This window comes from Mytilus californianus, unplaced genomic scaffold (genome assembly GCF_021869535.1).
Source record: "Mytilus californianus isolate M0D057914Y unplaced genomic scaffold, xbMytCali1.0.p SCAF_7, whole genome shotgun sequence".
NCBI classification, from domain to species: Eukaryota; Metazoa; Mollusca; class Bivalvia; order Mytilida; family Mytilidae; genus Mytilus; species Mytilus californianus.
In genome coordinates, this window is record NW_026262723.1 from 29,663,885 (window position 1) to 29,786,970 (window position 123,086).

The 123,086-nt window shown below is 32.7% G+C and overlaps 2 protein-coding genes across 4 annotated transcripts; both read left to right on the forward strand.

The window, feature by feature from the left end:
- The first annotated feature begins 7,324 nt into the window (after positions 1-7,324).
- On the forward strand, positions 7,325-35,735 carry LOC127708005 (ER lumen protein-retaining receptor 2). 2 transcript variants are annotated; one of them, XM_052212793.1, is made up of 5 exons: positions 7,325-7,501; positions 19,837-20,096; positions 21,960-22,212; positions 24,833-24,912; positions 32,879-35,735. In XM_052212793.1, the coding sequence occupies exons 1-4, from the start codon at positions 7,411-7,413 to the stop codon at positions 24,898-24,900; spliced, it is 672 nt and encodes a 223-aa protein (XP_052068753.1). In that variant the 5' UTR covers positions 7,325-7,410; the 3' UTR covers positions 24,901-24,912; positions 32,879-35,735. The 2 variants fall into 2 exon arrangements, with proteins under 2 accessions (XP_052068753.1, XP_052068754.1); XM_052212794.1 differs by lacking the exon at positions 24,833-24,912 and having other exon boundaries at positions 7,327-7,501.
- A 20,915-nt stretch (positions 35,736-56,650) lies between these two features.
- Positions 56,651-114,438, forward strand: LOC127708001 (phosphatidylinositol 3,4,5-trisphosphate 3-phosphatase and dual-specificity protein phosphatase PTEN-like). Of its 2 annotated transcripts, XM_052212787.1 has the most exons (10): positions 56,651-56,724; positions 56,817-56,980; positions 65,436-65,520; positions 67,176-67,220; positions 83,748-83,922; positions 86,282-86,389; positions 93,398-93,539; positions 99,619-99,785; positions 106,558-106,749; positions 107,747-114,438. In XM_052212787.1, exons 2-10 carry the CDS (start codon positions 56,905-56,907, stop codon positions 108,149-108,151), a joined length of 1,395 nt encoding a protein of 464 aa, XP_052068747.1. In that variant the 5' UTR covers positions 56,651-56,724; positions 56,817-56,904; the 3' UTR covers positions 108,152-114,438. The 2 variants fall into 2 exon arrangements, with proteins under 2 accessions (XP_052068747.1, XP_052068746.1); XM_052212786.1 differs by having other exon boundaries at positions 56,651-56,980.
- The last annotated feature ends 8,648 nt before the right edge of the window (positions 114,439-123,086 follow it).

The following is a 123,086-nucleotide window of genomic DNA, read 5'->3' on the forward strand; positions in this document are numbered from 1 at the left end:
TAGCAATACATTGTACATTGATTTACTTTTCTGTACACAAACAAACTATTGGTGGTCGGCGCAGTATTTTCAGCAAAGATACAAAATTCCAATCAGCGGAGCGGAACCAAACGTAAACCCGATCTGTAACTTATCATAGTAGACTCGCATACAAAATTCCTATCGTACAGTGATCTTGGTGAGGAAAGACATGGTGTACATAGGCAATTTGCCATCACATACCTACTCGATCGATTATCGGAAATAATCGGAGGTACATAATCGATTTGTACTCGATTATATTTCATCTTAATGCATTTGTCGTGTTGCACATGTTTTTAAATTGCAACTTAAAAATGAAAACTAAAGGTAGATATTTGTATTTTTCATAATTTATATTTGTTTATTTAATTGTTATTGTTCTTTTAAGATGGAAACAAAGTATAAGTTAAATCTACCAAACTTTTATCTCGATTACCTTCAACATGTTTAAACAGAATCGATTATTAGCATCGACTGTCTTTCAGAGATATTAACCATCGACCATCGTATATTATAGTTACAGTACTGCGGACATGTCAAAGTCGATTGAAAACATCCTATAAAGAAAAAGTAGAAAGTCTTTGCAACAGCTGAACATCAAAAACAATTAACAGTAACAAAAGGAAATCAATTCAATTACTACCAGTAAACATTTGATTTCAATTAAGCCCTGAATGGACATTATTTTGTATACCACCTTTATAAATTCTTATCTGAAAGGTGACATGCACACAATAATGAAACCCGATACATGCAATAATCTGAAGGAGTCATGATGGGTAATTTTACCGTATGTACACTAAAATGCAGAATGCATTAGATTCTGAAACGGCGTGGATTTGTCGTTTGTCGAAACCAACGACGGACCAATATGTGATTGCATGATATATATGAAACGAATAAAGAATAAGTATATTGTTATAACAAACGCTATAACTGATTGACAAGTGGTTCAGGAATCCTTTCACCCGGACTAAGATTAAGAAAAACATTTGGTCCGATTTGAAAACAGACGGTCATACATATGGATAGTTATATTGTCTTCGTCCAAAATTTGAATATGACAGTACAAAATTGTAAGAATTCGTAACATAAAAAGAGTACGCACATTAATTATGAAAAAAACATAATAAGACCGTCAATATGTTTACCAAAGGAAATACAAAAATGCACTTGAAGATTTTTTTATAATTTAAAAGATTTCCAACGTATTCTGGTAGGATGTCACAGTACAGGTAGTGTATAGGTTTGATAATTGTTGCTTGACCGTTCAGTTGCAAGTACCGGTATTTCATGCATATTCAGGATGAGAACGAAATAACTATCAATCTAACTAGTATAAGTTCTGCAACGTGGGTATAGTCCAGGATAAAGGGCGGGACATTGGGTCGTGACTGCCACTGAGAAAAGAGTATATGTTGGATAGAAGAAATTTTATCTTACAACATGCATTGTCGCCTACGGATCCCTCAAAGAGTTGTTTCAAGGGGTTCTCTGACATGAAAGGAGTATGGCAGGGAAGAATCCAGCCATTTTTAAAAGTGGGGGTTCCAACCCGGAATAAAAGGAGGGGGGTTCCAACCCAGGATAAAGGGGGAATTCCAACCCCGGACCCCTCCCCCCCCCCTCTGGATCCGCCACTATGGGGTTTTCTTGCTACGCGGCAGATGATTTAACGTTGCAATTTCGAACGGATGTAAGGTCGTCTACAGGCCGTGTTTTTTTTCTATGTTACTAAGAAAATTCTAAATCATTCCAGTTTAGTGCATGAATCAAAAAAGGTTTCAGGAATATTGCATGCAATTTTGAAAAGTGTTTATTAACATTTGGCACACTTGTAGCTCTTTTCATTCACGGTAAAAAAACATCTGTTAGATACAAAAAAAGATACGAGGAGATGCCAAAGAGGTAACAAAAATATCATATGTCAAATGAAGAGCAGGAAAGGGACACGTAACACATGACAAGGAAGGAAATATTTAAAAAAAAATGATTGTGTCTTCTTCCTTCGTGTGGAAAAGGAACGAAAAGGCAACTTTTGTGCGCCCACTTGTACTTTTTTCTTTTTGTCTTCGAACTGGCTACGGGGATTTAATGCTTTCCACAAAGAAAATGACAAATTAAATTATGCACCTCTGTGTTGACATGAATTGTCATTGATATGGTCATAATTATAAATTAACTGTTCAGGGGCGGATCCGCGGGAAGGTCTAAAAACAGGACAGAAAAACCAGGACAGTTATTTTCGACACGTTTTCATCTGTTACTTTTGTTTTACTCAACATATTGTTAAAATTAAAATTGCATAATAAAGAACAGGGTATTTACTTACATTATTTGTAAAAATAATTAAAATAAAAAATTAATAAGTTAAACAAAATCTGCCAGGACAGTTAAATTTTAAGAAAAAAATGGCTGAAATTGCCGAGAAAAATTTACTTATTATTGAAATAATTTCTCCAAAACAACTGTCTGGCGTAATATTTTTGTACAATTATAAAGTTTAGGGAATAATCATTCTAAAAATCTATAATTTAATATTTTTTTCGATTTTTAAAGGTAAAAAAATCTGCCAGGACAGTAGCCTATTACGTTAGAAATTTTGTTGAAATTAGCTCAAAATCAAAATATAAAGTTAAATATCTTCTTCAAAATGAATGTCTGGTAAGCAAATTTTGGTTCATTGGAAAGTTTAGAATATAAGCTTTATGAAAATATAACATTATATGAACTTTTATTTCATTAACACAAAAAAAATCTGCCAGGACAGTAGCCTACTCCGTTAAATTTCTGTATAAATGGCGGAAATTAACATCGCAATTTCTAACTATAAATGAAATAGTTTCTTTATTGCGATTGTCTGGCATAATATTTGGTTACTATTATAAAGTAACAGACCCAATTATAAAATAAAAATAAAGAAATCGAACAATTTTCATTTTTAAAGTAAAAAAAAATCTACCAGTACAGTAACTTATTATGTCTTAACTTGTGGAGGAATTTGTTTCAAATCGAAATAGAAAGTTGAATAGATTATTATCATTTTTGTTATTCGTTGTAAGGGGACGACCATTTGATATTCTGGGGGGGGCCAGGAGGATTTGTTTTGGATCGGTTATTTATTTTTGTAAACTAAGAGGACAGATTATCTATTTTCTGCACTATTGAAGCAAGATTTTTCATTTTCATTAAAGCAAGGGACTGATTATTTATTTTCACAACTATATTTATAATATTCGAAAACATAAAATTTTTAAATTATTTGTTTATTATAAATAATTCATGTATAGTCAAGTCATTATGTACCATTTAATCAGAATTAATTATTATCCTCTGCAGAAATGAATCTTCTATATTCCCCAATGCATATACATGTATTGCATACATACACATTATTAAAGTTTGGTTGTAACTAATGCTCTTTTAAAAGTATTGGCAAACATTTGTCGCCGAGCGGAGCGAGGCAAATTTTTTTTTGAAGGGTTTTTGAACCGCTGAAGGCCCAAGAAGCTATAGAACAAATGATGCAAAATCATGCCTTCTATGTGTTCCCCAGACCCTTTCTTAAACTGAAAATGCAAGTTCTGTTTTAATAATTTTATGACAATATTTTGGTCTCAAAGCAAAATCACGTTATAGATTCAGTGTAAGACTTAAGTTTCTAGGAACAACATCAAAAGACAAATATGCATGATAAAGCAAAAATGTAATTCACATAGTTAAGTCTGTGGCTGCTGTGTTTTTTTAAACTCATGATCAAGTTAATAATAAAATTACTAAATTACAAAATGAATGCAACACTAACAGAATACAGAAGGGCAATCAATGAACAAAAGACAAATTATAAATAAGAAACATTGATCCCGAAAAATCAGGGGCTACGTCTGAGGGAGAACAGAACTTGCTTCTTGCAAGGCACTCACGGTGAAAACAATTTGATATGGAGACAAGCGTTTGGTTTTGAAATTTCCTACATGAGGCATTTGTCTCAATGTAGTTACGGCCCTGATTTAATAAAAGTGAGGTAAGTGTTCCTGAGACAATTAACCTCAAGTTAAATGAAACCAATTTTCTGACATTTCAAGTATATTTAAATAATATTTATACTATTATTATTAAAAGATATGGGAAGTGTTTCCCGATTTTTTTTTTTTGGAAAAAAGATGAATTTATGAAGAATCTGGTGCCATCTCATACTTTCGATTAGACCTGCTGAGTTATTTATTTTCAAAACATTGCAAGTCAGGTAATTTATTTTCAAACTACCACAGAACAAACCATTTATTTTTGTGATTATCAAGGCTGAGTTATTTATTTTCAAAATCCTCCTGGCCCCCCCCAGAATATCAAATGGTCGTCCCCTAAAGTTTGAACAATAAATTTTAGGAAAAGATAAAAAATATTCATTTGATAATAGATTAATACCTCAAAAATCTGCCCAACAGTCGTCCTAAATATAGCTAAATATTTGGTTGTCACGTGCCAAACTTTACGACCAGTAATTGAATCTGTGTATTTGTGTATTCTGTTATGTCAACCGTAAACGAGCGTGTGATAATGAATACCTATGAGAAGATATCTATTGTTTTAAGTTCTAATTATTTATAAACATGATAAAGAATACAGTAGGTACACTTAAACAAATAAATAGGTAGACAAATAAATAAGTAGTAAACTTGCAAGGTTCACATAGTTAGATATTATTTATATATGTATACCCAATAAAATATTTCAAAAAGTGGTGGGATTGCATACCCTGACTCACTGCAACAAAGAATGATATATGCATTATTAGAAAATATTATATACTATCAGATTACTCAATCCATCTTGTATGTGAAAGGATTTGTAAAGGCTTTGCCTTTTGTTCAATCCCTTTGTTTAAATGTATGTTTGATATTTGAACAATAAAATATATTGAATTGAACAAAAAAATAATTTCAAATAGAAAGCTTCCGACATTGTTAATTATGCATAAAACATTCTTTTAAAACAGCTTCCATTAATCCAGGGTTTCCAGAACATATGTTATGCTCCAGTGTACTGTAATCAACAAAAAATGGCTTTCTGAGACAAGTTTTACACCTATACAGGGCCCAGTTGTACAAATTCATCATACAGGGCATTCACACGGGGTCACTTCTCTAACCAAACAATCAAATGAAGTTAATTTATTGGACAGCATGTACAGCACACTAACAACATCTTCAGAAATACCTTTCACAAATATATTCACACGATAAAAACGTCTGTTGGTCAAGATACCAGAAGTTCAAAAACAAACTAATTCCATAGATTGTGGGTTGTTCGCAATTGCAAATGCTGTAGAATTTTGTTTTGCAAGTTTTTCAGGTGGGATACATGTAGAATTTGACACTGAATTTTTAGAGAACATCTTGTGATTTGTTTGGAAAAAGTGAATTTATTCCATTTCCAAAGAAAAAAATAGCATGAAAGGTAAACCGAAATAAAAACTAGTGTGGTGGAATGTAATTGTAAGTGTGGCAAATGTGATTCAGTAGAATACATGTTAGGGTGTGAATGGCAGAAAGGAGTTAAGAAATGCAACATACATTTGAAAACACGTTTCGTGTACGGGGATGAAAGAAGGTGACACAATCCTGTGCTCTAAACACATGACTAATTAGTGAATTAAAACACCTTTTGAAGGATTTGACACCAATCAGTGACTTTGAAGATTTTATTACTGTCAAAACATAATTTACCGGACTTAATTTGTTAAGATTTTACTTCCGATATAAAAAAGAAGATTTTACAGTTTTTAACATTTGTGTTTTTTCTATTGTGTTGTATGATGATTTATATATATGTATGTGTATGAAATGTTTTTGATTAATAAAATATAAGCCTATGCCCTTTCAATGACCTGTCTGCTGCCTTTTATAAACTGAAAAGATATCAAATTAATCAACATAACAAAATAAGTAAATAATGTTTTAATGAACACAACAATAAATTATGTTTTTTAAATATATTTACTTTCCTGATTCTAACACTGATAAAGCTTAAACTGCGAAATTTGAATAAAATTTAAAAAATCATCCTTCTGAAATTATTTTAAATTTGAAACAAATTTCTTCACTAGTTCCAATGTAATAAGGTACTGTCCTGGCAGATTTGTTTTACTTAGAGAAATGATTAAAAAATAAATTTATAGATCTTTTGAATGATTTGGTCCTAATAATATCAAAAAGTATGCCAGACAATGGTAATAAAGATACTACTTTATTTATAATTAGAAAAAATACGTTGATTTCCGCCATTTATACAAACATTTAACATAGTTGGCTACTGTCCTGGCAGATTATTTTTATTTTTACAAATAAAAGTTCATAAAATTTTATATTTTCATAGAGCTGATATTTCAAACTTTCCAATGAACACAAATTTTCTTGCCAGACATGCATTTTGAAGAAAATATTCAAATTTATCCATTGATTTTGTGCGAATTTTAACAAAATTTCTGACGCAAAAGGCTACTGTCCTGGCAGATTTTTTTTGTGTTAATGAAATAAAAGTCCATAAATTTTTTACATTTTCTTAAAGCTTGTATTTTAAACTTTCCAATGAATCAAAATTTGCTTACCAGACATTCATTTTGAAGAAGATATTTAACTTTATATTTTGATTTTGAGCTAATTTCAACAAAATTTCTAACGTAATAGGCTACTGTCCTGGCAGATTTATTTACCTTTAAAAGACGAAATAAATATTGAATTATAGATTTTTGGAATGATTATTCCGTAAACTTTATAACCGCACAAAAATATTATGCCAGATAGTTGTTTTGGAGAAATTATTTCAATTATAAGTAAATTTTTCTCGGCAATTTCAGTCATTTTTTTCTTAAAATTTAACTGTCCTGGCAGATTTTGTTAAACTTATTAATTTTTTATTTTAACTATTTTTACAAATAATGTAAGTAAATACCCTGTTCTTTATTATACAATTTAAATTTTAACAATATGTTGAGTAAAACAAAAGTTACAGATGAAAACGTATCAAAAATAACTGTCCTGGTTTTATCTGTCCTGTTAATAGACCTTCCCCGGATCCGCAGCCATTTTTAAAAGGGGGTTCCTGAAACTGTTACATATGTCCCCATTCAAAAGCATTGGTAGTAAAAAAAGGGGGTTGCGCCTCGTCTGAATATAACTGTTTAGCGCTGACACGACGTCCTAAGCAATAATCAATCAATCAATCAATCAAAATGATGTCAGACGATGTCTTCCTGGTGCTAAGACTTATGATAGAATAATTGGAGTTGCTTCCCTTTTGTTGACAATTTCCCACAAGTCATTGCAGGCCACGTCCGCAGCCGCCATAGAATTTTGGTTTTGAACGTGGTACACGTACCTAGCAGTCAAAATGAATATTTTCAGACTATGTGGGGATATGTCCCATTTGGCTGCAATCATAATTTTGTTATTGAAGATGTGGAAGACTCGTTCTGTTGCTGGTAAGTTCGTGCTTTCTATGAAAAATCGTCTGAAGACCTTGTCAACCGTTACCGGCTTGTCGACTGTTCTGACACTGTTTTCAATGACGTGGTCTTTACCAAAACAAAGTAATAACTCATGGATCATCTACGATTGCAACAGCGAAACAATAAATGTATCTTCCCTGTTGTATCAGTGTGTGATTCAAATAAAAAAAGATTGCAAGGAATATTGTAAATGCATGTTAAAATACGTGGCCAGATGTTTATGATTGATATATTTTTATATCAAATGTACACATATGCATATTGACAGTTTGTACACATATAACCCTGCAGTATTTTGAAACATAAACAATTGTACTCTGACTACATTTTTTTATTTTCAAACAGGTTTGCATATATTCATTTTTTTTCATTCGAAAAACCATCAGCTGGGGGTTGGAACAACTGCCAACATCAGTATCATCAGCAGTGAGATTCTGAGCTGCATAAACTTTGAAGGCATGTTCTGAAATACACCTGGCAACACCAAGATGTACATAATTTTAATTGCAAAAAGCTCAAATCCATAATTTTTATGCCATTATGCCAATTTATGGCCAAATATGGTGGTCCTGTATTTGAAAGTTAATGGTCTCACTACATTTGTAATTAATTTAGCAACAAGAAATTCATATACATGTACTTTTAAAAACAATAATTAAAGCACTAATTTGACAATATGAGACTGCAATTTTATTAAAATATTATACTGGTCGACATGTTTTGCCTACCAGCATGACCAGGCAGGCGTCATATGGACAATTAAGTACATACAGAAATAAAGTACTGAAGAATAAATAAAGCTTAGGCCAGGGAAAAATGGTTGTTGGTTTCTCCTAACCTGACCGGGTCTACTTTAAACTGCCAGGTTGGATTTTTTTTTTGACAACGAAAAAGAAAAAAAACAATGGCCATGCCTTGTTCCGATCCAGCATTGTTAACAAATATTTTTTCGTATGTGTTTCAGCTTTGTTGTTTAAAGCATAACAATGTCAAGGTAATTTTGTTCCCGCCTTGGTTTCTAGATTGCAGAAACTTTTAACAGATCAGAAAGATAACACTGAATTAAATCGTTTCGCTCACCTGATGTTTAGATCCCCAAAATGGCCAACTCGGCACCAAATGCCAGTATTCTATCAAGATTGGATACCGGGTCTACTTTAAACTGCCAGGTTGGTTATTTTTTTTTTGACAACGAAAAAGAAAAAAAACAATGGCCGTGTCTTGTTCCGATCCAGCATTGTTAACAAATATTTTTTCGTATGTGTTTCAGCTTTGTTGTTTAAAGCATAACAATGTCAAGGTAATTCTGTTCCCGCCTTGGTTTCTAGATTGCAGAAACTTTTAACAGATCAGAAAGATAACACTGAATTAAATCGTTTCGCTCACCTGATGTTTAGATCCCCAAAATGGCCAACTCGGCACCAAATGTCAGTATTCTATCAAGATTGGATACATACGGACACCAGTTCTTAATTTTATTAAAGTCACCTAGGTTTATTAATACCAGTTATCAAGTAAATAAATATTTGTTCTACACGCAGTCTATACTATTTAATACACACAAAAAAAACCATAAAAAATCCTACCTGCCGCAGTGTTCTCCCCAGGATTTTTGGATAGTACCAGAGTAACGCGTGTGGACTGCTTGGTGAAATGATTCATACAATCAGTTGTGTCGCGTTGCATCGCTTAGCTATATTTCTAGTAACTGTAGTTTTTATGCCTCCTGTTTTGTTTTAATGCTGTTGTACTGTGTTATGTAGCCATTGAAATTTATTGGTAAAAAAGAAGTAAATCAATAAACAGTTTGACATGTAAACATTAATATTTTTTAAAAATAAATAAAACATGATACATTACAAAACATTCATCTAAATTTAAAGTTATTAAATCTTTTATAAAATCAATGATCAATTAGAATAAAATATCATTCAAAAGAGAAAAAAAATGTTCAATTTAAAAAACTTTCTTATTTCTAGAATGAAAGATGTTGTATTGTGAAAGGATTCCTGTCATAAGGAGATATAAAATTAACAAGAATAAATATTGTATTATTATTTGAACCAGTTTCTATCTTAAATTTTAATAAAAAGAAATTTTTCATAAATTTCAAAACATTTTGCCTTAGATTTCATGTAAATATTAACTTTTCTTGTCTTTAGTGATAATCAAACATAGATACAGACTTAATACTGCACTGAAATCTAAATATTTTTTTGTCATGATCCATTTAAAAAGAATTCCTAAATCTATAAATTTATCCTAGTTCTATAGATCTATAAGTAACCCTATTCAATGTCAACAACTAAGTCTCCCTATTTTCTCGCCTAAATGACAGGAAGTAGATATAAATAGATTTAACATGTGCTTATGGATAAAATTTGCAAATCACTTCTGTTATTCATTAATTATCATATGGATATAGATATCCAGTTTGAAGGTACAGTCATGCATTTTATTTATAAAATAGAATAGATTGCAGTTAATTATAAATAATCTTGGGTATTCTATGTGAACTAACTGGGTCATGTGATCCGTCCCCTTTGAATAACTTGTTGACAGATACTATGATAGTTTGAAACCGGAATATCATGCAATATAAACTATGTCAAAATTAAAGATAATTTGGCCATGGTTTAATCAGAGACATATAATACTATTATATAAGTATTGAGAAGTGTATAATGGTCAATTATACATAATGAGCCAACTTTATAATGTACAAAATGTGTACCGTCGTGTGTACAACTATCGGGTCAACACGGTTTGTGTATATAGTATTTGCCGACTTGTCAGGTGGTGAATGAAGCCATAAAATAGTTATCTACGATCATAAAGTTATGATCTAATTAAAACACAAAAGAATCATTTTACAAGTGTTAATTACATCGATTAAATCCAATCAACAAAGGTTAACCTCATAAAGGTAAATCGATCACGTGGTGTAAACAATCTGAACTGGTTTGAACTGGTCAAATTTCACCTGGAATTTTATACCGCACGGAAAAGATTTAACAAGTCGTTTAAAACTTTACCGATTTTTTGATTTTTTAACTAAAAATTTTAGCACCACAGAGAAATATAATACATTGCGGTAAGAACAATACCACCACGGTAAAAAATTATACATCGCGGGCCCACTGTCCTTTAAGGCCCTGGGGAGAACACTGCTGCCGGGCCTTGAAAATTTTCCAACAAGTTATGGGATTTTATTCATAAATAAGGTTTTTTTTTTCTAGTTGTAGGACAATAACTCAAAAATGCTCTCAGCAGTTTTCATGAAACTTTGGTGACTGTTTATCAGGGCCTAATCTAGGATTTTGAAGAGGGAGAAGTGACTTCTCCTTCCATGAGAGAGAAGGGAGAAGTGGTCAACTTCTTGGAGAAGTGAGATTCCATTACCGTTTTGGTTGCATCATGTTTTCAAGCTTATCACTAGGGAAATTGTTTTATATTCAATAAAAGATGTACTTGCAGTTTTTTCATATGTTATTGTACACAATGTATATATAGAAAGTTCTTAATAAAAAGGTTTAAACAATATATAGTTGTTATTTATTTATTGATACCATAATGTGTTCTAAATAAAATTTGTTGATTGGGACATGAGGGAGTAGCCTAGTAATATTATCAAGATTATGATGCATTAAATTCATGTGCATCTGCCTCAATTTATTTTTATAACTCAAGAAAAATATGATGAATTTCACGACTGGGAGTTTAATTTATATCACTACTTGTCATTGTTTTGTAAAACATTATTGAATGTCCAGGACATTTATGTTAGTTGTAGTAAATTGAGATTATCGTTAAAGATTGTAAGTCTATAAATGAAAATATCTTTCAATCTCAAGTTAATTATCCGATAAAGAGCTAATTTCTATCATTTTTAGCTCACCTGACCTGAAAGGTCAAGTGAGCTTTTCTCATCACTTTGCGTCCGTCGTCCTGCGTCCGTCGTCCGTCGTCCGTAAACTTTTACAAAAATCTTCTCCTCTGAAACTACTGGGCCAAATTTAACCAAACTTGGCCACAATCATCATTGGGGTATCTAGTTTTAAAAATGTGTGGCGTGACCTGGTCAACCAACCAAGATGGCCGCCACGGCTAAAAATAGAACATAGGGGTAAAATGCAGTTTTTAGCTTATAACTCAAAAACCAAAGCATTAAGAGCAAATCTGACATGGGGTAAAATTGTTCATCAGGTCAAGATCTATCTGCCCTGTAATTTTCAGATGAATCGGACAACCCGGTATTGGGTTGCTGCCCCTGAATTGGTAATTTTAAGGAAATTTTGCTGTTTTTGGTTATTATCTTGAATATTATTATAGATAGAGATAAACTGTAAACAGCAATAATGTTCAGCAAAGTAAGATTAACAAATGAGTCAACATGACTGAAATGGTCAGTTGACCCGTTTAGGAGTTATTGCCCTTTATAGTCAATTTTTAACCATTTTTCGTAAATCTTAGTTATCTTTTACAAAAATCTTCTCCTCTGAAACAACTGGGCAAAACTAAACCAAACTTGGCCACAATCATCATTGGGGTATCTAGTTTAAAAAATGTGTGGCGTGACCCGGCCAACCAACCAAGATGGCGGCCACAGCTAAAAATAAAACATAGGGGTAAAATGCAGTTTTTGGCTTATAACTCAAAAACCAAAGCATTTAGAGCAAATCTGACATGAAGTAAAATTGTTTATCAGGTCAAGATCTATCTGCCCTGAAATTTTCAGATGGATCGAACAACCTGTTGTTGGGTTGCTGCCCCTGAATTGGTAATTTTAAGGAAATTTTGCTGTTTTTGGTTATTATCTTGAATATTATTATAGATAGAGATAAACTGTAAACAGCAATAATGTTCAGCAAAGTAAGATTAACAAATAAGTCAACATGACTGAAATGGTCAGTTGACCCCTTTAGGAGTTATTGCCCTTTATAGTCAATTTTTAACAATTTTTCGTAAATCTTAGTAATCTTTTACAAAAATCTTCTCCTCTGAAACTACGTGGCCAAATTAAACCAAACTTGGCCACAATCATCATTTGGTTATCTAGTTTTAAAAATGTGTGGCGTGACCTGGTCAACCAACCAAGATGGCCGCCACGGCTAAAAATAGAACATAGGGGTAAAATTCAGTTTTTGGCTTTTAACTCAAAAACCAAAGCATTTAAAGCAAATCTGACATGAAGTAAAATTGTTTATCAGGTCAAGATCTATCTGCCCTGAAATTTTCAGATGAATAGGACAACCCGTTGTTGGGTTGCTGCCTTTGAATTGGTAATTTTAGGGTAATTTTGCTGTTTTTGGTTATTATCTTGAATATTATTATAGATAGAGATAAACTGTAAAAAACAATAAATGTTGGCAAAGTAAGATCTACAAATAAGTCAACATGACCGAAATTGTCAGTTGACCCCTTTAGGAGTTATTGCCCTTTATAGTCAATTTTTAACCATTTTTTCGTAAATCTTAGTAATCTTTTACAAAAATCTTCTCCTCTGAAACTACTGGGCCAAGTTAATTATAGATAGAGATAATTGTAAGCAGGAAAAATGTTCAGTAAATTAAGATGTACAAACACATCACCATCACCAAAACACAATTTTGTCATGAATCCATCTGCGTCCTTTATTTAATATTCACATAGACCAAGGTGAGCGACACAGGCTCTTTAGAGCCTCTAGTTTAAAAATGTCATCCATATCAATGAAGTGGTCATGAGAAAAAATCCACTGCTGATCACAATCTCGAGTGTCGTACGTTTGCAATCACATTATCCATCAGCTGTCTTTCTACCTTTTATATTTCAATTTTTATTCAATGAATATAATAAATCTACCGTTAATTCCCACCCTTTACCAACCGAATAGTAAAATTGATCGACTCGTGTAGGTAATACAAATAAAACAAATCAGCTGAGTGATTACGCAACATCCTCAGATGAAAATCATCGTAAAACGTTAACTTAAACAGACAGTCAGTTTTCCGTTTTCACAGTTTTGAAAGTTATATCCGAGGATGTTCAAAGTCGCCGTTGTATTTATTTAATTTGATCGTTTACAGTATTAGTCCTGGGTCGTTTCGAAAATCTCGATTTGCCTTATCAGCCGCCATTTTTTTTACCTGTGAGACTTGTCAATCACAAGTTGTCTCCCTTTTACCGATTTTGATAGCGATTTGACTTCGCTATGAAATCAGTCGGCCGGCGAGATTTAGCAATTTCCAAAATTCTTTGGCGACTTAAATCATCATTTCGCCGGCAAGATTATGGCCTGTGTTTATAAAGTAAGGTCCCTTTGATTTTTTATGAATTTCTGATATGACATTGAGGAGCTAGCCTATGGAACTTTATTCATTGAAAAAGCGACGGATGTAACATGTGCTCATGCAGTGTGTGAAACCTCCACTCGCCAACTCTTCAAAGGCGAGTAAGAAACAAATATGGGGAGCACTGATACTTGGTATCTCGCAAATGTGAGGAGTGATATAAAATACTTCAACTGGCCAGAAAAAAATTCTCTGGCCAGTTGAAGTATTTTGACAGTTGTCAGGTCTTATATTATCAAAGGTCCATGATTTTTAAGTCTATTGAACTAATTTCAATGTGCAGTGTTACTAATTACATGACTAAAAATGATATTCATAGCTCCTAAACAGTTTTTTATCGGGATTGGCAAACTAAAACATTATTATGACATTGTATGATGACCTTGACACTTCATTGAATCAGCATGCTAAAACCTAAATAAAATTTAGAATGGATACGGGGAATGTGTCAAAGAGACAACAGCCGAAGGTCATCAAAGGGTTTTCAACACAGCAAGAAAATCCTGCATCCTTAGACAGGCTTCAGCTGGCCCCTAAACAAAAATGTGTACTAGTTCAGTGAAAATGGAAGTCATACTAAACTCCAAAATATATAAATGAACTAAAATTAAAAATCATACAAGACTAACAAAGGCCAGAGGCTCCTGACTTGGAACAGGTGCAAAAATGCGGCGGGGTTAAACATGTTTTGTGAGATCTCAACCCTCCCCCTATACCTCGAGCCAATGTAGAAAAAAAATCGAACACACAGTAAAAATCAGTTTAAAAGAAGTCTGAGTCTGACATCAAAATAGGTAACAAAAGAAACTACTGGTAAGCAAAATGACAATGATACATAAATTGACAAAGGACTACTACATGTACTACATGTACTAGCAAAGAAAAAACATTGTTGCTTGCTCATTTGTCATCTTTTAGAAATAAAATAATTATAATTATTGAATATGGATCGTAAATCCATCCATCGAAAAATACATGTGACAATCAACAGGGAATCAGTGCAGCATCTGTATAATGTCACTAGTAAATAATTTCACTGGTCTTATCTTTGACGAATTTGGCAAGTTACATTTATATCTACCTGCCAAAGAAACGTTTTGACAATTATACACACAGAAGCGTAATGTTAAACTACGGACACTTGTCAGCTGTTCATTACAATCTTTTTGTTTTAAAAAGTTGTATACCAAATATCTTAAACATATTTAATTTTAATGCTGAATCAACATGTTCTCTGCAAATAAGATGATGGAATTAGAAGTTTTTGTGTTTGAAATGATTTTATTTCATATGTATAGATTCTTATTATTTTATTGATACTGTGCATTATTAAACACATGTCATAAAGCATAAAAAGTTGTTCAAAGCAGCTGTTTCCAAACCCACACAGTATAGTCAGTAAATTTATCATGCGTAAATAGTTTTATCTTAATAATAAAAAAAATAAACAAAAAAATGTGCACTATGTAATCAATTTTGTTAATAATTATAAAATTGTTAATTTTGACTATATATACGTCTCCTAAGCCATGCATAGTACAAGTGACATAAACTTCAATGTGTTGAAGGCGGAAGTACATGTAGAAGTAAAAATTCATATTGCATATCATAATTTATGACATATTGCTTCAGGTCACAATAGTTCACTCTAAAAAAGAGTTACACCCCCTTGAAATATTGCACCTTAAAAATTTCTGGGGAGAACACTGTTTGATGTACATGCACTTCCCTGCAAAATGGGATAGCTGTAGGTTAAACTTAATCCTATTGTCACCAAGGTCCCACAGAGCACTGTTAGATAAGGGGGAGCTAACTCGTATGTGCTGGAACCAAGGGACAGGGGGTCAGTCTATCGCTAGACTTAATGTTCTGATAGGCATAGCTAAAACGCAAGGAAGGTTTTCATAATTTAATCAACGATAACAATTTAGATGAATGATGATAACAATCAATTAGTAAATAATGCCAAATAATAATAATAATTAAAGTACAAAGTATCAAATCTAAATATCAAATCCGAAGTAAAACTATTTCTCCTTACAATGTAAAATAAATGCCAAAACTACTAAATCATAAAATGAACTTAATCTCAAAATCAAAATGTAAAAGTCTCAAAAATAAAAGATTCTCAAAAGTATTTTCCAAAGTTAAATTATGAGTCAGAGATAAATTTTGTCTCAACACTAAACCGTCAACTGGTAGACTGGTAGACAGTCTTGTAGGTCCAGTATCATGACGTGAGTAGTGAGAGGTTACGGTTCCGAAACACTGACTGTTTTCTAAAAAATTCTCAAAAATAAAAGGTGAGTCAAAAATACATTTTTGTCTAAACACTACAAAGTCAACTGGTAGACTGATCAACAGTCTTACAGATCCAGTATAGTAGACTTTAGCAGTGCAAGTTTAGGTTTCCGAAAGGTGACTGCTTTTCCAAAATTTTACAACGTTATTTATACTAAAACCAAAAACTAATGAATAAGACTCGACATGTCAATAGTACTCTCATTAGCGAAAATAGACTTTAATTAACAAAGCCTAATCCTATAATGTTTTGATAAAATCTTAAACTTTCCAAGTGACATATGCTAATTACAATTAATATTTCAAAACAAAGTGCTTAGAGCAAACTGTGACATTTCGAGTATTAATGCCACAGCATAGGTAAAAATCAATTAAACCAAAATTAATTAAAAATTTTACAAAATACAAATATAAAATTTTCTTTCTTAAAATAAAACATATTTTTTATCCAAAATAACACTAACACAAATATAAGCCAAATATCACACCATGACATATTCCCCCCTACTCTTATATGTTTGTCCCCAAACATGATATAAACATTCACATTAGTTACCCCTATAAAAATCTGAATACACTCTGTACAAACTATAACCTGGTGCCAAAAAATAAATATACCAACAATTTATTTCAATGTGCTAGCTTCCAGCAACCTGTTTTCCTTGTTAGGAAATTTAACAGATGAATTATAAAATAATATCCCTGTAATCCAAAATTCAAATTGATGTAGTAAAAAGAACCAACAGGCGTGCACTCCTACTAATTCCTAGAACTACAAAAAAAAAGATAGAAACTGATTGTTTTCTATGTACTACTGTCTTGGAAGGTTGCTATGGTAACATGACCAGCACTGTCATGATGTTCACTAATGTCTAAATGATCTGAGTTGGTAATGTCAAAGTTCTGTTCTTTTAGTCTGTTTTCGCTTTGTTATTTCACAAAAAGTTTAATCCTATAAATAAGCTCTAGCAAGTTATGTTAAAAAATTATGAATTTCTGCTAAGATGTCCAAAAGAAAGTTGAAGCACTATTTCTCCGATTATTTCATGCACTTCTCCACAGACACCTATTGCACTACTGATTGTTGATTTCTGTATCGCTGTAGTGGTGTTTAGACGATACAACTGATGTTGGCTGATACAGCTAAAAGATGCTCCGCTGTCAACTAAACATCTCACTTGAAGGTTCTCTAGTCCAATTTCGACAAAGTTCCTCTCCATGGTTGTTGTAAACTGGAAACTTGTGGTTCCTGGTATTACACTGGAAAGCTTGGCACATCTGTCTTTTTGGCAGCACCATCCTTTTGAAATTCTTTTTCTTCCCATGATATTTCTATTCCAATTACCAAACTGAAACTAAAAGGAATTTTTGTCAATATCTTGTTTCTGTCAATACTCTATCTTAATGTACTCTTAATATTTAATTAATTACGCTATTAAAATCTCTCCTGAACTGAACGTTTACTTCTGTAATGTTTTGCACAAACAAATTTTATAAAATTACAGATTCACACCAAGAATCAACATACATCTATACTTTTCACTAAAAAATATTAAAGTGTAATATAAAAAGCAAGATGTACTTATCTTTTAGTTGTGTGTTGTTGAATCTGCAACTTGTCTCTGCTGTTACTGGTTCTCTCTTCCTCTCATTGTCTCTCCTGCTGTTGTCTCAATTTTGAAAATTTAAGTTTTAGATAATTTTGAATGAATTTTGCCAACCTACATTCTAGCTATGCAGTTTCAGAATCTTATTTGTGTCGTGCTCGGGTCGAACTCCCCCATATCTGTCACCAAGGTCCCACAGAGCACTGTTAGATAAGGGGGAGCTAACTCGTATGTGCTGGAACCAAGGGACAGGGGGTCAGTCTATCACTAGACTTAATGTTCTGATAGGCATAGCTAAAACGCAAGGAAGGTTTTCATAATTTAATCAACGATAACAATTTAGATGAATGATGATAACAATCAATTAGTAAATAATGCCAAATAATAATAATAATTAAAGTACAAAGTATCAAATCTAAATATCAAATCCAAAGTAAAACTATTTCTCCTTACAATGTAAAATAAATGCCAAAACTACTAAATCATAAAATGAACTTAATCTCAAAATCAAAATGTAAAAGTCTCAAAAATAAAAGATTCTCAAAAGTATTTTCCAAAGTTAAATTATGAGTCAGAGATAAATTTTGTCTCAACACTAAACCGTCAACTGGTAGACTGGTAGACAGTCTTGTAGGTCCAGTATCATGACGTGAGTAGTGAGAGGTTACGGTTCCGAAACACTGACTGTTTTCTAAAAAATTCTCAAAAATAAAAGGTGAGTCAAAAATACATTTTTGTCTAAACACTACAAAGTCAACTGGTAGACTGATCAACAGTCTTACAGATCCAGTATAGTAGACTTTAGCAGTGCAAGTTTAGGTTTCCGAAAGGTGACTGCTTTTCCAAAATTTTACAACGTTATTTATACTAAAACCAAAAACTAATGAATAAGACTCGACATGTCAATAGTACTCTCATTAGCGAAAATAGACTTTAATTAACAAAGCCTAATCCTATAATGTTTTGATAAAATCTTAAACTTTCCAAGTGACATATGCTAATTACAATTAATATTTCAAAACAAAGTGCTTAGAGCAAACTGTGACATTTCGAGTATTAATGCCACAGCATAGGTAAAAATCAATTAAACCAAAATTAATTAAAAATTTTACAAAATACAAATATAAAATTTTCTTTCTTAAAATAAAACATATTTTTTATCCAAAATAACACTAACACAAATATAAGCCAAATATCACACCATGACACTATCATGAAAATAAGGAGATGTGGAATGATTGCCAATGAAACAACTATCCACAGTGTATCCCAAACTCTGTCTGACCAACAAAATGTCAGACAAAAATTCATTCGGTCAGATAGAAATTTGGAGTTTTTTTAGTTGAAAATAAAGTAGAAAAAGTCATTTTTCTTTTTTGGTCAGACAAACACTAAAACAGTTTGGCACAGGCTGTATCCACCAAAGTTTCAAATGAACTGGATGTAAGCAATTATTGGCAACTGAACATGTACAGCCTTCAACAATGAGAAAAATCCATACCATATAGTTGACTATAAAAGACCCCAATATGAAAAAATATGAAACATTCCAATTGAGAAAAACTTATGGCCGAATTTATAACAAAACAGTGTATGAAAAACAAATATGACAGACATGAACCACAGACAACCACAGCCACTGAACTAACAGGCTCTTGACTTGGGACAGGCAAATAAAGAATGTGACGGGGTTAAACATGCTTGTGAGCCCTCAACCCATCCCTGACCTGGAACAGTGGTGCTACAGCACAACATAAGAACAAACTATAAAGATTAAATCAATTGAAAACGGCTTAACTCATCCGATTGATACAAAGCAGAAAAACATATAACAAAATACAGGCCAGATGTAGTAAGTTATTTATGCATCCTTAACAACAAAAAAGACACAAAGTATAAAAATGTACAGATCGGAGAGTATTCGCAGTTTACTGACAGCTAGTTCAAAGCCAATAAATATTAAACAACTAATGAATAAGTCATGTATCTAAGACTAAAATGTACAATGTACATGTAGTCTCTACTCTATTTTACTTTGAAATAAGTTAAATATTTTTTCTCTTTTCAGGTATTTCTGGTAAAAGTCAGATTTTGTTTGCTACAGTCTTCACAGCAAGATACTTGGATCTCTTCACATCTTTTATTTCTATCTATAACACCTGTATGAAAGTGTTTTTCATCGGAACAGTATATTTCACCATTTATTTGATATACATGAAGTTCAAAGCTACGTATGACAGCAATCATGACTCCTTTCGTGTGGAGTTCCTTATAGTACCTGTTGGAGGTCTAGCCTTTCTTGTAAATCATGAGTTTGCCCCACTTGAGGTGAGTTTGAGTTTCCTCTGGGAGTATAACTTGCCTATTTTGTTCTACTTTGAACATGTTGAAAGGCTATGTTAAAAATAATTGGTGTGAAGCAAAATATTGTCCTATGAAATAATGTCCCCAGGACAAAATATCATGATAATTGGTAGGTTATATATATATATATATTTTGTCCAAGTCTATGAAAAACATGTAATGTCCAGAGAAGGACAATTTTTTGGGGTAGTATTCAGGGCTTCCAAAATTATTTTTAGCCAGCCGGACATTTTATATATTATCCCGATTTTAATCCCTTAAGACTAAATAAACAAAAGGCAATTATGGTATTCAGTTGCTGAGTTGGCCATCCCAATGATTGACATTAAAAAAAAACGATGTTAAACTTTCTTTGATTCAAATTTGAAGTTCTGACGTAAACTGTTAAATTGGCAGTGCATCATTCGAAGTGTGCAACATCAGCTTACTTATATCTGCCTTAGACTCTTTATTTGTGCAAAATAACGTTGTCAAAAACTTTACATTCGTTAAAATCTTATACCGGATGTTATCTTGACAATGGTAAAACATGGACCAGAGACGGATACGTAAATTCCGTGTACGTTTGCGAAGCATGAATGAGTGTACGTAGCTCTTTCTACGTTATTTCTTCAAGAAAATATTCGAAATAAACGTGAGATAAAGGTATCAATGACAATTTAAGCATTTTTTGAAGAAATTAGAATGCATAATTAAATTTCACACCTGGGCCCATGCTCACACGTGTACTAGTTCAAACAGAGACATGTCTCTGGTTCAAACAACGTGGTTATGACGATTTTTCATTTTCACCTTTTTAATTTTTTCATCAAATCATATTTGTAAAAGTATTTCTGATAATTTAAATCTTTTTGACTAAATTAATTAGATGCAAACCGCTGAAATGTAAGAAAATAACTTTGAATAGACCGATCAATGTCCGGTTCAAAATAGTTTACCTGAACAGGTAAATTTCAGCTGTTCGACAACTAATTAGCCTTGATTAAAATGAGAAGGTATTAAAGTAGGGGTTGTTTTGATAGTACTTAATGATCATGTCACTTTTATGACCAGAAATGTGTGGCTGTTAAAGGCAAAAGGTTGGGTCAAAAAGATCGCGAATTATGTTAAAATGACCGTCTCTTAAGAAATCCTTGAAAACTAAAAAGTAGATGACCGTTTCATGCTTTGCCCAGCCGGACTTTTACCGGACATTATACAAATGTCCGGAATATATGACCGTTTTGGAAGCCTTGGTAGTATTCCACAGTTAAGTATTGTCATGGACAGTATTCCACAGTAGAATATTGGCACAGGCAAATCATTAAAATAATTTAAAAAAAAAACATACCTACTGTGGTCTTCTAGGGTGTATGAATGATTATTGTTGCTTGCTTCATGTCCAGCAGCAAATATTTCATATTCAGGAGGAAACTAACTTTAGCTTGTAAACAGGATGAAAAGGGGAAAGTTGCTTTGTTTACCTCCAGTGTTTCTTACATGCAATGAAATGTTTAGTGAAATTTTCCCTTAGAACATGTACTTGACTAGACTAAACTTGATTCATGCCAAGTATTTCTTTGTTTGACAAAAAAGTAAATTCTTTCACAATCTTTTGAAAACGGTCAATTTAATAAAGAGTAATCATGGTAATAGGGGGGGAAAAGATGATAGAATTACCTTTATTGGGTCTTCAACAATTAAAAAATCCATACCTACGGCAAGGTCGAGAATGACTCGAGATAGATCCATTGGTCATATCATGCTGAACTAAGTGTAGTCCTTTACTACCCTTTTACAGAAATGAATACCAAATGTGTACAATTATTCATCTTTTTTTTCCCCCAGATTATATGGACATTTTCCATCTACTTGGAGTCTGTTGCCATCCTGCCCCAGTTATTTATGATCAGTAAGACTGGGGAGGCAGAAACAATTACCAGCCATTACCTGTTTGCCTTGGGATCATACCGTGCCCTGTATTTGTGTAACTGGATCTACAGATATTACGCTGAGGGATTCTTCGATCTTATCGCAGTGGTAGCTGGTGTAGTACAGACAATATTGTATTGTGACTTCTTTTATCTTTATATTACAAAGGGTTTGTATTTTTTGTTATTTATTGTAGACGCATTCAAACATATTAAATACGGATGTGACCATTTTTGTGGTTGTGACATAAAAATGTGGTTTAACATTGTGTGCATTTAGCAAATGATTAGTAAAAAAAAACAGATGTGGTAGACTAAATGTCAGACTACGGAATAAAACAAATTGAGACCAGTTGTACATTTGTATTTGAAAAATTCTTAGTTATCTTGATGTATGAATTTGGTAAGTCTGGTTTAATGCTCCATAATGTCACACTTGTACGTAAACCACAACATGATTTTAAGAGTTGAGGGAATTTAACTCATTTTGACTAATTTTCCTCTGGCAACCAAAACAAATACAGGAATGAATTTTTTTTTAATACTACATCTCACAGAATAGGTGTTTTACTGATATATAACTCTGCCAGTTCATCCGTTCATCTGCCCAAATCTTCTTATACAAATTACTCAGCGTCTGTATTATCATGATTATGAAATATTTTGATATTTAGTCTGAAACTTATAATGATGAGTTGTACAGTTGCTGCCATTTTCTAATCTGCAGTTCAGTCACTTCCTGTTTGACTGGGACGTTAAGCAACCAACAATCAATCAATCAATCCTGTTTGACTGAACAGTACTATGAATTATTAGTTTACCCACTAAGCATGGAATTTTTTTGTTGCAAATTATTCAGCTTCTGTATGAAGGAATGATATGATATCAGGCGTTTAACTAAGGGCTATTCCATTAAAATGAATGTGGGAGGGTAGGAAGGGACTTTCAAAATATCCCTACAACCAAGAACCATTTTTTAGATAATTTTGCATAATGGTAATAGACACATACTGAAAAAAGACTCATGACCCACATTCAATAATTAAACTTCCCTTCCTACCCTCCCACATACATTTTAATGGAATAGCCCTAATGATAGTTTTATTGTAAAAGCAATTTCAGACTTTTTTTCTCTATTTTAACTTAGAATTATCTTTCACCAGATTGATCATGTTGATATATTTTATGAAATATAAGGGAAAGATTTGTCATTTCATTTTCAAAAATGGATATTTTTATGACAATCAATTTAATGTTATGTCTTCATGAAAATTTCTTGAATATAATGTCTGATAGACTGTTTACCCCAAGAGAGCTCTTTTCTGTCACAAGGGTAATGTTTATCCCAGAAAGCTCTTTTCTCTCACAAGGGTAATGTTTATCCCATATGCTCTTTTCTCACACAAGGATAATGTTTATCCCAGAATGCTCTTTTCTCACACAACATGCACTAGTGTAATGTTTATCCCAGAAAGCTCTCTTCTCACACAAGGGTAATGTTTATCCCAGAAAACTCTCTTCTCACACAAGGGTAATGTTTATCCCAGAAAGCTCTTTTCTCACACAAGGGTAATGTTTATCCCAGAAAACTCTCTTCTCACACAAGGGTAATGTTTATCCCAGAAAGCTCTTTTCTCACACAAGGGTAATAAGTGTTAGGACCACCGCAGGGAGAATATGATGTTTCTTTCACACAGATCATTATCACTTTGAAGTTATAACTAACCAATGATAATATGTGTTGCTTTGCCATGTTCACAACTGGTGGTTTGTCAAATAACTTATTAATATTTCTGGAGTTGTTTGTGTGGGGGTTTTCCATATACTTTGATGAAAATATGACAAAATGTTAACTTATTAAAATCTGTTGTAATAAAATACGCTAATAAGACTCAATATTAAGTCCAGAATTTAAAAAAAAAAGTTAATTAACAAACCATTATATACTTCTTGAATACGAACTCATTGCTTTATTTTCAAACATACAAAAAAATGTAAGAGTTATCTCCCACGCTAAAGTAACTCTACAAGATTTGTTAAAGAGCCGAACATAATTGAATTTAATACAGCACCATATGCAGATGTTTACTACTAGTAGGAATATTTGCAGGGCAAAAAGCTCTCATATGCACCTTTTCATGCTTATATTCCCAAAATTCAATGATCAAAAAATGAAAATGGTTGTACACTAATAGATTACATTTGCTGTATTTGGCAAACCCTTTCGGAATAATTTTCATTCATGCATCACTGACGAGTCTTTTGTAGACGACTGGTGTACAAAATTATAAGGCTGGTATCTTTGATGAGGTTTTTTTTTTTTAATCTTCAATTTGCAGCTGGCATTTGTTCATATAATTTATACCAAAGATCCATCTGACAGTTGTGGAAGTCGGATTAGTCCAGTGAAAATTGGTTTGGTCCAATCTTAAATGACTGTGCTGGACCATCTTTTCAGGAAAAATTGGAAATATATGTGAAAGTTCAGTCAAAATAAATTTAGGTTGCAGTAAAGTTGAAAATCTAGAGAAACTTTGAAATAACAGCAGGTTCCAGACCACAAGATATAATTCATAGTATGGCAAATGTTTGGCACTGACAAAAGAACAAACAATAAGGCTTGCCTATTAAGAATTTCAATTACCGGTAGCCAAAAAAATTTTAAGATTAATGTAGACTGACTTTCCATGCAAAGGGGATTTAAACTTCTGGAACAAAATAAGTTTTTAAAAGTATTTGGATCTACACTTAAGCAACATAATTGACATCGCAAAATCTGCTTTTTTCCAGGAAAGGGCTCTCTGCTGTTTACAAATAATGAGATTGTTTTCAAGGAATCCCCTTTGCTGGAAGTTTAAACAGTCACACTTGTACGTAAACCACAACAAAATTTCTGTTTGTATTTTCATAGCATTTGGAACGCTTGTTTTTGTTCTGTCATTTAATTAGCATGGTGGTAGCTCACTAACCTCTCATGTCACCTTTGGTTTAGAGAGTAAGGAAGTCAATGCAGAAAAAAATTGTGTTTCCTGTTAACCGAATGACCATTTTATAGTTCACCCCTAGCACGATTTTTATACGACCGCAAAAAAATTTTGTGGTCGTATATTGGTATGACGTTGGCGTCGTCGTCGTCGTCGTCGTCGTCGTCCGTCGTCGTCGTCGTCCGGCGTCGTCGTCCGAATACATATTGGTTTTCGCACTCTAACTTTAGTTTAAGTGAATGGATCTTTTTGAAATTTGACCATAAGGTTAAATACCACAAAAGGAAGGTTGGGATTGATTTTGGGGGTTATGGTACCAACAGTTAAGGAATTAGGGGCCAAAAAGGGGCCAAAAATGAGCATTTTCTAGTTTCCAGACAATAACTGTGGAACGGTGTATGGATCTCTCTGAAATTATACTACAAGTTTCCATACCACAAAGGGATGGTTAGGATTTGCTTTGGGGGGTTATGGCTCAAACCGTTTAGGAATTAGGGGCAAAAAAGGGGGAAAAACAAGGTTGTCCTGGTTAATGGACAAATACTTTAGTACAAAACATAATTTAATGCAGTGTAAGGGAGATAAATCAAATACATCATTGAAATTATCTCCCTTACACTGCTTTTAAATTATGTATAAAGTAATGGTTATTGAACAATAAAGATAATCTAAAACAGTGTAAGGGAGGTAATCCAAATACAACGTTTTGGTTACTTCCCTTACACTGCTTTTAAATTATGTTTAAAGAAATGCATATTTATGAAGGAAGACCAGTAAAAATATCAGCAAATATTTTTATCTTTTTTTTTTACAAAAAAATCCATATGAAAGATTTGACACTATATTTTTATTAATTCTATTATAAAATAGATTAAGTTAGCACTATGGTAAATTTAAATGGGTAATTATGGTTGCCAACTCGATTGGAAATTTGAATTGAGATTATGACCATATCTTGAGGGAAAGAATTTTTTTGGGGGAAAAGGGGGGGGGGGATAAAAAGAAATTGTGGGGGGCCAATTTTTTCTCATTTCAGATTTCAGAAATTAAAAAGAATTATTCTTCAAATATTATTTTTTTTTCAAATTTCAAATATTGAAAAATTTCAAGAAGTAATCTTTAATTGCACAGTATGGCGCATTAGATTTGTAAAATCTTTGATCACATTTATTTATTTGTTATGCCGAATCTAACAGTGTATTTAGATTTTTAATTTTGGGTCCAGTTTTCAAATTGGTCTACATTAATGTCCAAAGGGTCCAAAATTAGACTTTGTTTGATTTTAGCAAAAATTGAATATATGAGGTTCTTTGATATGCTGAATCTAAATATGTATTTAGATTTTTGAATTTTGGCCCAGTTTTCAAGTTGGTCCAAATTGGGGTCCAAAATTAAACTTTGTTTGATTTCAACAAAAATTGAATATATGGGGTTCTTTGATATGCTGAATCTAACCATGTATTTAGATTTTTTATTTGTGGACCCCGTTATCTAATTGGTTCATATTGAGGTCAAAAGGGTCCAAAATTAAACTTTGTTTGATTTCATCTAAAATTGAATTATTGGGGTTCTTTGATATTCCAAATCTAACCGTGTATTTAGGTTTTTAATTTTGGGTCCTGTTTTTTAAATTGGTCTACATTGAGGTCCAAAGGGTCCAAAATTAAACTTAGTTTGATTTTAACAAAAATTGAATTCTTGGGGTTCTTTGATTTGCTGAATCTAAACATGTCTTTAGATTTTTGATTATGGGCCCAGTTTTCAAGTTGGTCCAAATTGGGGTCCAAAATTAAACTTTGTTTGATTTCAACAAAAATTGAATATATGGGGTTCATTGATATGCTGAATCTAAACATGTATTTAGATTTTTGATTATGGGCCCAGTTTTCAAGTTGGTCCAAATTGGGGTCCAAAATTAAACTTTGTTTGATTTCAACAAAAATTGAATATATGAGGTTCTTTGATATGCTGAATCTAACCATGTATTTAGATTTTTTATTTGTAGGCCCCCCTATCAAATTGGTTCATATTGAGGTCAAAAGGGTCCAAAATTAAACTTTGTTTGATTTCATCGAAAATTGAATTATTGGGGTTCTTTGATATTCCAAATCTAACCGTGTATTTAGATTTTTAATTTTAAGTCCCGTTTTTTAAATTGGTCTTCATTGAGGTCCAAAGGGTCCAAAATTAAACTTAGTTTGATTTTAACAAAAATTGAATTCTTGGGGTTCTTTGATATGCTGAATCTAAACATGTGTTTAGATTTTTGATTATGGGCCCAGTTTTCAAGTTTGTCCAAGTTGGGGTCCAAAATTAAACTTTGTTTGATTTTAACAAAAATTGAATATATGGGGTTCTTTGATATGCTGAATCTAACCATGTATTTTGATTTTGGACATTGGACCATAATAGGTAAATTAAAAAAATTCAAGTTCTTAGACCACATTCTTTCTGTGTCAGAAACCTATGCTGTGTCAAATATTTAATAACAATCCAAATTCAGAGCTGTATCAAGCTTGAATGTTGTGTCCATACTTGCCCCAACTGTTCAGGGTTCGACCTCTGCGAAGCATTTTATTATATTTCTGCATGTAAGATATTTAATGAGTGTTTCTTAAATGAACTCTTGTTATGAAAAAAAAACCCAACTGTCAATGATATAGGGTTTTAGTATTAACAGTTATGTATGAAATTCATGCTGAAACTTTACATAACAATCATCTTTGAAATTGACAAAATTAACACAGGGCATCAGGGAACATCAGTACACGTCAAATTTTAAGGATTATAGATAACAAATCTTACATATTATGTATAGGATAAAAATTCCATCAAATTAAATAATATTGTATTCTCCTTTCCATATCCTTCCTTTGTGAATTTTTATGCCCCCGCCGTAGCGGTGGGAGCATTAAGTTTTACCCTTGTCCGTCTGTACGTAGTACGTACATACATCCGTCCGTACGTCCCGAAATTGGTTTCATTCTCTAACTTAAGTTTGCCTCAACCAAATGTTATGAAACTTATACACAATGCTTATTACCACAAAACACAGATCAAGTTTGAATTTTGGTGGGGTCACTTTAACCGTTCTAGAGTTATGCCCCTTTATAAATGGAAAAATTGCAAAATGTTTAGTTTCCCTTCTCTAACTTAATTTTGCCTCAACCAAATGTTATGAAACTTATACACAATGCTTATTACCACAAAACACAGATCAAGTTTGAATTTTGGTGGTGTCACTTAAACTGTTTTAGAGTTAAGCCCCTTTATAAATGGAAAAATTGCAAAATTTTTAGTTTCCGTTCTCTAACTTAAGTTTGCCTCAACCAAATGTTATGAAACTTATACACAATGCTTATTACCACAAAACACAGATCAAGTTTGAATTTTGGTGGCGTCACTTTAACCGTTCTAGAGTTATGCTCCTTTATAAATGGAAAAATTGCAAAATTGTTATTTTCTTCTGAATATCAAGTTATTTTTAAAATTGGAGTTATCTTCCTTTGTCCATGATTATAGTTGAATCAGCTACAATCAATGCTTTATACAATGCAATGTTTGATTTTGACTACCACTGATAAAATACAGATCAAGTTGAATTTGGGTAGTGTCACTTTAACCATTATTGAGTTATGCCCCTTTATAAATCGAAAGATTGCAAAAATTTTAGTTTCCATTCTGTAACTTAAGTTTGCCCCTTCCAAACATTATGAAACCTATACACAATATTCATTACCACAAAACTAAGATCAAGTACAAATTTTTTGGGATCGTATAATGGTATGATGTCGTCGTCTGCGTCTGTGTCGTCGTCGTCCGAAGACACATTGGTTTCCGGACAATAACTTTAGTTTAAGTGAATGGATCTTTATGAAATTTTTGAAGAAGGTTCAATACCACAAAAGGAAGGTTGGGATTGATTTTGGGGATGATGGTCCCAACCATTTAGGAATTAGGGGCCAAAAAGGGTCCCAAAACAAGCATTTTTCTAGTTTCAGGATAATAACTTGTGTATAAGTATTTCAATTGCTCTGAAATTGTACCACAATGTTTAATACCACAAGTAGAAGGTTGGGATTCATTTTAGGGGTTATGGGGCCAACAGTTTAGGAATTAAGGGCCAAAAAGGGTCCAAAAACAAACATTTTTCTAGTTTCCAGACAATAACTTGTGTGTAAGTGTATGGATCTCTCTGACATTGTACCACAAGGTTCCATATAACAAAGGGAAGATGGGATTGAGTTTGGGGTTAATTACCCCAAACATGTAGGAATTAGGGGCCAAAAACAAGCATTTTTCTAGTTTCCAGACAATAACTTGTGTGTAAGTGTATGGATCTCTCTGAAATTGTACTACAAGGTTCCATACTACAAAGGAAAGGCTGGGATTGAGTTTTGGGGTTATTGCTCCAAGGGGGGTTTCAAAAAGTTGGGTGGGAGGGGGGGGATTTTTTTCCCAATTTTTTTTAAGGAATTCATATTTTTTTTTCAAAATTTTTAAAATTTCGAATTTTTGAAAAGTTTCAAGAAGAAATCTTCAATTGCACAGTATTGCGCAATGGATTTATAAGATCTTTGACCATATTTATTTTGTGTCAGAAACCTATATTATGTCAAAAATTTGATTACAATCCAAATTCAGACAGTATCAAGCCTGAATATTGTGTCCAAATTTGCCCCAACTGTTCAGGGTTCGACCTCTGCGGTCATATCAGGCTGCGCTCAGCGAAGCATTTTATTAGCCATGACTATGATGTCATTTTCTATTTTAATACCTTTATTATGTAATTTCCATTTTTATTAGATATTACTGTTAAATGATGCTGATTGAGGGTTTGAATGCTGGGATTGATTTTGGGGGTAATTGCCTCCAAATTTTAGTAATTAGGGGTCAAAAAACAAGCATTTTTCTAGTTTCATGACAATAACTTGTGTGTAAGTGTATGGATATTTATGAAATTGTACTACAAGGTTCCATATCACAAAGGGAAAGCTGGAATTGAGTTTGGGGGTACTTGCCCAAAACGTTTAGGAATAAGGGGCCAAAAATAAGCATTTTTCTAGTTTCCAGACAATAACTTGTGTTCAAGTGTATGGATCTCTCTGAAATTGTACTGCAAGGTACCATACCACAAAGGGAAGGCTGGGATTGTTTTTGGGGGTAATTGTCTCAAAATGTTAGGAATAAGGGTCCATAAAGGGGAAAAAAAACAAGCATTTTTCTAGTTTCATGACAATAACTTGTGTGTAAGTGTATGGATATTTATGAAATTGTACTACAAGGTTCCATATCACAAAGGGAAAGCTGGAATTGAGTTTGGGGGTACTTGCCCAAAACGTTTAGGAATAAGGGGCCAAAAATAAGCATTTTTCTAGTTTCCAGACAATAACTTGTGTTCAAGTGTATGGATCTCTCTGAAATTGTACTGCAAGGTACCATACCACAAAGGGAAGGCTGGGATTGTTTTTGGGGGTAATTGTCTCAAAATGTTAGGAATAAGGGTCCATAAAGGGGAAAAAAAACAAGCATTTTTCTAGTTTCATGACAATAACTTGTGTGTAAGTGTATGGATCTTTATGACATTGTACTGCAAGGTTCCATATCACAAAGGGAAAGCTTGGTTTGAGTTTGGGGGTAATTGCCCTAAACTTTTAGGAATTTGGGGCCAAAAAGGTGCAAAAAACCCAAGCATTTTTCTAGTTTCCAGACAATAATTTGTGTTCAAGTGTATGGATCTCTCTGAAATTGTACTGCAAGGTACCATACCACAAAGGGAAGTCTGGGATTGAGTTTGGGGGTGATGAATCATAAGGGGGTTTCAAAAAATTTGGGGGGGATTTTTTTTTCCTTTTTTTTCTTTAAAATTTTCCATTTTAAATTGGTTATTTCTGATTTATATATAAAAGCAAATAATAATGATATGGTTTGAATAGGTAAATTAAAAATTTTTAAGTTCTTAGACTACTTTCATTCTGTGTGAGAAACCTATGCTGTGTCAAATATTTAATTACAATCCAAATTCAGTGCTGTATCAAGCTTGAATGTTGTGTCCATACTTGCCCCAACTGTTCAGGGTTCGACCTCTGCGGTCGTATCAAGCTGCGCCCCAGCGGAGCATTTTATTTTTATTGCTGCAGGTAATCAACATTTTCTTTTAAATCCTGTTCATTTCAGACATTTATATAAGCATAAATACAATTTCTGTATCAGATACAACTGCTTTGAAAGAAAAATAATATATATATATAACAGATAAACCCTAACTTTTATTCAAAATTAAAAAAACTGGAAACACATGTTTTCTTTTTGGCTAGTCCTGAAATCTTTATTTTAGTTTACATATGTTTGTTTTATGTCTGTTTTTTTGTCCTTCATGTACCATTATCATCATTCCATAATTTGACATAATTTTGCAAAATGTTTATCAAGTTTTTGCTTTTAAATATGTAATATCTAGGGAAGGCACTTTTCCGAGTAAATAGCAGTACTGTACTGTAGGATTTAGGTTGGTAAAGGTTGGTATGTTATACACAGTATGATGTTTGATACAATTGTACATATCACATGTCTAAAAGTGCCTTCCCTCACTTACTTTCATGATTTTGTGAAACTGCTTTAACATTTATATTACATTATATTATAATAACACGTTTATTTTGTTAACTGAAGCTTCAATATATATATATGTATAATGAAAGAAATGTGAATAATTTAGTGTAGTCTATTTTACTCCAACAAAATCTGATTAACATACAGATCTTGTGTCAATCCTTTGCTAAGGGAGCAACCATGTAACTTCAAGGGAGGGTTATGGTTTTTTGTCCGGGTCAGAAATTTTATTAAGTTTTTCAACACTATCAATCAAATTATTTTTTTCATATTTAGCACTATAAGGTATGGAGAAAGTCTGGATTCAGGATTTTTTTTTGGTCATCTGCTTGACTAGAATAATTTTTTTCATCAAATTGGGGATCAGAATTGTTTTGTAGTAAAAAAAACATAACCCCCTGCCCCCCACTTGAAGTTAAATGGTCGTTCCCTAACAAGGATCTGACTATACCATGGAATTAAAAGTAACACTAACAGCACATTTGTAATACATATGTACACTGTAAATTCAAAATTTGTTGCAAGGTTTTTATCAACATGATTAATGTGAATAATGTGACTGGGTGAGTATCGATTTTATTAGAACTCGCATTCTGAATTCGATACATGTATCTGTATGTAGATTTGCCTGAAATGGCAACAATTAATCTTACAATTTTGTCCATTATTTGAAAATTGCAATAATAAATGCATGCAAAAATTTCTGAATTTACAGTAGTCTATTTGAAAGATATTCAAAAAGCAGCATGGTTAACACCATAGCTTGATACTGTGGTGCTATAAGTCCCTGGTCCCTGTGGAGAGCACTGTATGTAGTATTATGTCAGAAGTTTGACTTCAAAAGATTCAAAATGTTAAGAAATAAGTGCATGTTTGCCTCACCAATGAGGTGTCGGGAGACAAATTTCTCTATATTTTTCTAAAATTATTAACCAACTACTGGGTGAGGAAAGATAAAACATAATTTGAACCTATGTTTGATTGACTGAGAGTTACTTCCCCTTTTTTGTAGGTCTGTTTGCTTCATATACATGTAAATTGATATAACAACAACGATGGTTAATTATCTAACAGTAAGCAACACTTCACAACAACACATAATAAACATGTTTCAGGCACTTTTATAACCTTGGGCAGATCTGTTTCAGAAAGATGCTTTCATCTCATATTATATATGTAGTTGTTTGAAACTTTTGCTTACAATGCTACATGTATTAATGAACTTTTCTTTCTATTTCAGTAATGAAAGGCAAGAAGATATCTTTACCAGCCTAAACCTTAGATACTGACTAAAGTCATGGACCATTATGATAATTCTGACTTTTTTATTTTGGGAAGTTAGGAACCATTTCTAATATTTTGCATGCGTGAGAAAGTGAGCGATTACTGGTGCTTTTTTTTTTTTGGTTGTCAATGAAAAGTTGATCAACACCAGATGCATGGATACAGAAGATTGTGCCAATTGATTGTTGTACAGATTAAACCAGGGTTTAGAGATTTTCATGCTACTCATAGAGATCTAAAAATTTGACAATATGAATCGTGGGGTTATTCTAAAAATTTATAATTAATTTATTTTAATTATGAAGGCTTGGCTATTTCATTAAATTTTTTTTCACATGCCTTTAATAAGTTATCTGGAAAAAAAAACGGCTTCTCTCATCCTACTTCAATATTTGATAATAGAAAATAAAGGGAGGGTCTACTCTAGATAGAATATATTTAGCGTTTGCACAGGAACTAGCAATTGCATTGTGGTAATCCTCTATATAGATTTACATTTTACAATTTGGCCAAGTTCCATAAAGCCAGATGCTGTTTTACTGTTAAAGAAAGGTCATGTGACTTTAGAGATAGGTAGAGTTAGTCCATACATTTGCCATATTCATCAAATGAATTAAAATTGTAAACAAAATTTATTTATAATAATGAATATAAAATGTAGCAAATGGCATTGAGTACAAAGAGTTTAAATACATTGTTGAACTTTCGACATCTAGTTAAAAATTAGAGAGATTAACTTCATCTTTTAAAGGATGAAGAATAATGTATTCTCTAATAAATTAGTGTTATATCTATTATTGCTGCAAAACGGTGATACCTGTGGCTTTATAGGTCTTCCACCAGCCCAAAAATAGACAAAAAATGTGATTCCTGTGGCTTTATAGATCTTCCACCAGCCAAAAATAGCCCAAAAATGTTTCTGTCTAATTTTATACCCCACGACTTTTATTTTGAAAATCAGCAGGTTTAAGTTGTGTTCCTATTACACATGATACAAGGTGATCTTTAATTTGATGACAAACGTTCAAAGATGTATTTAGACTTCTTGACAAATTTGAAATGATGAGATATATTGTGCAACTTGTTTAGAAATATGGAATCAATTTATGATGGAAAAACAGTTATATATATTTTTTTATGTACATCTTTTACATATTCTTTGACTATTGCATGCATTAATAAGTGGAATTTTTTATGGAGTCAATGCTTTGATTATATTAAGTGTATAACTATAAAAACTTGGTAACACAATACATAAATATATGATAATACATTTTTGAATGGTAATTTGAAATATAATTCATAGAGTTATTCATTATGAAAGATTGTTTTAGATGTATGTTTGAATTTAGAATGTTAAAGAGTTTTATGTAAGTTTTGTTAAAGCTTTGTTGGTATAAAGTGTTGAAGCTATATTCTTTTATCTTTTCACCTTTTCTGATTTTGTACACAGTTTAAAAATACCATTGAAATGTTATTATTTGATTAATGAACTAAGTAGCTGTGTGACTTATGCACATAGTAAGATATAACAAGCATGTATTGCCAGAACAGAAATTAAGTGAAAAATATTTTACTGAGCAACTTGAGTTTTACTGTAAAACCCAGTTGCAAAAAGTGCATTAAAACAATAAGTTCAAATGAATATGTATATTCAAACATGGTGTAGCACAACTTTTATGAAATCCATTTTAATACACCTACATGTATGAACATTGAACATTTCCTTTCAAATATTAATTCAAGAGTGAACCATGCCAGTTACATTTGATAGCAAATCCAAGTTGTTTATCAATGTCAATTATCTGCTTGTAGCATTTGCAGTTTGTTTAAATGCTAAATTGACAACTTTTTAACTGCTGAAAGAATTTTTTAAATTGTTATTAAAGGAAGATTTTGTTTTAATGAATCGTCGGATCTCTATATTTTCTTTGTTTCTGAATTAACAAAATTGATGCCAGTGGGGTAATGCGATATTTTTAGGCGAATGGATCGGTAATGTAGATAGATGGATGTATCAAATGACGAAATAATGTCTGTTTGTATAGATCTTATCACTCCATTGATAAATATCAGTAATCAGTTCACATAGATCAAGACCTATTGATTTAGGTAATAACTGTATTGTATGCAAAGCCTTAAAGATTTATATCACAATTTTTACTGTTGCAAATTTGGTAACCTAGCTATGTGTGTTGGATTTCATGATTCATTATGTCAACTCTTCCCATGTAGGCCCTTAATTACAATTTATGGATGAACTTTTTCATAGAATGTTATTTAGTCACATCTAATGAAACAGATTAAGTTAGAATTTGATATGTATAGAGTCACAGTCTAATCTTGCAATTTTATTAGTTACTTTGACAGGGTATATGAGCCCATATTAAGGAATATGGTTGTCTTAGTTCTTAGATGTTATAATATTGTCTTGCCTAATTCAAATGTCTCTCCAAATGTGTTTTGTTTTTTTGTTGCAAGCAATTACCTGTGTACATAAATAAAAAACAGTCGTGGTACTTTTTTGTGAAAACAAAATAAGCTTTTCATTGGTAAAAACCAGTGTCCATTTTCATCATCAGGACTTGTTATTTCTTCTTTCCTTCTCAGAACAATCTTAAATAAAAAGTTCAAAATGTATATTGCATTGCCATGTGACTTTACAAAAAGTGCTAACTACATTTGGTAGGAGAGAATGACAACTTTTTATCGTGTTTCAAGTGCAATTGTATGAAAGAGAATGAAGTCATTATAAAGTTTGTGTAAATAGCATCGTAATGTATTAATATGTGAATAAAATATCACAAGTTTTATTTTTTTTCAAAGTTTATAATTTGTACTACCAGATACATCTAGTACAATGTTGGAATAGGGTATTTTTCGTGTGAATTGCAAAATGCATCATGTCCCTGCCTTTTATGGTTGAATGTTGTACAATGACATATATTTGCCTACATTTAGTTATTTGGTCTCTCATAGAAATTGTTTTATTGGCAATCATCTGTCCATCTGTATGTTTGTTCATGAAATTTGTACCTGAACTACCTATAAACTGTGGAATTGAATTGAAACTTTACACCAAGGTATTGCACTAAAGGAACACTGTGGAGCATCACCACCAGATATAGGTACACTCAAAGCAAAGAAACAATGATAGCAAAAGTACCTATTTAATCATTGTACAGTAAACAGCTATTCACCGTACAATTTATTCGCTTTATTACATGTACTTCTCTGTGTAAATAATAGTTTTATTTCGAAATACAGAGTTGTTCAAGCCTAAATATGATATACCTTTGTTCTACGAATACGTCAAATGACTAGTTGAAGGATAAATGTGTTTTTAACAAGTTTGAAGTCATCACATGCTTCGTTGAACAGGTACCCCCTATCCGATTCTGGCGCTTTGAAGAGAGGGAAAGCCAATTAAGGATCATAATCAGCCTTAATTTGTAGCTACATAATTAGGAATCAGTATCACAAAACTGTACTTGTCAGCAAAAAGTAGAATATAATTAAAATAAGAAGAATTGGACCTTACCTGACTTTACATTTGTTTTTCCTTCACTCCGGGGTACCTATATCCTGTGATGATGTTACACATTGAGGAAAAAGACAAATTTCATTTGATGTCTTAAAGGAAAGATAATTCAGCCGAATGGAGAGGAAGGATATGGCATATTGATGAGATAAAATCCTTACATGCTTTTCATGAAACTAAAGCAAAAGACTGCGAGACAAAGGGATGCTTATCTTGTGGCTACAACGTAAACTATTTGTATGAAGCTTTATATTTAAAAGATAGACGACCTATAAGTACATATCATGTATAAGATCTGGGACTGTTATATTAGTTAGTTTAATAGTCCCAGATAAAATGCCCTATGTTCTGAACTTTATGTCTGGAATCTGTCCGTTGTCCTTTTCCTCGTCTTCATGGTTCAGTGAATTCAGTTTTTTTCTCACATAATTTTCTCACTTAGGAGTATAAGAATAACGATATAATGTTTATAGAATCATTGCAAGGAATACTTGTATGTCAGGCAGGATAAACCTGATCTTGACGTCATATCATGGATCGGTGGTTAAAAGTTTTTGGTGGTAAGTCCATTTCTAAGCTTCTTTAACCAATAGGTCAACTTACTTGTATATGGAAAGATTGTAAGGTGTACATATCTGTCTGGCAGGGTTCATCTGAGATTTGACTCCATTTAATGCTCAATGCTAAGATTTTAGCTCACCTAGCCCTGAGCTATTGCCGTCACTTTGCATTTGTCATCCAAACGTTTTTCAAAAGATATTCTCAGAAACTTCACAAATCATTTCAGTGTTTTTACCCATTATCTCAAAAACTCTATTACATAGAAACTCTAGAATAATCAGCAATACAAGATCTATTAAGATGCAAATACTACTAAAACCATTGGGAGTTAGGTAGTAAATGACGATTTTGGACTAATTTTAGTGATTTTATAAAAAATAAGAAAATGTGATATGATTTTTAATGAGACAGCTCTCCACCAGAGACCAAATGACATAGAAGTTAACAACTGTAGGTGACGGTATGGCCTTCAACAATGATCAAAATCCATACCGCATAGTAAGCTATGTTTTTATATTTTGTTCTTTATCTCAAAAATTATAAAAGAAATTTAGAAACTGTAAACAGCACTTGTAATCAGAAATACAATATCTACCAAAATATCAATTCACTAGATGACCCCTTAAGGAGTTATAGCTTTAAATGACATTTTTTGACTTAATTAAATTTTTAAGTTTATGTCTAAGTAATATTGAAAACTATAATAGATAGGTAGAAAGAAACTGCAAATTGCAAAAAAGCCTGTATGTGTAAACCAATTAGATAGCTCCTTATATAAACTGTAAATAGCAAAACCATAACATGTCATTTTTCATATCAGATGTATTATCAGCCCTCGGTCAATATCAGCCCTCGAGCCGTATGAAAAATGCCATGTAATAATCTGATAGTATCAACTGAAATCAAAAGTCAACAATTGTTTTATTATATGACTTTTTTTTATCCTTCTCCAATTTTTGTCTCGCCTTGGCGGAGTCAAAAAGCGAGACATAGGTATGCTGTTTCCGGCGACGGCAGCGTCAACAATGTATTAGTTTGTGATTAGGTCTAGTTCATGGTGAACCACTAGTGGTAGGTCAATGATATTTGGTATGCAGTTGTTATAGCATTGGCACATTTCATTACCATGGAGATTATTTGGCCCCGCCCCCTCAGTCAAGGTCTATTGACTTTGAAACTTTTCATAGTTTACATGTATTAGTTTGTGATTAGGTCAATTACAGGGGAACCACTAGTGGTAAGTCAATGATATTTGGTATGCAGTTGTATAAGCATTGGCATATCTCATTTCCATGGAGATTATTTGGCTCTGCCCCCTTAGTCATGGTCTATAGACTTTGAAAAATTTGCTAAGTTAACATGTATTAGTTTGTGATTAGGTCAGTTCAAGGGGAACCATAAGTGTTAGGCCAATGTTAATTGGTGTTCAGTTGTATAAGCATTAGCACATCTCATTTCCATGGAGAATATTTGACCCCGCCCCTCAGTCATGGTCTATTTACTTTGAAACTTTTGCTTAGTTTACATTATTAGTTTATGATTAGATTAGTTTAAGATGATTTGCTAATGTTAAGTCAATAATATTTGGTATGCAAATTTATTGGCATTGCAAGTATCGTTTCCATGGAGATTATATAGCCCCACCCCTGATCATGGTTCGTTGACTTTGAAACTTTTACATAGTTTACAAGTTAATGTTTGTGTTTAGGTTTGTTTAAAGGGAACGACTTATAATAAATTAATGGTATTTGGTATGCAGTTGTATTAGCATTGGCACATCTCATTCCATGGAGATTGTTTAGCCATGTACCTTCAGTCATGGTTCATCGACTTTGAATATTTGCATAACTTACATGTTAAAGTATTGCTATTTTAATTTCAACATTTGCATTATCAAAATTACAAAAAAAGCGAGACATATCTCTGTGATAACAGTTTATCTAGTATTTGCTCAAGATAGTTTTAAAACTGCTCCCTGTTTTTAGGGATATAGTATATTTTTATATTGACGATAAAAAAATCAACAAAACATAGTCAACACTGTTTGGAAAAGTCAACATTTGTAAAGTAGCTTGCTAAATTATGCTGGAAACTTTGAAAAAATGCATTTATTGTATAATAATTTGCATTTTACATAATATATTTTCCTGTTTCCTAATATTTGTTTTGTACCCTACCTTGCTATGTTTTTCTCTGAAAACGTACCATTGAGGCGTCGGAATGCCGTGCGATAATAGCTGGAAGCAGTTGATAAATTTTTCATATCAGCCCGCTAAGCACCAATTCGGAAAATATGGAATTAACGTAAATTTAATGCTATTATCATACTGTAAAAATTATAAGTTATTTACTCTAAGTACATAATAAAATGTTTTATCAAAGAGGATTTCCTATGCTTTTAGCCAATGAGAAAACAGAAAATTTACTGATAGTCATATAATAATGATCAATAAAGCAGGCGAGACATCTCACCTTGTGCAATATTCTTGTTGTTCTTTGTCTCATTGTGTTAAAAGACGTTAACATGGTAAAACAAACAACAATCAATGAATTATAATGTTATAAAGTTATGCCATATCAGTGTAATCATAACTCATTCTTTGGATGTTTGGCACATGTTTCTTTTTTATAATGCCACCACATCACCTGTTAAGTGCTGTCAAGCTTAGAACTAACAAACAGGCGTATGGTAGTTTGATGTAAAGTTGTTGCATCAATGAATTCATCTACTTTTGCCATGAAATAACACGATTTCCCAGTCAAAGAAAACAGATAATTTCACATGTGAAAGAAAGAAATCCTGTGATTCTCTACACCGACGTCAAACAACTACAAATAGGTTTCCACATAAAGTAATTGAGTTTAAGTTTTTTTCTTGGCCGCCTGTTTTGGATGAGTAAATGGTTGATTTTCTTATTTGACTAACCAGAGGGACTAATCAAATTGAATCATGCGGTACCAACGCGTCTGATAAAAAATCCTTACTAGATGGTAGTGATGAATCAAGCAAGGCTAAGAAAAATTAAAATTGTTCTGAAAACAACTTTTTCTAACGTCTAGCGTTCAGTGTAACAAGTTGAATTTGTCTGATTTATGAAGGAATTTGTGCACGAAGACGTCCTGTTATTAATTATAATGATTTGTTATATATGTTTTAATGTAATAATTTGTAAGATAAAAAGATGGCCCAAGTACATTTTTAACTCACTCACTAAAACTCTATAGTGAGGCGATTGATAGTTTGAAAATATTTGATCAAAAACCCGGTGCCAATTTTATATGACGGCACAACTAGAGGCTCGCTCACCTAGGTCTATGTGCATCTTCAACAATGGAGACTCTCCACCATTGTAGACTAGAATGGAATTCATGACTGACAAAAATCTCTTTTTTGTTGATCTTTTATTGCTTATCATTTTTATACGACCGCAAAATTTTTTTTGCGGTCGTATATTGGTATCACGTTGCCGTCGTCGTCGTCCGCGTCGTCCGAAGCCATTTGGTTTCCGGACAATAACTTAAGTATATGTAAATAGAAATCTATGAAATTTAAACACAAGGTTTATAACCACAAAAGGAAGGTTAGGATAGATTTTGGGGGTTGTGGTCCTAATAGTTTAGGAATTAGGGGCCAAAAAGGGGCCAAAATAAGCATTTTTCTAGTTTCCAGACAATAACTTGTGGAACGGTGTATGGATCTCTCTGAAATTCGACCACAAGTTTCCATACCACGAAGGGATGGTTAGGATTGGCTTTGGGTGTTATGGCTCAAACCGTTTAGGAAAAAGGGACAAAAAAGGGGGAAAACAAGGGTTTCCTGGTTAATGGACAATTACTTAAAAGTACAATGTTATTTTAGGATTACCTCATTTACACTGCTTTTAAATTATGTATAAAGAAATGTTGTGTTGTCTTGAGGTGATTAGCTGTCAATTTATTTTAGATGTTACTATTAAAAATGCTGATTAAGGAATGTTAATTTTAGCCATGATTATGTAAGTCATTTTATATTTTAAGACTTGTATGATGTATATTTAAATGGGTAATTATGGTTGCAAACTCCATTGGAATTTTTGAATTGAGATTATGACCATATCTTGAGGGAAAGATTTTTTGTTTTAAAAAGGGGGGGGGAGGTGAAAAAGGAGACAATTATCAATTATTTCTCATTTCAGATTTCAGAAATTAAAAAGAAAATTTCTTCGAATATTTTTTTTTTTTGCAAAAAAAGGGGGGGGGGGGGGTAAAAAAAAAAATTTTTTTTTTTTTGGGGGGGGCGGGTCAATTGGCAACAGCATAGTGTATTGCACAAAAGCAAAAAAAAAGGGGGGTAATTTTTTTAAATTTTTTTTTAGGGGGGGTTCAATTTGCAACAGCATAGTGTATTGCACAAAAGCAAAAAATTGAATATAAAGTCAAATCATATAACCAATTCTAAGTTCTTTAGACTACAGTTATTCTGTGTCAGAAGCCTATTATGTGTCAAATATTGAATTACAATCCAAATTCAGACCTGTATCAAGCGCGAATATCATGCCATTTTTGCCCCAACTGTTCAGGGTTGGACTTCTGCGGTCGTATCCAGCTGCGCTCGGCGAAGCAATTCATTGCTAATTAAAAAGTGTATTTCTATCTATTATAGTTTCGAAATAATAGACAAAGTCGACTGACGATTTTGGCCATTAGACTTATTCGTAGATCTTGTCTTGCTGGTCAGTTTTGCTTAATTTAGTTTTTATCTGTCTATTATAGTTTTTCAGATATGAGGCAAAAATGCTAAAATTTGGTATATATCGTCATTTAAGTGCAAAAACTTCAATAGGGAGTCATCATATATAAATAAGAAGATGTGGTATGAGTGCCAATGAGCTAACTATCCATCCAAGTTTCAATGTGTAAAAAGTAAACAATTATAGGTCAAAGTACGGCCTCAACACGGAGCCTTGGCTCACACCGAACAGCAAGCTATAAAGGGCCCCAAAAAGACTAGTGTAAAACAATTCAAACAGGAAAACCAACGGTATAATCTATATAAAAAACGAGAAACACACCAACAAACGACAACCACTAAACAACAGGCCCCTGACTTAGGACAGGTGAATAAAAATGCAGCGGGTTTAAGGGCATACGATACAGTAGCAAGGGCAGATAATAACGTTTTCAAAACTTTTCGTGTTGTTTTCGCGATGTTGTTAATCAGAACGTTGTAATTTCGCGATGTTTCTTAAAAGAATGACTACATTTTGCGACGTCGCTTTAGATGTAGTCACATTTGCGGAAAAATCCACTGACGTCATAATCCGATTGCGCGAATTTGAAAAAGGCACCTGCTAAAAAAATTGACCATATCACGAAAATTGTAATATCTATTCATTAGTAATGAAACCAACAGTATTTACTTGAAATGTGAAAAAAAAATCAAATCCACAGTCATAGTTTTGTATGTGTTTTATTTCATATAGGAAATGAATAAAAGATATGTAAATAGAATGATACGTCGAGGAGACAGAAACCCAACTACACAAAAAGCCCAATAAATAATTCAACGTACTGTCTTGACCATAATATAGTATCTATATATACACCATTTGGCAAGCTCTAAATCGTATGACAATTGTACGGATAAATGAAACAGACTATCAACAAAATGTTAAAATAACATAAGAAATAAAGACAACGCCTCATACTGTTCCTGATTTTGAATAGGTACATTAAAAAGTTTAACGGCATTTTTAGAACTAACCCAGTGGAATATTTATATGTGTATGAAGAATAACTCTCAGTTAAGTAAACACAGTTATGAGCCCCGTATGTATTACAGACCAAAACAAAAACGCACCCGTTCATGCGCTAAACTTATTCCCTATGTACATATTGAGAGAAAACAATCGAAGTATCGGCACACCGGAATTAGGTATCTGACAGACAAGAAAAGTGTTTACAAGTTGCAACTCACTGTCGTTAAGCTACTGACCAAATACGAAGTCTTTCCGTAAGGTAGTTTATCAGATACGAAACAAAAATTTGTTGGACCACCGGATGGAAGGACAAACAATGGTGTTGCACCCAATGCTAGATTGGAGGTATAATACAGACAAATATGTACCGTAATAAAAAATACCCTGCCTGAATACAAGCTAAGGTAACCTATCTATTGATACAGAATCATGCAATGGTATACTCTAATATCGACTGCTGTACTTCCTATGAAATATTATACTACACCGCAATGGACTACATGTATATATATTGAGATGAGACAAATACGAAATAAATGTGGCTTTTTTGTGTGTCGAAGGCCGTACGGTGACCTTTAATTGTGTTTATCTTCGTCATTTGAACTATGATTGATAAAGTTGTCTCATACCAAATGTCCTTATTTTTATATTATCCCATTTACTTTTTTTTGTAATTTATAACTGTTTATCATGTCGGGGCCTTTTGAATAATTATATGTATGCTCAAGCTGTGTTGTCTACATGAAATGTAGGACTAATTTCGGACAGAGATGCAATTTTTTTTTTTTATTAGATTTTGGTTTTTTTTTTGCCGGTCATTTCTTTTCTAAAAGTATATACTAAAATACTTTTTCTATCCAAGTTTCGTAACAATTCATAAATGTTTGGCAAATAGTTTATGCTACTTTACGAGTAACTATCTTTATAAATATTGATGATAAATATCATTGATTTCGAAAAAAAACCTTGGCTATACCACTGAACTTGACAGCGTAGTCGTGAACGACGGGAAAGATTTCACGACGTTGTTGCGATTAAAACTTATTTCAACGTAATTTAGCGCCTTATTGGCAAACGTCCCGTTTGCCATTAAAAATCATGGTTTATTGCTTTTATTTAGAAAACAAGCACATGGACCCCCATTTTTTTCTTTTGCAATCAATCAAGGAATGTTTCAGGGACGCTCCGCCAAAATTTTAAGAAAAAATCAACGATCAAATTTTTTCTGCACTTCTGAATAGACGCAAAAATATTGTCAATTTCTTTATTTCACTAAAAGTAAAATAATTTAAAAAAACAAAAATTAAGTTAAACCTTAAACTTGTTACAGCATTTTGATGCCGTACGTGGTTCAAAGGAACATTTTACAAAAAACCCGGTTAAATTATGACTGTTCGTTCAAAAGTATTGTTACTTTCCTTAAAAGTCCTTATTTATGCAATTTCAGTGTTTTTCCTTCAAATATGCAAATTTCAAACCAAATTATCTCAAAAAGTAAGTCATGAAGGTATATTTTTCTTTGCACATTTCAAAAGTACACATTAAAATTGACCTTCTACCAAAATTTCAAGAAAAAATCAACGAGGGATCTCTACTGTATCGTATGCCCTTAAACGTTATAACAGGCGCCAACCTTCACTCTAACCCGATACAGTGGTATAACATTACAACATAAAAAGACACACAATAAAATATCAATTGAAATAGCTTAACTCGATCAAAAAGACACTACACAAAAACAAGTAAATATACACTGAACGAATAAGTTTGATCTATGACACAATATAAATAAAAAAGATGTTTCAATGTCAAAAAGACAACTTTAACCGAGGACAAAATGGCGTTAAATAAAGTAGCGTACACAGGTAAATTTAAATATAATAATTTTGTTGTTAGGAGTACAGAAACAATTTTTACAAAATAAATTTGTTATTCATAGTACGAGTACAGAAGAGAAAATTGTTTCGTCATACTAAATACTTATCAAAGGTGGTACATATTAAAAATAGTAAGACGAGATATAACACAAAATAAGTAAACAATGAATAACAGAAATGCATTACAAATTGTGTCAACAGGTCAAATTAACACGAAAGTACGATTTGAGAGTACTCGCAGTTACTGAAAGCTAGTTAAAAACCAAAAACAGTTTAAAAAATATGCATCAGAGACTAAAATCAATTAAAACACATCCCATGCAGGGATTTAGTGTTTTAATGCCATGCACAGTCAAAGAAGACATGACTTGTGCAATGCCAAAATAAATGTAACGACAGGCAGAAGGATAGTAAGGATTTAACCTTATAATAAATATGTATGATGTTATGTATAGATAAAACAATTTCTAAATAGAAAATAAACGTGGATATGTATATATGCATCCCAAAAAGACATTCGAAAAGAATACAAATTTAGTTACGTTTTAATTTGTTGATGACAAAATCGATGTTAGTGCCAATGAAAACAGTATTCAATGATCTTATTACAACATTAATAAGATAACCTTTACTAATAAGTTTGTTTAAAGGTTCGATAAGTTTACACTAATCACATAGTGTTTTCCGCGCTTTTAGTACAATATTGCCGTAAAATTTAGGATGTGAAATACTATTTTTAATAAGTTTTCTACAGGTACAGCCAAATTAACTAATCAAATCTTAGTATCTATGAAAGAATTTAGTAAATGTTTTACGTAATTTATGGTAACGAAATTCCTGACTTAATAATTTACCATTGATACATTGATTACGTTCTATAAAATATGTGACATTACTACACACGGGCATAACGAACGAGTTGGGATATATAAACGCCGTATGATGGAGCCAAAGGAACATCGCCGTCTAAAAAAGGAAAATTAAAAAAAGGGAATGAAAAATCGTTTCTTTTGTCGTAAATTTTTGTATTGAGTTTCCAATTGAAATGTTTAAATCTAGAAAAGGACAACTACTGCAGCTGTTTATGTTAGATTTATTTAAAGTTAGTTCCTTTGGGTAATTTCGGTAGTATATTTAGAGAATTCTGGATTATTTAATGAAAAAAATATCATCAAGATAACGGTAGGTATCGTTGAATGTGTCAACTAAATGTAACAATGACATGTCTTTACTGATTTTAGCCATAAACTGTGATTCATAGCAATGTAGGAATAAATCTGCTATAAAAGGGGCGCAATAGTGCCCATAGGAATACCTACTACCTATCGATACACTTTATCGCCGAAACGTACATATAAGTTGTCCAGGAGAACATTTTTAAAAGCTTCAATCATATCTTCACATTTCCAGTAAGTGTATCATCCGACGGTTTTGGCATGTTCACGTTTTTGTAGACTAAGATGTCTGCATACGATTCTCAATAACAGACGGTATTTGCAAAACATAGCAAACTGTCAACATACGATATCAATAACAGACGGGTATTTGTACAACATGGCAAGCTGCCAACATGCGACCCTCAATAACAAACGGGTATTTGTACAACATGGTAAGCTGCCAACATGCGACCCTCAATAACAAACGGGTATTTGTACAACATGGTAAGCTGTCAACATAAGATCATCAATAACAGACGGGTATTTGTACAACATGGCAAGTTGTCAACATACGTCCTCCAATAACAGACGGGTATTTGTACAACATGGCAGGCTGTCAACATACGTCCTCTAATAACAGACGGGTATTTGTACAACATGGCAAGCTGCCAACATACGTCCTCCAATAACAGACTGGTATTTGTACAACATGGCAAGCTGTCAACAAACGTCATCTAATAACAGACGGGTATTTGTACAACATGGAAGGCTGTCAACATTCGATCCTCAACAAAAGAAGGATATTTGTACAACATGGCAACCTGTCAACATAAGAACCTAAATAACAGAGGGGTATTTTTACAACATGGCAAGCTGTCAACGTACGATCCTCAATAACAGTTGAGTATTTGTATAACATGGAAAGCTGTCAACATGCGACCCTCAATAACAAACGGGTATTTGTACAACATGGTAAGCTGCCAACATGCGACCCTCAATAACAAACGGGTATTTGTACAACATGGAAAGCTGTCAACATAAGATCATCAATAACAGACGGGTATTTGTACAACATGGCAAGTTGTCAACATACGTCCTCCAATAACAGACGGGTATTTGTACAACATGGCAGGCTGTCAACATACGTCCTCTAATAACAGACGGGTATTTGTACAACATGGCAAGCTGCCAACATACGTCCTCCAATAACAGACTGGTATTTGTACAACATGGCAAGCTGTCAACAAACGTCATCTAATAACAGACGGGTATTTGTACAACATGGCAGGCTGTCAACATTCGATCCTCAACAAAAGAAGGATATTTGTAAAACATGGCAACCTGTCAACATAAGAATCTAAATAACAGAGGGGTATTTTTACAACATGGCAAGCTGTCAACGTACGATCCTCAATAACAGTTGAGTATTTGTATAACATGGAAAGCTGTCAACGTACGATCTTCAACAACAGACGGGATTTTTGTACAACATGGGAAGCTGTCTTCATACGAGCCTCAACAACAGACGGGTATTTGCATACGACCCTCAATGATAACAGACGGGTAAGTACAACATGGCAAGCTCTCAATTGCCTCAAATGATAGAACAGTTGTGAATGATTTAACGGGTTTTATCAAAAGTCAACCATCCACGCTAATGTTCCTAAAATATCGTTAAGATTTTTTTTCATTTTAATATTATTTATTTGCTTAAGCGTATAACAAAATTAAATATGATCACTATTCAGAGACGTTATTGCAACTTAAATAATAATCTCTTTATTATTATTAGTTATAATATATAAATATTGAAGCATGCAACAACAGCTGTGGTATAATTGACAATGCGACAACTATATATATATCCTGGTCCACCAGAGTTCAAATGAAGTGGATGTAAGCAATTATAGGGGACCGTGCGGCCTTCAAAAATATAAGTATTGTAGATTAAAATTGTGTACACTAGTCGCAGAAAACAGTAGTACAAACTATTCCACGAATATAATACCGAACAAAAAGCAATTTATGAAATTAAATATTTTCTGATGTATGCATTAAACAGTCAATAAAGAAAAAAATGAAAACTATATATATATATATCTTCAGCCAGGCTGCCGCGCCAACAGTTTTGATAAATTGTTAGTTGAATATAAAAAGTTCATAATTTTGGGCTCAATTATGATACCTTCTTAGGTCACAGGGTCACGCCAGTTTAAAAATTGCCTCTGGTCACCATGTTACTTTTAAGCAAAGTAGACAGTTCTAAACTGATCTGATTTTATTTTTTAAAAATGTCACATGCATGTTCTTTAAATGAGAATGCAGGTCTTCACTTGCAAGGTTCCGGTGCAAAATTATTTGGCATTCATTTTGTAGCCGGACACACGGACACAATAGTAAGTTTACAGCGTTTATTACTTGCACGGATACAGTCAATAAAATATTGTTAACAAAAATTCTATCAATGTAAAGAATGTACGTAAAATGCTGCAAAAATACATTTTTCTGTTTTTAATTGCACTTTCACGTATAATTTTGTTTAAATGTGATATTTCATTACTACGATTAGTTTGTATTAGTTTGTCGTACTGACCCTTTTTCACGTTACACATCAAAATTCAAGACTTCAACTGAAAAAACGGCGGGCGTACATTTCGCTGAACTTGTATACTATATAAAAATAAGGAGATGTGTTATGATTGCCAATGAAACAAATATCCACCAAAGTTCAAATGAAGTGGATGTAAGCAATTACAGGCAAGCGGACGTCCTTCAGCGATGAGAAAAACCCATACATGATACCGTATAGTCGACTATAAAAGACCCCGACATGAAAAATATGAAATAATTCAATTGAGAAAACTAACGGCCTAATTTATAACTAAACAATTTACGAGAAACAAATATGACAGACATGAACCAACGACAACCAATGAGCTACATGCTCCGGACTTGGAATAGGCACATATAAAATGTGGCGGGGTCAAGCATGCTTGAAGGCGCCAACCATCCCCTAACCTGGGGCAGTGGTGTAACATTACAACATAAGAACAAACTGTGAAAATCAGTTGAAAAAGGCTTAATATATATTTTATAGTGTGTTTTTCTATGTTGTGATGTTACACTATTGTTTCAGATAAGGGTGAAGATTTGGTACCATTAAAACGTTTAAACCCGCTGCAGTTGTTTGCACCTGTCCTAAGTCAGGAATCTGATGTTCAGTAGTTGTTGTTTGTTGATGTGGTTCATAAGTGTTTCTCGTTTCTCGTTTTTTATATAGATTAGACCGTTGGTTTTCCCATTTGAATGGTTTTACACTAGTAATTTTGGGGCCCTTTATAGCTTGCCGTTCGTTGTGAGCCAAGGCTCCGTGTTGAAGACCGTACTTTGACCTAAAATGGTTTACTTTTATAAATTTTTACTTGGATGGAGGGTTGTCTCATTGGCACATCTTCTTATATCTATTAACTCATCAGATCGAAACAAAGCGGAAAAAAACAGACCGGACGTGACATGGTATTTAATTATACACCCCTAAAACAAAAACAAAAAACACACAAAGACACAAATTACAGATCTGAGAGTACTCGTAGTTACTGACAGCTAGTTCAAAGCCATTAACAACGAATAAAAAAATCGTGTATCTTAAACTAAAATATCAATCAGTACACATCCAACATCCAATGGATTTAGTGAAAAGACGTAATTAACAGTCAGAGAAAAATATGACCTTGTGCAATGCCAAAATATAGGTATCGACAGATTGTAGTACCACGAAGGAGCATATGTGTATAACAATAATATTAAGTATGGATTTAATCTAATGATAACTAAATCAATATCTATACCAATAAAAACAATATTCAAAGATCTAAGTACAGGGCGCCGAACGGGACTCTTGTGGTTTTGTACTCGAAATTCAATTTTGTACGGACAAAAGTGAGTTTTGTTCAATAAAAATGAGTTCAGTTTAACAATTTTGTAGCATACTACAAATCTAAATTTTGTCATACAAAACTAGCTTTCAGTGGACAAAAGTTACTCTTGTCATGACAAAATTCATTTTTGTATCACAGACTTTACTTTTGTTACCTAATTTGAAAATTGGGCGACAAAAGTCAATTTTGTATGCAAATTAGTTTAGTTTGGATTCTGTGAACTAATTTGCATACAAAACTGAGATTTTGTCACAAAATTCAATTTTGTGTTTATTTTTGTGTAGACAAAATTGAATTTTGTTAAACAGGAGTGAAAATTTAACAAAAGTCAATTTTGTGTCACAAAATTCATTTTTGTCACAAAAGTCATTTTTGTCACAAAAGTCATTTTTGTCACAAAAGTCAATTTTGTGTTTATTTTTGTGTAGACAAAATTGAGTTTTGTTAAACAGAAGTGAAAATTTAACAAAAGTCAATTTGGTGTCACAAAAGTCATTTTTGTCGCTAAAGTCAATTTTGTGTCACAAAAGTCAATCTTGTGTTAAATTTTCACTTCTGTCTAACAAAAGTCAATTTGCTGTAACAAAAGTCATTTTTGTCGTGAAAGTCAATTTTGTGTCACAAAAGTCAATCTTGTGTTAAATTTTCACTTCTGTCTAACAAAACTCAATTTTGTCTACACAAAAAATAATTTTAATTACAAAATCACAGGATGCTAATTTAATCAACATGTTAATTGCGTACAAATTCAATTTTGTCTCACAAAATTGACTTTTGTGTTTTGATTTCCATATCAGGTAACAAAAGTCAATTTTGTATGCACATAAGTTTATATTTGCATAAGACAAAAATGATTTTGTTATGACAGAATTGAATTTTGTGTACACAAAATTGATTTTGATTACAAAAAGTTCAAGTCCCATTCGGCGCCCCGTACTAAGTACAGTGTTGAATTTATATATATATATATATATATATATATATATAATGCATGATTATTTAACGAAAAATATCATCAAGATAACAGTATGTGTTGTTGAATTTATCAATTAAATGGAATTAAGACGGGTCTTCACTGAGTTTGGCCGTAAAATGTGATTCACAACAGAACAAGAACAAGTCTGCTATTAAAGAGGCACAACTGTAACCCATAGGAATACCTATAACCTGTCGATAAACTGTACTGCCGAAACATACATAAATGTTGTCAAGGAGAAAATTCACAGCTTTGATCATCTCATCACACTTCCAGTAAGTATATCTAGCATATTTACCTTTCTCATTAAAGAAAAAGGCTTTATATGAGTTGCAGCAAATAAATTTGCAATCCGATTTGTCAAACGAACCTTTAATTAAATAGAAAGACTTTTGTTTGATAAGATTGTGTGGAAGTGTAGTATGAAGAGCGGAAAAGTCAAAACTGTCAAACGAATCAAAAGGACCATCGAAAGCACGTAATTTATCTAAAATATCCAGAGATTTTTTTACATTCCAAAAATAGTTAATTACACTATTATCATATGTTTTATTAGAAAAGTTATTGGTAAGTTCTTTGATAGAAGTTAAGGAACTAGTAAAAAGAACTGAAAGATTAGTAGTTGAACCCTTACTAGAGACCGAGATGAAAAGATGTTTTACTTTTTTTTTGGTGTAGTTCAGGTAACCATTAGTACATTATTGTTTAGGTGTCAGCTGAAGCCCACCTCCGAGTGCGGGATTTTCTCGCTGGGTTGAAGACCCATTGATGGTCTTGGGCTGTTTTCTGCTTTTTGGTCGTTTTTTTTTGTCTCTTTGACACATTCTCAGTTTCTATTTTACTATTCCATCCTATATAAAGAGAGATAACTCAAATAATGCTTATATATTTTTGTACCATGTATTCACATATAATTAAAATATACGTATGAAATAAAAATGACACATATAGAAATACACATATCTGTGTATACTAATAAAATATATTAGTTAAATTTCTTGTATAATTAGCAAGTTACTTAAGAGAATAAACTGTCTCCAAATTTTTACAAAACGTTAAAATAAATGAGACGCTTTCATTTGACAGTATCCATATGAACAAATTTTCTTGGACAACTGATCGTAAATTTGGCAGTTTGTTCAAGGAAATTTTCTCGTACATTATACGAGTATACTACGTTGCTCTGAACTGATAATGTTAAGATAATTTTCATATGCAAAACATGATTTTAAATTTAGAAAATAAATTAATTTTCCCGTGTTCTTCCTCTATATATTTATTAGCAAAACAAAGGATATGCGGTATCATCCCATGACACAAAATCAGTACATGCACAGCAAAAAACTGGCTTGAGCGGAATTCTTTGCAAAAATAATTTGGATAGATTTTGTTAGATGTAACACCACCTAACTTGATTAAATTGTACTACTTCCAATTTATTTAAATGTGTGTTTAAGTACATACTTTAAATTTAGTTTTGCTTTAATTATTCATATATTAATATAAGATCTTAATTCAATTTTTTTCTTGCTGAAGGAGACTACGTTTGAATTGTCCTCTACATCATCTTTATTTTTATATTCGCTGTTTGGATTATGTAAGCATGGTAAAAGATTGGATGGCGCGGCGTTTTCAAGTCGATGACAGTATGTAAACATGTGAGTAATAAAATCTATAAAAAGGAAATATACGAATACAATACAATAAAATAATTTTATTGTCAATCAAAGACGCCCTAGAAGGGCAGTATAACTACAAACAATATATTACAATGACTATTATTAATTCTTAATGATGTATATATAGTGACAAAATATAGAATAGAAAAAAAAAAATAAACACAAAAAAAAAACAAAAACAAAAACAAACAAACAAAACCCAGATATCTATATATAGATAAAGTGATGAATTGAAACCGTTATTACCTTTTATTAATTTTCTTATATGTTACCAGCATACGGATTCTACTTAACTTTTCTTTATATATATATATATATATATAACCAGAGACATATAAATACATGTCTCTGATATAACATACATAAATGTTGAGGCATATATTTAACTGTCTATGGATATAGTGCCATAAATTTGATGCCACAATATAAGAGCTGTTTCTTTTAAATTTGGCCTAAGAATGATTCACTGGGTCAGTAAACAGGCATCATTTTACATTTTTAACATAATATCCCTTTCAGTCCAGAGACTGATTATCAAATCACATAAGCGTTTTAGAATTTTAGATTCTCACAACCCATTAACCATATAAACATATTTTCGGTATTACATTTCTTTAAAATACCAAGATCAGGAAAATATCCTTCTGACGTATATAATAAAGAGTATATGATATGTCGTTTCAATATCACACACCGTATTAACCCTCAACCAATATAATCCCTTGAGTAGAGCTCTTGTGATTATACTGATGTCTAGGGTGCGATATTGAAAATAATATTATGATATTCTCTATATATAATTACGCACAGTAAAATTCGCGTTAAAATCAAAAATGTATCTGCTTTAATCATGTTAATGAAAAAGTAGAAATTCCTCTCGCTTTTAAGCACCAACTCTTGGTGTCGTCTGCCGCCGATTATTGTCACTACATTTCCCGGGTACACTTCAGCCAAAATCAATCTCAAACATCAATATTAGTTTTATTACAAATCAAATAAAAGAGGTAGTGTCAATTTCCCATGAATTTCACACCAATGTCATTTCAAAACGTCTTTCAATTTTATACTTAAATTCACAGTATCGCCCGGGTGTGTACTTTGAGTTTATAACAATATTTTGCTTAGGGAGCTACCATTTGATTTTTAGGGGGGGGGGCTAGGATGAAATTTGAAAAAAATTAGGCAGGACAGTTTTGAGTAAAAAAAAGGCAGGATGAGACACTTTGCAAAAAAAAGGCAGGATGACAATTTATGTAAAAAAAGGCAGGATAAACTAAAAAAAAAAAAGGCAGGACCGAATAGAGTGAAAAATAAAATGGCAGGACAGAGATTACAACTAAAAAAAATGCAGGACAAAATTTTCCATCCTAGACCCCCCCCCCATTTAGAACTTTATTTATCGCAATTAAATATTTTTTTAGTCTCATGTTTTTATGATAATTATCATTGTAATCACTTGACTTAGTTTTGGTGGGATTCGTGTTGCTTAGTCTTTATTTTTGTATGTCGTGTTATGTGCAGTGGCGGATCCAGAGGGGGGCGTAGAGGGCGTGCGCCCCCCCCCCCCTTTTGCTTGAACTTTTTTTTTTTGTAAAATGATGAATCAGACTAGACTTCGTGAACTTTGCCATTTCCCGGTCGTGTATTTAATTTTTATGCGACAGTTCTTTACTTATAAAGATATTTTTCGCTCGTATTTACTGTACTATATTTTTGATTTATATGTCAGTCATGTGTTTCGCTACGGTGGAGTTGATCAGTACGTTTGAAACGTCACTCAGTCATTTTGAAATTAAAATTACAGTAACACATTGCTTAGGCGGAGGATGACCAGCATGACACCTTCAAAGCGACAAAGGATTGAGCAAGAACGTATTGACTTCTATTTCATATTTCCACTCAACAGAAAGTAATTCTCTATTACACTCTCATGAAAAAAAAGTTCCACGACAATATTATTTACCTACGAAAATATATTTAACCCCACACGCCCCAGCCAATTAAAAACATTGCTGAATAATATTATGATCCCCAGTCAGTAAGCTCTAGATATATTTAAAGTCTAAGGTACGGACCATTTGATTTGAATGGGCAGTCTGAGATATTTTAGAGAAAAAATTCTGACCCTGATTTTTGCCTTAAAAAACAAAAATTCTGGCCGTATCTGTAATGAACACAATTATCGTGTCCCCTTTTTTGCTATAAGAAAAAAAAAACCAACAGAATTAATCAGCATTAAATGAACATGGTGAATAAAAAACGGGCGTAATTTTTTTTTTTGGGGGGGGGGGGGGGGAGTTGCATGTAAATCCCATATCTGACCGGAATGTCTGTTTCGCCGAACTGATATAGTGAATACTTTTTTTCAAGACCCAACTGCAACCTGCCTGCTGGGTGTGGCCTTTATGGCTCCATTTGTCGACCGTCATTCACAACTTCGTTGTCATTTGATTTTCAGACTCATTCGTAGCCTTTAGTTGATTTTGAACCCCTCACTTCCCTTGTTGAATGAAACATTTCAACCAAACATTTGGATAAAAATTGCTTGTTTGTCTATGTTCGTGTCGATCGTAATACCATTATAAACTTTATTGAATAGCCGTATATCATGTTTACAACAAGTAATCTGTGAGGTTATGCTAACTAACCATACAACAAACGAGAATTTTCCATGTCCATTTTTTACTGACAAATCCCACATCAAAAATATTAGTACATAGCTTTAGATCCATTCAATCATTTTATAATAGACAATTAATGGGGAGAATGCGGCATCAAAAATAAACAACCCAAGCTTACACTTCAACTATAAAATATACATACCCCGTGTGAGGAACCGTCACTAAAAATGTGCATTTTACACTTATTTTATGTTTTGTTAGCCCAAAAAAGGTCTAAAAAAAATTTCACCTCGCTCCGCTCGGCAAATTTAACATACTACGCCCCCCCTTTCCAAAATCCTGGATCCGCCCCTGATGTGTACTATTGTTTGTCTTTTTAAACGTCTTTTTTTTAGTGGCATGGTGTTGTCAGTTTATTTTCGACTTGTGAGTTTAAATGTCCCTTTGGTATCTGTTGCCTCTCTTTTGTACCATAGACGCCATAGATGTATAAACCATATTTCTGTGTTTGTACTAGGATGTAAATGTATCTTGCCTGACAAGGGCCCATGATTGTTTTATGAAAATGTCCATTATCTATCGGATAAAATTATTTCATCTTGGTTGGGGACTTCCTTCAATGCTAAAATTTTCTAAATCATATTAAATAGCGTCAAAATGCTTTCAACAACTACATGTAGCTCTGAATAGAAGAGTGAATTCATGAAAATGCTGCGGAAACAATTAGTGCGTATACTCTTTCTATCGCTAATGGCAGACGTCTACTCAAGTAATGGACTTCTTTCAATGGGTATTCACTGATTCTGAATTTACAAACTTACGATCAAAATCTGATATCTGCATATAGCCAAGGATTTTCCTAGTATAATTAAAGTTATCAAAATCCTTGGCCTTAATTATCAATCGTCTTAACTGACGTAATATCATTTTTTTGTTACAAGAATGCACAATGTTCACTTGAGAAAAATGGCTCAGTACAAATTAATGAACACAGAAATGAAAAAAAAATCCCCTTTCCATCCAGACTGAGACTACTATAAAACAGATACAGACCCTCAAACTAACAACCTACATAACTGATTTGTGACATAAAAAGACCAGTTAAATCGAATTTCAAATACTTATCAAACAAAAACAGCACCATAAAGAAAATATTAATAAATTCCAGTTATCAATTAGTTGTTTCTGCTAATCTTACATGCCGACGTTACAAGTTAATTGGTTTTGAGGGCACCTGCAGATAAATTATTTGTTGCATTTATCTCCCTTTTTCTAATGTAGATTTTTTTTTTTAAATATAGTTTTGAATGCATAAATGTATATATTTATATATTTTACAGTCGTAATCTATGAAACACTTCTTTGTTACACATTTGTCAATAAATGGTGCTTTGGATATTTAACTTAAGTCGATAGATCAAACAAAACATTGTGTATTGCAAACTATGTCAATGATTAGTGGGTCAGTAGGTTTTCTACACACAAGGTTGACCTTTGACATAGCTTTATCAGGTTAGAATATTTTCGTATCTTCATAAAAATGGAAACATTCGCACAGTTGGATATTGTTTAAATATCATGATTTAGCCAGAAGTGTCGAATAAATATATTTTAGTGTAAAGGGCAGAAGATTTTATAAATCTCCCCACAATGATTGGTCAGCGGAAGGATATCAAATCAGGAAGCCGCCATAGCGAATAGCGACATACAAAATGTAAACTGAAATTTGTGTCATTTATTGAATTTTGTCGTTTTGTTTACATGTAATAATGTATTGTTTCCATCAATGAATTTATTTTTGTTTAGAAAATGCAGTGACAAGGATATTACCATACGCTGAAAGTGTCGAAAGACCTGTTGACAATTTTTCTTGATTTCAACTGTTTTTGTGAAAATGGATTTTTTAAAAGGTCTTGTCAGTAAAAACAAGAGACGGCACAAAGTTGACGGATTTGATCTAGATCTCACATGTATCCTTTTTACAGCAAAGAGTTTGTAAAAGGTATGAAGTGTATCACACAAAGTTATGCAACTAAATACATGTATACTGCCCCCATTTTTTCCTACTGTGTGAAAAAATGAACAAACAAGGGCCAACAAACATATGCTTTATTGTCATTGATATCTAACGGGGTCCACCAGGAGTTATTTATACAGATTTCTATTAACAATCAACTGAACAATTAGTAGATCTTATCGTTATTTTAGATTCTGAAAAACCTGACGAATAGGTTGAGGATCCTCATATAATAGACCTCATCATGTTTCCTTTTGCCTATATTGCCCAGCACAGTCGCTCCATAATTTTTGGTATCACAGCTATGAGACCTGAGCTGAACTTATATTAGTGACATCACAATGTCAGAGGAGAATTTGTCCATAATGTAACATTGTGACGAGATGTTATCATGCTTACTTTTGTAATGGTAAAGGGGTGGTAAAAAGACATGTAATAGCATGATAAACAGATTAGCAGGTTTTCTGTGCATAGATGTGACCCAAAAAAATAGTTGTGCTTCAGGTAGCCCGACTGACATAAACTTTTTTTCTGAAAAAAAAATTGATAAATAAAAAATTGGTACATGTACATGTAATTTCGCTTTGTTTAAAATAAAAGCTGTTCTTCTTGCGTGTCTCAAAATTGTCGCGGTGTAATTAGCGTTATTTGTTAAAGCGTTTTTTTGTGACCATGATTGATAAAACAAAGCCTGGCTTATATAACTAGTTAAATGCAGAACCATAGTGTGCTCGCAGTTCGGTAGATGAAATGTAACAATAAACCTGATATACAAACGTCCAAGACAGTTTACACTCAAAAAAATTTGAAACAACTGTTTAAAGAATGATGAGATTGATGAAAAAAAGGAAAAAGAAAAAAAACCTGATCTACCGACCATATTTGTTTGGGGCATGCAACAGGAAAACCCCTATTTTTGTTTTGGCCTATCACAAAAAATCAACCCCTCGACACAATGTGAAGCTTTTTTGCTTGTTTGCTATGCTCACTCACCATAAAAGTTCACATTGTGGCTGATATTTTACGATATCAATGTGTAGAAATCCTGATAATCTATACTTATCACTATTTCTGAATCTGCCAAACTTGACCCCAGATTTCAGGACACTTGAACTATTAATGTCATACAGCAATCACTTTGGCATTGACTTTTTTCTTATAACATTAAAATTTTATGGGCATCATTGTGATGACTAGTAATGACGGAGAAATAGCGATAAAGTGTTTTGGGTAGTGTTAAAGGGACAGAAAACGTGACAGAAAGTTGCAAAATTGATAGGATAAAAAGTCACAATTAATTAACAATTATTAGGATATATATTAGAAAAAACTTGCAATACTATCTTTTTATAAGATAAACTAATTTTACAGGTTAGGAAATTGTTCATTAGTAATTTTATCAAATTTCAAAATTTTTTGTTGGCACCATGTAACTAGTACTGTCTGTGCAAGAGGTCATTGGTTCGACAGTCATGACAGATTATATTCATGGAGGACCGCCAAATCATTTGTTTTTATTTGTCCAATTGTCCATAGATGTATCATCCAGGTTCAGGGACAGTTTATAGGAAAACGTGTGATGCCACAGCCTACAGTTGTCTTAAATTAGTTTACAGGTGTCCTAAATTAGTTTAATTATATGCTTATCTGAATTCCCTCACGTTAATACCATGCTTAAATTCATTTTATATTCATTAAAAAGACTACAATTACAAATTACCTTTTCATTGACTAATTTCGATATCACCACATTTCACCGTTATAGCAGTGACTAAAACCACGAGTTTCAGAATAAGTTTATTCCATAGCTTGCATACATGTATGAGTCTTTCATGGCAATTGTATTTCATTCACTGTACAATCTGTTTTTGAAGTAATGATGGCGGTAGCAAGATATGGGTAATTAACAAAATTAATTCCAATTGTAAGGTTGTTTTAAGTAATTTTTTCAGAATTTTATTTATTTGATTTTTACAGAAAAAAAAATCAACAGATGTACAAAATGTACATGTAGCTGTCAAAGCATAAAAAGAAGTCCCTGCTAGGAAGTCATGAATTTGTAAAATTTTAGGAATCCATAGGTATCGTGTTCAGTATACATATCAGAAGTTTTAAAATTCAATGAATAACATAGAAAGTCAATGTAATATATCGTTGAAAAAGAAATTCAAGCCATTGATTTTCAGTCCTCAGAATCAACATTTTTCGACTTCGACTGCCATTGACAAATTTTCAGCTCCGTATGAATTTACGAAAGCCTAGTTTACCTGGCTATAGAAATAATCTTACCTGATCATAAGGCCCTGATAAAATACATTGAAATATAACAAAAACAAAGAAGTACAAAATAATCAAACTAACACACACATAAGAAAATAGTTATGAGAAATTTTAATGAAAATATACCATTTTAAATAGGGTATAAATATATTGACCGTGTTGACCATTACTATACTTGCATGTATTTTGTCAAATTGATTTTAATAAGGAATGAGCATTGTAGAGAAGGTTTTGAGTGACGTAATTTTCAAATTGAAAGAAAATTGTCTTCAATGTAATTTTCCCTGTTTAACATGTTTTCTGTTCATTTTCTGTTGAAATTTACACACCATAAGCAATTGTATGCCTTAAAAAAGTCATCAAATTTTCAAGGACGTGATGGTCATTCCTCAAATATAAGGATTTTTTTTGTGAATTTTATTCCTGTTGAACATGTTGAAATTTGCAACATTATTAGCATATGCTTTTGAATGGTCTTCTTCAGAAAAAATGAGCCGAAAAAACATAGTCAAATTTTATTCTAATAGTCAAGAGTTCTCGAAAAATGGTGGTCCGAAGGTTTTGACCACCAAAATTTTGTAAAGGACTGACACAATTTTGATATTTTGCATTAGAAATAATAGTGAGGACCAGTTAATTTTCTTCAAGGACAATCAGGGAAAAACATTTTTCAAAACTCTGAATTTAATGCTAAAATTTGTAAAACTTTTTAGTTTTAGTAAGCTTAACATACATACTTAAGACATTTGCATGATTAGGCAACTATTTGAAAAAAGTTAGACGAAAGTGAAATCACACTTGGCAGTACTTGCAATTGCAAGAAAAATATATTTCTGAAATTGTTTAGTCTAGAATTAAATTTTATACCAGTAATTTATGTATGTATGCCCAATACACTAAAGTAACCTCTCTATTGATCAGCATGATGTTCTATTGTTGTTGCTATAAATAGATTAATCAAAGGAGTATTTCATTGACCTATGAAGTTTATCTGATTGATTCAACATCTTATGATTAGCTATCAGAATTTCATGACCTGCCTCTGGCAAATGTCTGGTAGGAAGATGTGGAGGGGAGGTACAATGTACAACAATGTAGATTGTACATGTACAGTGTTTACACCTACAAAACAGGCTTCTCATTAGGCAAAACAAAAATATTTCTGTTTTAATACAGTTACCTGACAGACCCTACTTTTGAGCGCTGACCCTAAGTAATTTTATTTCCGTTGTAAAGTGAAAAACTGAACTTGTGTCAAAAGCGAAGTTAAGAGTTGCCAATAAAATAAATCAATTGCCTGATACATCTAAATGTTCACAATCGACTGAATCGTGAATATGACAGTTGTTTTAAGGAAACTCTTGACTTGTGTGATGGAAAAAACACTTTGCCCCCATTTTGATCCAACCAATAACCACGGAAAATAATCCAATCATAAAAAATACTGGTAAACTTGGCCCATGGACAACTCTGACCACAACAAGATGGGCCGCAAGACTAAAAATCATGTCGCAAAAAATAAACGAAAAAATAGAAGAAAACGGAAATACAGACTTGCTTACCCTACTTTTTATACGCCCGTTTACGGGACGTATTATGGTATACCATTGGCCGTCTGTCCGTCCGTCCGTCGTCAACATGTCGGACATTAACTCAAAAACGCTTTAACCAATATGCATAAAACTTTGGTGAATTGTTTATATCTATTGACCTGAGCTCCCTTTCGTATTTTATAAATTTCGGATTTACCGTTTTGTGAGTTTTTGGGTTTTATTCATTAAAAAAGGGGGGATTTTCAAGTTTGTGGACAATAACTCAAAAACAGTTTCACCAATTTGCAAGAAACTTTAGTGAATTGTTTATTTCTATTGACATGAGCTTCCTTTTGATTTTTATAAATTTTAGACTATATGTTTCCGATTTATGGGGTTTTATTCATTACAAAAAGGGGGATTTTCCAGTTTTCGGACAATAACTCAAAAATGCTTTCAGGACAATATCCTTAAAGTGCTTAGAGCAGTTTTCATTAAACTTTGATGACTGGTTTATATCTAATAAGATAACATCCCTTTAGTTTTTTATAAATTTCTGATATAACATTGAGAAGTTATTGTTTGTTTATAGTCTGACAACAGATTTACAAAGTATTGTGCAACAACACAGTGTATTGCACAACAGCAAGAAATCTTTGATTGAATATAAATTCAATTCATATAACCAATTTCAAGTTCTTTGACTACATTTATTCAGAAACCTATAATATGTCAAATATTTAATTACAATCCAAATTCAGACCTGTATCAAGCTTGGATATTGTGTCCATTTTTGCCCCAACTGTTCAGGGTTGGGCGTATCCAGCTGCGCTCAGCGAAGCAGTTTATTTTAATGATGTAACTTTACATAGACATATTTTTTTTTGGACTTGGAGACCTTTTCACATGAAGACCAGGGACCTCTGTGGTCGAGTTGAACTGCTGTATCACTAGCCTGTCAGCACTGAGGTTGTGAGTTCGATTCCTGCACGTTGCACGTGCGCTCGACTCTAATCTTAATTGACTAGGTTTTCAGTTTTACTGTTGAAGGTCTGACTGACTGCCACAAAATAGCACTATAGGGATGAAAATGGCGTTAAACACCAATCAATCAATCAATCACATGAAGTCATGAGCAACTCATGAGTTCTATAGAAACAATATTATTGTCTTAGCTCTAGAAAAACAAAATGAGCCAACACTTTTAAATTACACACCTTTTTTCAACTTTTCACCACAGAATACATCTAGATATGAAATATCCAAAACATTGCTCAAAAGAAGGTAATTAGCTAGATTTCAGGGTTTATTGAACATCATGCATGCAAGCCTTTGCCAAGACTCACAGTCTGTATTAATACAACTATTCTTGTATGCTCGTACATGTACATGTGTTATAGAGTTGTTCTACCAGTATCTGTCTACCCTTATCTTTATTATATATATTTCCCATGTTTACCGATAAAAGAAAAAAACAGCTTATAAATTTTGTGCGTCTCGAGTGCTTTTCTGGATTACCTTCATCAGCAGGATCAGGAATGCTCAAATCCAATCATTTGAAAGCCAAGCATGTATAAATACATGTACATATAAAAGTTAATGTTATATGACCAAAAGGTATCTATCTGTAGGATTAAAAGGAGATTTGGGGTAAGGGTCAATAAGACAGCAACCCAATGGCACAAATAACAAGAAAACATCTAGAGGGCTACTCTTATCACGATCAATTACCTTTTTTTGTTGAGGGGGGAGGGGGGGGGGGGGGTTGCTACAGTAAATGACAATTTGTATTATGGAAATGAGAAATGCCGATCGCGAGTACGTGTACCTCTACATGATTTACTCAGGCCAAGGATGTGAATTATGAGTAATACATTTGTAATATGGGCTGTACCTGATTTAAATTATCACTTTATGATAATACAGGAATATTCAATTATTCATAGATGTTAGTGAAGCGATTAAACAAATCAGAGTGCAATAATTTGTACATTAGTTGAAGGTAAATTGATTATGTCACAGAGCTAGTGTGCAATTGACATTAATGTTTTGGTTACATATATTTCATGTATTTGGAGAATGTGATGTTGATGGCATATATCTTTAAATTTCTCCATTTCTGTTAATATTTATTCACAATAATAAATCAACAACATTTTTAGACTTGTAACAATTTTGAGATTGACATATTGTGTAGATACCTGTCAATTGTTTGAAATTTTATATTGCTCTTCAGATGTTTTTGATTATTTGTATCTATGGGTTGCTGTCACATAGACTTTTATGCTTACCAGCGCTGCCGTCTCTAGGTAGCATGCTTGCCTTGAGTGTAGGAGGTTGTGGATTTGAATCTGGACTAGGTCAAATCAAAGACTTTGAATTTGTATTTGCTGCTTCTCCGCTAAGCAGGCGTCATTTAGGAGTAAGAGCAAAGACTATTTGACCTGGAGTTATTTCTGGTTAGGGGGACATGTATTCCTGTGGACTGTAATTACCTTCTGAACAAGCACTGTAAAAATCTGACTTAGTGTGTCTCATACACGTGCAGTGTTCATTATTCATATCAAATCAACACGTTCTCGTCCTGAATATTATTTAATTTGTCGCTAGATGTTTAACAACCATTCATTATCATCATCTGTGAATGAAATCCATTTTTCTGGTCTATTTCCAATTTTCTTTCAACAAAAAGTTTTGTAGATGTAGAGGAATGACTTTGAAAAAGTTTTTAAGTTTGTCGTGTAAAATGTACGAGAAACAAACATAGTTTTTATTTTGGCCTAAGCACTGATTCAGTGAATTTGAATTTCAATATAAAGGTGTAGTGTGTAGGTTCTCTTTAATGGTGATTACTTCTGAGAAATAAGTGCAAAACCAAAAATATTTATTAATGATGTCAAATAATAAAAAAAGATACATTAAAGCTATCGTTATTATATAAAGAGTTGAGGTCTTTGCCAAAAGCTTTATTTCTTGTTCATAGTGGTTTGGTTAATGATTATAGCCATGCTGCCTTTGGCATATCTTTGACCATTGTAGACTGTTGATGATTATACTTAGTAACAATCATTTTCTATGTAGAATTTTAAGAGATATAATTATTAATTTTCTGTAAAATTGCATCTTTGTTCTGAATGGCTTCTGCAGACACGTGCAATAAAGATTTCATTCATACTCAACTTCAAAGATGAGAAAATATGGTTAACGTAAAAATAATGAACATGATGAATGAAAAATAAAGGGTTTATGTAAACACAGCTTAATTAGATCTCTCAATGAGAAGACAGTACTCATATACATGTAAGCTAAGACATTTATTCAAAAAGGCAATTTATAAATGAACTTTTTAGGGTTAAAAATATATTACATTCAAGTTTCTATCCTATCAAGGTTACTTTAACCCATTTTTTGGGGTGATGTATTTAATACCAGTATTTGCAGTTCTTTTTAATTGTCATAATTATTAGAAAAAAACATTTTGAAATTGAAGAGGGGGATGACTCGCTTTTTGGGACCTGGAAGAAAGAAGGGGAAAAAATGAGAAGTGAAAAAAATTTACAAAAAAGCAGGGTTGGGAAATGATTATATACGTGCCATCCCCTCATTGAAGTCAATAATTTAAGAAAGCCATGGCCATTCATGGCCAATATTCTATTTAGTCTATGATATGTACAAGCTTAGATACCATTTTATCTCGTTAAGTACAGTTGAGCCAGCAAGAGCACTGTCCAATGCATTTAAAAAAAATAACAGATAATATTGTTGTGTTTTGTACAATTTTTTTGCATTTTAAAGCAAGAACACACTGAAAAGATCACTGTAAAATATTATGAGGAAAGACTTACACATGTACAAAATTTAAGATACACTTAAGAAATTGCATCTGTGAAGAGAATTTAATGGTGCGCATTTTTTTTTTGAATCTTGCTTTATATTCAAAATCAATAGAGATTCTTTCAGTAAGCTATGGCTTCCTCCTCCAGTAAATGCAGGTTAGGGGGAGGGTTTGGCGCCATCTAACTAGTTTAAACCGCCACATTCTGTATGTGCCTGTCCCAAGTCAGGAGCCTGTAATTCAGTGGTTGTCGTTTGTTGCTGTGTATCATATTTGTTTTTCGTTCATTATTTTGTACATAAATTAGGTCGTTTGGTTTTCTCGTTTGAATTGTTTTACATTTGTCATTTCGAGGCCTGTTATAGCTGACTATGCGGTATGGGTTTTGCTCATTGTTGAAGGCTGTACAGTGACCTATAGTTGTTAATTTCTGTTTGATTTGGTCTCTTGTGGAGAGTTGTCTCATTGGCAATCATACCACATCTTCTTATTTTTATATTTTATTTATATGCAGATTGGCTTTAGAATTTTGCATAAATACCCCCCCCCCCCCCCCCCCCCCCCCCCCCCCCCTTGCCCCCGCCCCCCAATATACAATATAACTGTTTTGAATATCTTAGCTTTTTTATTTGCATTTAATAGATGTATATCATGTTTACAATATGATTTTTGTTGATGTTTTTGTATCCAAGAGATAATAGATAATTATAAGAAGTAGGTAGATATATTGTAGAGATGTAATTCCTTAACTTGTGATTCAGACATCTATCCTAACATTATAGCCATGGGATTTCCTGCAGAGAAGCTGGAGGGAGTTTACAGAAACCATATTGACGATGTTATTGAGTAAGTAAATACAAAATTTTGACTTTTTATTTTAAGGATGGGGGTCTTTTTGTCTAGCCTGCAACATTCAGAAGTGAGACATAGGGATCCTACATTTTGTTGTCTGCTTCAAACATTAATAGTAGATTTCTGACAAAATTTTCAGCATTGTTCCAATTAAAATTGTTTTTTTTTGTGTGTTTGACAAAATAAAAACTGGAAAAGGACAATGTTTGAATTAAGGCCTTCTTAAATGTTTTCTATGAGCAGATTGTTACCCCGAGAAAACATTGTCAACTGAGGCGAAGCCAAGGTTGACAATGTTTTTTGGAGGGGTACCAATCTGCTCTATCACCTCAGCTATGTGTTATTTAATTTATTACTGTGGATTCATTATTATTCGTTGGATTCCAATTTTCGTGGCTTTCGTGGGTACAGGCGAGCCACGAAATTAAATGTTCAACGAATAACAAATTTGCTATAGGCTTGTATGCAGACTTTGGCGAAACCACGAAATTAAATATCCTCGAACATGCAAGTTTTCTGTAATCCACGAAAATTGGTACACACGAAAATAAATGAATCCACAGTAGTCCCCTAGGGACGAAGTCGAAGGGGACTTTAGGTTTGCACTCTGTCCGTCTGTCTGTCCATCCGTCAGTCTGGCAAATCAGTTTTCCACACTTTTTTCTTCGTGCTTGAAGATATTGATTTGTAATTTGGTATATATATGACAAGTTACAGATCAAGTTCGAATTATGTTCCGGTCTGAAGATTTTGTGCAGAGTTATGGTCCTTGGACTTAGAAAATTCACTCAAATAATCAGTTTTCCACACTAATTTTTGTCATGAATGAAGATATTGTTTTAATAATTAGTATATAGTTTACATCATGACAAGTTACAGATCAATTTCGAATTTTGTTCTGGTCTGATGATTTTGTGCAGAGTTATGGTCCTTGGACAGAAAATTCGCTCTAATAATCAGTTTTCCACACTTTTTTCATCATGCTTGAAGATATTGACTTGATATTTGTTATATAGTTTACATCATGACAAGTTATAGATCAAGTTAGCATTTTGTTCCAGTACAATGAATTCTTAACCGGTAGGGGACTTTGTATTGCCATGCAATACTCTCAGAATACTTGTTATACTGAAAATCCTATCATTATTGTCTTTTACTGTTGAATATTAAATTTAAAGTATTTTACTATGACGTCACGTACATAACAACGTTACAGGTATTAGAAAAATCAACAGAAGTGAAGCAAAATTTTTTCATTTTCTTATTTTGACTTATTTTGAAAAAGTTCTGAGCCAAAACGTAGTAATTGAGTATTGTCTTTAATTATTTGATGTAATTTCAATTCATTGTCCTTTAGATTATCGATTTTTGATTGGTCTTCACGAGAGGGTGACATTCAAAAAATTGTCTCCTGCTCAGCAATGGGATAGAGTAAATTATCTCCCTCGTATTAGCCAATCGAAATTTGTCATTTTAACGTGAAGTATAATAATAGCTATTGTATTTATTCAACAGGACAAAAGAACTGACAAAAGTTTAAAACACCAGGTAAATTGCAAATAATTCTGTGGAAAAGTTTCATTTCTTTCACAATAAACAGAAGTTACATTTTAATAAATATGTATACAGTGTTTTGATATTTTTTACAGGTTTCTAGACACAAAGCATAAAGACCACTACAAAGTATATAATCTGTAAGTATTTAACTTCTTTATTGTACAAAAGGCCAAAAAAATAATGTATGACTGTTTTCGCCTCCTCTGTGAAGAGTTTGCCTGCCCTATCATGTTATCCCTTTCCCTATCATGTTATCACCTCCCCCATGATGTTATGTATACTGTTAATTCTGTTTAGGGCTGCTTGTTCAGGTCAACTTTGTGATCATGAAAAATTGTCAAAATATTGATTGACATGGTATAGCATGTGCAGACTGACTTACATACTAGTATTTTTATTTTCGTCCTAAAGAACACTTGTCTTTTTAGGTCAAAATTGCATAATTTAAAAAAAATGTTTCAGAACTTCAGTGCATTAACTTTTAGATGATCTCAAACTACATTGCATCACTGTTACATGAACTTAAAAATGTACATGTGTTATTGACTATGAAGTATGTCTCCTAAATACCCATCGTTCTACTTCTCTCATAGGTACAAAGTTATGTAGGGGTCTTCAGGGGTCGAGTGGTCTAAGTAGATCAACTACAATGATCACTAGCATGTCAACATTGAGGTTGTGACTTTGAACCTGGCTTTTGGCAAAGTGTGTTTTGACTCCAATCTTGATTGACTGAGAGTGACAGTTTTTATGCCCCTGTCGTAGCGGAGGGGGCATTAAGTTTTACACTTTGTCCGTCTGTACGTACGTATGTACGTCCCAAAGTTTGTTTCCGTTCTCTAACTTTAGTTTGCCTCTACTAAATGATATGAAACTTATACACAATGCTTATTACCACAAAACACAGATCAAGTTTGAATTTTTGTGGTGTCACTTTAACCGTTCTAGAGTTATGCCCCTTTACAAATGGAAAAATTGCTGAATTTTTGTTTTCCATTCTCTAACTTTAGTTTGCCTCAACCAAATTTTATAAAACTTATTACCACAAAACTCAGATCAAGTTCAAATTTGGGTAGCGTCACTTTTACCGTTCTTCAGTTATGTCCCTTTATAACTTTATATGATATGCAAGTGGGGGCATCATCTGTGTCCCATGGACACATTCCTCATTTATCTTACCAAAGGTTGGCTCTGACTTTCCAAATCCATAAAAACTAGCCTCCATAATATAAGCAAGAGTGCTGAAAGTGGTGTTAAACACTTAACAATCAATCAATCAATCAAAGTAAGGTATTGCTCTAACATTTTATTATGTTTATGTACCCCTTTATTTTTATGTCCCTGACGTAGCAGAGGGGGCAATAAGTTTTACCCTTGTCTGTCCGTCTGTATGTCCCAAATTGGTTTCCGTTCTCTAACTTTAGTTTGCCTCAACCAAATGTTATGAAACTTACACAATGCTTATGACCACAAAATACAGATCAAGTTTGAATTTTGGTGGTGTCACTTTTACTGTTCTTCAGTTATGTCCCTTTATAACTTTATATAATATGCAAGCGGGGGTATCATCTGTGTCCCATGGACACATTCCCCATTTATTTATTCAAGTGTTCCTTTCAATTGATTATTTTTATTTTATTCTGGTACACTTTAATGTCATTTATATATATTTACCTCTCATACCGGTATGCCCATTTTAAGGAAATATATGAAAAAATAAATAAATATAACTTTCTTTCGGGTTCAGATAAAACTTGAAAGCTTCTTTTGATAGGTATAGGATTTCAAAGAAGTTGTCAAACAGATATTGAAACAGTAAATGTATAATTAAAGTGAACAAGGAAGAATCGTTTATATTTTGAAGTACTTTTGTAGGAAATAAAAAAGGAAGAATTACTTCCTAAGTAACCACATGTTACCATAACACACCTTTTCAATATATAAGTACATGTACATTTATAGGTCAAATTAGATTTGAAGATTTTATTTAATTAGAATATGAATAAATTTTTTTAGGGTTGTTTTTTACTTCCTGGTTGTCAGTGAAACATGTCTCACACTTTAAATCATCAAAATCCCGAAGCCAGAAAAAAAGTGCTTACTGAGCAAGCTACAGGTCCACATGTTCATGGTTAAGTGAGGACTGAAATCTGTCAAAACTTTTAAGATGGCCTAAATTCCCAAATGGTCATACATGTACTATGGACAAGTACTAATAGTTGGGACTGTTTTATAAACTCTGTTAAAGACTTATTTTGCAAAAAATAGTCAAAATCAGATTATTCATGCATACTCATTCAGGACATATTTTTAAAATTATCCAAAAGTTAGAAATTAATTACTTTCACTTTTGAATTGAAAAGAATTAAAAAAAATATAAAGAAAAAGACCTTAAAAGTTGGTTATTCTTTCCTCAACACAACAGAAATAATCCTATGTCCACAAAATTCATGATGACAACTTCAATTACAAATATATAGACCTCAGAACACCTTAATTGTATGTCATTACTACATGTACTATGATAAAGTATTGGCCCACCCACATGGCATACATTATAAATTGTAACCTTTGAGAAAGTCCCTTGTAAGAGAGCTAAAGGGAGAAACTTTTGATCTAGTCCCCAGCTGAAGATTTGTGGGTAAGATAAGTTTAGGGAAATTTTTTGAGTTGACCGAAATCGATTTGATTTTTCTTGTTAATTGAGAGGAAATAGACGAGTGATGTGCCGAAATCAACATGAAAATTAGCACAGGATATCCTTTGATTATGTAAACTAACCATCTGATTTAAGTTACGGATAATGACATATTTGTACATTTCTGTTAATGTAGATTTCGCCAATCAGTTTTCCTAGGATAAGTTTAAATAATTACCCAATTTAAGTCATGGATAATGATGACATATTTATACATTTCTGTTAAATGTAGATTTCACAATATTGTTTTCCTATGATTAGTTTAAATAACCACCTGATTTAAGACATGGATAATGACATATTTTTACATGTATGTAATTGTAGTTTTTGGGCCTCATTTTTATGTATATTGGTCAAGTTCCAGATATGTTAATGTTCTGACTGACCTCAGAAATAACTGGGTCATGAACTCATCAATAGAATTGTACATGTATATTGCCAAGCACATATTGTTTTAAAACTTCAAGATTTTAATGGAAGTTATTTCCCTGTTTTGTTAGTTTTATGTTTATATAAACAGTTGCATATCCACACCAATGTCATTCAAGGTTAAGTACTTTGTATGACCATTTTTTTTTAAAGGACATTTCTCTGTGAACTTTATATTATTTATCTGTTCAAATTAAAAGGGAAGTAACAGAGTAATAAAGTGACTAAACATACACTGACTATTACCTTGTCACATGTTCATATATATATGTTTCAAGTCAGGAATTTCGTCAATGGTTGCCTCTACATCTTATTGTTTATATCCTTTGGGGAGGGGGCTAGCTGGCACACATGTGGCATGTGTGTTTGCCTCCAATCTTAATTGACTAGGATTGTCAGTTTTCCTAGCCAAAGGTTGTGGTTCTCTCAGGGCAATCTTGCTTCCTCCACCAATAAAAACTGACAACCACGATATAGCCAACAGTGCTGAAAGTGGTGTTAAATACCAACAATCAAGCAATCATTCCTTTTGGGAATTGCAGATCTACATGTACACACGTATCATAGTCTCGGTTATATTTATTCAACTTTTTTTAGACCCGGGTCCATTTAAAGTATGACATACATATATGTCTTTGTCATTAGGTTACTGCATCATTCACATATATACCCAACATCTCCATGATTATTTCAAATGTAAAATATAATTCCAGAATCTTTCAAGTCCAAATTTTCGCTCATTTTACTGAAGGCATTTTTACTGCAAAATTTATCCTACACAGCATTTCACTATCCATTTAAATGCATTATACAAGGTGGTGTTAAAGGCTTCACTGACGTTAGGATGAAGAACAGCAATACTTTATAGTACTGTTCCATTGCTTGTGGTTTTGACAAAAGTGTATAGGGTTTGATACCCTCCTTTCCATCATACATGTACGTTCATGGTACAATTGTTCTGCGCTAGTACATGTAGTAAATAAAAAAAATTTGAAAAAAAAATTTAATGGTGTATGATGCTCTTTCAGTTGGATAGGTTTGGTGGGCTTCGTATTGCTCAATATTTAGTTTTCTGTGTAACATTTTATAATCTTTTTTTTTTTGTCTTTTTGTTCATTTACTTTTTTGATGTGGTGTCATCTGTTTTATTTTTGGACTTACTATTTTTGATTTCTTCTTAAGTATCTATTCTATTTTTCTTTTTTTATATACAAATTATATTTTTGATAGAAAAAATTTAAATCTTTTATAATGCACAGTTTTTATAAGGATTTTAATGGTAAGTTAAATCGATTATGAAATCATTCTAAAATCAGCCAGCTTCACAAGACTAAGGTGCCACTTTAAAATCAACGCTGCATTTCTATTAACAAAAAGAAATCAAAGTGTTGTGCTTAGGAGTCAAGGATGTACATCTAGAACTGCATTATTCATGAGTTATTATACAACTCTGTCTTTGATGTATGATAATATTACATTTGTTTTAAAGTTTTTTTTCCAGGAAAAAGGATGACATTTCCCTTTTATATTTCTCACTAAATTAGAAAGGCAATTCAAGGGTCACCCCACTTTATAATTTTGAGGAATAGTGACGTTTCCCTGACAGCTGAACAGGAAGAAGTGAAGACCCAACAAGGAGATTTTAGGAAAGAGTGAGGAATCTTAATGAAGTTTTTCACTTGATAAATTTGCCAACATTACAAATTTTTTTTATTATAAGGACACTTTTCCATGATAAATAATGAAATTTACCTAATTAAATTGCCCTTTGTCTTGTACAAAAAGTTGTAATTGCCCTATACCTCTCAATTTTTTTTATTTTTGATTGATGCAATCTGCCTTCAATGGACATAGTTGTTAGGAACTTATTCAAAAAAAGAAAAAGTTGAAGATGTTCTTTGAGGTTCTTTAACATGAGATTAAAAGTCTTGTTATATAAAGGCAAGGTATAAACAGCTGTTCTTTGACATGTGTGAACTATTTCTCAATAGATAACTAGAAATCCACATGGTCTTTTGAAAACTTGATGATTACAAAATACATTTCATAACTACTAAACATTATGTGAAATGGAAATTTTGTAAATTTCACCAATCGACACATAACTATTGATAAGATAAAGATTTTATTTTGTGAGGCTTTTTATTAAACATTCTTTTGACTGGGTATCAAATGTTTACGATGATGATGAAGGGAGTTGCTAGTCCTTTTAAGAAATTTTAAATTTAAATAAAAGGATTCTTAAAACTTTCACTAATGATTTCTGTGTGATTTTCAAGATGATATTGTATTGCTTGAGCAGTTTGCATTACTGGAAAAGATTTGAAATCTGTACAGCAAAAACAACCTGGAATTTATATAAGTGACTTGTCTCCTTGCATTGTATTTGCTGTAGGTGTTTATTTATATGTTTTTCTGAATAGAATATTGCTTATATACTATATATATTAACATCAGAGATCAGGTCACTGAAATCTCTGTAAATGTAGCAATATTTTCTTGTTGGTTTTGGATAAAAGAAAATATAGGTATACAGTTTCTTAAATATATTTGAATGTACAGAGCTATTTAAGCACACAAATTCAAACAGGGGGGAGGGGAGAATTTATCTGATAAAAGTACATATTAATTACGACCCATGCTTAGGGACTTCTTTTGGGGACTAACAGTGCAGCAGCAGAAGTAAGTAATGAACCAGACTTGCCAATGGTAACCATGGTAGTTTGTTATAATGTTAAAAAAATTATTTTTAGTTAAGTTACAGATAGAACAATATGCTTTTTGTAAATTTATACAAATTCAACGAAATTAACTCACTTAATGTAGGGAATTATATTAATTTAAAATTTAGAAAACACTACATGATTGTGATCAGACATTAAAGTTGTATGCATCAATTTAGATGATATCAGATTATCAAACATTTAATTATGATTCCCTAGTAAATATTGATAAAAAAAAAAAGATGTTACACACTTAAGTGTCGTTTTTTTTTCAACCAATCTGTGTTAAAATTTTTGCCTTTTATATCAATCATAAGGAAATGTAAACAATTTGATTGAACTTGACCTAATTATAAAAACGTATGTTTCTAAGAATATATAGACAATTATGTAACATTGCAGTCCCTTAAATTTGTCAACTATCAAATTATTGATAGGAAATGTAAACAATTTGATTAATCTTGACCTAATTATAAAAACGTATGTTTCTAAGAATATATATACATATATGTCAAATATAAGTCCCTTACAGTTGCCAACTATCAAATTATTGATGCATGTATTACTATGTTTCCATATAGTGGTGGTCATGTGGTTGCTTGTTAGTCCTTTAAGGGAGTTTGGATCACTTTTGGGGTGGTAAGAGGGGGATGGGGGTGGTCATGTCTAATATTTGACTCAAGCAGGGTCATACCAAAGACTTTATTAAGAGTCAGAGCACTGATGTTAAATTAAGCATAAGAATATCTACTATTTTCAGGTTATTTCACATTTTTTTCAAAATTTTTTTGCATGCAGTGAAATCTTGAAATCTTATTATATTATCTCAAATATTTTGGTTTTTTGGTTTGTTTATCAAAAATTGTATAAGTAAATTTTTATGCACACAAAAATTTATGATTTTACGATATTGAAATCAGGTTATGTTAATTTGGTGTATTTTGGGCGAAAAGAAAATAGATATAAACTGTGTATACCATTAAAAAGTGTAAACAAAAACATGTTTTTGTTATGGTATCACCTGATAGAAATGGACGAATTACCTTTAAAGTAAACTGTAATAAACATTCAGGTGTAAACACCTTATATGGTCATTATTGACTGGTATATATAACACAAAGTACTATTAAATAGAATATATATTAGTCACAAAGTATAATATATAACACTTTAATGTAAATAATGAGTTTTAGTCTGAAATTTCAAGAATTACTTGTAACATGATTTGGAAGAAAATATTGAATTCTGAACCTTTTGAAAAATAATAATAAAGGAAATTGTTCAATATATTTCAAGTTTTACTTGTGACGTAATGTGAAAAATGATAATGGAGAAAATATTGAAAATAGTGAAGTTTTGAGTGGAGTTGCACTGGCTAGGAAATGAATTGTTAAACTGACCGACAAATAATATTTACTGATCTGAAAAAAATTTCATTAGTCACTCAAATTGAAAATGATAAAATTCAGAATTAAAAAAATCTTACGGGATGTATATGGCTTTGTAAAAATATTTCTTTATTGATCCGACCAGTGTTTAATTGATGACTTCTGACCTTTGTGAACTCTGGGCAGCAGCAGACACAATATACTGCTGAATAAAGGAACTGAAATGTCATACTCTGGATTCTGTTATTTTCATGGGTACCAATTTTCCTGGATTGAGGAACAATTGTATTTGTGTGGACATTTGATTTCGTGGTTTTACCAAAATCTGCATACATGCCTATAGATAATTGGCACTTCATTGAACATCTAAATTTATTGATAATCTAAACACACGAAATCCGAGAATATTGGTATCCCACGAATATTAATAAATCAACAGTAAATATCTGAACATACAAAAAGTTATGTAGAAAATTGTGTGATATTATTTCTATATTTATTGCAATTATGAATATCATTAGTTGTCAAGTGTAAATAAGTTTGACTGTACATAGCCAAGACTTTTAAGAGGTTTTAGAGTTGCAGGCAGTCATAAACCAGAAAAATATACTATAAATACATTTTTAGAAGGAAGGGCACAGGTCCCCTTAAGCCCACTAATTCCATCTTTGGAAACTTACAATTTAAAAATATCTGAAAGTCAACATACATTCGTCCAATAAAAGACAGGTGTCTATATATATTACAGTAAGATCTTATTCCTATAACTGAGACTCAGCCAACAAACCCCATATTCTCCAAAGGACAAAAACACAAAAGAACACCTAAGAAGAATTCCTGTAAAAGAACATGTAAGGGGGATGAGGGGGGAGGGTAAAACAAGTTATATTTTGGGTTTATTGTTAGATTGCTGTCTCATACTGTGTATTCATCAATATTTGTGGGATACCATTTTTGTGTGGATTTAGTGGGTAAAAGTGAAATGGACGAAATTGAATGTTCATTAAAGTACAAATTTTCTATAGGCTTGTATGCAGACTTTTGCAAAACCACGAAAAGGAATTAATAAATATCTTATATCTTTAAACACAAAACTTTTTGCCGACAAATAATGTAGTTATTTCTACATTAATGTACTGTTTCAGAAAAGTTCAACTATTTCAATAAACAAATGAATAAATTGTGATGTTTTGTTGTTGTGGTAAACAAAGAAGATATTCAGTCAGTGACCTTCATGACCTTTAATAACAATAATCTGATTTTGTCTACACAGAAGTTACCTACATTGTACATGATTGATTAGGGAAAGAAGGAAAGAAACACTAAATAGTAATCAATGGTCATTGTACACATAGTTATTTATATGTGCAATATGAGTCAATGGTTAAGGAAAGATGGTCCAAGTCACGTAAAACAACAATTGATAAATGGTCATCCTCATCGGAAATAAGATAGATAAGGAACAATGTTGTTTACCTTAGATGTACGACAACAAGTGATACATGTAGTCGATTATGCAATCAATAAATTACAAACAATATACTAGTATTATATTCTTTGAATCAGGAAAGATGAATTAAATAAACAACATATGTGACCAGCAACCAATTTACACAGGTGTAGATTCTGGGTTGGGGCATGTGAGCATAGGCCTTGTACACTGATAAAGAATTCGTCTGTCTCTCTGTTTGATCATACATAAAACTGAATAAGAAATTATCTAAAATATTGGATAGTGTAATAGGCCATATAACACTCAACACCTACTTCCCTGAAAAAAAATATACAACAATGCTGATCATACACCAGTAGGTCAGATAGGTTGCCTTTTTATGCCCCCACCGTAGTGGAGGGGTCATTAAGTTTTACCCTTGTCCGACTGTACGTCCGTCCGTACATCCGGAAGTTGGTTTCCGTTCTCTAACTTTAGTTTGTCTCAACCAAATGTTATGAAACTTATACACAATGTAATTACCACAAAACACAGATGAAGTTTGAATTTTGGTGGCGTCACTTTTACCGTTCTAGAGTTATGCCCCTTCACAAATAGAAAATTGCTGAATTTATCGTTTCCGCTCTCTAACTTTAGTTTGCCTCAACCAAATGTTATGAAACTTATACACAATGCTTATTACCACAAAACACAGATCAAGTTTGAATTTTGGTGGCGTCACTTTTACCGTTCTAGAGTTATGCCCCTTTACAAATGGAAAAATTGCTGAATTTTTCGTTTCAGTTCTCTAACTTTAGTTTGCCTCAACCAAATGTTATGAAACTTATACACAATGCTTATTACCACAAAACACAGATCAAGTTTGAATTTTGGTGGCGTCAATTTTACCGTTCTAGAGTTATGCCCTTTACAAATGGAAAAATTGCTGAATTTTTCGTTTTCGTTCTCCATCTTTAGTTTACCTCTACCAAATGTCATGAAACTTATACATAATACTTATTACTACAAAACTCAGATCAAGTACAAATTTGGGTAGAGTCACTTTTACCATTCTTCAGGTATGTCCCTTTATAACTTTATATGATATGCAAGAGGGAGCATCATCTGTGTCCCATGGACACATTCCCCATTTATTTATCTCTGAATTGTTTTTCTGGGTAATGAACAATAAATCATTAAGGCACCGACATCTTATTTTTTTTGCCTCTCCCCCTAATTTTCAATTAAAAACATATATTTTTTATCACTTTCCTTCCAAAGCAATTTTTGTTGAAATTTTTTTTTGAATCAAACAATTTTTTGTACACAAGATGATATGCCTTTATATGACACTAGTCACTGGTAAAGGAAAAATAGTGCACTTATATATGGAAGCAATGGTCATTGAGTAAGGACTCATTTGTTTCTGGCCTAAATGATGCAAGCTTCTATTCAGGAAGTTGTTGAACCCATTAGTTTTTATACGACCGCAAAAATTTTTGCGGTCGTATATTGGTATGACGTTGGCGTCGTCGTCGTCGTCTGGCGTCGTCCGAAGACACATTGGTTTTCGCACTCTAACTTTAGTTTAAGTGAATGGATCTCTATGAAATTTTACCATAAGGTTCAATACCACAAAAGGAAGGTTGGGATTGATTTTGGGGGTTATGGTACCAACAATTTAGGAATTAGGGGCCAAAAAGGGGCCAAAAATAAGCATTTTCTTTACTTCCAGACATAACTTGTGTGTTAGTGTATGGATCTCTCTGACATTGTACCAAAAGGTTCCATATCACAAAGGGAATGCTGGGATTGATTTTGGGGGTAATTGCCTCAAAATATTAGGAATTATGGGCAAAAAAAGGGGCAAAAAACAAGCATTTTTCTAGTTTCATGACAATAACTTGTGTGTAAGTGTATGGATCTTTCTGAAATTGTACTACAAGGTTCCATATCACAAAGGGAAAGCTGGAATTGAGTTTGGGGGTAATTGCCCAAAATGTTGAGGAATAAGGGGCCAAAAAGGGGCAAAAAATAAGCATTTTTTCTAGTTTCCAGACAATAACTTGTGTTCAAGTGTATGGATCTCTCTGAAATTGTACCACAAGGTTCCATATCACACAGGGAATGCTGGGATTGATTTTGGGGGTAATTGCCTCGAAATTTTAGGAATTAAGGGCCAAAAAAGGGGCAAAAAACAAGCATTTCTCTAGTTTCATGACAATAACTTGTGTGTTAGTGTTTGGATATTTCTGAAATTGTACTGCAAGGTTCCATATCACAAAGGGAAAACTGGAATTGAGTTTGGGGGTAATTGATCTAAACGTTTAGGAATTGGGGGCCAAAAAACACATTTTTCTAGTTTCCAGACAATAACTTGTGTTCAAGTGTATGGATCTCTCTGAAATTGTACCACAAGGTTCCATATCACACAGGGAATGCTGGGATTGATTTTGGGGGTAATTGCCTCGAAATTTAAGAATTAGGGGCCAAAAAAGGGGCAAAAAACAAGCATTTTTCTAGTTTCATGACAATAACTTGTGTGTTAGTGTTTGGATATTTCTGAAATTGTACTACAAGGTTCCATATCACAAAGGGAAAACTGGAATTGAGTTTGGGGGTAATTGATCTAAACGTTTAGGAATTGGGGGCCAAAAAACACATTTTTCTAGTTTCCAGACAATAACTTGTGTTCAAGTGTATGGATCTCTCTGAAATTGTACTGCAAGGTACCATACCACAAAGGGAAGGCTGGGATTGAGTTTGGGGGTGATGAATCATAAGGGGGTTCAAAAAATTGGGGGGGGATTTTTTTTTTTTTTTTCCTTTTTTTTCTTTTTTTCCTTTTTTTTTCTTTTAAAATTTTCCATTTTAAGTTGGTTATTTCTGATTTATATTTAAAAGCAAATAATAATGATATGGTAGGAGATACACACCAAACAGGATGTGTGAATTATTATATAATAAGTATTGTGCAATAGCAAGAAATTTTCAATTGCACAGTATTGCACAATAGCAAGAAATCTTCAATTGCACAGTATTACGCAATAGCAAGAAATCTTCAATTGCACAGTATTGCGCAATAGCAAGAATCCAATAGCACAATATTGCGCAATAGCAAGAAATTGTCAATTGTGCAGTATTGCGCAATAGCAAGAAATATTCAATTGCACAGTATTGTGCAAAAGAAGATACTTCGTATAAATTGCTTATTTCTTGACCAATTTCAATGGGGTTTTATTCTTGAATTCTTGGGGTTCTTTAATATGCTGAATCTAACCGTGTATTAAGTTTTTGGATTTTGGGCCCCGTTTTTAAATTGGTCCACATTGAGGTCCAAAGGGTCCAAAATTAAACTTTGTTTGATTTCATCAAAAATTGAATTATTGGGGTTCTTTGATATGCCGAATCTAACCGTGTATTTAGATTCTTAATTTTTGGTTCCCTTTTTCAAATTGGTCTACATTAAGGTCCAAAGGATCCAAAATTGAACTAAGTTTGATTTTAACAAAATTTGAATTCTTAGGGTTCTTTGATATGCTGAATCTAAACATGTATTTAGATTTTTGATTATGGGCCCAGTTTTCAAGTTGGTCCAAATCGGGGTCCAAAATTAAACTTTGTTTGATTTCAACAAAAATTGAATATATGGGACTCTTTGATATGCTGAATCTAACCATGTATTTAGATTTTTGATTTTTAGGCCTGTTATCAACTTTGTCCACATTGAGGTCAAAAGGGTCCAAAATTAAACTTTGTTTGATGTCATCAAAAATTGAATTCTTGGGGTTCTTTGATATGCTGAAACTAACCATGTATTTAGATTTTGGATATTGGACCATAATAGGTGAATGTCCAATTTAAAATTTTTAAGTTCTTAGACCACATTCATTCTGTGTCAGAAACCTATGCTGTGTCAAATATTTAATCACAATCCAAATTCAGAGCTGTATCAAGCTTGAATGTTGTGTCCATACTTGCCCCAACTGTTCAGGGTTCGACCTCTGCGGTCGTATCAAGCTGCGCCCTGCGGAGCATTTTATTAATATTTGCTTCTATTTTGTGTCATTGTTTACCTCAAGTAAATGATGTACTCACTACTTAGTTGAAGAGTTCTTGATTTTAAAATTGAGAACGGAAATGGGGAATGTGTCAAAGAGACAACAACCCGACCATAGAGCAGACAACAGCCGAAGGCCACCAATGGGTCTTCAATGCAGCGAGAAACTCCCGCACCCGGAGGCGTCCTTCAGCTGGCCCCTAAACAAATATGTATACTAGTTCAGTGATAATGGAAGTCATACTAAACTCCAAATTATACACACGAAACTAAAATTAAAAATGATACAAGACTAACAAAGGCCAGAGGCTCCTGACTTGGGACAGGCGCAAAAATGCGGCGGGGTTAAACATGTTTTTTGAGATCTCATGTATGTTTAATGATGTAACAGGTGAAAATTGGCATTAACAGTAGTTTTATGGATGTTCAAATATCACAAATCCATTAAAAAGATACAAATCAAGGCTAAAAACAGGAACTGTGTTAGGGCATCAATGGGTCATTTGTTTCTCAGTCTATTTATGCTTTTGTTTCTGACAGTGTTAAATTTAATAATCAACAGTCGTCACTGACAAAATAGACTCAAACGTACTTAAGAAAAGATGAATACCACACAATATGATAATGATCCCCAGTACACTCATTACTATCTATAAAGAACAAGTACAAAAAGTTGAATCTAGTTTGAATAGTTAATTTATAATTTTATAAATTACATAACGATCTGCATGATGCAATAATTCAAGTCAAATGATACAATTCATTATTGATGAAATGAATGTAAAGATGTATCGGCTGAAAATTTGAGATAACAGTAGTTTCATAGATCTATGTTCAAATATCACAAATCCATTAAAAAGTTACAAATCGAGGCAAAGGCAAGAACTGTGAGAGAATCAATGAGACATTTGTTTCCCAGTCTATTTATGTTTTTGTTTATGACCGTGTTATATTTTCTTAAACAATAGTTGTCACTAATAAAATAATGTTAGCCACAAACGTGCTTAAGAAAAGATAAATACCACACAATATGATAATTATTTCCAGTACACACATTGCTAGATAAAGAACAAGTACAAAACGTTCTGATGCAACAGTTCAAGTCAAATGATACAATTCATTATTGCCAATATGAATGTTAAAATTAGAGTTAACAGTAGTTTTATAGATGTTCAAATATCACAAATCCATTAAAAAGATACAAATCAAGACAAAAAACAAGAACTGTGTGAGATCAATAGGACATTTGTTTCTCAGTCTAATTATGCTTATGTTTCTGACAGTCATGACAGTGTTAAATTTACTAAACAATAGACCTCACCAACAAAATACAGTTAGACACAAACATGCTTAAGAGAAGATAAATACCACACAATATGATAATGATCCCCAGTACACTCATTGTTAGATAAAGAATAAGTACAAAAGTTGAATTTAGTTTATTAAGTTTAATAAGTGTATTTATAAATTACAAAACGATTTGATGCAATAGTTCAAGTCAAATGATATAATTCACTACTGCAATCTGAAGTAGGATTTAAATGACCACATATTATAAAATCAGTCACAAACTAAATCATACTGTCATTAGCATCAATTTAATCTGCAAGATTGCTTCGTTTTTTCTGCATGATGAGACAAATTTAATCTGCCAGATTGCTCCGCTTTTTCTGCATGATGAACCACCTGACCTATTTCATTAGGGCCTCTTTTAAATACATGTTTATCCTCTTCAGAACAAACGGAAATCCCTCCAACAGCTATAAACAGTAAATATTTTAATACCATAAAAAGATTTATTTAGGTCAGTGAACTTCTAGTACTTAGGTATAGCAATCTGTGTAAGTGGGATGTGTTTCTGTAATACTGTGTTTGTATGCAGACTTTTTTTTTATAAAACTGTGTCAATTACCTCATCTTCAATCTCCTTAATGGAAGTAAAATTTAAGATTGCAGACTGTGTTCAATAGAGATGTATTTTATGATTTTCTAATGATGATTTTCATAGAAGATTTGTGACCCAAATGATATTGAATTGAAAAGAAAGTCACCAGCCCAGAAGTTAGCATTTCTGTGTTGACATGAATGATCGTTGATTATAATGGTCATATTTATAAATTAGCTGTTTACAAAATTTTTTGACGAAGAATTTAGAAGTTGTAACTGTTCACTCATTAAATTCTCTGTGACGATGTCAGTAATTGTCAATTAGACAGCAACCTAACAACAAATATAAACAGAAGACATATAGAGGGCAACATACATTCTTCATGTGTCTTACTAAATAATATGTCAAGCATTAAATTGTCATGAGTTCAAAATAGTAGTGAATAGAAATGACAAAAACAATGAAAGATCTCTTCAAGTAACAAATCACATTCAGATATGAATTGATTGGTTGATTGATTGGTGATTAAAGCCACTTTCAGCACTATTGGCGGTCAGTTTTTATTGGTGGAGGAAGCTGGAGAGATCCACTGACCTTCGGCAGGATAAACTGACAATCCTAGTAAAAAAAAGATTGGAGTCGAATGCACCTGCTATGTGCAAGGTTCGAACTCACAACCTCAGCGTTGACAGCCTAGTGAAATGAGATATGACATGAAACAAGCTCTTATACGATTCCTTACTTTAGACAGGCACATGGATATGTTGTGAATGCAAACTAGTTATTTGAGATATCAACTATCCCCTTTTTTAAATCTTGGTCATTGGACTAACAAACTATAAATAAAAGAAGTCTAGACTAACTATGAATAGATTTAATATAAATCATCTTAGATCTGCCATTAACACCAGTTTTTGTTTTTAAATAAACAAAGAATTGTACCTTCAGACTGGGGACATAATTGTTGGTAAAAGGTTATTACCAATCACAACCCTAAACAACGTGTGTTGTACTGAACAAAAGAATTGATATAATATCAGTGATTTAATCAATATTTTTTTTACTTTAAAATCTGAAGACAAACTATAAATTACCTTTTTCATGTATACATGTGAAGTAATTTGGCACGTTTCAGACCTATTGTCATAATACCCAGTGGCGACCATGGGATTTAAAAGAATTATGAAAATACCTCAAATATTTAGATAGGTCCATGACCATTTAGTAAAATGGTGTCAAAAACTTCTTAATTATTGGTAATAGATATATATATATATATATATATATATATATATATATATGTTATCCAGTGTAAATTTCCTTTACTAAATGTTGTGACTTCAGTCTGGACATCAAATAAATGTCTGTTTTATAAAGTCCTTATATTGACCTCTAAAAGTCTAGTGGTTGTTTTTTGTGGTGTATGGGTGGTTGTCTTGTTGTTTTTTGTGGTGTTTGGGTGGCTGTCTCTTTGTTGTTTTTTGTGGTGTTTGGGTGGCTGTCTCTTTGTTGTTTTTTTGTGGTGTTTGGGTGGCTGTCTCTTTGTTGTTTTTTGTGGTGTTTGGGTGGCTATCTTGTTGTTGTTTTTTGTGGTGATTGGGTGACTGTCTCATTGTTTTTTGTGGTGTTTGGGTGGCTGTCTCTTTGTTTTTTGTGGTGTTTGGGTGGCTGTCTCTTTGTTTTTTGTGGTGTTTGGGTGGCTGTCTCTTTGTTTTTTGTGGTGTTTGGGTGTCTGTCTCGTTGATGTTGGTTACATTGTGGATTCATTATTGTAAGTGGGTTGCTAATTTTTGTTGATTTATTTGGTATAGGTGAACCACCAATTTAAATCAAGATATTTTTTTGTATATTGAAGGTTAATTGTTTTTATCATGCTATTTTAGATCTATCCCTAGTTTAAACAGCAGGTCCTACAATCCTGACAGATTACATGGTCAAGTATTAAAGCATTATGCCATTATTTACCCTTTTCAGATGTACAGAAAGGTCCCACGACCCTGACAGATTTCAAGGTCAAATATTTAAAATGTTATTTACCCTTTTCAGATGTACAGAAAGGTCCTACGACCCTGACAGATTCCATGGTAGAGTTGTAGCTTATCCATTTGAGGACCACAATCCACCGAGATTAGAGCTAATAAAACCCTTCTGTGAGGACCTGGATGAATGGTTGAAGAAAGACAAGGATAACATAGCAGCCATTCATTGTAAAGCAGGAAAAGTAAGCTGTTGTTATTATAGTCCCAATCTGTTTTACATTAACTTTGTCAGAGTTCTTGAAATATTATTTTATCAGGGCTTACAGTCATAAAATTTCGAGCACGATTATTGTACTCAGACTCAGAAATCAACCAATCAAAATACTGGATTTCGTGTTTCGAGCACAAATGTTGTACTCCCGAGAACTGAGTGAAGTTTTATGAATGAAAGGCCTGGTATTCTTTGAAGAAAATCTGCTGGTCCTCACTACTGTAAATTCAGACATTATTGCGTGCATTTATTTTTGTGATTCTTGACATGCCAAATTCATTATGACGATTTCCAGAAAATATGCATACAGTTAAATATGTATCGGATTTATATCAGAATACAAGTTCTGATAATTGCGATTCTCACCCAGTCACATTATTTACATTAGTAAAAACCTCACAATAATTTCTGAATTTACAGTATTATTTCTTTTGCAAAAAAACAAAATTGTGTTTGTTATTTGCATAATTTTGGTGGTCAAAACATGCAAAACCTTAGGACCACCACTTTCCAAGAACTATACCTTTTCCTTCTTTCTATTTTGTTCGTCTGTTCATCCATCAAATATTCCCATCACACTCGTCTTAGGTACTAATAAACCGAATGACATTATATTTGGTCAGCAGCTTGGTAGTGTGTTGTAAGGTGTGAGAACTCTTTGGATCTGTCCTATACCATGTATACCTACTTCTTGTTTATCGATAATTTTTTAGCAGGACAACATATGCATTCTGGTTTTACACTGATTTCAACAAATTCAACAATTAAAACCCAGAAATTCTGTACAGTGGAATTAAAATTCATAGCATTCTTTTTAAGTCAAAGCTAAGGCCTCGAAAAAAGACTGTTGGTTTACCCTAAGCCCTTTCAGACTGTTTTTACCGTTCGGGTCAATTTTTTACTGACGAAAAAAAAGAGCAAGAATCTTGTTTTGAGACAATTTTCAATGATGATTAAATTGTCTGATAATTTCTTAAAAGGTGTTCCATTTATCTTTCTTAAAAGTTTGAAAAAGCTTATATCACATTGTAGATCAAGATATAATGTCAAACAAAAGTTACTTTTCAAAAATTTCCCGTTGTTTAAGAAAAAATTCTCTGTTACAGGAAACTGTGTGTTCCTTTTTGTCGAGCCTTCGACTTTTGTCGAAAAAGCGAGACATAGCGATCCTAAATTCCGTCATCGTTGTTGTCGTCGCTGTTGTTGTTGTCGTCGGCGGCGTCCACAAATATTCACTCTGTGGTTAAAGTTTTTGAAATTTTAATAACTTTCTTAAACTATCTTGGATTTCTACCAAACTTGGACAGAAGCTTGTTTATGATCATAAGATAATATTCCAAAGTAAATTTTGTAAAAAAAAAATTCCATTTTATCTGTATTTTACTTATAAATGGACTTAGTTTTTCTGCCAGGAAACATTACATTCACTCTGTGGTTAAAGTTTTTGAAATTTTAATAACTTTATTAAACTGTCCTGGATTTCTACCAAACTTGGAAAGAAGCTTGTTTATGATCATAAGATAGTATCCAGAAGTAAATTTTGTAAAAAAAAAAATCCATTTTTTCCGTATTTTACTTATAAATGGACTTAGTTTTTCTGCCAGTTAACATTACATTCACTCTGTGGTTAAAGTTTTTAAAATTTTAACAACTTTCTTAAACTATCCTGGATTTGTACCAAACTTGGACAGAAGCTTGTTTATGATTAAAAGCTAGTATCTAGAAGGAAATTTATTTAAAATGTTGTTCCATTTTTTCCGTATTTTACTTATAAATGGACTTAGTTTTTCTTCCAGTTAACATTACATTCAGTCTGCAGTTTAAGTTTTTAAAACATTTATAGATTCATAAACTATCCTGGATTTTTACCAAACTTGGACAGAAGCTACTTACAATGAAAAGATAGTATAGAGAGGAATATTTTTATTAATTTTTTTCCTCATTTTTGTTGAGCCTGCGATTAACAGCAAAAGTAGGCGAGACACTAGGTTCCGCGGAACCATTACGAATTTTTTAAGAATAAAAATAAAATAAAAAGTTATTCCTGCTTGCCAATCTTTTAAAATTTGTTTGTGTATGGGGAATCCAGCATTTAATTTTCAATGGCCTAATGTCAACTGTTGAACCTACCTGAAAATACATAAATGTAAAAAGTAAAATAACAAAAATACCGAACTCCAAGGAAAATTCAAATCAGAAAGTCCCTTATCAAATGGCGAAAATCAAATGCTCAAACACATCAAACGAATGCAAAACAACTGTCATATTCCTGACTTGGTACCGGCATTTCCTTTTGTATAAAATGGTGGAAATATTATTTATAATTGCAGGGAAGAACTGGTGTTATGATATGTGCCTATATGTTACACAGAAACAAATTTGATAACTGTAAAGAAGCACTGCGGTTCTATGGCCAGGCACGAACACAGGATGAAAAGGTTTGCTGTATAATATGACAAATACTAAGATTACCTTGCTCAAAATTTCTCTCGAAAATGTATTATTCAAGTTTATACTGCAACTGTGCTATTTGCACAGTCAAATTGCATTGACCATGTATTCATTTGTGAATTTCATGGACTGTATTTCGCCTTGTTAGTGACGTTGATAATGTGTTTCTGTTTCAAGACTTTTATTTTTATGACATCAATAAGGGTACATGTTTGCTGAATTTTTAAGTCACATGCTTCAGTTTCAAAATTAATTGTTTTTACCCAAAATATTTCATTTAGAACAGTTGTAAATTTATGTAGCAGTATAAAGAGAACAAACATAGATTGTCTCAAAATATAAATTTATTTGTATTCGGCTTTAAAACAGGACAGAAATGCTCGATACAGCCTTGCATTCTACCTGTTCGTAAGCGTTGTACAAATAAATGTAAGCCTAATACAAATAAATGTTATCTTGTGAGACAATGTATTCTATTCATAGTGTATTATTTGAGTACAGGTCAGTGTATGTTGTACTTTCTGTCACTATCAAATTGAATACTGTAAGCTAAGTTTTGCCAGCGATTTACTTTCACTACTTTCACGAGTAGAAAAAGAACACCATTATGCATCACTGCCAATATGTAAAACTTGGAGCTTACCTTATATATGTATTCCAATTAGAAAACTGTGAAAACTTGGAGCTTACCTTATATAAATATTCCAATTAGAAAACTGTGAAAATAAATTGCCTCAAAATCAGCTAGAAAAGAGACTGGGGAAAGATACCAAAGGGACATTCAAACTCATAAGTCGAAAATAAACTGACAACTCCATGGCTAAAAAAGAAAAAGACCAAAAGACAAACAACAGTACACAAAACACGACATAGAAAACTAAAGACTGAGCAACAAGAACCCCACCAAAATCTGGGGGTGAGAAAGGGTTAAATGCAAAATAAAAGTATCAGTGAAAATAATTTGATTTGTAGTATTGCATATGTTCAGCAAAATTTTTTAAAATTCATCTCTGGTGAGCCATTAGTTATTACATACTACAAAAAAGTAACATTAAAAAGATATAAACAGGAATAATAAAAAAGAAGTGATATCATAGTCTTCATGGCCACATCAACCACTGAAACTTAGAAAACATACAAAGATAAACAACAATGAACAACACATTGTCCAGATAGCTGAATTTGATACAGGCACAAAATGTTGTAGGTTAAACCAGGTGGACAATCCTCCCGTTGTAGATCAAATGTTGTGAAACTAAAACACACTAAAAAAACGGCGTCGTCGTCCGAATACACATTAGTTTTCGCACTCTAACTTTAGTTTAAGGGAATGGATCTCATTGAAATTTTACCATAAGGTTCAATACCACAAAAGGAAGGTGGGGATTGATTTTGGGGGTTATGGTACTAACAGTTAAGGAATTAGGGGCCAAAAGGGGCCAAAAATAAGCATTTTTGTAACTTCCAGACATAACTTGTGTGTAAGTGTATGGATCTCTCTGACATTGTACCACAAGGTTCCATATCACAAAGGGAATGCTGGGATTGATTTTGGGGGTAATTGTCTCCAAATTTTAGGAATTAGGGGCCAAAAAGGGGCAAAAAACAAGCATTTTTCTAGTTTCATGACAATAACTTGTTTGTAAGTGTATGGATCTTTATGAAATTGTACTACAAGGTTCCATATCACAAAGGGAAGGCTGGGATTGAGTTTGGGGGTAATTGCCCTAAACGTTTAGGAATTTGGGGCCAAAAAGGGGCCAAAAAACAAGCATTTTTCTAGTTTCCAGACAATAACTTGTGTTCAAGTGTATGAATCTCTCTGAAATTGTGCTGCAAGGTACCATACCACAAAGGGAAAGCTGGGATTGAGTTTGGGGGCGATGAATCATAAGGGGGTTCAAAAAATTGGGGGGGGGGGGGATTTTTTTTTTCCTTTTTTTTCTTTAACATTTTCCATTTTAAATTGGTTATTTCTGATTTATATATAAAAGCAAATAATAATGATATGGTTTGAATAGGCATACATGTGAACCTCCCGACGGGAGTACAATAATCCCGTTTTCAGGGGTCTCCTCCCCCCCTCCCGTTGAAAAAATCCCGTGTATGAAATTTTTCATGAATGAAAAATTTCTGCCCAACATAACATCTCAGGCATCTGGTGTAACTGACATTACCTGAAGTTATATTTTACCTGTAAATCAATTAACATGCATAATTATATGGCTTCACTTGTCAGCTTGGGTGTCAAACATACTGGTAAGCAACGATTTTTACCTCAGGCTAACTGCCATTGTGTAACAAAAACTGTGTATTTATCCTGTTTTAAGTTACTTTCCTTTTAATAATGAAAATTTTTAAAAGAATATAAATAAAATATAAATTGAACAAATAATCATAAAAGGATGGTTATTAAATGATTTTAAATGTCATAGGACAAATAAAAAAATAATAATTTGAAAATTATTTGAGGATTCTATACTTCCTTTTAAGGCTTAAATTGAAATTTATATAATAACTATGACCCTAACTTTACAGATAGAATGAATTTCTGAGTTTGCAAATAAAAACTATTTGCAAGAGAAAAAAAAATAAAATAAAAACTATTTGCAGACAGCTAAACAAATGTTCTGGTTGCAATGATTGTTTTATAGAATATGAAGTAAAAAATTTAAAGAACATACTGGAAAAAAACAATGTTAGATTGAACATGTAGAATATAAAGATGGAGAAACTTTATAAGTACAAGGGTACTATAAACATAATAAATTGGTTGGAAAGTTGAAGAAAACACACTTTAAAAGACCATTTTTACAGCACACGGTTACATTTACAACAAAATTAATGTCGATTAAAAACCTCCTGATCTGAGTCCTAATCTCCTGACCAAAATTTCCCAATCTCCTGATCTGAGTTTCACAGTCCATCACATGTATGAATAGGTAAATTGAAAATTTTTAAGTTCTTAGACCACTTTCATTCTGTGTCAGAAACCTATGCTGTGTCAAATATTTAATCACAATCCAAATTCAGTGCTGTATCAAGCTTGAATGTTGTGTCCATACTTGCCCCAACTGTTCAGGGTTCGACCTCTGCGGTCGTATCAAGCTGCGCCCCAGCGGAGCATTTTATTATTTATTTCGTAGGTATAGGTTTATAACCACCCTTCAATTCAAATGTTTAATGTAGTAGAAATTTTCTAGAGTCTTGTTTGCAGATGTTGGTAAAACCACAAAATCGAATATCCACAAAAATTACAAACTTTCCTCAATCCATGGAAATTGGTATCCATGAAAATAAATCATTGTTTTCATTCGTTTGTTCTTTTGTTCATTTGTTTGTTCCTTCCTCTGCACTTTGTATTCATTTATAACCCCTCCTTAAAAAGAAAGACTAGATTTCAAGGAAAATTCTCAAACTTTTAAGTATTGAATGACAGTGTTCACCTGTGAATTGCTATTAATTTTTATACGACCGCAAAAAAATTTTTGTGGTCGTATATTGGTATGACGTTGGCGTCGTCGTCGTCGTCGTCGTCGTCCGGCGTCGTCCTGCGTCGTCCGAAGACACATTGGTTTTCGCACTCTAACTTTAGTTTAAGTGAATGGATCTTTATGAAATTTTACCACAAAGTTCAATACCACAAAAGGAAGGTTGGGATTGATTTTGGGGGTTATGGTAATAACAGTAAAGGAATTAGGGGCCAAAAAGGGGCCAAAAATAAGCATTTTTGTAACTTCCAGACATAACTTGTGTGTTAGTGTATGGATCTCTCTGACATTGTACCACAAGGTTCCATATCACTAAAGGAATGCTGGGATTGATTTTGGGGGTAATTGCCTCCAAGTTTTAGGAATTAGGGGCCAAAAAAGGGGCAAAAAACAAGCATTTTTCTAGTTTCATGACAATAACTTGTGTGTAAGTGTATGGATCTTTCTGAAATTGTACTACAAGGTTCCATATCACAGAGGGAAAGCTGGGTTTGAGTTTGGGGGTAATTGCCCTAAACGTTTAGGAATTTGGGGCCAAAAAGGGGCCAAAAAACACATGTTTTTCTAGTTTCCAGACAATAACTTGTATTCAAGTGTATGGATCTGTCTGAAATTGTACTGCAAGGTACCATACCACAAAGGGAAGGCTGGGATTGAGTTTGGGGGTGATGAATCATAATGGGGGTTCAAAAAATTTTGGGGGGGGATTTATTTTTTTTTCCTTTTTTTTCTTTTTTTCCTTTTTTGTTTCTTTTAAAATTTTCCATTTTAAGTTGGTTATTTCTGATTTATATTTAAAATCAAATAATAATGATATGGTAGGAGATACACACCAAACAGGATGTGTAAATTATTATATAATAAGTATTGTGCAATAGCAAAAAATTTTCAATTGCACAGTATTGCACAATAGCAAGAAATCTTCAATTGCACAGTATTGCGCAATAGCAAGAAATCTTCAATTGCACAGTATTGCGCAATAGCAAGAAATATCCAATAGCACAATATTGCGCAATAGCAAGAAATTGTCAATTGTACAGTATTGCGCAATAGCAAGAAATATTTAATAGCACAGGATTGTGCAAAAGAAGATACTTCCTATAAATTGCTTATTTCTTGACCAATTTCAATGGGGTTTTATTCTTGATTTCATGGGGTTCTTTAATATGCTGAATCTAACCATGTATTTAGTTTTTGGATTTTGGGCCCCGTTTTTAAATTGGTCCACATTGAGGTCCAAAGGGTCCAAAATTAAACTTTGTTTGATTTCATCAAAAATTGAATTATTGGGGTTCTTTGATATGCCGAATCTAACTGTGTATTTAGATTCTTAAATTTTGGTTCCGTTTTCAAATTGGTCTACATTAAGGTCCAAAGGGTCCAAAATTAAACTTAGTTTGATTTTAACAAAAATTGAATTCTTAGGGTTCTTTGATATGCTGAATCTAAACATGTATTTAGATTTTTGATTATGGGCCCAGTTTTCAAGTTGGTCCAAATCGGGGTCCAAAATTAAACTTTGTTTGATTTCAACAAAATTGAATATATGGGGTTCTTTGATATGCTGAATCTAACCATGTATTTAGATTTTTGATTTTTGGGCCCCGTTATCAACTTTGTCCACATTGAGGTCAAAAGGGTCCAAAATTAAACTTTGTTTGATTTCATCAAAAATTGAATTATTGGGGTTCTTTGATATGCCGAATCTAACCGTGTATTTAGATTCTTAATTTTTGGTTCCGTTTTCAAATTGGTCTACATTAAGGTCCAAAGGGTCCAAAATTAAACTTAGTTTGATTTTAACAAAAATTGAATTCTTAGGGTTCTTTGATATGCTGAATCTAAACATGTATTTAGATTTTTGATTATGGGCCCAGTTTTCAAGTTGGTCCAAATCGGGGTCCAAAATTAAACTTTGTTTGATTTCAACAAAAATTGAATATATGGGGTTCTTTGATATGCTGAATCTAACCATGTATTTAGATTTTTGATTTTTGGGCCCCGTTATCAACTTTGTCCACATTGAGGTCAAAAGGGTCCAAAATTAAACTTTGTTTGATTTCATCAAAAATTGAATTATTGGGGTTCTTTGATATGCCGAATCTAACCGTGTATTTAGATTCTTAATTTTTGGTTCCGTTTTCAAATTGGTCTACATTAAGGTCCAAAGGGTCCAAAATTAAACTTAGTTTGATTTTAACAAAAATTGAATTCTTAGGGTTCTTTGATATGCTGAATCTAAACATGTATTTAGATTTTTGATTATGGGCCCAGTTTTCAAGTTGGTCCAAATCGGGGTCCAAAATTAAACTTTGTTTGATTTCAACAAAAATTGAATATATGGGGTTCTTTGATATGCTGAATCTAACCATGTATTTAGATTTTTGATTTTTGGGCCCCGTTATCAACTTTGTCCACATTGAGGTCAAAAGGGTCCAAAATTAAACTTTGTTTGATTTCATCAAAAATTGAATTCTTGGGGTTCTTTGATATGCTGAATCTAACCATGTATTTAGATTTTGGATATTGGACCATAATAGGTGAATGTCCAATTTAAAATTTTTAAGTTCTTAGACCACATTCAATCTGTGTTAGAAACCTATGCTGTGTCAAATATTTAATCACAATCCAAATCCAAAGCTGTATCAAGCTTGAATGTTGTGTCCATACTTCCCCCAACTGTTCAGGGTTCGACCTCTGCGGTCGTATCAAGCTGCGCCCTGCGGAGCATTTTATTTAATCCTTATAATTTTTTGGGGTTTCCTATACCAAAACATGGACTTTTCCTTATCTATACATGCTATACCCTATACAGGAGAAATAGTATTAATTTATGAGCCCTGCTCACAGTTTGTCTAGTTAAGATACTGTTTCAGAAATTTATGCTGTTAAATACTGTGTCAGAAGTTAGTTGAACATGTTGACTAGAACAAAAAGATTTGACAAAACACCCAGATGTTTCATTTGTTTGAAAATTTCTTAGAACCTTCTGTATATAATGCAATTGTTCATCTATGAAGTTTTTGGGTCTGAATTATATTTGGTATGCAGCAAAACATGGACTGGAAATACAATTTTTTATGGCCCACCTACGATAGATGAGGAGTCATTATGTTTTTCGGTCTGTGCGTCCGTTTGTTTGTCCGTCCGTTCAACCGTCTGTCTCGCTTCAGGTTAAAGTTTTTGGTCAAGGTAGTTTTTGATGAAGTTGAAGTCCAATCAACTTAAAACTTTGTACACATGTTCCCTATGATATGATCTTTCTAATTTTAATGCCAAATTAGAGTTTTGACCCCAATTTCATGGTCCACTGAACATAGAAAATGATAGTGCGAGTGGGGCATCCGTGCACTATGGACACATTCATGTTTCAATTATATCAGTAAAATACAATTCCAATAGACTTTAGTTAGTAGTAGTTTTCTACTGTTTTCTTTTAACGTGATCACATGATATGTAATTGTAAAGTTGCCTTAATTTTAATTGTATATTTGTACATTTCAGGGAGTAACCATTCCTAGCCAGAGACGCTACGTAGAATACTATGAATATTTAATTAGAAACAAATTAGATTACAAGCCAGTAGCATTGTTGTTAAAAGGCATAGAATTTATAACAGTTCCCATGCATAATGGAAGTGGATGTTGTAAGTGAAATCATAGATATAGGATATATAAATATGTAAATAAGGAGGCGTGGTATAATTTCCTATGAAAAAACTATCAGCCTCAGAACAAAAGGGTGAGAATATAAACAATTGCAGGTCACCAAAAACAACATAAAAAACTAAATACTGGCCATTTCGAATCAAAAACTTAACAGTGATCTCAAGTGCTCTGGAAGAGTAAGCAAATCCTGCTCCAAATGTTCCTGTTAGTTTTAAGCTTTAAAACAGAAAACCTTTTTTTGTAACAGATTAAAAGTGATTGATTTGCAAACTATATATTAAATAAACTATTTGTAAACTGGCTTAAAATTGAGATAGTCTTAGGAAAGACGTGAACCTTTTAAATTCATGTTGAAATTTATACATGTTGTGTGGGGTGTACCAGAAAAAAAAAAACAATTTATTCAAATACCAAAATGTATATTGGAAATGCACAATAAAAATTCAACCCATTTTTAACTGGATTTTCAAAGGAAAAATCAGTTATTGATTTGGGGATGTAAGGCAGGCGGGCGGGGGCCAAACAGTGTCCGTTCATTAACATGCATAAGCTTTGACAAATTTTTTTCAAATTTTGATATGTTGTTTCCTGTGACTAAATGAAGGTCAAGTTCAATTTTTACAATTTTAGCTTCTCTCGTTTTTGTCGAGCCTGCGACTTTTGTCGCAGAAAGCTCGACATAGGGATAGTGATCCGGCGGCGGCTACGGCGGCGGCGGCGTTAGCTAACTTCTTAAAAGCTTTATATTTTAGAAGGTGGAAGGTCTGGATGCTTCATACTTTGTATATGGATGCCTCATGTTACGAAGTTTCTGTCAGTCACATGTCCAATGTCCTTGACCTCATTTTCATGGTTCAGTGACTACTTGAAAAAAAAGTTCAGATTTTTTGTAATGTTAGATTCTCTCTTATTATAAGTAATAGGATAACTCTATTTGGTATGTGCGTACCTTGCAAGGTCCTCATGCCCGTCAGACAGTTTTCACTTGACCTCGACCTCATTTCATGGATCAGTGAACAAGGTTAAGTTTTGGTGGTCAAGTCCATATCTCAGATACTATAAGCAATAGGTCTAGTATATTCGGTGTATGGAAGGACTGTAAGGTGTACATGTCCAACTGGCAGGTGTCATCTGACCTTGACCTCATTTTCATGGTTCAGTGGTTATAGTTAAGTTTTTGTGTTTTGGTCTGTTTTTCCTATACTGTATGCCATAGGTCTACTATATTTGGTGTATGGAATGATTGTAAGGTGTACATGTCTAGCGGGCAGGTGTCATCTAACCTTGACCTCATTTTCATTGTTCAGTGGTCAAAGTTAATTTTTTGAGTTTTGGTCTTTTTTTCTAATACTATATGCAATAGTTCAACTATATTTGGTATGTGCGTACCTTGCAAGGTCCTCATGCCCGTCAGACAGTTTTCACTTGACCTCGACCTCATTTCATGGATCAGTGAACAAGGTTAAGTTTTGGTGGTCAAGTCCATATCTCAGATACTATAAGCAATAGGTCTAGTATATTCGGTGTATGGAAGGACTGTAAGGTGTACATGTCCAACTGGCAGGTGTCATCTGACCTTGACCTCATTTTCATGGTTCAGTGGTTATAGTTAAGTTTTTGTGTTTTAGTCTGTTTTTCCTATACTGTATGCCATAGGTCTACTATATTTGGTGTATGGAATGATTGTAAGGTGTACATGTCTAGTGGGCAGGTGTCATCTGACCTTGACCTCATTTTCATGGTTCAGTGGTCAAAGTTAAGTTTTTGAGTTTTGGTCTTTTTTTCTAATACTATATGCAATAGTTCAACTATATTTGGTATGTGCGTACCTTGCAAGGTCCTCGTGCCCGTCACACAGTTTTCACTTGACCTCGACCTCATTTCATGGATCAATGAACAAGGTTAAGTTTTGGTGGTCAAGTCCATATCTCAGATACTATAAGCAATAGGTCTAGTATATTCGGTGTATGGAAGGACTGTAAGGTGTACATGTCCAACTGGCAGGTGTCATCTGACCTTGACCTCATTTTCATGGTTCAGTGGTTATAGTTAAGTTTTTGTGTTTTGGTCTGTTTTTCTTATACTGTATGCCATAGGTCTACTATAGTTGGTGTATGGAATGATTGTAAGGTGTACATGTCTAGCTGGCAGGTGTCTTCTGACCTTGACCTCATTTTCATGGTTCAGTGGTCAAAGTTAAGTTTTTGAGTTTTGGTCTTTTTTTCTAATACTATATGCAATAGGTCATCTATATTTGTTGTATGGAAATATTTTATGATGTACCTGTCAGTCTTGCAGGTTTTATTTGACCTTGACCTCATTTTCACAGTTCATTGCTCAGTGTTAAGTTTTTGTGTTTTGGTCTGTTTTTCTAATACTATAAGCAATAGGTCAACTATATTTGTTGTATGGAAGGATTGCAAGCTGTAGTACATGTCTGCCTGGCATTGTTCATCTGACCTTGACCTCATTTTCTTTGTTCATTGGTCAATGTTTAGTTTTCTTGGTTAAGTCTGTATCTTAGAAACTATAAACAATAGGTCAACTATATTTAGTGTATTGAATGATTGTTAGGTGTACATGTATTTCTTGTTTGGTTTATATGACCTTGACCTCATTTTCTTGGATCATGTTAAGTGTATGTGATAGTTGTAGTAAAGCTTTATATTTAGGACTATCAACATAATATCAATGATTAGTAAAGAAGGCGAGACATTTCAGCGTGTGCACTCTTGTTTCTAATACTATATGCAATAGGTCAACTATAAATGGTGTATGGAAATATTTTATGATGTTCATGTCGGTCTCACAGGTTTTATTTGACCTTGACCTCATTTTCACGGTTCATTTCTCAGTGTTAAGTTTTGTGTTTTGGTCTGTTTTTCTTCAACTATAAGCAATAGATCAACTATATTTGATGTATGGAAGGATTGTAAGGTGTATATGTCTGTCTGGCAGGTATCATCTGACCTTGACCTCATTTTCATGGTTCATTAGTTAATGTTAAGTTTTCGTGGTTAAGTTTGTTTCTTAGATACTATAAGCAATAGGTCAACTATATTTAATGCCTAAATTGATTGTAAGGTGTACATGTCTGTCTGGCATGGTTCATCTGACCTTGACCTCATTTTCATGGTTCATTGGTCAATGTTAAGTTTTCTTGTTTAAGACTGTTTCTTAGAAACAATAAGCAATAGGTCAACTATGTTTGGTTTATTGAATGATTGTAAGGTGTACATGTATTTCGTGTTTGGTTTATCTTGACCTCATTTTCTTGGATCATGTTACCGTAGAAAGGCTTGTATAGTCCGCAGTTTTATTCTCCAAAATTGGATCTTCCAGACAGAGTGCGGACTATAGAGTACAATAAGCAAGAAATAAGAGAAAAATTTCAATTTCGGGGGCGAGGTGGTTAGTTTACGTTCCGCCATCTTTGTTATTTATATTGTAGAGGGCGCTCATCATTTTTCAAACTAATAATTTTAACTCATCCATATTAATAAGTTATTTCTATTCAATATCAAATTAATACTGATAAATATAAAAACTAAACCTTTCATTACAAATTTCTCGTTTCTTTTTAATGCATTGGTTGAAATAAACTGGTATCTGCTTGATTGAAACGATACAAACATAGTGAAAAAGACAACCGTAAACCAGCTTAGAATTTGTAAACTACAAAACGTAATCGATTATTGTTCGTTCCATTTTGGTGTTTTATACTGACTAATATGGTTTGTATTAGCTTAAGACCCTTCAAACATTAATGTGATAGATATATTAAAGACTGTTTTACAAAAGGATGGAAGGGGCCTCGGTGGCCGAGTGGTCTAAGTAGTTACTACTGTAATCACTAGCCAGTCAACACTGAGGTTGTGAGTTCGAACCCCGCTCGTGCCGGTGCACTCTACTCCAATCTTAATTGACTAGGATTGTCAGTTTTCCTATCGAAGGTCGGTGGTTTTCTCCGGGTACTCCGGCTTCCTCCACCAATAAAAACTGGCCGCCACGAAATAGCCCAAAAGCGGTGTTTAAAAGTGGCGTTAAAACACCAAAAATCAATCAATCAATCAAAAGGATGGAACTGTTTTACTTTCAAAGTCGTACTATAGTGATATCTGTTATGTACGGATTTCGACTCTCACCGGTTAGTTTCTTCTTTTACACGTGCTTTTTAAACTTCCTGTTTAAACATACACTAGTTTCTAAACTGTTTTTTAAGTGAATTAAACTTATTTTAACAATCATGAAGCGTTCTAGAATCATTTACAAGCAGTTTCAGCTTCTGTTTGATGATGGAAAACAGGTTTTCCCAAGAAAATACCGCAAACGACCGCACAGGATTTGAAATTACCGGAGTTTCATTAGACCTTTTCTAACAGTTACAAAAAGTTTTTTTACCTAAAATTTCGTGGGGAGAAGGGGGTGGGGACTATGTAGCAGTGCGAACTATACAAGTTTATGTGTTACTTGTAGTAAAGCTTTGTATTTAGGACTATCAACATAAAATCAATGGTTAGTAAAGAAGGCCTGACATTTCAGCATGTGCACTCTTGTGCCCTTATGGCATTAAGGTTTATCCTTGTCCGTCTGTACGTACGTCCCAAAGTTGGTTTCCGTTCTCTAACTTTAGTTTGCCTCAACCAAATGTTATGAAACTTATACACAATGCTTATTACCACCAAACACAGATCAAGTTTGAATTTTGGTGGCGTCACTTTAATCGTTCTAGAGTTATGCCCCTTTACAAATGGAAAAATTGCTGAATTTTTCGTTTTCCGTTCTCTAACTTAAGTTTGCCTCAACCAAATGCTATGAAACTTATACACAATGCTTATTACCACTAAATAAAGATCAAGTTTGAATTTTGGTGGTGTCACTGTTACTGTTCTAGAGTTATGCCCCTTTACAAATGGAAAAATTGCTGAATTTTTCGTTTCCGTTCTCTAACTTAAGTTAAACTCAACCAAATGTTATGAAACTTATACAAAATGCTTATTACCACCAAACACAGATCAAGTTTGAATTTTGGTTGCGTCACTTTAACCGTTCTAGAGTTATGCCCCTTTCCAAAGGGAAAAATTGCTGAATTTTTCGTTTTCCGTTCTCTGACTTAAGTTTGCCTCAACCAAATGTTATGAAACTTATACACAATACTTATTAAAGCAAAGCTCAGATCAAGTACAAATTTGGGTAGCGTCCCTTTTACCGTTCTTCAGTTATGTCCCTTTATAACTTTATATGATATGCAAGCGGGGGCATCATCTGTGTCCCATGGACACATTCCCCATTTATTTTCCTTTGAATTGTTTTACATTTTGTCATGTCGGAGCCTTATGTAACTTACTATATTATATCAGTTTGCTCATTGTTGAAGCTCGTACAGTGACCTATAGATGCTTACATCTATGTCATTTGGTGATTTGATAGATAGTTGTCACTTTGGCAAATATATCACATTTTCTTATTTCTAAATTAAGAGTCCTCTGTATTAACACTGCAAATTGAAGCTTCTTAGCAAGAATTGGTTTATTTGTGTATATTTTACATAAGCCTGGTTGATGTGTTTTTTTCTTGGAAAAGAAAGAATATGATTATTAATTCTGGACACAAAATACCTACACATGCTGAACTTCAACTAGTTTATTGGGTCAAAATGTCAATAAATAAATCACCTGCTCTCATTTTGACATTTAATTTTTCTCAAATAAAGACAAAATTATTTTGAAAAACACAGAGTTGATTTTGCGATTACTATTTATGATTGTGACCTTTTTAAAACTGAGAAAAAAGTAAATATGTAAGTTGATAAAACGTGTCCCTCACATTCTTTATTTTTTTACCCTTTAATAAAAAATGTCAAAGGTTACACAGTTGCTTAATTTTAATTTCACTAAGATAAAAACATAATTTGTACTCATAATTGAAAACTTAGGTCCTGCCCCACCCCCGAAAATTTAAAAATAAAATTGTAGTTTACAGACTTATTTTTATAGCAAATGTTTAACCAATGAGATCATAATGATCATTGCCAGCAATTTCTGTATCTATTTTCAGCTCCGTTTTTTGAAGTATATCAACTTAAGGTGCGAGTATACACATCAAAAGTTTACGAAGACATCAAAAAGGGACAAACATCGTTTTACATGCCCATAGAACAGTCAGTACCACTGTGTGGTGATATCAAAGTTGTATTTTATAATAAACCAAGAATGAAAAAGAAGGTAGGTTTCACTGGGTATAGTTTTACATGCTTTTAGAATAGTTTGTACATCTGTTTGATGATGATAGGGTTGTATTTTGTAATAATTACATTACATGTATGTTTCACTTTGGCACAATCATGCGTCATTCAAAATGTGCTTTGGTCAACACTTTTACACCCCAATAAAATTACAAAAAGAAGTATTCATTTCTTAATTAAATTGCAAATGAAGTGGTAGGTTTCAATAGAAGAAATGACCTGAAATATAGACCATGTTCTTCTTTCTAAGGGCTATAGCAAAATGAAAAAATAAATGAAGGGGTATGAATAAAATCTCAATTTTCTTGTTAAATTTTTATGGATGGTTGGTGTGAGAAGAAAGTTCCATCCAACCTCCATCTCATTCTCTCTCCGCAATAATAAATCTCTGGCATAGCTCTTACAGCAAGATTTAAATGTTGTTATGAATAAGAGGAGATGTGAGGTTCATTTCATTATACCCCCGCTTTAAAGAAGTGGGGGTATACTGTATTACCTCTGTCCATCCGTCCATCCGTCCATCAGTCAGTCCCATGAATATTTTTCGTCGCATTTTTCTCAGGTACTACATTACAAGGATTTCTGAAATTTGGTTTCAAGGTTTATATGAGTGAGCTGTACTGTGTGATGCATTTTCAGATTCATCACTCAACACTTCCTGTTTACCGCACACTTACATATTTTTATACTATTAAAATTATCCATGTTTGGGCGGGGGTATCATCAGTTAGCAGTAGCTCGCAGTTTCACTTGTTGAGATAGCAATTCAATGACACTATAAAAATCAAAAGAAATCTAGAAGTCAACAGCAGTCTTCAACAATAGATAAAATGTTTTTGCAATATGGTAAGCTCTTGATCACTTTAAGTCTGGAAAAGTTGTGAATAAATTGTCATTTTTTATCTGACCAGAATTCTATTTATATTCCAAAAAAAGGACAATAAAACTGAATAATAAATGTAGTAAAATAATTCCAAAAAATTTCATTGCAATGAAATACCTTGATTTCCCGGTCAAATTAAAGGCTATTTCAGGTGAGAATTAATTTATTTTCATACTCCTGACGTCATTACAATAGGTGTTGTCAAGATGTGTCAATGAAGCTGCATCAACATGAAGCGAGAATGTGTAGAACGAGAGATTTTTCCAAGCATTTTGTATTTTAATTTCATTAAAAGTCAATGCTATAAATCTTAAAACTAGTCCCAGAATGTGTATGTCGGTAAATAGAATTCAAAATGAGTGAATGAATGTCACATTAATTCACTGATGTACATATCTGTTTAATAATATAAATAAAAAGCTAATTTTGAAAATGTGAGTTTTTTGCTGTTTTTGACAGGTCACCTTTGCAAAGGTACGGAATTGCATTGTGAAATATATACACATAAATCATATAAGGGTCTTGAATACCTTTTGTTCTTTTTTGTGTATTTAGTATGAAGATATGTATTTGAAGGGCCCACACTGTTTATAGTTTTATTTTCTTCTGTTTACCAATGCCTACTGCTTTTTATGAACATGCATAATTTAACTAAGTTTCTTTAGTTAGTTCTGATATTATATGTATATGCAGTTTTCTTACAATGTAGATTGAACTAATGCTCTTGACGAAAATTATTAAATTTATCTCTTAGTATTAGAAACAATATTTGAAACTTGTCTACTAAATATATGAATGATTGTCTTATTAACTAGATCTGAAAGCTATTGAATGAGATAGAAATTGGTCACATTTAGAAATATACTGGTCTCCCCCTCTCTTTATTTGGATAGAATAAAATTGGGCAGGTACCAGTAATTTTTTCCGTCTGAACAACTTTTGATTATGAAGCTTTGTGTTTGGTTACTTTCATCAGGTATGGCCGATACCAAAAGTAAGGGCCAAATAATTGAGACTTGTATATGAAACACCCAAGCACTTAAGTCCACCCAAACATTCTTTGGTCAAGTTTCCTTTCAGGAGCAGCAGTTGATAGTTAAAATAAGATTACATATTTTATCACCTCAGAATTAAGTTAAAATGTGTCTTCGCAGGAAACATTTTTCAGTTACAAACATTTTTCTGAATTTATTTGCCAGTAAGTGAGACTAGCCTGTATATTTATGCTTTTTTCGATTTTGCCATAAGAGTATTCATAGTGGCAACACACAATTAAATGTTTATATATAAATATATACATAGCTGTGTAAATACATGTACCTTATTCAATTGTCTACATCATATTACAACTTTATTTTGAATTTATTTTTTTATCGCTGGATTTGTTCAAGCCTGTTATGTCCACAAAATTTATTTTGCATTTGTTTAGCATCGATCAAACCACCAGCATATTTTCTTCAAATAATTTTGTGTACATCAAATGGACATACAACAATAAATGACCTGCAATCCACATCCAAAACAAAATTGACCTCCCCCCCCACCCCTCCCCCATTTCATTTTAAAGAATCGATGTAATGGTTAGTTTGAGTGTGGAAAATCACAACTCTATAACTAAACTGAAACCTTAAAAGTAATTTCAATGGTATTTTTAAGCAGAGTGTGTTATTCTCTTAAAGCATGTATTATTTAAAGAGTATATATATTTTAATTTTCAGTTCAGTTTCACTATATTTAATATGGATTCTGTTGGGGTGAATATTGTGTGCTATATTTAGTATATATATGTAATCTTAAAGAAACGGACCGATAAATCGGCAGAACATCACCGGTTTTGATTTTCAACTGGCACTACTAATTGGCTGACCTTGTCCTCAGTCATGACCTAGGTCTATATAAGTATTAGAGGGAGATATGATATGGATAGACGTAAATACTGCTAGATTTTGCAGATAATTTCTTTGCCAGTAGTCTTGTCAACCCATGGTGTATTAAACATTAGTTTATTTTAAGTACTGTAAATTCAGAAATTATTGCGATGTTTTTATTATTGCGAAAAATGCAACAGGGTTATAATCGCAATAATTTAAACTCGCATTTTGAAATTTTTTATATGAATTGAACAGGATTTTTCTCAATATCGCAAAAATTAAAATCGCATTTTAGTCAAAAATGACAAAATCGCAATAATAAATGCACACATTAATTTCTGAATTTACAGTATATGTACTATGAACTTATAGACATTTCTGATGAACTGTAGGAACTTGTAACTATTCCAAGACAGAAAACACATTAAGACAACAGGAAAACATTTGAGCTAGATAGTTTATCAATGCGGGTGACTTTTTATAGATAGCTGCATTAAAGCTTTTGTGCAGTATTGTAAAATTCTTCAAAAATCAGAGAGAACTACAGGTATTTCTTGAACTGTTTTTCAGAAATTATCGAAGTCTGATTATGTTTACTAATTTTAGAAGTGCAAATTCTTTGAGACTTTCATAGTTGATGGGTTTGGTTCAAGATAACGAGCGGTTTGACATAGATTTTCTCTAATCGTTGAAGACTTTATCTTGGGGCCTAAATTAATTTGTTTCTCAAAACTCTCATCTTTCCTCTGCCAATGATTGTGATTGGAATTAACCTTTACTAAATATAGAGAAAGTTGCACTAATTCCAATGGAAACAATAAAATACTTTTTTTAGCTGGACCCTACCTCTTCTCATGACAGACATTAGACTAATGTTATGGTTGAGGACAATGACAGCTCTACACTAACCAAAAAACAAAAGCATATTTTTGATATTAGCAATTTTGTCAATATGCGTACATGCTGATAAAGAGCAATTGTATACTGATCATTAAAGAAACACACCACTTCCATGGGATTATGAAATATTATGATAACCACAAAATAATATTAATACAGCCAGTAAAATTCATATACTGTGGATTCATAATTATTCTTGGGATAGCAATTTTCGTGAATTTCATGGGTAAGGGTAAACCACAAATTTAAATGTTCAAAGAAGTACAAACTTCATATATATGCTTGTATGCAGACTTTTGCATAACCAAGAAATCAAATATCCACCACAATGCAATTTTTCCTGAATCCATGAAAATTGGTATCCAAGGAAACAAAATGAATCTGCAATAGTTTAAAGGTTATTGTGTGCTCTGGTTGTTAGTTAATTATTGTGGATTCATTTATTTTCATGGGTACCAATTTTCGTGGATTAAGGAAAACTTGCATATTCATGGATATTTAATTTCATGGTTTTGCCAAAGTCTGCATACAAGCCTATAGAAAAGTTGTCATTCGTTGAAAATTTAATTTTGTGGTTCCCCTGTAACCACGAAATCCACGAAAACTGGTATCCAACGAAAAATAATGAATCCACAGTATTCAGTATTGTCCCATATTTTAAAATATGAAAACTGTTGTGTTTCTTTTGAAAATCGGTAAATTGTCATTTAGGTGATTTTCAGTTTGAAATTCATAGGATTAAATAAAAGTGTGTACCTCTTTATAGGCTTTTGAAATATGAATGTGTCCAATCAAATGCATGGCTTCGTCCTGAGTTTTAATGTTTATGCTAAGATCCTGGTTTTGCTTTCCATTATTCAACATGAATTGAAAGCTTAATGGTAATATTTCTGCAGAATGTTATCGAAATTTAGATGTTTGTTCTGAAAATGTTTTATTCCATTAAAACTATGATTTTGTCAAATTATGTATAATATGTTTTATGTGATGAAGCCAGATGGAGTCCTTTTGAGAGTAGTACTAGTAGAAAATGTACTGTTCATTCATTTATATCCTTGGGGTATCAATTTTTGTGGGTAGGGGGAAACCCTGAATTCAAATACTTGATTAAGAAATAATTCTTTCATGTCATGCTCTATGCTCATTTTAACATGGGAAGGCATTATATTTGTCAATATCTTTATACTGAGTGTTAGCGAGGTGTAAAATGTTGAAAAATATAATGCCTACCCATTTTGAAGTGAGCATAGAGCATGACATGATAGAATTATTTCGATTCTAATAGGAAAATTTAGAACTTTTGTACTGAGAATTGGACCCATAATACATGTTCAAAAGGCAGTCATTTTGATTTGATGAAGCCAAAACATAACAGAAAATCAAATGTTTAAAAAACGATTAAAAAAATGAACAAATACATGTAAACTTACTTTTAGAATGATTTTATCTATTATCTAATTTCCTAGTGGCAACACCAACAAAAATGCCCATTTTGATCTCCGGTGTTGTTCAAAATACAACTGACGTTGCAATTTCAATTGTGATGTCAATCATGTGCAGCCCATCGTTCTTTTGGAATTAGAACATGGCTTTGTTTCCAAAGCGAAAGAAGATCGTCATATTAGAATGAAATACAAATGTTTTGTTTTTTTGAAATGAGGTTAAAAAAAAAAAAACTAACAAAATTAGATTCTGTCAAAATAGCAATTTTGTTCTCCAACAACAACAGTAGATACCACAAAAATAAATGAATCCACAGTAATTATTCATTAATTAAATTTGTGCATAATGTAATATGGCTAGTTGGTGTATATTTATTAGTTCAGTAAAATTATAGGTCAGCTAAAGCAGAATACAAGAGATAAATTAGCTAGCAAAATTATATTTTATATTTTGTTATCAAAACTCAACAAAGATACAAGGCCTTTAATTTTACAAGCAAGACACAAGTTTCATCTTCATAAGACTCATCTGTGACCCTCAAATCAAAACAGTTGAAACACAAAATCAAATATGAAGTTTAAGAGCATGAAAATTGATGTCATATAATAAGGTCATTTGTATGCTCAAAGGGAGACAAATCTGGTTAAGGATCGTTTGACTCTGGCTTGTTCAAGATCCAATACTAGTGACCAAGGATATAATAATGGGGATGCATTATTTTCGTGGGAACTAATTTTCATGGTTTGAGGAAAACTCAATTTTTGTTGATATTTGATATTATGGTTTTGCCAAAGTCTGCATACAAGCCTATAGAAAATATGTACTTAGTTGAACATTTAAATTTTTGGATAACCTTATCCACAAAATCCACGAAAATTGGTATACCACGAATTATTATGAATCCACAGTATTTTGCAATTATCCATTATTAAAATGTCCCCTTGCAACAAAAACCTTCTTGGTGAATTTATTCAGTGTTTTCATTACAATTTCTGGTTAAGTGCAGAACATGAAAGAATTATCACATAATAAACATGACACAAGCAAGTTTCTTCAACAGGAAAATATATATGAGCAAAAAGAGATACATGAATACCAAGGAGTCATCATCCCACCAATGCAAGCAGATTGATATTTAGGATCAAAGTGCTCATGCCATATGGCAGACCCTAAATCAACCAGATCATAAAAAATCACCATCAACATTGAAATCTTAAAATGACAAAAATAAAGAGATATCAACCACTTCTTTTTACATGTTTTACTTGGGACAGACAACTGTGGCTTAATTTCTGGCTTAAACTGGTTGTTCAATGAATTCAAATATGTATATTTTTTAAAACCAGTTCAAAATATTTTATGCGTAAACATGTTGAAAACAGATCACAATAAAAGAAAGAAAAAGAAGTATGCCAGAGTTTGATTTATTTCAAAGAAACAGCTGTTTTATATTTATACATTTTTGCTGTGGAGAATCAGTAGACAAAATTTTAACATTGATTGAAAATCCAAGATGGCCACCACTGCCAACATATGCACTGAAAAGATTAGTTAAGTTGCAATGGTGACTTTAAAGAATACTTGTGAACATGAAAAATTTAAAGAAAATTTATAACAGAATATTACAGAGTAAATTTATATTTATTTCTTTGCAGGATAAAATGTTTCAATTTTGGTTAAACACATTTTTTGTGGAGGCAGACGACAAGCCAAAAGAAAATGGAAGGAAATCTTGGGCAGGAGAAGTTCCAGGGTCCAGTAATTATTACACAGTGACTATTCCTAAGTGTGAACTAGACAAAGCTAATAAAGATAAGGCTCACAAGTTATTTAGTCCTAATTTCCAGGTAGGTCTATTTCTTGTAAAGAAGGGGTCTAAAGATGATGACGACTAAAAGGTATTAAGTTCTTATTTCCAGGTAGGTCTATTTCTTGTGAAGAAGGGATCGAAAATAAAGACAAGAAGTTATTTAGTCCTAATTTCCAGGTAGGTCTATTTCTTGTGAAGAAGGGGTCTAAAGATGGTAAAGACCAAAAGGTGTTAACTTCTTATTTCTGGGTAGGTCTATTTCTTACATCGAAAGGATCAGTGCAACGATAAGACTCGCAAATTATTCTAGTGTTAGTTTCCAGTTAGGTCTATTGTGAAGAAGGGGTCCAAAGATTAGACCAAAAGGTATTAAGTTCTTATTACAAGGTAGGTCTATTTCTTACATAAAAAGAATCAATTCAAAAATAAGACTCACAAATTATTTTAGTCCTTATTTCCTGGTAAGTATGTTTCTAGCTTTATAATAAGAATCAATACAGCTGTAACATTAATAAAGTGGATCTATTTCTTACATAGAAAAAAAATCATACCTCAATATGGCTCATAAAATGTTGGGCTTGTGGAGAGTTAAAATATTTCAAACTAAGCTTTCATGAGTGGCTATTTAATATTGATTTGCATCAGATGTTGTGCAGAATCTGTCTAGGAGATAACATGTAGGCAAACTTGTGAAGTCTTTCCTGGTGATCAGCCAAAAAAATATATATTAACTGTTTGTGACATCAGGCTTGGCTACTGTCAATCTAATTCCAAAAACGATCTTGCATTGCTCCCATTTTCTGATAGTTTTTCATGCCAACACAATGACAAACAAGTTTTTCATGCCAACACAATGACAAACACAGAAAATGACGAGGAGATTTGATGTCAGAACTCAACTTTAACCCTAGAAGATTTGAGAACAAATAAACCCAACATTAATTATAAAAAAAATTTAACAATCTTATTTGGTCAAGCATTCAGGAAGAATTAATATATAAACAATAAATCTGAATGTATATTTTTTTTTGTAGGTCAAACTTCATTTCACCAATCCTGAAAATTGTGGATTATACAACTCTTCATTAAAAGTCCCTGATCAGCAAGGATTACGACACCGATCAAAAACATTAGAACAAATATGTGATAAAAACTCCACTTCCAATCACTCGGACCATAGTGTGGACGGGATGCCCCATTCTATAACGGCACTGACACTTAACTCTCGAAGAGAAAATCAGTCGCCTGTGATAACGCGGACACGATCACCTAGTCACATGACTCACGAACGACCAAAATTCACGTTGCCGTCTAACGGGGAGGGCAGTAGTGACCAATTAAGTAGTGAGGCAAATAGTGACACAGACTTTGGCGAGGAGGATTTGTCGGACACGGACGACGAAGAAGAATGGAATGATCTAGAAACGACTGCTGTTTGATAAATTATCTATTTTTATAAAATTTATCATTTTTCGTCAAACATTATAAAAATCCCACATTATGTTGTTGTTGAGTTATGTCATATTTTCCCCCATTGTTACATAGCCATTAGTTGTTTCATCTATGCTCAGCATTTTGTTTTTTCTTCATTATATGGTCATTACAATGAATAGTCAAACAGAAATTCTTTACTTGAAGTATTTCTATATAGTTTTTGTGTATCTTTCAAGGCTTTTCAATTAACAATAGCATCTTCTTAAGGAAGGCAGAGTGGTAACTGATGGTCTTTTATATAAAAGTGATAATTATCTTGGTGCAACTTTTGTTAGAATTCTTTGGCAGCTTTGCATAGAAGTGAATTCATTGTACCTTCCTTGGGACATGTTATATTTAAGTGAAATAGCCTTAAAAAATTGTTCTTGTTGACAAATTTGTCGTTACATAAACATGATAAACCTGCCTAAATGATTTTTTATTTCAATTCATCTCAAATTTTCCGATCTCAAAAAACAATTTCTAAAACCTTAAAATGTATTTATTATATCAATAAGTAAGTATAAAATTACAGATTATAAAATAAATAGTGCTAATGATATGTTTGACCGTTTTCATCCATTTCGTTATCTAATTGATTAATTCTGGACCAATCATGCAATGAATCAAACATTTGTTAATCTGTCAGGCTGAAATTTTTTTTTTACTGGAAAATCCTTTATGAAGATACTTGAGATTGACTTTCGCCCTAATTTTCATTGTCCTTTTCAGCAGATTAAGTAATGTTTTTGGAGCCATGCCAAACATTTTATTTTTGCTTTCTTTACACTTTTTTCAATCACTGTTTAATGTCAAGTGACTTAAGTGAAAAGTAAATAGGATACAAAAGTGCTGTTCTAGTGCAATTGTCTTTGATCTTTGAAAGAGTTTATTTAATTCTCAAGTTAGTATGCTTTTCCTGTATAGTTTTAACAGTGTGGAAATTGCAAACCTAATTTATGGAATATTAACATTTTTAGAAGTATTTTGATAATCAAACTATATTGTTTTATTTTGATAAAAATTGAATACTTTGTACACATTCATGACATGGTTAATTCAATATTTCTTGAAGTTTTTTTTAAATTGCCTCATTCAATACAATGATTATTCTCTATGCTTAAATAAAAGAAATATTAAAGAAATTCCAAAATTTAAGTTGATATTGAACACCTACAAGATTGTTCATGTTTTTAGAAACAAAAACGAAAAAAAAGGAGAAAAAAAAGCAATATTAAAACATAGAAAACATTAACTGTTCCCAAAAATTTACAGGGGTCTTTGAGGGTATTTTTTCAAATGTCCATACAAGTTATCAAGTGCTTGATGCTAAAATATGTCCTTCTCTCAACCACTCATAGAAGTTTATTTGCATGTACAGTCTAAAACACTCAGATAATTATTTTGGAACAGACCTTAAAGAAAAAAGAGGGAATTTCATATGATAGAATTATCTGTACATTGTATATATTTTTGCTTCTTTGTGAAATTTGCTTTTTTTCCAGCTTTTGTGCATGCAATATTTTTATGTGTTCACAGTCTGTAATTTTTTTGTGCTGAATTTTTAAAATTACCTAAAGTTATTCTAAAGTCCATGTCTGTTGAAGAATCAGTATGTTGAGAAATATGATGATAATTAACATCGAATTGAATTCAGTGCAAAAAAAAAAATAAATTAGTTTTAGAAGTATCTTGTTTTATTTTAGTTTTTGATCTGATCACTAGAAATATGAATTGTGTAGACTGCACTGTTATTTAACAAATTAAGGGAGATAACTTAGTAAAGATACATTGTATATCATAAAAAATCGTCTCACATTCCTAGGTTCTGTTATGAAAAATAAAAGACCAACAATTGCAGTCACAGAGCAGTGCAAGATAAAATGTTTGCTTCATTATGTGTTTTTGTTTTTGTTTTTTTACCATGCTTTTATATTTCAAATTTGACTGATTCTCAACAAGACCTTTACTTAAAAAAAGGTCAAGGGTCATATTAAATCAAAATATAGTTGTTATGCAATATTGCATGTTTTTGTTCTAAAAGATTTTCATGTCATAATTTGGAACTGCCAAAAAGACTACCCCTAGGATGATTTGGTGAGTTGGTCTATTGTTTTTAATTTGTTCTTAGTGTTTCCAATTATTTACAATTCTAACTTTTTTTTGGTTATCACAAATACCTTATATGTGTCAAGACTGTCTGACATGGTTTCCCCATTAGATTTTAATGATGGAGGGACCAAGAATATTCTTATATTTCGAATTATATTAACTACGAAATTAAAAAAAAAAATTTATGATTCATGAATTTCTAATCAGATACATAAAAATTAGAATATCTACCATTGTCTACCAATATATTTTAGTAATAGCGAAAATGGTGTTGGAACTAGTTAAGAGAGTGCTAAAGGTTTCTCTTTTTATACGCCGGTTTACGGGACGTATTATGGTATACCGTTGTCCGTCGTCAACATGTCGGACATTAACTCAAAAATGCTAAAACCAATTTGCATAAAACTTTGGTGAATTGTTTATATCTATTGACGTGAGCTCCCTATCGTTTTTTATCAACTTTAGATTTTATGTTTCCAAGTTATGGGGATTTATTCATTAAAAAAAGGGTGATTTGCCAGTTTTCGGACAATAAGTCAAGAATGCTTTCACCAACTTGCAAGAAATTGTGGTGAATTGTTTATATCTATTGACATGAGCTCCCTTCTGATTTTTATAAATTTTAGATTTTACGTTTCCGAGTTACAGGGTTTTATTCATAAAAAAAGGGGGGATTTTCCAGTTTTCGGACAAAAACTCAAAAATGCTTTCAGCAATTCTTATGAAACTTTGGTGAATTGTTTTTATGTATTGATGTAAGCTCCATTAGAATTTTATAAATTTTACATTTTCCATTTCTGAGTTATGGGGTTTTATTCATTACAAAAAGGGGTGATTTTCCAGTTTTCGGACAATAACTCAAAAATGCTGTCAGCAATTCTCATGAAACTTTGGTGAATTGTTTATATCTATTGATGTAAGCTCCCTTTTAATTTTCATAAATTTCTAATATGACATTGAGAATTAATTGAACTTATTTGTTTATAGTCTGACAACAGATTTACTACATATTGCAGTATTGCACAACAGCAAGAAATCTTTAATTGAACATAAATTCAATTCATATAACCAATTTCAAGTTCTTTGACTACATTTATTCAGAAACCTAAAATATGTCAAATATTTAATTATAATCCAAAATCAGACCTGAATCAAGCTTGAATATTGTGTCCATTTTTGCCCCAACTGTTCCGGGTTTGACCTCTGGGGGCGTATCTAGCTGCGCTCAGCGAAGCAGTTTATTCTATTCGTGTTATCCTCAAAACATTTTTAATAAAGTAAGTACGAGATCATAATTGCCAAAAGTTTGAATTGTTGTTGTATTTCTACTTAATGAAACAGAGATATACAGTGATCGTTGTGTCTTACAATCCATTCCTTACACAAGTGTATTGTTCTTTGTGCATCTTCATCATATAGGTAATGGGAGATAACTCTTAGAAATCACTGTAATGCTTGTGTCAACAAATTTTATAGGTGCATTCTGTAAAGCTTTTAAGTAACACAGATTAAATCAATTCTGTTGAATGATTAATAAGCTTTTAGGAAGCTGCAAATTTCAAACAAATTAATGGTTTAATAACTTTTTAGAGTAAGAGTGAAGTTTTTATAATTAGGTCAATCTCTAAAAAAAAAATGATCGGTGAATGAAATCATAGTTGGTTGTACATGTCTGTTAAATGGGGGTTACAAAACCTTGACATAATTTTCATGTTATATTGATCAACTCATCTTAATTTAATGATAGGCCAATAGGTCTTTTAAATCATTGTTATGTATACAGGTCTGTCTGACAGACGACACCTGACCTCAACCTCAATTTCATGGTTCAAATTATGTATTCATTACTGTTTTGTTTTTCAAACTGAATTTTAAGGTTTCCATATATATATACCAAAACATTGACTTTGCAATTTATTTAAATGTATCTTTATTTCATCTGCATATTCTCTAAATTGAATACTAGTAGATTTATCAATTGAACTTTGAACTTAGAATATCTATTGCCTCTCTATTGTCCCTCCTATTTTAGTTTTAATTAGAATATTGTATATGTTTTTTTTTTAATAACTAAGAACTTTGTTACGGGATTAGTTCCAGTACGTAGATAGGTATATGAAAATTATGAGCTCGACTCACACATCTAACTTGCATTTATTCAGGGACAAAAAAAAATTATCACATTTTTTTGTTTAATTCATAGGTAAGAGATTATTTTATATCTATTTAATTATCAGAAAACTGCTTAATGTTACTGTAGAAATAGATTAGGTATATTTTTATGATTCTTTCGTATTGTTAACATTTTTTGTTACATTGTAAACAGCAAAATTTAATCATTATCAACATTCATAAAAACTTAGGTTAAGGTACCAGTAGGTGTACTGGTACAATGTATTTACAATTTGAAGGGAAAGTGTCACATGGGCTGTTCCAAAAATAATTATTTGGATGTATGACAAGACTGTCACAAGAGATTTCAAATGGGCCATATAAAGAGATGGTATGGGTTTAGGGTTTCTTGACTGACCATAAGTTTTTATGAGGGTTTCTTTCAAAACTTTTCACCATCAAATGAATTTTTTTTCCACTAACTTATTTCATTAAAATTGTGACTGCATGTCAAGACATCGCCACTTTGACAAATTGCAAATGGAAAAAAGTTCCATAAAGTGGTATTTATAATATCAGAACTGAAATTCTTTTTTTCAAAGATTGTGACCAAAAAAAAAAAAACACTATTACGAAAGAAACTCTAAACACACATATTTGTTTTTTGGCCCAAGAATTTAAACACTTCTTGAATTCTTACGTAAATTTTAAAAGTTGCATACATCCAATATTTTTATTTGAGGAACAGTCTGCCAAAAGTTTTGCCAATTTGTTAAAACCTCATTTAAACAGATAATAGGGCTATTGTTAACATTGATTGTTATTAACATTGTTAAATCTCTGTTTTATGTTTTTAAAATAAAGTCTCAGGTAGGTAGGTTATCTCCCCTTGTAATTGCTATCAAAGTTATTAAATACTGTTCACATTAAAACTTTGTTCACCCAATATATATTTGAATGTTAGGTCATATGATATGATAGTGACAAAAGGAAGTTAAAATGATTACATAGATAGAACAGAATTAATTTTTGACATATCCTTTGTTCAGATGTTTCACATGGGTCTTGAACACCATTTTAACAGCTAAATTTGGGACCATGCTATTATTACACATTCAAACTTTTAAGCTTTGTCAAGCAACTTTCTCATTGCATGTTTGAAAGAAGTCATTTAAAGATCCTTCTTTCTGATTTCAACAGAATCCTATGTACCATTTCACATTGTTGAGATATCTCCCTGTAGAAATCTTAAGAATTGTGGGTTAAATAATTCCATACGCACCAAAAAAAATATCACTGTATCATTCGTTATATATTCATTGTTTAATAAATTATCATCCAATCAAATCATGATGAAGCATTTGAAAATGTTACTCACAACTAAGTTAAATTCAGACACAACTCATTTTAAGGGGGTGCAGAACACCTAAGGGAGTTAACTCTTCAAAAATCAGCTGAAAGTTTTAATCACATTCTTTTAGTAAAGAGAAATCAAGCTTTTTAATGATCAAAAGTAGTGTTTGTCAAACTGCTATATATCCAATTCAATTATTCCTGTAAATTGTGATGTTCAAATTTCTTAAAAAATTATTTTTTTTGTCAAGTCAAAGTTAATATTTTGTCCAAATTTTATGGAAATTAAACGAGTCAAATATATTTTAATCAAAGTGTTTGGTACCCCTTTAAATACTTAATTGATATAATTGCAGTCCCATTAAAATATACACAGCAATAAGGCAAGACAATATCCTCTCTGAATTATTTTTTTGGAATGACATTATTAAAAACTGTTCAATTACTTTCTGTGTTTGGCTGCTTGATTTCCAAAATTTCTACCTGTGTTTCCTGTATATTTTAATGGAACAGCCCTATATGGTTTCTATAGTAACACTTTGTACTATATTGTATGGTTGTGTATATAGATGTTACAAAGTCTAGCCTTTGAATGATAGAGATATTTTTATGGAAGAATTTTGTATGACTGTTTGTTATTATTGCCTCATAAAATGCTGTTTAAAAGAAAAGGAAAGTTTTGTTGTGTTGTTTATATTTGTTTCTGCCTAATGGATCTACTTAAAGAGAATCAAAAGTTATAGAGAGGTTGACAAAATCATGGCAAAAAAGAAAAAAGATATACAACATTGATCAAGATGGGAATAGAAGTGATGACCCCCCCCCCCCCCCCCCCCCTCATGTGAGATAAATTTTATAGAGACCAGTGGCGTAGCTGGACTTAAATAAAGTGCAATCATAACGATCGCGGAGCGAAGCGAGGCGAACAATTTTTTTGGACCATTTTATGCAGAAAATGATAACTTTTTTCAGGCATTTTCCCGGTATGCCATGCTTATGAAATTCACATCACATTCACGCCCAAACTCCTATTTTGTGAATACTTGTGGACTTTATAGTGATTCGGCAAGGGAGGAGGCTATGGACCGCCCAAAGTCCCCAGCTGGTCCAGGATAGCACCCTAGTCGGGGATTCAGGGCAGCAACGTAGACGGTGGTCTAGGGAAGCGAATCCCCATGAAGCTCCGGGCATATGAGTAATTACAGTGACTGCTTTGAACATGAAAAATACCCTATCTGTTTCTTACTATACCATATTTTCATGAAACGATAGTAAAAGTCTAGTGAGTTCCGTAATTTGCTGCTTATATTATTAACATGGTTATTTTCAAATATAAAAAAAATTTTATAAAACGGGAAGATCAGGAAGAGTCGACAACCGAAGCGTTAATCAATGGACAATTGACAAACCTGGGAACAGATAAGACACAAAAGGAGAAACAAAAACATTCAACATTGAAAACTAAATACAGATGAAAAACACGGACCCAGAAAACAATGTGGCGACCTCCGGTGCTCCGGCCAAAAGGGTAAGCAGTTCCTGCTTCTTGCAAGACACCCGTAGTGTGTCTCACGAAGGTCATTCTCAAATCAAAGGAGAGGTTTCTACGACAACGGTAGAAGGTCATTTGGGACACAGATACCCCAGGTGAATCAATAGTCTTTTGGACGAATGGACAATGGGAATACGAAATCTAACGGCCACTTTTAAGTCTTGACTTATAAGTAAGGGATATAAATCTAAGATGTTTTCAAGGTGATTGTATTGAGCCTGTATTATTAAATGTTAATACTGCATGTAAGACTTAAAGTATAGTTAATATCGAAAGTCCATATATCTATTTTTTGCCAAGGCAAATGATCGCAGAACTCTCTCGGTGTTATTAATATCCGTTTCGTTTGTGAACATGTATGAGCGCCAACGAAGATAGTCTGTCCTGTACCATGTTTGAATGGAGATAAGTTTTCGGTCGCCTTAATGCACTAAATGACCGTTCAGTAGTTGATGTAGTTACTGGCATTGTAATTAGAATTGAGAATATTGCGAATATTGAAGGATATATAGTTCCTTATTAGTCACTGCTACAGACGACATCAAAGATTTGGGCTTTAAACACCGCCCGACACGATAATCTGTAAAGACTAAAGACTACCCATAATTCAATTTCAGAATTTTTTTTTTTGGGTGAAAAAAATGTGCAAGCAAATGATTTTTTGCGTAAAGGCAGCTACGTTCCTGGAGACAGCAACCCAAATACAAAAAAAGAACTTAAATAGTCATCTAGATATGTAAGATGTGAGGCATATGTCAATGAAACAACAACCCAAAGATAAATTTTATAGAGACAGCAACCCAACTACAAAAAAGAAATAAAATAGTCATCTAGATATGTAAGATGTGAGGTATATGTTAATGAAACAACAACCCAATGGCACAAACCATAAGACATCTTAAGATCAACACACAGTCTTCAAAATTACACAGGTGCTGAGCTCCAAATTGCCCCAAGCATAAAGAAATTGTGAATATGGGTAAATTTTTGACAGAATCTACCAATTTTCCTAAGTGAGAAAAAGATGTATTTTTAAGAACAGACAAGCTTTGATGAGCACCTGACTTTTGACCAGCACATTCACATGTGTAGGGGTTTAAACTATTGTTTTGAGATGTAGACCCTCCCCCCTTTATAGTTCATCATGTGGTCTTCAAAGATGTTAATGCTCATGCTTAAAATCCCCCCAAAAATGAAAAACAAGTTTTGACAAAATTGAGCAGAAACCGCCAATATCTTACACCAAATAGCACGAAAAGCTCTAGACTATTAAAAGACATGAAGAAGCAGCAACAAACTGACAAGATTCCTGACTCCTGAACATACAAAGTTTGAATTAACAATCTTGGCAAATATGCTTGCTTTCTTTGTTGCAATTTCTTGTGGAAATTGAAGATTGTTTGCCTTTTCATTGAAATTGTTACATTTGGCCTCCCCTCATGGAATTTCATGTTGGATAAATGCATAGACTTTTTGCAAGTATCATTTTTAGCATTGGCTTGCCAGTAGGCCTGCCTTTTTTAAAAATCCTGGATCCGCACCTGAAATGCAAATCTTTTCGAGCTTGTCAATAGTGTCTGAAATCTTTAATTTATACTAGTGGTCTCAATTATTAAGTGTACTCAACGCAAAATGTTTTGCAGAGAACAAGTTTTTATACTATCGCAAAAAATTTTGCGGTCGTATATTGGTATCACGTCGTCGACGTCTGAAGACAGTTGGTTTCCGGACAATAACTTTATTATAATTAAATAGAAATCTATGAAATTTAAACACAAGGTTTATAACCACAAAAGGAAGGTTGGGATTGATTTTGGGAGTTATGGTCCTAACAGTTTAGGAATTAGGGCCCAAATAAGCATTTTTCTAGTTTCCAGACAATAACTTGTGGAACGGTGTATGGATCTTTCTGAAATTATACCACAAGTTTCAATACCACAAAGGGATGGTTAGGATTTGCTTTGGGGGGCTATGGCTCAAACTGTTTAGGAATTGGGGGCAAAAAAGGGGGAAAAACAAGGGTTTCCTGGTTAATGGCCAATTAAGACAATTTAAAAGCAGTGTAAAGGAGGTAACCCAAACACAACGTTTCGATTACCTCCCTTACACTGCTTTTAAATTATGTATAAAGAAAGAAACTCAATTTTCCAAATAAAAAAATTGGAGGTCACAATTTATTTTGCTATTTCTTTGTATATAGTCAATAAATAGTAAAAAACACAATGAAAATTTCAATCGACCAGTATTTGCCAGTATTGACCACTTAAGGAGTATTGTTCGGGGCGGTAAATACTGGTAAATACCGAGGCGGTATTTACTGCCGAACCTTGTTACTAAGTATTGCACAACAGCAAGAAATCTTTAATTGAATATAAATTCAAATCATACAAATGGATTCCAGACAATAACTTTAGTTTAAGTGTATGGATCTCTATGAAATTTTACCAAAAGGTTCAATACCACATAAGGAAGGTTGGGATTGTTTTTGGGGGTGATGGTCCCAACCGTTTAGGAAATAGGGGCCAAAAAGGGGCCAAAACAATCATTTTTCTAGTTTCAGGACAATAACTTTTGTATTAGTATTTTGATTGCTCTGAAATTGTACCAAAAGGTACAATACCACAAGAAGAAGGTTGGGATTCATTTTGGGGGTAATTGCCCAAACCATTCAGGAATTAGGGGCCAAAAAGGATCTAAAACAAGCATTTTTCTAGTTTTCAGACAATAACTTGTGTTTAAGTGTATGGATGTCTCTTAATTTGTACCACATTTTACAAAAAGAAAATTTCTTCAAAATTGCAGGGGAGTATAAAAAATTTTTGAGGGGTTTCAATTTTTTTTTCCTCAAGATCTAAGAAATTGTCAATTTTCCAAAGAAAAAAATTGGGGTCACAATTTATTTTGCTAATTCTTTGTATATAGTCTGAAAACAGATTTTCTAAGTATTGCGCAACAGCACAGTGTATTGCACAACAGCAAGAAATTTTCAATTGAATATAAATTCAAATCATACAACCAATTTCAAGTTCTTTGACTACATTTATTCTGTGTCAGAAACCTATAATGTGTCAAATATATTTAATTACAATCCAAATTCAGACCTGTATCAAGCTTGAATATTATGTCCATATTTGCCCCAACTGTTCAGGGTTGGACCTCTGTGGTCGTATCCAGCTGCGCTCAGCGAAGCAGTTTATTAAAAAAGCATTTGATATCAAATCAAGAAAAAAATACAGTATCAAGGGAAATTATCATAATAAAAAATGTTGCCACTTTAATTTCAACACAATTATTTTGTACCTCATGCTTTGAAGTAGATGGGTATGATAATCAGTGCCGATCAATTTATTTTTTAAATGAATTATGGCCCTTGAAAATAATTTTATGAAAAATTACATTGTTAGCGCTCTCACATGTACAATGCTTGTCAGATTTTTATGAAACTTTTATCATAGGTTTATATCAGCAATGTCTTGCACAAGTTCGAAAATCAGTGCCGATCATTATTTTTAAAAGAGTTATGCCCCTTGGAAACATTAATTATATTGGAAATTGCATTGCATTTGCTCTCAAGCCTTCATTTCTCCAAGATATTTATAAAAAGTTATGGCCCTTGGACATAAAATATGTGCAACACAGGGGACATTGGAACTCTGATCTTCTTTTTTTTTGCAAGTAGGAAATTTTCATTCTCTTGGTGCTTTCTTCTGATGAGTCACAATATTAATTATTATACTTCACGTTAAAATGCCAGATTTTTTACAAAAATCTTCTCCTCTGAAACTACTGGGTCAAATTTAACCAAACTTGGCCACAAACATCATCAGGATACTAGTATCTAGTTTCAAAATGTGTCTGATGACCCCGCCTGCAACCAACATGGCTAAAAATAGAACATTTTGCAAATGTTGTCTCTTGTCTTGAAAACTTTTATATATAAAGAAAATCTGACATGGCAGAAATGTTCAGAATAATGAGATCTACCTATTGTTCATTAACATCAAAACTGTAAGACGACTTCTTATAGGAGTTATTGCCCTTAAATGACGAATTTTACCAATTTCTTTCATTTTTTCCAATTATATTGAAAATTATAACAGATAATGAAAAACTTTAAATCACAAAAATGATCAGAAATACATGATCTACAAATATGTCAAACACTGTTGAAATCGTTTGACGACCCCTTGTTGGAGTTATTGCCCTTTAATGACGATTTTTGCGTTTTTGCCTAATATAATAGATAGATAGAAACTTAAATAAGCAAAAATGATCATCAAGATAAGATCTACAGATATTAGTCTACTGGCCGAAATCGGCAGTTCACTCCTTATTGGGGTTATTGCTCTTTAATGACGATTTTTACACATTTTTAGTGTTCTGCCTCTTATCTTGAAAACTATTATTATATATAGATAGCTGGGACTATCATACTAACATAATAATCCCAGTAGATAGACAGCCACTTTTAAAAGCAAAAATGATCAGCAAGGCTATCTACAAATAAGTCAGCATAGCCAAAATTTGCAGCCGACTCGGAGTCTCCTTATTGGAGTTCTTGCTCTTTTATGACGTTTTCTGTCTCTTTTCTGCTGAAATCGGTTTGAAGGAACTACTTGTGATAGATCAATGATATTTTCTATAAAGTTGCATTACTATCAGTACATATCAGCAGAGACATATAATACATTGTATTTTATATGTCTCTGATATCAGTTTGACGACTATTTCGAGCCCCTGCCCCCTAGGTCATGTTCCAATGACTTTGAATTTATTATTAATTTCAGTGGTAAGTTTTCTGCTACATCAGTTTGATAGGAACTACTTGTGATAGATCAATGATCATTTCTATAAAGTTGCATTACTGTCAGTACACATCAGTTTGACGACTATTTCGAGTCCCTGCCTCCTAGGTCACAGTCCAATGACTTTGAATTAATTAGCAATTTTCAATGTTAGTTTTCTACGCCTCGGGCTTTAAATATTCATAAAACATGACCAAGTATTATCTAACCTATAAGTACATCTCAGTCTTTGTCATGGTCAAGCAACTTTGAATTAATTAGCAATGTTGCTGCCCATCAGATTATCTTTTTCTGAATTGTATGCCGACAGGCGAGCCATATCTCTGTGTCAACAGTTTATTGCCAATATTTTTTCGTTTTTGTCTATTATCTTAAAAACTACAAAAGATAGATCGACATTTCAAATATCGTTAGAAGACTCTTTAGAGATTTTTGTCGCGAATTCTATTTTAGTTCACAATGTTGGAGGGTGTCTATTGTTGAATATGCACATAGACCTAGGTGAGCGACACAGGCTCTTAAGAGCCTTTAGTTTTAATGTTATTCTCTCGTGCAGACACAATGATCGAAAGTCGATAATTTAGAAGGCAATGCATATAATTTACATTAATTATTTTAAAGACAATGCTCAAGTTATACGTTTCGGCCTCAGGCCTTTTTCATAGACTGTAACGTAAAAAGTTTCAAATTATATTGTTTCACTTTTGTTACTCAGTTTCTGGTGATCGACTGTAACGTTGCTGTACGTGTACATGAATTAAGTCATAGTTTATTACTTTCAATCTAAAATTTAAAAGACAATAATGACAGAACATTTAGTATAATAGATTAAATAATACATAGCTGAGAGAGTGAAAGAGCAGATGATTTCATATAGGCTCTTGACTTTTACTGCAGTGATCTTTATTGTCATTCGCTCAGGTCGAAAACATTCTGGCGTCTTCGTGTACCCAAGTCAAATTCTTATATTTACTGTTTGTATAAAGCTTTAAATACTCACATTTTGTTACATTAAATAATTGGCCAAATGATATTAAGGAAACATATAATTCAGATACTTTCAAGATCAAATGTTCAAGCTATTTTTTAACATTACGGATGAAGATATCTGAATCAAATCGAATTTTATTTTCTATTGAATGCACTGCGCATTGGTTATATTATTTATAGTTTACTGTTTTATGTTATTTATTTGTTTGTATATTTAATTGTTTTTGTACCAATTATTTTTGAAGGTCTATGGGAGTTATCATTATAACAGACGCTAACTTCTACTTTATCTATACTCTCTGGTGGAGAGTTGTCTCATTGGCACATCTTCTTATCTTTATATAAAGAATGTTGCGGTGTTAAACTGTTTGTACACTCCCCCTAACCAAGAATTTTCTGCATATAAATCAACTGTAAACACCCTATTGTAAAAGGCTTAATCGGTACTTAATTGGGATAAAGCGACTAACAAAACGACATAAGACACAAAGTACCGATCTAAGAGTAGCCGAAGTAAATGAAAGCTTGTTCAAAGTCCAATTCCATCTTATAAAAAAATATTTGATTGTTTTTGTCATAAATCAAGCAGTCGATTTTCTCGTTTACATTGTTTCACATTTGGACAATGGTGGATACTTGTCTCATCAATTAACTGGCAATAATACCATGCACGTCTACTTTTTTTTATATGTTTCAAGTCAAGTCTAACTTCGATCAGTCTGACACCCAAACGGATTTAGTGTAAAGACGGCACTTGCAGTCTGAGAAAATCGTGGATTTGTGCAATGCTAAAAATATATGTATCGACAGGATTTATGTCTATAAGTGTTGTGATACGATTGCCAATAAGACTTGAAACTATCCCCACCAGAGGCTAAAGGACGAGGGTCGATAGAAACATCTATAAAGGTCGTCGTACACAGCCTTTAACAATGAGCAAAACCAAAGCCGTATAGACTTGCTAAACTTTAAAAGACACCACCATGACAAAATTCAAAGTTGAAACATTTCAAAACAGAAAACCAACAGCCTGGTTTATGCTAAAAACGAAAAACAAATATGTTGTGTTTTGTACTAATTAAAAACTATTAAAAGTAAAATAATGCATGATCAGTATACTGATAAAGAAAATATTGAAGTATCTTACAACATTACAGATAACAATATTCTTTTTATATAAACAAAGGATATGGGGTATCCTTCCATGACACAAAATCAGTACATGCACAGCACTCCCCCCCCCCCCCCCCCCCCAAAAAAAAAATACAACACACACACACTTCATCTCAAAGTCACAGTCAGACCTTCAACACAGAGCAAAAAAACTCTTACCTCACTGCATGCAAGTTTAAGACGGCCCCGAGAACAGGCTTGAGTGGAATTCTTTGCAAAAATAATTTGGACATAAGGTGCTTTTGTCATATAATTTTGTTATTCTGTTTCCGATTTTTAAATATCAATGTTTATGTGCAGATGCTTCAGATATTCATTCTATGTATTTGTGTTAACGAAATTTCTGTTTAAACCTTCCGGAGGGTCTGGATGGCGGGGTGTGGTGTCCTTCATTTCTGTATTTTTTAATTTTGCGGTTAATTTTTCTCTATTCTTTATATTTTTGCCCATTATTCTCTATTTTGTTTATTCTAAAACCTCATTATTCTCTCTTCTTTAATTTTTTAAGCCATTTTTCTCTATTCTTTTTAGCTTTTGCCCATTATTCTCTATTCTGTAAACCCCCATCAGGGCCGTAACTAGATCTCCAGACGAGGCAGGGGTCTGGGGGCCGCCGACTGAGGCCCCATAGGTAGTGGGGGCCCATGGGGGAAAGCCCCCCGGCCAAAAATTGTAGTTCTAGGGTTCGAAATATATCTTGTAACATCCATTTTTGTATCATGCATATTTATCGTTTGAGTTTCATATTTACTGTATGAAGAAATGCGTTAGGCAACCTGAGCCGGCTGATAGATACTTGCCTCG

Excerpts from the sequence above, each read along its gene's own strand:
- LOC127708005 (XM_052212793.1), top strand. The coding sequence starts at position 7,411 with ATGAATATTTTCAGACTATGTGGGGATATGTCCCATTTGGCTGCAATC. Across the intron at positions 7,502-19,836 it reads GAAGACTCGTTCTGTTGCTG|GTATTTCTGGTAAAAGTCAG; the intron begins GTAAGTTCGTGC and ends TTCTCTTTTCAG. Across the intron at positions 22,213-24,832 it reads TTATCTTTATATTACAAAGG|GAAAGGGCTCTCTGCTGTTT; the intron begins GTTTGTATTTTT and ends GCTTTTTTCCAG.
- LOC127708001 (XM_052212786.1), top strand. The coding sequence starts at position 56,905 with ATGGATTTTTTAAAAGGTCTTGTCAGTAAAAACAAGAGACGGCACAAA. Across the intron at positions 93,540-99,618 it reads GCATAATGGAAGTGGATGTT|CTCCGTTTTTTGAAGTATAT; the intron begins GTAAGTGAAATC and ends ATCTATTTTCAG. Across the intron at positions 106,750-107,746 it reads TATTTAGTCCTAATTTCCAG|GTCAAACTTCATTTCACCAA; the intron begins GTAGGTCTATTT and ends TTTTTTTTGTAG.